This window comes from Bos mutus, chromosome 8, assembly GCF_027580195.1.
Source record: "Bos mutus isolate GX-2022 chromosome 8, NWIPB_WYAK_1.1, whole genome shotgun sequence".
Taxonomy (NCBI): domain Eukaryota; kingdom Metazoa; phylum Chordata; class Mammalia; order Artiodactyla; family Bovidae; genus Bos; species Bos mutus.
In genome coordinates, this window is record NC_091624.1 from 11,596,999 (window position 1) to 11,741,177 (window position 144,179).

Below are 144,179 nucleotides of genomic sequence, written 5' to 3' on the forward strand. Positions count from 1 at the left end.
GGCTCTAAATAGCTGGCTGGTCCCCAAGCTCCCTGTCCTTCTTATGCTGCGTGCACTCCCTTCCCCACTCCTGGCTCCATCAGATGTCACCACCACTCACCCCATGCCCTGGTCAGTGCTTGACTTCGGGGGGAGGTCTTCTCAGCGTCATCCCCAGAAGGCCAGCACACAGACCCTCTCCTCTTTGATGATTGTATTGTTCCACGTGAAAGGGAAATAGGATCACAAAACCAACACATCTTAGAGAGTTACCAAACTGAGAGCTTTTCTTTAATTAAAATAGATACATGCACCCCTAGGTTTATGGCAGCACTATTTACAACAGCCAAGATGTGGAAATAACCTAGATGTCCATTGACAGATGAGTGGATAAAGAAGATATGTGTGTGTACAATGGAATACTCCTCAGGCTTCCCTGGCGGCTCAGTGGTAAAGAATCCACCTGCCAATGCAGGAGACATGGACTCGATCCCTGGGTCAGGAAGATCCCCTGGAGAAGGAAATGGCAACCCACTCCAGTATTCTTGCCTGGGAAATCCCATGGACATAGGAGTCTGGCAGGCTACAGTCCATAGGGTTGCAAAAGAGTTGGGCTCAGCTTCAAAAACTAAACAATAGCAAAAACACTACTTAGCTATAAACAAGAATGAAATAATGCCTTTTGCAGCAACATGGGTGCACCTAGAGGTGAGTCAGACAGAGAAAGACAAATATCATATGATCTCACTTAAATGTGGAATTTATAATATGACACAAGTGAATTTACAGAACAGATACAGACTCACAGAGATCAGACTTGTGGTTGCCAAGGCGGAGGGAGGAGGGGAGGGGTGAATTGGGAGTTTGGGATTAGTAGATGCAAACTGTCCTACACAGAATGGATAAACAGCAAAGTCCTACTGTATAGCACAGGAAACCATCTTCACTAATCCCGTGATAAGTCATACTGGAAAAGAATATGGAGAAGAATGTCCATATGCATACCTGAGTCACATTGCTGTACAGCAGAAACTAACCCAACACTAAGTCAACTATACAAAAGGAAAATGAAAGTTTGATGTACGGAGCCAAAACTAAAAACTGCTCATTTTTACCATAAATGTGGTCCCTGATCTGAATTCCTTGATTCCTTCATCCATTCAGTGAGTATTTACTGAGCACCCATTGTGTTCCGGGGAGTGGCCGAGGCACTGGGATTCAGCATCGAATGTCAGACACACACTTGCCTCCGCTCTCCTGAAAATTCCTGACTCCTCTGAGTCAATCACAGGATGGGGGTGAGGGTGAGGGGGTGCGGTATATGAGATGAGGGGATGCGAGGGGACAGGGTTGTGCCTCTGATGTCCAGATCTCATGAGCAAACTCACTAGGGGCACTGCTCTCAAGCCTACTTTTAGTCCAGAAGCAGGATTAGAGTCGGAACTGTTGACCTGGAGCAGCTGGAAGCAGTGAGGCCTTGGATGTCTAGTTGGTCCCAGTGGCTGAGGGAAGCCACAGGTCTGAGCCAAAGGGGTGGTGGCCTGGGTCAGGTCTCCAGGCTGCAAGTGAGTCAGGAAGTTAGGGAGAGGTCAGGAGGGGGACTGCAGGGGAGGTGGCTGTTAGTGGGTGAGGACTAGAGGAAGGCAAGGGTGCTGGGAGCTGTCAGAGTGGCAGGATATAGGGCGTTTAAAGCTGGTCATGACAACAAAACCAGTTTTTACCATCAACCATGTAAAAGGCTTCCTGCATCTGTGCCAGGCTGCAAGCTAAGCCCTTGACATCCCCAGTCCTACATTAAGTCGGGCAGGGCAGGACAACAGCTCCGAAACATAGACAGGAACTCACCAAACCTCAGTTTCCTGGATCCCAGCCAAAAGTTTAGACCATGTGAGCCACCCTTTCCCCTTCAAGTTCTTCCTAAGGAAAATGACACTTCATCAGAAGTAAAGATGAAATGAAGGCAGATGGACAGTTTCCTCACCCCTGGCGGACCACTGAGCATCGCTGAGCACTCTCCTCTTTACTAAGCCTTTGTACATTCTAGGAACTGCCCTCTTTGGGCATCATCCTGCCAAAGGACACAGATTCTAGTGCCTCAGGCCAGACAGGTAATGTAAATGACTTTGTGTGAAGAAAAGCTGACACCAGTCTTCAAAGCAAGGGAAAAATTCATGGGGACTGAGGCTATCTGGAGGTGAAAGTGAAAGTCACTCATGCTTGTCAGACTCTTTGTGAGCCCATGGGCTGTAGCCTGCTGGGCTCCTCTGTCCACAGAATTCTCCAGGCAAAAATACTGGAGTGGGTAGTCATCCCCTTCTCCAGGGGATCTTCCCAACTCAGGGATCAAATTCAGGTCTCCTGCATTGCAGGCAGATTCTTTACCAGCTGAGCCACCAGGGAACCCCAAGAATACTGGAGTGGGTAGCCTATCCCTTCTCCAGGGGATCCTCCCAACCCAGGGATAGAACTGGGGTCTCCTGCATTTCAGGCTGATTCAACATGAAACCCAGTGGCCAGATTTTTTTTTTCTGTCCAGCAGAAAATAGCAATCCAGATTGTAATAAGAAATTTCTAAATTATTAAATGTTGACAATAAATACAAAAATCAAAACAGACAAGCAATACCTCTCTGCGACTTGCATTATACAAAGCAAATCTTAGAGTTGGCCACCCCGCCTTGCAACAATCGGAGATTTCAAAACTGAATTCAGAGTCCTTGGAGCTGCTTCTCCAAACATGTTAAATCCTCTCACAGAGAAGGTAGTTCTTTTAGGCATTGTGTGAGCACCACTATTTCCAGAACTCTAAAGCAGCTTCACAATTGCTTTATCTGCTGACTCGGAGGGGAAGGAACATGAGGGGAGGGTTCTGGGCCTGCCTACACCCTGCAGACTTGATCTCATTTAATCCTCGCGGTTTGTGCGGTAGGTATTTTTCCTACGTTCCAGAAGTGAAAACTTTCCTAAAGTCACTCAAGGCCAGAGCCTATGGGAAGGAATCTTTGTTGTTTCCTTACATTCTGTGGGACTGACTGTTGGGCATCTGGGCCCGTGGCCTCAGGGGAGCTGACAGGGCCAAGCTCTTGTTCTCTTGCTCCCCACTGGCCTCGCTCACTGCTGCAGGTGCTGGAGCACACCGAGAGCTCCAGGCAATGGGGCCAAAGGGACGGAACGAGCAGAGGGAGCGTCCACCAGCCCCGCTGCATCCTGGCTTCATCCACAAGCTTCCCTCACACACATCTAGCAAACACTCGCTTTCTGCTCCTCTCTGTTCTTGGAAGACTGAGACTACCCAGAAGGAACTGAGAGCCTTTACTTTCTCCCTGCAGAGAACGTTCAGCCTAATAAGGGAGACCTGTCCGAAAACACTGGGTTGAAGACGTAGCTAAAGCAGCCTGTGGATCCCAAGGGCAAGGAGAGGTGACTCGGCTTTGCCCTCTCATGGAGACAGAGTTGGAGGAAGTTGAACTGGAGAATTCTCCAGAGTTGAAGAAGCTGGGAGCTGGGGGAAGCCCAGTGAGGAGACATGTTGGATTTCCTCCCCAGGAAAGAGACCTGGAGGAGGGAACCGTGGGCTAGAACTTCTCACTGAATGCACTCAGATCCACACCTCTGAAACACTTTTCAGTAATAAAAATAAAAAGACAAAATGTATACATGATACAGCCTGCATGAATCTAGAAGACATGATGTTAAGTGAAAGAAACAAAAGATCACTTACTGAATAATTCAATCGATACAAAATGTCCAGAAAAGGTCAACCCATAGATTCAGAAAGTAGATTCGTGGTTTCCTGGGGATTAACTGTAAATGGGTATGAGAGATCTTTGGGGGGCTGATGGAAATGTTTAAAACTGGATTCTGCTGCTGCTTACCCATCTAGATAAAATTGCCGGTGAGTTTTACAGTATCTAAACTTGTTTACACACACACACACACACACACACTGTGGAGGAGTCAGAAACATAGCACCTTTGATACAAAGCCAAAGAGGAAATTAACTCAAGTAGAGATAGGATCTGTTTCCCAGAGGTGGTACTTTCTCATCAAACCTGATTGGTCAGGATGACAATAGTTCATAACCTCAAATTCACAAAAGTGGTTTAGGGTAAAGATGCTGGAAGAAGGATGGTGAGTTTGGTTCTACCCTACGTGATTACCAGCAGGACTTGCAAGAAGGAAGCTGACCGAACCTCAGACTGGGGGAAATAGCCCCATCCATAAACACGTCACACTAGAGTTCTCCCTGGGTTTGCAATCCACTGTGGGTGGCTGACGGTGATTTCCGTGGAGGAAAGGGTTGAGACTTTATCGTCATCACAGTGGTTCAGTGAAGGCTGAGGTGAGTCTGGGAATAAAAGAGTTAAATCTTTCTTTGGAAGAAAGAATAAATGCTGCTGCTGCTGCTGCTGCTGCTGCTGCTAAGTCACTTCAGTCGTGTCCGACTCTGTGTCAGCCCCATAGACGGCACCCTGGGATTCTCCAGGCAAGAACACTGGAGTGGGTTGCCATTTCCTTCTCCAATGCATGAAAGTGAAAAGGGAAAGTGAAGTCGCTCAGTCGTGTCCGACTCTTAGCGACCCCATGGACTGCAGCCTACCAGGCTGCTCCATCCATGGGATTTTCCAGGCAAGAGTACTGGAGTAGGGTGCCATCGCCTTCTCTGCATCTCACACACTAGTAATGCTCAAAATTCTCCAAGCCAGGCTTCAGCGATACATGAAGCATGAACTTCCAGATGTTCAAGCTGGTTTTAGAAAAGGCAGAGGAACCAGAGATCAAATTGCCAACATCTGCTGGATCATCAAAAAAGCAAAAGACTTCCAGAAAAACATTTATTTCTTCTTTATTGACTATGCCAAAGCCTTTGACTACGTGGATCACAATAAACTGTGGAAAATTCTGAAAGAGATGGAAATACCAGACCACCTGGCCTACCTCTTGAAAAATCTGTATGCAGGTCAAGAAGCTACAGTTAGAACCAGACATGGAACAGACTAGTTCCAAATAGGAAAAGGAGTACATCAAGGCTGTATATTGTCACCCTGCTTATTTAACTTATATGCAGAGAACATTATGAGAAATGCTGGGCTGGATGAAGCGCAAGCTAGAATCAAAACAGCAGGGAGAAATATCAATAACCTCAGATATGCAGATGACACCACCCTTATGGCAGAAAATGAAGAAGAATTAAGAGCCTCTTGATGAAAGTGAAAGAGGAATCAAAAAGTTGGTTTAATGCTCAACATTCAGAAAACTAAGATCATGGTATCTGGTCCCATCACTTCATGGCAAACAGATGGGGAAACAGTGGAAACAGTGGCTGACTTTATTTTTCTGGGCTCCAAAATCACTGCAGATGGTGACTGCAGCCATGAAATTAAAAGACACTTACTTCGTGGTAGGAAAGTTATGACCAACCTAGACAGCATATTAAAAAGCAGAGACATTACTTTGCCAACAAAGGTCCATCTAGTCAAGGCTATGGTTTTTCCAGTAGTCATGTATGGATGTGAGAGCTGGGCTATAAAGAAAGCTGAGTGCCCAAGAATTGATGCTTTTGAACTGTGGTATTGGAGAAGACTCATAAGAGTCCCTTGGACTGCAAGGAGATCCAACCAGTCCATCCTAAAGGAGATCAGTCCTGGGTGTTCATTGGAAGGCCTGATGCTAAAGATAAAACTCCAATACTTTTGCCACCTGATGTGAAGAGCTGACTCATTTGAAAAGATCCTGATGCTGGGAAGATTGAAGGCAGGAGGAGAAGGGGATGATAGAGAATGAGATGGTTGGATGGCATCACTGACTAAATGGACATGAGTTTGGGTAAACTCTGGGAGTTGGTGATGGAAGAATAAATAAGGAAGCCAAAAGGGGTGAGACAGGGGAGAAGTGGTGAAAAAAAAAAAAGGATTCTGGATGATTTTAGTTTTCACTCATTTACTAGGTATGTGACTTGATGAAAATGTCTCTTAACCTGTCTAAGCCTCAATTTCCTCATCTGTAATCAAATCCATCTCAGAGTATTACCTTGAGGCTTAAATGAGATCATAAATGTCAAGCACTTAGTGTGATATTTCATAGACGGTGCTTTATTCATTTACTTCAACCAGCTAGTATTTTTTGAGCATATACTATGAGTTAGACACTGAAGCAACACCAGCAGATAGATAAAGTGGTTAAGACTTCATTTTCCAATGCAGAGGGTAAGGGTTTGATCCTTGGTCTGGGAACTAAGATTTCACATGCCTTATGGCCAAAACACCAAAATCATAAAACAGAAACAATATTGTAACAAATTCAATAAAGACTTTTAAAATGGTCCACATAAAAAAAAATCTGAATAATGAAAAGGAGCCAACTATGCAAGGCTCTGAGAGAAATATTCCAGACTGAGAGAAAAGCAAGCAAAAAGACCCTGAAATGAGATTGAGTTTGGTCAGAGCCAGGACTAAAGTGAGGTGAGTGAATTGATCCCTCTCAGGGTCAAACAAGTGCATGATTAGATCCTCTCTTTGTTTTACATGTTGATATTTTGTTCATTGTGAACTTTGGGGGCATAGACTTTGTTTTGTTTTGTTTTAAGTTTTGTATTAACATAGAATTTATTGTGATGCCACACCTTAAATGTTGCACCAAGGAGAGTGCCTCACTTCCCTTGCACCAGTCCTGAGCCTAGGCGGAGAAAGAAACAGGATGAAATGTAGCCAGTATTTGTGCTGATGTTACCACCAGTGGGGATACTTTCCATACAGTTGGGATGGGCCAGTGGGCAAGGCTATTATGATTCTGTGATCATATGATTTGAGCACGAGATTAGAGTTACTGCAAAACAATCTAATGATAAATAGCTCTCAGTTTTCCTGTGTTTGGAAAACTCAAAGCCCAGATTATACAGAGACATAGCTGCCAGATTTTGCTCAGATCCCCCAAATTCCAAGTCTACCAGCTTCCCCTCTGCTGACTCCTCTGAAGCCACATGTGTTAATGGCACAGTCTCCCCCAGATCGCTCTAGCAGGGAGACAATTCTGTGGCCCCTCCAGCCAGGCCCTTCCGGGGTCCAGCCCTGTGCTGCTGTCACTGCTCTTCTCCAGCCCCAGGTGGCCTCCCTAGTCTAGAGTTCTCTTGGGACTAAGCAGCTTTCTTCCCTCTTAGTTTGCATTTCAGGGCTTCTAGAAGCCTTTACGCAAATAAGCTGCCAGTGGCCTGCCAGGCACCTTACTCTCTTTCCCTGCCCCGCTTGCCTCCCTTACTTCCACTCTCTCTCCTTTATCAGACGTACTCTTTGACTACCTATATGTGTACCACCATGAAACTGAAAGATGCTTGTTCCTTGGAAAGAAAGCTAAGATGAACCTAGACAGCATATTCAAAAGCAGAGACATCACTTTGCCAACCAAGGTCCATATAGTCAAAGCTATGGTTTTCCAGTAGTCATGTATGGATGTGAGAGTTGGATCCTAAAGAAGGCTGAACACTGAAGAATTGATGCTTTCGAATTGTGATGCTGGAGAATATTCTTGAGAGTCCCTTGGACAGCAAGGAGAACAAACCAGTCAATTCTAAAGGAAATCAACCCTTCCAATATTCATTGGAAGGACGGATACTGAAGCTGAAGTTCCAATACTTTGGCCACCTGATGCGAAAGCTGACTCACTGGAAAAGACCCTGAGGCTGGGAAAGATTGCAGGCAAAAGGAGAAGCAGATGGCAGAGGATGAGATGGTTGGATGGCATCACTGACTCAGTGGACATGAATTTGAGCAAACTCTGGGAGATAATGAAGGACAGGGCGGCCAGGCGTGCTGCAGTCCACAGGGTCACAAAGAGTCAGACACAACTGAGCGACTGAACAACAACAACAAAAGTGTGTCACAGTACTGGGGATGCAAGGATGAATAAGACAGACATGGCCGCTCCCATATTGAGCTCTTGATCAAGCAACGATAATATCTTTGTCATGAAGAGGGAGGTGTGGTGTGTTGTAAACGTTCATAGATAGGAAGGAAACGTCTAGAGCCACCTGTTAGTTTAAAATATGAGAATGAAGTTCAGAGAAAGAAAAAGTAGTCTCCTCACCACAGTCCTAGAACTCTGGTCCTCTCCTTTTCCAGACTCATACTCTTCTAGTCCTTTTACTGAATAATAAAGACCTCACTGTGGGTCCAGAAAATCTTTAAAGGGGAAGGAAGTAAAGGTGTGCGACATAAAGCAGAGGGGTTTATTGGGAAGCTTTCAGCTGATGGCCGGAGAAGGCAATGGCACCCCACTCCAGTACTCTTGCCTGGAAAATCCCATGGACGGAGGGGCCTGGTGGGCTGCAGTCCATGGGGTCGCTAGGAGTCGGACATGACTGAGTGACTTCACTTTCACTTTTCACTTTCATGCATTGGAGAAGGAAATGGCAACCCACTCCAGTGTTCTTGCCTGAAGAATCCCAGGGACAGGGGAGCCTGGTGGGCTGCCGTCTATGGGGTGGCACAGAGTCGGACACGACTGAAGCGACTTAGCAGCAGCAGCAGCTGATGGCAGGCTGTCTTTCCCAGACGTCTGGCTAGTGCAGCCCTGGGCTCACTCTTACTTCACTGTCCCTGGGATGGCCTGTCGGCAGGAGAGAGAATCCCAGTCCTGGCTGGGATCTTCATGTGTCATTTTTTTTTTCCTTTTCATGCTTCCTGTGTAGTCTCCACTTTTGTGTGTAATGCTTAGTCGGCACAGTATTGGTTATCTGGAAGCTGCTTCCATTCCATGGGGAGACCAGAAGTCTGTGACGGACACTAAAAGCAAGGAGTGTGTCCATGTTAAGTCAAATAATTAATTTATTTCTCTCTTTTTCTTTTTGGCCGTGCTGTGCAGCAGGTGGGATCTTAGTTCCCCAACCAGGAATTGAACCTGTGCCTCCTGCTCTGGGAGCGTGGTGTCTTAACCACTGGACTGCCAGGAAAGTCCCTCAAATAATTTCTTAAAGTCCTCAATCAGTCCATCCTCATGTGGGACATGCCCTCAGCGCTGAAGGAGAGCTTTCTTAGGTCTTTCAGGTCTTTTGAGAAAGACCTGATACGTTTTGTCATTTCTGCCTTCATATCTTCTATTTTTGTGGGCTTGTAACAGAGTGGTACCCCAGAGACTGCGTGCATGCATGCATGTATGCTAAGTCACTTCAGTTGTATCCAACTCATTATTTAATGGACTATAGCCCTCCAGGCTCCTCTGTCCTTGGGATTCTCCAGGCAAGAAAACTGGAATGGGTTGCCATGCCCTCCTTCAGGGGAGCTTCCTGACCCAGGGATCAAACCTGCATCTCTTGCATCTCCTGCCTTGGCAGGCGGGTTCTTTACTCCTGCTGCTGCTGCTGCCAAGTCGCATCAGTCGTGTCCGACTCTGTGCGACCCCATAGACAGCAGCCTACAAGGTTCCGCTGTCCCTGGGATTCTCCAGGCAAGAACGCTGGAGTGGGCTGCCATTTCCTTCTCCAATGGATGAAAGTGAAAAGTGAAAGTGATGTTGCTCAGTCATGTCTTTACTCCTAATGCCACCTGGAAAGCTACCCCAGTGGCTGAATACATAAATACGTGACTTGACAACTGACATTCCGTTCAACCTTGTCTTGCATGGTCTAATCTTAAGCAGCTTCCCTCCCTCCAAAGCAGTTGTTAACAGGGGATTCAGCCTGGGCTCAGGCGTGTAGGTCTAGAAAAAGGCACTGACTAGGAAAAGATAAAGGGCTTTCTTCTCCCACACCCAGAAGATGGATACGGTTGCCAAGGGAAAGAAGCCAAGAAATGTATTTCTCAGAGGCAAGATTATCTAAAGCTTCCCAGAACTTTTCCAAACTAGAATAATTTTTTTCCCTTAAATTGTTTAATCCGAGGTGAAAGCTGAGAGCTGGTGCCTGGCTGCTTGGAAATCAAGATGATCTGCAAATACAGGCAGAACTTTTTGACTTTAGAGTCACTTTTGTTTCCTCATCACCTCTGGCTCTCTGGGGTGGCCTGGTGATTTCCTGGGGTGTCTCTGAACAGACTCAGTCTTGCATTCCTCGTCACACACAAGTCTGGCAAGTAAACAGGACCACTTACTTGGCTGGGTTTGAGGGACCATCCAAATAGACATAGAGTTCAGCCACGCTGTACAGAATCTTTCCTCGCTTGTACCAGGGGAATGTAAAACTTTCATTCTGTTATGACAGTTGGAGCAATTAACATTCCTGAGGGAGAATTCAAATGCAAGGTGTACCTGCCAACTATTGTCCCCTCAGGGGAGGAATGTGGGATAATCGAATCTCTTAACAAACAACTTGTGTGAAGAGCTTTATTCCTAGGAAATCACCATTTAATATATCACTCTGGCAAAATAATATCCCCTAAAGCAGTGATTATTCAACCAGACCGCATATTACAATCACCTGGGGTGGGGAGTAGGGTGGGGGTCTTTGAAAACTGCTGATTTCTGGGCCCCATTCCAGAGAAGACGACTGAAATGCTCAGGGGCAGGGCTGGGCATCAGTACAGCTATCCCCTGGTATCCACAGGGGATTAGATCCAGTACCTTCCTACCGTACCAGAATCTGTGGATGCTCAGGTTTCATAGATAAAATGGCAGGGGTGTGTGTGTGTGTGTTCAGTCGTGTCTGACTCTCTGCCAAGATACAGGAATGGGTTGCCATTTTCTCCTCTAGGGGATCTTCCCAACCCAGGGATCAAACCCATATTTCTTGTCTCTTGCATTGGCAGGCAGATTGTTTACTTGCTGAGCCATCAGAGAAGCCTGTAAAATGGCATAATGTTTGCAGACAACCTGTGCACACGCTCCCAGATACTTTAAATAATCTCTAGATAACTTATAATACCTAACACGAGATAAAGGCTATGTAAAGATTTGTAAATACAATGTAAAATTTATGCAAACAGTTGCCAGCAAATTCAAGTTTTGCTTTTTGGAATCTGCTGGAATTTTTTTCCACATTTTTTTAAAAAAGCTTTTTATTGTTATTATTTACTTATCTATTTATTTGGCTGCATGGGGTCTTAGTTGCAGCATGCAGGCTCTCTAGTTGTGGTGCGTAGGCTTAGTCACCCCGCAGCATGTGGGATCTTGGTTCCTCCACCAGGGATTGGACCTGTGTCCCCTGCATTGCAAGGCGGAGGCCCATCCACTGGAACACCAGGCAAGTCCCTCCACATAGTTTTGATTTATGGTTTGTTGAATCTGGGGATTTAGAACCCTTGGATACAGAGCTTTTGTTTTCATTTTTTGTTGTTGTTTTATTTTTATTTAAAGACCCAATTTTATTTTCATTTTCTGGCCACGCCACATAGCTTATGGGATCTTAGTTCCTGGGCCAGGGATCAAACCTGCACCCCCTGCATTGGAAGCTCAGAGTCTTAACCACTGGGCCGCCAGGGAAGTCCCAGATACCGAGTTTTAATAACTCCCCAGGTGAGTCTAAGGTGCAACCAGGCCAGGGCTGAGAATTGTCCAAAGGAATAGTCACCTGATTCCCACTCCAGGTGAATAACCTAACCCAGAAAAAAGAAAAGAAAAAGCACCATTAAGTAGCACTAAATTAAACCAGCCTACTAGCCCACTGCAGAGTGTAGAATAGTTCAGTGGAAGTGGTTCCAACCATACCCCTGCACATGTGCAGAAGGAATGGAGAGGAGATGCTCTGTTGACTTCAGCTTTTCTTTTCCTCCCAAAGTAGCCAGGCCTTTTCCCCAAATGGCTAGATGAAATAGTCTATACTTTCTCCACTGATTCTACATTTTTATTATCTATTAATATTCCAGTTCTGATAGAGGCCTTTTGAGCCTCTTTTCTGGTTCATTTCTTATTGCTGCATCAGTCTCACATGGTTATAATTACATTAGGGTTAGTATTTTTAATATTAAAGAGTTTACCTTTATTACAAGAGTAATAACAGTGAAATATTTTCCAGAAATAACCACTGTTAACAAAGTAACTCAGGTTTAGTGAGCAGTTGTACTTTGTTGGCCATGCTTCCACACAGCAACTTGCTTCATCTCCACAGCCCTGTGAATTAGATACCATCGTTAGCCCCATCTGACAGAAAAGGATGCTGAGGCACAGACACATCAAGTAGCTCACCTGAGGTTACCCAGTTTATAACTGGTAGAGATGGGATCCAACTCACTCAATGTGATTCCAAAGTTCTTATCAAGTTGTATATACCTCACAAATTATTCAGTCTCTCTCTCTGTGTCTCTTTCTATATAATGTATAGTATATAATACGTTACATAATTTTATAATACAATTATAAACATTATTATATAGATACATCAGTCAGTTCAGTTCAGTTCAGTCGCTCAGTCGTGTCCAACTCTTTGCGACCCCATGAATCGCAGCATGCCAGGCCTCCCTGTCCATCACCAACTCCCGGAGTTCACTCAGACTCACGTCCATTGAGTTGGTGATGCCATCCGGCCATCTCATCCTCTGTCGTCCCGTTTTACTCCTGTCCCCAATCCCTCCCAGCATCAGAGTCTTTACCAATGAGTCAACTCTTCACATGAGGTAGCCAAAGTACTGGAGTTTCAGCTTTAGCATCATTCCTTCCAAAGAACACCCAGGGCTGATCTCCTTTAGAATGGACTGGTTGGATTTCCTTGCAGTCCAAGGGACTCTCAAGAGTCTTCTCCAACACCACAGTTCAAAAGCATCAATTCTTTGGTGCTCAGCCTTCTTCACAGTCCAACTCTCACATCCATACATGGCTACTGGAAAAACCATAGCCTTGACTAGACGAACCTTTGTTGGCAAAATAATGTCTCTGCTTTTCAATATGCTGTCTAGGTTGGTCATAACTTTCCTTCCAAGGAGTAAGCATCTTTTAATTTCATGGCTGCAGTCACCATCTGCAGTGATTTTGGAGCCCAGAAAAATAAAGTCTGACACTGTTTCCACTGTTTCCCCATCTATTTCCCATGAAGTGATGGGACCAGATACCATGATCTTCGTTTTCTGAATGTTGAGCTTTAAGCCAACTTTTTCACTCTCCACTTTCACTTTCATCAAGAGGCCTTTTAGTTCCTCTTCACTTTCTGCCATAAGGGTGGTGTCATCTGCATATCTGAGGTTATTGATATTTCTCCTGGCAATCTTGATTCCAGCTTGTGTTTCTTCCAGTCCAGCGTTTCTCATGATGTACTCTGCATATAAGTTAAATAAACAGGGTGACAATATACAGCCTTGACATTCTCCTTTTCCTATTTGGAACCAGTCTGTTGTTCCATGTCCAGTTCTAACATGTCCAGTTCTAACATATATATAGGTTGTGTTATATATAAGGTATATCATAATATGGATTATATTTATACACATTTATATATATGCAAACAAATATAAATGTGTATAAATATAATCCATATTATGATATACCTTATATATAACATTGAAGAAGGCAATGGCAACCCACTCCAGTACTCTTGCATGGAAAATCCCATGGACGGAGGAGCCTGGTAGGCTGTTGTCCGTGGGGTCGCTAAGAGTTGGACACGACTGAGCAACTTCACTTTCCCTTTTCACTTTCATGCATTGGAGAAGGAAATGGCAACCCACTCCAGTGTTCTTGACTGGAGAATAACCTGTATATATGTATATAGGAAGTAAATTTTCTTTATTTTATTGAAGCATAGTTGATTTACAATGTTGTATTAATTTCTGCTGTACAGCAAAGTGATTTAGTCATACATATATACACATTCATTTTTATATTCTTTTTCATTACAGTTTATCACAGGATAGTGAATATAGCTCCCTGTGCTATACAGAGGGACCTTGATGCTTATCCATTCTATGTATAGCAGTTTGCATGTGCTAATCTGAAAATTGTGGTCCATCCCCCACCTCCTCCCACTCTGCCCCTCGGCAACAAGTCTGTTCTCTATGTTGGTCAATCTGTTTCTGTTTTGTAGGTAAGTTTATTTATGTCGTATTTTATATTCCACATATAAATAATATCATATTATTTGTCTTTCTGACATTTCACTTAGCATCCAAATTGCTGCAAATGGCATTATTTTGTTCTTTTTTTATGGCTGAGTAGTATTTCATTGTATATATAGAGGTATGTTACATTTTTTAAGGAAATGTTTTTTATATTATTTTTGGAAATAGTGGTAATAAGATAAACTCTCATATTCTAATAGTGTATTATAAGTGCTTTTTATGGAACATTTCTAAGTTGAGTGACCTTGAGAAATGTTCTTAATCTCTCCAGCCACTTTCCTCTTCTATACAAAGTGGATAATAATGATACATGGCTCATAGGGAAGACGAAATGGGTTTTTACATGGATGAGTGCTTGGCAGAAGGTAGGTATCAATACTTACTAAATATTGGTTTTAAGTATTAAAGGAGATGAATCCTGAGTTAGCCAGGGTCTAGTACTTGAGAAAAAAAAAAAAGATAGATGTCCCATTTTTATATTAGAGACCGACTCTTGTCATCTGTCCTAGAATTTCACCCATTTAATGCCCTCTTACAAATGCTTATCCTAGCTTTCATTTTCTGATTCTATAGTTAATTTTCCTTTATCATGACTATTTTTTGTGAGTTTGCATTCTGTCTCTGTCACAACACTTCTTACTTTTGAGGAATCATTCTTGTAATGAGCCTCTTTCTTTACATGTGTTGAGAAAAAAATGTGTTGGTAAGTCCTAGTTTTGAAATGTCCAATCCAATACTTATTAAATCTTTTGCACATTTGTTCATGTTCAGTCGCTTCAGTCATGTCTGACTCTTTGGGACCCTTTGGACTGTAGCCCACCAAGCTCCTCTGTTCATGGGATTCTCCAGTCAAGAGTACTGGAGTGGGTTGCCATGCCCTCCTCCAGGGGATCTTCCTCACCCACATCTCCTGCATGTCCAGCATTGTAGGCAGATTCTTTACCCACTGAGCCACCTGGGAACCCCTAAGTCTTCTTATGCTGGTACTTAATTTAAAAAAATCTGTGTAGATCTAACTGTTTCTGAGAAGGAAGTGCTAAAACTTCTTTCAAAAATGGTTTTATCTGTTTCTCCCCTAGTTCCATCAGTTGTGGCTTTATATATTTTATGGCTAAACAGTTGTGTACATCTTCACAATTGTTATGTCAATTATATGGCATCATTATTTTTCCCCTTAGACTACATTTTTGGGGAGTGGGGTGTGAAGAATTTAAAATCTATTTTGCCTGAAATTAAACTGCTATTTCAGCTTTCTTTTGGCTCTGATTATCTGATGTGTCTCTCCTTGTCATCTTATTTTCATTCTCTTTATATCTTTTAAAACTATTCATGTCTTCTCTACAAATAAGTCACATGTCAACATAATCCACATCCCTGTGGTCCAGCCTTCTTTCTCAGCATGCTGGTATTCTCTTGTTTTAGTTATGTGTTGTCATGGACACCCATGAGTTTTTAAATGTTTTGTCATTATTTATCTAGGCAGCAATAAAGTTATTTACTTACCTTATTCCTCAAGTGGCATTGCTTCTTCCTCATTCGTCTTTTAATGCCATCACATTTCTAACTCCACCTCTGGTCTCTATTTCTGAGAACATCTATAATGCTTAATTTGTATATTTATCTTGCCAGTCATTTAATTCTGCTCTGGTGTTGGCTCTTCAGTTCATTATTTTTGTTTTATAGTGTTTTCACTCCTCAGATGTCTCTCTCTCTTCTTTTAAACTTGTGAGCTCATATTCTCTTGTGTCTGTTGGCTACCTTGGTTGATCACGTGTCTGCAGGAAAGGGCTAAATCCTGATCACGGTCTTCTCCAGTTGGGTGGAATGGGCACTCACTACCTCCATGTCAGCTTGCCCCCCAGTACCCCATGAAATCCCGCTTCTCTAAACCATCTGTGAGCCACTATATCCAGGCACGGATCTTTTGCAGAGCTGGTGTCCTAGGTTGTAATTTCCTGGTAAACAGATGGGGGAGAGCCAGGACATCTGTGACTAGGAAATTAATGACCACAGCTGGTCAATTTTCTTAATATGTATGAGATTGGGACCTTCTCTATATTTGGATTTTTTGTTTATTTTAATGGGTATAGGCTGGAAGGGATCTTGTAAATGTGCGTTTAAGCTACTCTGTTTCCCAGAAATGTTCATCTGGTATATTTTTAACTTATTAACTTTATTGTACATTCTATTTTTAATGTGGTCTTAGGTCAGCTGAGGTCATTGCTGAGTGGTGGTGGTATTTTTTCAATTGGTATGATTTCTTTAATCCCGTATTCAGTGGTCAGTCTGATGTCCTTTCCCACAGATTCCTGGGAAGTTTATTGACTCCTGGTTCTTTCTGGCTCTGAGTTCAAGTTCCTACTCCCTAAGCCTGCTTGCTCTCATGTGCCTCTTACTCCTGAAGCCATTCTCTCTTCTCTATTCCATAACTCACCTCCTGTTCTATGATTCTTTGCCCTGAAACTGCCCACAAAGGACTTCCAACAGGATTTTTAAAATATATGGTTGACTTATCTGAGGATCTGAGGTGATCAAGGGCGGGAGTTATGTAGTCAACATCCCAGGCCCAGTCCTCTCCCTACTTCTGAAGGTTCTGGGTCCTTTCCTGTTATTACTATTTTCAAATATTCATTTATTTATTTGGCTCCACTGGGTCTTACTTGCAGCATGTGGGATCTAGTTCCCTGACCAGGGATCAAACCCAGGCCCCCTACATTGGGAGTGCAGAGTCTTAGCCACGACACCACCAGGGGGCTCACCTTCTTTCATCTTAGAATTCCCCTCTCAGCTCAATTCTTTTATCCTACCAGGCATAAGAATGACAATAATATTACTAATCATAATAATAAGCATAAAGAGAATTGACTATGTACCTGGCTTCCCTGATAACTGATAGCTCTGTTGGTAAAGAATCCGCCTGCAATGCAGGAGACCCTGGTTCAATTCCTGAGTGGGGAAGATTCCCCTGGAGAAGGGACAGGCTGCCCACTCCAGTACTTTTGGACTTCCTTGTGGCTCAGCTGGTAAAGAATCTGCCTGCCACGCAGGAGACCTAGATTCGAACTCTGGGTTGAGAAGATCCCCTGGCGAAGGGAAAGGCTACCCACTGCACTGTTCTGGCCTGGAGAATTCCATGGACTATATAGTCTATGTGGGTCGCAAAGACTCGGACACAACTGAGAAACTTCCACTTCCACGTGCCAGGCACTTCTAAAGATTAATCGTTTAATCTTCACCACAATCCTGTAACAAACTTAGTAAAAATAGCTGTATTTTACAGATTAAAAAACCTAATTGTGTATAATTTGTTCTGCTTTAAAATGGGCCTTTAGAAGAACTGACAGAGACTTTGAAATTTTTATTCCTTCTCTCTCCCCAGTAGTTTCTGGGAGGTAAACTGAGAAGTATGCAGATTTAAGTCTTCCAAAATATCAGTGATACCAGTCCTTTTGAAAGACAGACATGGATACAGTCAACAGAGTGTTGGATAATTGCAAGAGGACAGCTGGGGCCACTCTGCTCACAGGGTTTATGGTCATCTGAAATTCTCATTTCATAACTTATAGAAAGCAATGATCTTCACATTTTTGCAAGTGTTTTGGGGGACCTATCTACTAACGGTTATCTCTGCTCTACGATCATGGTTCTGCAGAATAATATCATGGACCATCCCATGATAACACATAGGCTTAGACACTGTAGACTTACAAAATATTCACAGTCTAAAAGTTGAGAGTTATGTTTTATTCAGTAGGAATTTTTAGACTTCAAGCCCCAGAGGCAGCATCTCAAATTACTCTGAGAGGATTGCTCTGAGGAGCTGAGGAAGGGAGCCAGGTTATAGATTTGACTGCTACGTCCTCAAGGGGCCTGACTGAGCCTGCCCAGGGAGTGAGCCTCTCCTAGGGAAGGGGACAGTGTAAAGCCTGAAGTCATGACCACAGGACCAGGTGGGCCCCAACAAGTTCAGGTTCCAGGGGAAGGGAGTGGAGACAAAACTCACAAACCAGTACCTTAAGACTCCTCCATGTATATGTGAGCACATACACACACCACTGAAAGGCTGGACATAGGACATCACTGTCTGTTTTGAAGAAGTAGAGCCAGAATACAAAGGGAACCCAAAGACACAGGAGGGGAGTAAAGTAGAACCAGTTCTGCTATCGAGAATCAGAGGAGCTGGGGGAAATGCCCCAGCAAGCAGGAGGGGAGACAATGCCTGCCTTAAACTTTTAACAGAAAAGAAAGGGCATGCGACCTATGTGGGGGAAAAAAAAGATAAAAGATGTGGTAATAAATCAATTGAGATAAAACAGGGACACTAGAAGAGCTAAGAAAAGAAAGCAAGGACAGAAGAGCATGTTAGAATGAATACATTATCATAGAAATAGCAAACAGAGCATAATGTATGCAGTAGCTGACTTTATGTGTGATGTGAGAAAGAAGCTTAAGAAAATCACATAAACTTTAGAAGAAAACTCAAAGAAGGGACTTCCCTGGTGGTCCAGTGGTTAAAACTCCATGCTGCCAATGTGGAAAATGTGGGTTTGATCGCTGGTCGGACAGCCAAGATCCCACATGCCATTAACACACAAAGAAGTAAAAGCAATTAGAAGGAAGAAAAGAAAAGCCAGAATATCCTTTTGACTGATGCTGTGGTTGTTGGCCCCATGGTGATTCTCAGCCGTCTTCTCCCTCACTTTAGACATACACGGGATGAAGAAGCAAAATACTCAATATTTCAGCCTCCTCAGGAAGATACACATCTTCTGACTTGAAAACATGTTGAAAGTACTTTAAGTGAGAGAAGCAAGTTGCAGAACTGTACAAGGAAAAAACTATGTGACACACACAAGTCACACATGCACACACACACACCCATGCACAACACTACAGGGTGAACCCCACTCCCCCTCTCCCCCAGGCTCTGTCCCTCCACCCGCCCCCACTCCCTGTTCATATGTTAAAGCCTAATCCCCAGTACTTCACGATGGGACTGTATTTGGACATAAGGTCTTTAAAGAGGTAATTAAGGTTACGTGAATTCATAAGGTGGGACTCTAATCCCATCTGAGTGTCTTTATAAGAAAAGGAATTTAGGACACACACACCCACACGGGCGCACATGTGCGTGCAGAAGGCTGTGCGAAGACACAGAGAAGATGACTATCTACAAGCCAAGGAGAGAGGCCTCAGAAGAAACGAACCCTGTGGATAACATCTCAGACTTCTGGCCTCCAGGATTGTGAGAAGATAAATATGTCGTTTAAATTATCTAGTCTGTGGTATTTTGTTAGGGCAGCCCTAGCAAATTAATAGTGTGTGTGTGTGTGTGTGTGTGTAATAAAATAAAATGAAGAAAATCTATCAACTTTTGCTGAGATCATTTCTGAGGGGGTGGTTCTACAAGGGACTTTTAATTATGCACTCCATCTTATATGTTTTTGTTTGAACATATTACACTAAGCACAATTTCTTCCCTAGTGGAAGTAAGGATCATTTTTTTAAAGTTAGGTGGGATAATAGAAAGGGAAAAAGCTAAAACATAGTAACTGACATGTCTCTGTATGTGGCTACACCTTTGCCTCTGAGCTGTCAATGATGCAGCTCACAAAAGTACATCTTGTGGGTTACATCTTGTGTCCTGGTGATAAAAACCCACTGAAGTTGCTCAGTTGTGTCAGACTCTTTGCAACCCCATGGACTGTAGCCTATCAGGCTCCTCCGTTCATAGGATTTTCCAGGCAAGAGTGCTGGAGTGGGTTGCCATTTCCTTCTCCAGGGCATCCTCCCGACCCAGGGATCGAACCTGGGTCTTTCACGTTGCAGGCAACACTTTACCATCTGAGCCACCAGGGAAGCCCAGTAAAAGCCCAGGTCAGTAGTTAAAAAGTACCCACCTGGTGCTGATAGTTGCATCAGCCAAGAACGTTCCATGTGTCCTCACAAGGGTGACACTACAAGCATTCCAACAACCCCAAATATGGCTGGTTCCGTGCGGCTGTTTCTCTACTGACTCAACATCACAGGAAGTGCAGGCAAAGGAAGTTTTACGGAGCCAGGATCAGACTTTACTCTCTAATTACTCACTTTGCCTGCTTCACTTGTTTACACACGTGTCTGTTCTCTGCCAATACTTACACTTGCAAGCCCAGTGTAAATAGACCGAGGATGAACAGAGGAAGGTCTAACGGAGTGAGGCCCTCTTCTTCCTTCTCTCCCTGACCTCTGCTTTGAGCGAAACCAAGTGAGTGGGATTTCCCTGGTGGCCCAGTGGTTAAGAATTCACCTTCAGTGCAGAGGGCACGGATTTGATCCCTGGTCCGGGAATGTCCCACATGAGTTGGGGCAGCTAAGCCCATGCCCCACAAGTACTGAACACACACTCTAGGGCCCTCTCTCTACAACTAGAGAAAGCCCATGTGCAGCAATGAAGACCCCGTGCAGGCAAAAATAAATTAAAAAAAAGTTTTTAAAGAAAAAGAGAAAAGGAACTCACAGTCCAGGAAGAAGACAAACGACAACGACAACAACAACAAAAACCAAATGAGTGGTGCCTATGACCAGCCACGGAAAAACAGTATTATCTACCTAGTAGTTTTGTCTAGGGTCAAGAATAGAGTGTGGGAGGTGTTTATTGCAGGGGGTTGAGGAAAGAGTGATTTCTTTTTTCTTCTAATATGGACCAAGTGAGTCTACCATAAGTGCATTTCACTTTTTATTTCATTTAAACATTGCAACAACCCTGTGAGGTAGATTCTATTAGAGTCTTCACTTTTATAAATGGGGCCGCTGAGTCTGAAAGAGGTTAAAAGTTGGTCAACTCTCTCAGCTAGTAGAGGCGGAGGCAGGATTTGAAGTCATTTTGGCTGACTTGATGTTCTTTTAATCATAAGAAGTCCTAGCATTGGGACTTCCTTGGCAGTCCAGTGGTTAAGACTCCATGCTTCCAGTGCAAGGGGTGTGGGTTCTATCCTGGGTTGGGGACTAGATCTCACATGCTCTGTGGCAAAAAACAAAAAAAAGAAGACCTAGCATCTAGTTCTAGCACAGCTACTTGCTGCTGTTGTTGTTTAGCTGCTAAGACATATCCAACTCTTTTGCAACCCCATGGACTGTGACCCACCAGGCTCCTCGGTCTATGAAATTTTCCAGGTGAGAATACTGGAGTAGGTTGCATTTCCTCTTCCAGGGGATCTTCCTGACCCAGGGTTTGAACCTGCATCTCCTGTATTGACAGGTGGATTCTTTACAACTGAGCCACCTGGGAAGCCCTGCCACTACTTGCTAGCTGAATGTTTTTGACAAAACACTTCCTGTCTCTGAACCTAATTTTCCTCCTTGGTAGAAAGAAGGAGGGCTTTTTACTTGCAGCATGCAAACAGTTGTAGCATGTGGAATCTAGTTTCCTGACCAGGGACTGAACCTGGGCCTCCTGCATTGGGAGCAGAGAGTCTTAGCCACTGGACTGCCCAGGAAGTCCCAAAGGGCTATTTTCTAATGTGACTTCCCATCCTAGACCAGACTCCATAAAGAAGGTGACTGTCATCCCTAGTCTACTTGACACTTCTCAGTTAACACAACCTAGCAAATTTGATTGAGCCATGCTTTTTCTGAAAACCACTTTCTAAACAGTGCTCCACGGCAGGCCTTCCTTGGAGAAAGGGTTGTAGCTGGTCTCCTTCCAGGTTTTCCCACCTCAGTATCCCTTTCATCTGCATTCTCTCCCTTGCATACCAAAAACTCCCCGAGAAGGTACTAGAATACAGGGGGCTATAGCTGATATTTCCTGAATCCAGACATCTGTGTGTAGCATTTTAGGATGAGAGAAGTCCCAGAGATAAGGAAGAGTGGAGCGCATTTATTTCAAGCTCAGACTGGGGACAAGGGCAGAGGTGCTGTAGAGACCCGCAGGTCAGAGGTTGCTCAACTTCAGTGCTCAGGAGTCACCCTGACGGACCCCCTCAGGTTTCAGATGGGAAACTGAGGCCCAGAAAAAAGAAGTGATCTGTGAATCAGTGACAACCCTGGAGTCCTAAATGTCATTTCAAGATCATTTCCACCACACCCCTCAGAGCAGATGAAAATTGCCTCCTCCCCTCATCTCTCTCCAACTGCACAGCTTGGAAAAGGCCAGCGCCTAGTGGATATGGGTAATGTGTGTTCAGCCCTGACCTCTGGGGTGTGAACAGGCAAGGCCTTTCAGTATCCAAGCAACACTTTCTTCACTTGCCTCTTTTTAATTCAGAACTTTATTTTTTTTGGTCAGGCCGCATGGCATGTGAGATCTTAGTTCCCTGCTCAGGGACTGAACCCGTGCCTCCTGCACTAGAGCACAGAATCTTCAATGAACCACCAGAAAGTTCCTAATTTAGAACTTTTGTTTAAAAAAATATATATGAGAGCTGTTAGAGCTTAGATGGTAACCTATAAAACTTAGTCAAATTACTGAACACCAACTTCCTCTTTTTAAAAAAATGAACAGAGGCATCACTTTGCCAACAAAGGTCCTTATAGACAAAGCTATGGTTTTTCCAGTAGTCATGAACGAATGTGAGACTTAGAACACAAAAAAAGCTAACTGATGCTTTCGAATTGTGGTGCTGGAGAAGATTCTTGAGAGTCCTTTGGACTGCAAGGAGATCAAACCAGTCAATCATAAAGGAAATCAACCCGGAACACTCATTGGAAGGACTGATGCTGAAGCTGAAGTTCCAATCTTTTGGCCACCTAATGTGAAGAGCCAACTTACTGGAAAAGACCCTGATGCTGGGAAAGATTGAAGGCAGGAGGAGAAGGGGATGACATAGAATGAGATATTTGGATGGCATCACCAACTCAATGGACATGAGTTTGAGCAAACTCCAGGAGGTGATGAAGGATAAGGAAGCCTGTCATGCTGTTTGCTGTCCATGGGATCACAAAGAGTCAGACATGACTTAACAACTAAACAACAGCTGGTTACTACAGATGTTTTCCCCAAAGTCCATGACTTTATTGAGGAAGAGAGATAGATTGGGAGTTTGGGATTGACATGAATACACTGCCATATTTAAAAATAAATAACCAACAAGGACCTACTGAATATCTGCTCAATATTCTGTAATAACCTAAAGGGGAAAAGAACTTGTAAAAGAATAGACTGATGTATATGCGTATCTGAATTCCTTTGCTGTGCCCCTGAAACTAACACACATTGTTAACCAAGTATACTCTGATATAAAATAAAAATTAAACAAAAACAAAGTACGTGACTTGACATATTACTCACCAAACTTTCAAGACTCCCATTGATTACAGCTTAAAGGCCAAGTCTTGTCTGCTGACTTTACAGCCGTCCAAGATCTGGCCGCACCTACGTTATCTCCTACTCTGGGATGCCTTGTCCAAGCCAAACGTCATTCTTTTCCATGGATACACCCAGCCTTATCACACCTTGGAGCTATTTGCTCATGTGATAGCTTCCTCTGCCTGAAATGCCGCATCTAAATCACACTCCTATTTTCAGACCTGGTTTTGAAGTTCCTTTACTTTGAGGCCTCTCTTCAAATTGGGTATGATCTCTGCCCACGTCTGAGCTCCAATTGTATGTTATCAATTCTTTTTTTTAGGGGGTGCACAGCATGTGGGATCTTAGTTCCCCGACCAGAGATCAAAACCGTACCTGCAGAAGTGGAAGCTCAGAGCTTTAACTACTGCACTGCCAGGGAAGTCCCTCAATTCTTTTCTTCAAGTACCTATCACTTCCTACCTCACTGCATAGTCATCTATATAGTAATCTTCCAACTGAACTATGAACTGTGAGGCAGGATTCATGTCATATGAGGCACCTTTGATTGTCCACAGCACCTAGGACATATCAATGAGTGATAAATGGGGTGTGTGTTGAGTGCAGAGTGTGAGTAATCAGCTGAGTGAATACAATTCCAGAGACTCTGAGGCAAGAAACCAAAGACTGGAACACAGAGATGGAAGGGAACAGAGCTGCTCAAGGCATCATTTATGGTGGTGTGGAAATTGATTACCTTAGGCTAGAGACTCGATGGAAGGCATGTAGAGAAGGACAAAAAGGTAGGAAGAAATAAGTACCATGGTTGCAGAAAAGAATCATGGGCTGCCCACCCAGGTGCAGGGAAGGAAAAGAAGTTATGGCACCCTCTCCGCCCTCTCTTGAAACTCTCATTCATGTGTGACCCAAGTGTGTGTGCAAAGAACTTGCTTTGCTGATGGTTTCATGGTGGGGGCTGGGGGAGAGGAAGTGGTTAGAGAAGCAAGAATGGAGAAGCAATACTGATCCCAAAATGAAGTTAAATTTATGAGAATCATGAGACCATGTCCTAATGGGGTCATTGCCTCAGGGGGATTAGGAAGCAAAAATACACTTTTACTGTCATAAAATAGAGTTTGTGTGTGTGTGTGTGTGTGTGTGTGTGTGTGTGTGTTTTCCTCCTCCAAAAGAAATAGTACTTGTTTTGAGCCAGAAAATTCAGTGAGTCTTGGGATAGGGATGAGGTGAGACTTCTGTTCTCAGGAGCTGGGACATTGAGATTATAGGGAAAGGTGGTCCCAGGTAGCGGAGATGGCCAAGTTTGGAAACTCAGATGTAGTGCTCAGTGCTATAAAGACATCTTGAGTAAAGGGCTGTGAGTGCATGTGTCACATAAAGATAGAGCTATGTAGCTGGAGGGCTCTCACATCCGATGTGAGGACAACTGAGCATAACACACTCGAGGGGGAGCACTGTGTTCTCCATCAGGCTCTGATGAGATGGCGTGTTTTGATATCAAAGCACTTTCTTCAGCGGTCAAGCTCCTCTGCATTTCTAGAATACCTTATTTTGGTGAAAGTGGTATCTAATCCCCATCACATTTTTGCTGATGGATTAGAACAGAACTACTGATGTAGCAAATGTTGGACTGTCTGGCCTCTATAAGGGAAGATGACAAGGGAGAAAGAGGCCTGGAGTGGGTTAATGTATGAGTTTTCTATGGATGCTGTGATGAGTCACCACAAACTTGCTGGCTTAAAAACACAAAGTTACGGGCATCCCCAGTGGCTTGGTGGTAAAGAATCTGCCTGCCAATGCAAGAGACACAGGTTTGATACCTGGGTTGGGAAGATCCCACATGCTGCGGAGCAACTAAACCTATGTGCCACGACTACTGATCCTGTGCTCTAGAGCTTGGGAGCCACGACTACTGAGCCCATGTGTCGAAACTACAGAAACCCACAAGCACTAGTGCTCACGGTCCACGCGAAGAGAAGCCACTGCAGTGAGAAGCCCGTAGCCGCCACCTGTTGCGAGAGAAAAGCCCATGCAGCAACAAAAGGCTCAGCGAGAAGCCACTGCAGTGAGAAGCCCGTAGCCGCCACCTGTTGCGATAGAGAAAAGCCCATGCAGCAACAAAAGGCTCAGCACAGTCAAAACTAAACAAATAAAATTATTTTTAAAATACAAGGTTATTATCTTGCAATCCTGGAGGTCAGAAATCTGAAATGGGTTTCACTGGGCTACAATCTAAGTGTCAGAAGGGTTATTTTCCTTCTGGAGGGTTTAGAGGAGAATCCATTTCCCTGTTGTTTTCAGCTTTCAGGGGCCACATGCTTCCCTGGCTCATGGTCCTTTCCTCCATCTTCAAGCTTGCAGTATAGCATCCAGAAATCTTTTCTGTCCTCTCATACATTTAAAGGGCCTTTGTAATTAAATTAGGCTCATCTGCTTAATCTGAAAACACTAACCTGTGTTTTCAAATCTGCTGTTTAGCAACTTCAATTTCCTGTACAATCTTGATTTCTCCTTGTATATGATATAACCTATTAATATGTAACCAAAAGTATCCTTCCTAATCAGGGATTAAAATGTAAACATCTTTGGTGGGTGGGTTGGGTGAGCTTCTTCTGCCTATCACTGTTAGTGAACAAAGATTGTCTACCATAGAACAATGGACAAAGAGTCCTTATCTTTACTTTCCTTTTATCATTTTCATCAAGTAGAAAGCTCTTTGGATCTAAAACAGTGGACGCAACACTCGTTGTACCGAAAGCTCGAGATGAGGGAAGAGGCAGTACCAGTTGTGGGCTCCTGGATCAGAATGGAACTTGCCCCAAAATAGTGAGGTGATTTAAGAACGAGATTTCCGAATTGCTCACGGAGAGTTTTAAGAATTCATGGGGGATAGTAAAAGAATTTGAACACTAGAAATGGGCAGAACAGAGTACCACTTTTTAAAAGGGAAATGATAGATTCCCTGGATGGTAGGTGAATGACTTCGACATTGTTTCCGGAAATAATTTTGAAAGACATATGAAAAAAATGTTTCATGAGCACCTAGAGGAGTTCATTGCAATTAGGAAACAGCACAAGCTCATTGAGAACAAATCCTATCAGACAAATCTTATTTCCTCCATTGACATGGCTTCTCCACGGTAGACCTAGAGGGAAGGTAGACATCATGCATCAGCAGACTCTAAGTCCGTCATGGAACTTTCCCAGAAGGTTCATCTGTGCATCATCTGTGGTGTGCTGGAGTTGGCTCATGCTGGCTCACAGAGCTGTTTGTGCACATTTCTGCCCAACACCACGTTCAAGTGGCACTACACTGATAGTTTGGAATCTGCCACGATGGGAGGAGTCTCACCACGGAAATCAGGAAATACTATAAACCATTTTTTTCCCTTGGATAGTTAGTTGTTGAACACTTGCCAGCACAACACTGTCTGTACTACAAGTATCTAGCCCAGTGCCAAGACAAAGCCGATACTCCATAACTGTTGCCTGAAGGAACAAATAACTTGAACAAGAAACTCAGCACAGTCTCCCATAATATGACTGCAGTCAAGAGCATCTTAACTGGATGCCAGTGCAACCGAAAGAAACAAAAAGATAAAAAGGAATAAAGGAAAAAGAATCTATGTCAAAATGAAGGGAATTCTCTAAGAGGAGAATAAAAAGCTCAGTCCTGTGAGTCTTGAGTGATTTTTGTACCAACATGAGAGAATAAGTATGTTCTGTGATACAGAGAAATCTTCACCCACGAATGAACTCATCTATGAAATTGAAACAGACTCACAGACGTAGAAGACAGGATTGTGGTTGCCAAGGGGGAGGAGAGATGGGGGAGGGATGGATTGGGAGTTTGGGGTTAGCAGATGCACACTGTCATACGTAAAATGGATAAACAACAAGGTCTACAGGGTCCTACAGCACAGGGAACTACATTCGATATCCTGTGATAAACCATAGGGAAAAGAGCATTAAAAATGTATGTACGTAAATATATATATATCGGAGAAGGCAATGGCACCCCACTCCAGTACTCTTGCCTGGAAAATCCCATGGACGGAGGTGGGCTGCATGAACCCTGGTGGGCTGCAGTCCATGGGATCGCTAAGAGTTGGACACGACTAAGCAACTTCACTTTCACTTTTCACTTTCATGCATTGGAGAAGGAAATGGCAACCCACTCCAGTGTTCTTGCCTGGAGAATCCCAGGGACGGGGAAGCCTGGTGGGCTGCCGTCTATGGGGTCGCACAGAGTCGGACACGACTGAAGCGACTTAGCAGCAGCAGCAGCAGCATGTATATTGGAATCACTTTGCTGTACAGCAGAAATTAACACAACATTGTAAGTCAACTATGCTTCAATTATTTAAAAGTTTATTTCTTATTTTAAAAAAAAGAAGTCTTCATAATCTGGAATGATGAGCTGAACCTACTGAGATGAAATTTCAGAGGCAAATGTAAAGTCCTGTTGTTGGATTAAGTGAAAACTGAAACAACAAAGCAAATCACACAAGTATAGGATGGTGGTGGGAGACCACAGCTGAGCATCCAGTGTTGTGAAGAGTGAGTCTTGGTTCTCCAAACTGGTCACGTGATGACTAAAGCACTGTGTCCAGAATCAGACACCGCATAGTTGAGCATTCAGAGAAGACTGACTAGAGTGATGGGAGATACAAAACTAGTCATGTGAGGCCTGATGGAAGGAATTAGGAGGTTTTCATTGGAGAAGAAATGACTCAAAGGAATATAATGTGGACATCAAATATTTGGATGACTATTAGAGCCAGGGCCATCTCACTGGCTCAACTCCAGGGCATGCCATTTACATGGTAGTCTATGTGAACAGTAGAGCTGTGCATGGTGCGTCTGAATAACCAGAGTGCTACTCCTGCATGTGGGCAAGAGGATGCTATTCCACACAGCAGAAGCCCCTGAGATTGTATTTCAGCTCAATTTCAGCAAAAACTTCACATCTCCTTCAGTTCAGTTCAGTTCAGTTCAGTCGCTCAGTCGTGTCCGACTCTTTGCGACCCCATGAACTGCAGCACACCAGGCCTCTCTGTCCATCACCAACTCCCAGAGTCCACCCAAACCCATGTCTATTGAGTCGGTGATGTCATCCAACCATCTCATCCTCCGTGGTCCCCTTCTCCTCCTGCCCTCAATCTTTCCCAGCATCAGGGTCTTTTCCAATGAGTCAACTCTTCACATGAGGTGACCAAAGTATTGGAGTTTCAGCTTCAACATCAGTCCTTCCAATGAACACTCAGGACTGATCTCCTTTAGGATGGACTGGTTGGATCTCCTTGCATTCCAAGGGACTCTGAAGAGTCTTCGCCAATACCACAGTTCAAAAGCATCAATTCTTCAGCATTCAGCTTTCTTTATAATACAACTCTCACATCCATACATGACCACTGGAAAAACCATAGCCTTGACTAGATGGACCTTTGTTGGCAAAGTAACGTCTCTGCTTTTTAATATGCTATCTAGGTTGGTCATAACTTTCCTTCCAAGGAGTAAGTGTCTTTTAATTTCATGGCTGTAATCACCATCTGCAGTGATTTTGGATCCCAGAAAAATAAAGTCAGCCACTGTTTCCACTGTTTCCGCATCTACTTGCCATGAAGTGATGGGACCGGATGCCATGAGATTCAGAGTAGAAGCTGGAAGGCCACGTGTCTTGGGATGTACAGTAGGGGGTTCTGGAAACAGAAAAACAGGAGAGTTTTATTGTATGATCTTTAATATTTTTCCAGTTCTGAGATTCACTAACCTCAGAGATGGGAGCTAACATTTATAGAGCTTCTCTTTGTGCTAAACATTGTGTTAGGTACTGTATGCGTGTGTTAGTCACTCAGTCGTGTCCGACTCTTTGTGACTCCATGGACTGTAGCCTGCCAGGCTCCTCTGTCCATGGAATTTTCCAGGCAAGAAAACTGGAGTGGGTTGCCATTTCCTTCTCCAAGGTACTATATATACCTGATTCAATCTTCAAAGCCACCCTACCAAGTGGTTGCTGTTATCCTTAATTGACAGATGAAGAAATTGAGACAGGTTAATTATATGTCCATAGTCATCCAATGATTAAGTAGCTTAGCCAGTATTTAAACGTGGGATTATATGACTTATTTCTTCCTGGACCCCTGGGGCTTGGGAGGAAAGCTAACCACTTGACCCGCTCCAGGACTAGTTGGGCAGCAGGGTGATCCTGGGTAGCAGTGGTCCATATCAATATTACAGTCAGGGTGCTTGTGGAAGAAAGTTCACAGGAGAGAACACGGAGCCGTAGCTGTGGGTTCTATTGACTGGTCAGTTGTACCCATGTCTTAGAGGAAAGATTTTATTCGTTGTCAGAGTTGAACTTGCTGGATCAGACTCTTACTCTGTTCTTTCCCTTGTATTGTCTCTTCCCTGAGAGAGGGAGAGAGGAAAGAAACAGGGTCCCTGATGGCATCTCCCCTTTTGGACCTAAGGATGTGAGTCAGCAGTCTCTTTATCCCGCCTCTTCCCCTAAGACACTGAAACCCAGGTCCTGATGGTGACTCTGTGGGCTCACAAGCAGCCCCAGGATTGCCTGCATGGAACCATTGACAACCTGGAGCAAGTCACTGGGAGCTTCCACATACCTGATAAACTAGAAAGCATGATCTTTGAGTCATTCCTGCTTTACACAACCATCTGCACTGTAGATCGTGGGTGTGCACCACGTGTCACCACATGCCGGAGTCACGCCTCTCCTCCGTGGCTGCATTAGCTGGGCTGGCTGGCTCTTGAGGCCTTGGGAAGATGACTGTTGACTTGGAAAAATCAATTACCTAATGAGCCATATCAAGACTGCCATTCCTACCTGCTAATAATTCTTCAGTGTGAGAATTTGGTTGTGGGCTGATGTTATGTTTTGTGCAATTCCTTTTAATTTCTCTGGAGCCACCCCTGTTGATATGTACTCACACCTAGGATTAAAGTCTACTTATTATCTTGAGAGTCCCTTGGACTGCAAGGAGATCCAACCAGTCCATTCTGAAGGAGATCAGCCCTGGGATTTCTTTGGAAGGAATGATGCTAAAGCTGAAACTCCAGTACTTTGGCCACCTCATGTGAAGAGTTGACTCATTGGAAAAGACTCTGATGCTGGGAGGGATTGGGGGCAGGAGGAGAAGGGGATGAAAGAGGATGAGATGGCTGGATGGCATCACTGACTCGATGGACGTGAGTCTGAGTGAACTCTGGGAGTTGGTGATGGACAGGGAGGCCTGGTGTGCTGTGATTCATGGGGTCGCAAAGAGTCGGACACGATTGAGTGACTAATCTGATCTGATCTGATTATCAGAGGGAAACACCTGTCCTCAGAGTGAGCACAGCTAAAGTGACAGTCAGCGACTCATCTCTCACTTCCTTTTAGGCTCTCAAAAGCACAGTTTCTTTCTGGACTTGCTGTTTTTCCATCTGAATTATTCCCTGCCATCCAGGCACTCTGTGAAAGTGAAGTCGCTCAGTTGTGTCCGATTCTTTGCGATCCCATGGACTGTAGCCTAGCAGGCTCCTCTGTCCATGGGATTTTCCAGGCCAAGAGTGCTGGAGTGGATTGCCATTTCCTTCTCCAGGGGACCTTCCCAACCTAGGAATCAAACCCAGATCTCGTGCATTGTTGGCAGACGCTTTACCATCTGAACCACCAGGGAAACCCATTTCCTTCTAAACCCCACCAATATTTCTGTTCCACCCCTTACTCCCACCCAAATTCTTTCCATGTAGGTAGATTTGCCACAGGATCATAAAAATTGGCACTGCAGATAAGGAAATAAAGCAGAGGGAGGCTCAAGCTACATAAAAGAGCAAGTGAAATGCTCTTGACACCCAATTATTATGCACCCTTAAATGAAGAACTGTTGTAATGTGTGGCGGGAATAATGGGAAGGACATTGATAGAAAGGCAGTGCCTATCCTTACTTTACTAGAAGATTCTAATGTTGTCTTGGAATTCACCAAGCCCAGAACATTATGGATAAAGGCTAAAGGAAATGGCAAGAATGCCAGAAGTGGAACTATGGTATGTACACTGGGTAACAACCCATGGTGGGCCCTGATCCCCAGCTCTGGATGCTCTTCAGATGCTTCCAGGGGTGACCCTAAAGCAGAAGAACAGTTTGGGCTTAATAATTTTTAAAAAATACTTATTTATTTGGTTTGTCAGGTCTTAGTTTCCTTGCAGAACTTAAACTCCTCAGTTGTAGCATACAGGCTTATTTGCTCCCTAGCATGTGGGATCTGTTCCCCGACCAGGGATCTGAACCACACCCCCTTCCTTATAAGGTGGATTTTCAACCACAGGGACACTAGGGAAGTCCCTGGGTCTGATTCTTTACAGGCATCTCACACATCTCTGCTTCCCCATCTCACACAATGTGCCCTGTACTGGGAGATCTGCCTCTTTCTTCTATAGCATTTGTTTGCTACACGTCATCTTTCTGCATACACTAAAGGTACTGTGTTTGTTTGTTTGGCTGTGTTGTGAGGCTTGTTGGATCTTAGTTCCCTGACTGAGGATAGAACCTGTGTCCTCAGTAGTGAAAGCTTAGAGTCCAAACCACGGGACAGCCAGGAAAGTCCCATGAAGGTAGTGCTTGGATGCTGAGTCTGGCAATAGCTGAGTGAGGCTGACACACTGATTCTCTAACCCAAGGGCTCTTAGGATGCACTCTGCTAGAACTCTTCTCTTCTCCCATCCAAGTACTAACCAGCCCTGACCCTGCTTAACTTTCAAGATCAGATGAGATCAAGTGTGTTCCGGTGATATGGCCATAGACTCCTCCTTTTCTCTGAAAGAAAGAGATTCAACATAAAGTTTGCTACATGTAGGAGTATACCCATAGATGAAATTCCTAAAAGTGGAACTATTAGGTCATAAGGCATGTGATTTGTAATTTTCATACCCCAAATTGTACCAAAGCAGAATTCCACTAGCAGTCTCTGAGAGTTTCTTTTTCTGTGCCTTTGTAAATAAAATGGACTTTTAAACTTTGCCAGTTTTATAGGTGAGAATATAAAATAAAGTTTGTATCTAATTATGAAAATTCATTCTTTCATCACCAGAGACTCTTTGGGAGAAGGAGACCTGCAGATGCTTCCTAGGGGTTGACTCATACCACCAAGGGTCAAGGGGATAGAAGGAAGGATGGGGAAAGGAGAGAGGCAAGAGGAGAGAAGAGTGGCAGAGAGCAAAACAGAGGTGAGGAGGGGGAGGAAGTAGTGTAGCAGTTGGTGGGGGCAGATCAGAGTGCAGCTAAAGGTTCTATTTCTGAGCTCACATGGGGCTTTCCTATTCTCTCCCCATTGGACTTATCTCCCTCCATGTGACACAAATATTTCCACCCAGCAGCTCCATTTCCTATAAATAGGGAGTTATGCTCTGGACTTTAAAGCCTCTTTTTAAAAAAATTATTTATTTTTATTAAAAATATTTTTAAATTATTTATTTAAATTTTATTTATAATTATTTATATTTTTGGCTGCCCTGGCTCTTCACTGCTGCATGCAGGCTTTCTCTAGTTGCAGCGAGCAGGGCCTACCCTTAGCTGGGATGCACGGTCTTCTCACTGCACTGGCTTCTCTTGTTGTGGAGCACAGGCTCTAGGGGCATGGGCTTCAGTCGTCATGGCATGTGGGCTCTAGAGTGTGCAGCCGCTGTAGCTGTGGTACATGGGCTTAGTTGCCCCATAGCATGTAGAATCTTCCTGGACCAGGGATCGAACCCATGTCTCCTCCATTGGCAGGCAGACTCTTAACCACTGGACCACCAGGGAGGTACCATTTAAGTATCTTGATTGCTTATTCCCATGCTAGGATCTCAGGATGGACACTGGACACGGATGCAATGACTGGCCAAGAAATCCCTGCTTAGAATGTCAGGGGAAAATGGAAAAAAAAAAGGAACTGGCAAGCTATCTATTCACAGAGGCTTCTAAACTATATCACTGATTATTCAGGATGAAAGAAATGACCACAGGGAATTCTGGGTTAATCAGAAGATCTCAGAGGGGATACCACTGTTGGGTCAAAAATTCTAACGCTAATGTGTACGTTGGTATATGGCGTTGCCAGTAAAAAGGCTAGTGGATTAGCCTTTTCAGGTTGTAAGTACAAAGGGGCTTATTCAGATCATGCTGAGTGTTGATGGTTTATGAAGTTATATGTTTTAAGGAAGGGTGGTATCTTGACCATACAGCCAGATTTCTGGTGATCCTATAAACAGCCAAATAGCTACCCTCCCCAGGGCCCAGAACATTGTTTGGTAATTGGAAGGTAATATAGGGTCCTATGTGAGTCTGGCAACTGAGTGCTCTTTACCCTTCCTTCTGCTGCAAGAGGAACAAATTTCTACCCGAGAGCTTCACCATCCTTCGAATCCAGCTTCTTCATCTTTTTGTCTATTGTCCACATCTCTACCTAAAAAAAATGCCCTTTACTCTCTACCTGACCTCACTCTCTCTGCTCACTCATAGCTTCAGCTCAGGCCTCTTGCTGCGTTTCTCTGTGTCTTTTGCCCCTCCTGTCAACTGTTCCGTATCCAATGTCTCATATTCAAAAATCCTCAAAAGATAATATCTGATTGATTGGCCTACTGCCCAGTTTAGAGACCAGCTTTTAGCCTGGCTACGCTTGCATCAGATACCGATTCATTCAGCAGTGTCAGCATGGGACCTAAAAATGAGAAAGCCTCAGAAGGGGCTCATGAGTATGGGGCTGAACTCATTAGACTTCTTTAGGACTACCTGCCTAAACGTCTGAGTTCACACTCCAGCTCCCATACAACAGTAACTGCTTCCCTTAGGACCTTGACAGACAGGCCTGTCAGGTATGCAGGTATTTAGTGTACACTATCTCTGAGGTTCTTTACCACCTTGATTGGTGATTCCATCAGTCCCCAAATTACAACACATCTACTCTTCCAGGCTACTGGTCCTCCTTGCTATAGGGTTGCCACACTTACTGACTGTTCTAGTTAAGACGAAGATCACTATCTTTCTTTCCTCACTAGAAAGTCTTGTGTTATTGCCTCAGCTGATGCTCCATGACCAGGATGTTGCAATGTGGGAAGTGCACTGCGGAGAGGGAGGCACGTTTACTCTCCTTTCCTTACACTGTCTCAGAGGAGAAGAGAAATTTGGGGTAAATATGTTCAGTTCTTCTGCGCTCCCTGGGGGAGGGAAAGTGACTAATGGGAAGAGTAACAATGTGGAAATCCATCTTTGGAGCAGCCTTCTCTCAGCAATGGCAGGAAGTGAAGAGGAACTAAAAAGAGTCTTGATGAAAGTGAAAGTGGAGAGTGAAAAAGTTGGCTTAAAGCTCAACATTCAGAAAATGAAGATCATGGCATCCGGTCCCACGACTTCATGCGAAATAGATGGGGAAACAGTGGAAACAGTGTCAGACTTTATTTTTCTGGGCTCCAAAATCACTGCAGATGGTGACTGCAGCCATGAAATTAAAAGACACTTACTCCTTGAAAGGAAAGTTATGACCAACCTAGACAGCATATTCAAAAGCAGAGACATTACTTTGCCAACAAAGGTTCGTCTAGTCACGGCTATGGTTTTTCCTGTGGTCATGTATGGATGTGGGAGTTGGACTGTGAAGAAGGCTGAGCACCGAAGAATTGATGCTTTTGAACTGTGGTGTTGGAGAAGACTCTTGAGAGTCCCTTGGACTGCAAGGAGATCCAACCAGTCCATTCTGAAGGAGATCAGCCCTGGGATTTCTTTGGAAGCAAAGATGCTAAAGCTGAAACTCCAGTACTTTGGCCACCTCATGCGAAGAGTTGACTCATTGGGAAAGATTCTGATGCTGGGAGGGATTGGGGGCAGGAGGAGAAGGGGACGACAGAGGATGAGATGGCTGGATGGCATCACTGACTCGATGGACGTGAGTCTCAGTGAACCCGGGAGATGGTGAAGGACAGGGAGGCCTGGCGTGCTGCGATTCATGGGGTCGCAAAGAGTCGGACTCGACTGAGCGATTGATCTGATCTGGTCTGATCTCTCAGCAAACTCAGGTTCTTTGCTCCTTCGTGCAGCGAATTTACCAGTGTTCTAGAGAGGAATGATCACAATTTGGGGGAAAATAAAAAGTCTGGGGATGTGAAGCCATAGTCTCCTTTATCAGCCATAAAGCTCTTATTTTGATCTTGGTCTGAGGAATGCCTACAACTACATCTTTGGGAGCTGACTTAAGAGGGAGAAGTCTGAGTAATGAGCACCATCTCTTTCCCAAAACACTGCCGTCACTGGGCCCGGATGCTTGAGAAAGCATGTCACCCCAGCTCTGAGTACAGGATACGGTGATTTGCCTTAAGAGTCCCAAAGTAAAACCTGAGAAAAGAAGGACACGCTCGCTGCAGGAATACTGGCCTCTACCAGGGAGTCCCAGGTCCACGACTCTACCCAGAAAGGTACTCCCTCCCCTCACCTTCCTCTGTGGCTTAATGCATTTAAACATGCACTAGTTTTGGTGTCAGAAGATTTGAACTCAAACTTCAGCCGTGCTGATTATTAGCTGCATAACTTCGCACAGGTGAGTATACTTCCGAGTCTCAGTTTCTCCATCTTTAAAATGGGCCTTGTGATACCTACTTCAGAGAGTCCTTGTGAAGATTTCATTCAATGAGAAAACAAGCGGGAACCATGTTTGTCAGCTCTACCGTTGGCAGTGAAAGTGAAGTCACTCAGTCGTGTCCGACTCTTTGCAACCCCATGGACTGTAGCCTACCAGGCTCTTCCGTCCATGGGATTTTCCAGGCAAGAGTACTGGAGTGGGTTGCCATTGCCTTCTTCAGGGGATCTTCCCAGCCCAGAGATCGAACCTGGGTCTCCTGCTTTGCAGGCAGACGCTTTACCCTCTGAGCCACCAGAGAAGCCCTACCGTTGGCAGTGGTTGCCATCAATTCTGAGGATGAGGGACTTCCCTGATGGTCAGGTGGTTAAAAATCTGCCTTCCAATGCAGGGGACACAGGTTCGATCCCTGGTTTGGGAACTAAGATCCCGTGTGCCAGGGCACAACCAAGCCCCTGACTACTGAGCCCACATGCCACAACTGGAGAGCCTGAGCACCACGGTGAAGCTCCCACATGCCTCAGTTAAGACCAGATGCAGCCAAATAAATAAATGTTTACAAAAAAAGAGAAAACAAAACCACACGAAGAAGCTTGAGGATAAGCACACTCTCTTTACCCACCCACCTCCCTCTGCTTTCCTATTAGATTCTTGTGGTCCCAGGAAGGAGGCGAAAAAGACACAGTCGTTCTCTCCATAAATGTACCATTGTTAAGTTTCCCATGAGTCCCTTGATATAGAGCAAAAGAAGAACTGGAGCCTCAGCCAGGCCAACTGGGGCCAAATTAACCTTGCAAGTGGGAATTCTGAAAAGAGTAGGGAATCTGTTTGTGGCTCTCATCATCTGTAAAATGAATATAGTCATGCCAAACTCATTAGGTTCTTGGAAGCAAGAAATAGGCTTATGGACCTGGCATGTGATTAGATCATCAAATGTTACTTTTCTTTTTTTCATTAAACACTGAGTAAGACACTCTGTCCATGGAATTCTTCTCCAGGCAAGAATACTGAAGTGGGCAGCCATTCCCTTCTCCAAGGAATCTTCCTGACTAGGGATTGAATCCAGGTCTCCTGCATTGCAGGTGGATTATTTACAATTTGAGCCACCAGGGAAGCCTAAGTAAGACACTACTCCTCAGAAATGTTTCTTATGGAATGAACTTGCTCTGCCTAAGTGCAACTTTTGAGGCCCTCACTACAAAGGAAGTGAGGAAATGTCAAAGCCAACCTTGAATTCAGATCAAGAAGATACAGTCATGTGACATCTTAGACAGATTTGAGTTTGATCATTCTTTCAAAAGGAGACTTCCACGGGGTCACTGTGTTTAAGACTCCACACTCCCGAAGCAGGGGTCCCAGGTTCAATCCCTGTTCAGGGAGCTAGATAGCACATGCGACAACGAAAGATCCCACGTGTCTTGACTAAGACTCAGCACAGCCAGATAAGTAAATATTGAGGGCTTGCCCAGGAGGCATAAGTAGTAAAGAACATGCCTGCCAATGCAGGAGATGTAAGAGATGAGGGTTCAATCCCTGGGTGGGGAAGATCCCCTGGAAAAGGAAATCGCAACCCATTCCAGTATTCTTGCCTAGAGGATTCCATGGACAGGGGAGCTGTACAGTCCAGCAGGTTGCACAGAATTGGACGTGACTGAGCAGCTTTGCACAAGTATGTTCTTTCAAATACCAGGAAAAAAATGATTAGCAGTGACTTTTCATAGATTAAAAGTAATTAGAAAGCCTTGTGAGTTCTGTGCCCACAGTCAAGCTGGGAATGATATTGAGATCCACCTCTGCTCTCCTGGATCTAGACCCCTGCTCTAGCCTAAGCCTCAGTGTCTCCACCTAAAATAGAGTGAAGGTCTCTTCATTTACCTGGTCTTGGCCTTAACAGAACTCATCTCAGGTCCTTCCTTCAAACAGCTTCCCTACTGTTGCCAGTTCAATTCTCCCAGCGTAATTATATCCGTTCCCTGCTCAGAAACCTGAGCCAGCTCCATAATCACACTTCCTAGATTTGCCTTCATTTTCTTCTTTTCATGTGTCCTTCAGCCCTTTCAATGCAACTGGTACCTAGATGAATCAGGCAGAGTCATCAGTTGCATGAGAAAGAAACTGTATCTGGATATAGGGCACTTTGTAGATTAATTGACAAGACCAGAGAACAAGTCACTGCTCCACATTTCCAGGGACCCAAAACCGTGCCTCAGAACTCAATTTATGAGAAAATCACCCAAGTTGCTTCCCCTGAACACTAACCAAATACTGTGGTTTCTCTGCTGTCACTTCTATGTCAGAAATTCGATTTTATTGCAAACAAAACAGCAGCTAACATCTGTGGCAGCTCTTAACCAAGAACTCAGCCTTGAGGACTCTGAGAGTCAGATACTAGTTACTTTCAGTTCAGTTCAGTTGCTCAGTCGTGTCTGACTCTTTGCGACCCCATGGATCGCAGCACACCAGGCCTCCCTGTCCATCACCAACTCCCGGAGTTCACTCAAACTGATGTCGTGATGCCATCCAGCCATTTCATCCTCTGTCATCCCCTTCTCCTCCTGCCCCCAATCCCTCCCAGCATCAGAGTCTTTTCCAATGAGTCAACTCTTCACATGAGGTGGCCAAAGTACTGGAGTTTCAGCTTTAGCATCTTTGCTTCCAAAGAAATCCCAGGGCTGATCTCCTTCAGAATGGACTGGTTGGATCCCCTTGCAGTCCAAGGCACTCTCAAGAGTCTTCTCCAACACCACAGTTCAAAAGCATCAATTCTTCGGCGCTCAGCTTTCTTCACAGTCCAACTCTCACATCCATACATGACTACTGGAGAAACTATAGCCTTGACTAGATGGACCTTTGTTGGCAAAGTAATGTCTCTGTTTTTCAATATTCTATCTAGGTTGGTCATAACTTTCCTTCCAAGGAGTAAGTGTCTTAATTTCATGGCTGCAATCACCATCTGCAGTGATTTTGGAACCCCCCAAAAATAAAGTCTGACACTGTTTCCACTGTTTCCCCATCTATTTCCCATGAAGTGATGGGACCAGATGCCATGATCTTTGTTTTCTGAATGTTGAGTCTTAAGCCAACTTTTTCACTCTCCTCTTTCACTTTCATCAAGAGGCTCTTTAGTTCCTCTTCACTTTCTGCCATAAGGGTGGTGTCATCTGCATATCTGAGGTTATTGATATTTCTCCCGGGCAATCTTGATTCCAGCTTGTGCTTCTTCCAGCCCAGGGTTTCTCATGTACTCTGCGTATAAGTTAAATAAGCAGGGTGACAATATACAGCCTTGACGTACTCCTTTTCCTATTTGGAACCAGTCTGTTGTTCCATGTCCAGGTCTAACTGTTGCTTCCTGCCCTGCATATAGGTTTCTCAAGAGGCAGGTCAGGTGGTCTGGTATTCCCATCTCTTTCAGAATTGTCCACAGTTTATTGTGATACACACAGTTAAAGGCTTTGGCCTAGTCAATAAAGCAGAAATAGATGTTTTTCTGGAACTCTCTTCCTTTTTCCATGATCCAGCAGATGTTGGCAATTTGATCTATGGTTCCTCTGACTTTTCTAAAACCAGCTTGAGCATCTGGAAGTTTACGGTTCACTTATTGCTGAAGTCTGACTTGGAGAATGTTGAGCATTACTTTACTAGCGTGTGAGAAGAGTGCAATTGTGTGGTAGTTTGAGCATTCTTTGGCATTGCCTTTCTTTGGGAATGGAATGAAAACTGACCTTTTCCAGACCTGTGGCCACTGCTGAGTTTTCCAAATTTGCTGTTATATTGAGTGCAGCACTTTCACAGCATCATCTTTCAGGATTTGAAATAGCTCAACTGGAATTCCATCACCTCCACTAGCTTTGTTCGTAGTGATGCTTTCTAAGGCCCACTTGACTTCACATTCCAGGATGTCTGGCTCTAGGTGAGTGATCACACCATCATGATTATCTGGGTCATGAAGCTCTTTTTTGTAGTTTTCTGTGTATTCTTGCCACCTCTTCTGAGTATCTTCTGCTTCTGTTAGGTCCATACCATTTCTGTCCTTTATCAAGCCCATCTTTGCATAAAATGTTCCCTTGGTATCTCTGATTTTCTTGAAGAGATCTCTAGTCTTTCCCATTCTGTTGTTTTCCTCTATTTCTTTGCATTGATCACCGAGGAAGGCTTTCTTATCTCTCCTTGCTATTCTTTGGAACTCTGCATTCAGATGCTTATATCTTTCCTTTTCTCCTTTGCTTTTCGCTTCTCTTCTTTTCACAGCTATTTGTAAGGCCTCCCCAGACAGCCATTTTGCTTTTTTGCATTTCTTTTCCATGGGGATGGTCTTGATCCCTGTCTCCTGTACAATGTCACGAACCTCATTCCATAGTTCATCAGGCACTCTATCTATCAGATCTAGGCCCTTAAATCTATTTCTCACTTCCACTGTATAATCATAAGGGATTTGATTTAGGTCATACCTGAATGGTCTAGTGGTTTTCCCTACTTTCTTCAATTTAAGTCTGAATTTGGCAACAAGGAGTTCATGATCTGAGCCACAGTCAGCTCCTGGTCTTGTTTTTGCTGACTGTATAGAGCTTCTCCATCTTTGGCTGCAAAGAATATAATCAATCTGATTTCGGTGTTGACCATCTGGTGATGTCCATGTGTAGAGTCTTCTCTTGTGTTGTTGGAAGAGGGTGTTTGCTATGACCAGTGCATTCTCTTGGCAAAACTCTATTAGCCTTTGCCTTGCTTCATTCTGTACTCCAAGGCCAAATTTGCCTGTTACTCCAGGTGTTTCTTGACTTCCTACTTTTGCATTCCAGTCCCCTGTAATGAAAAGGACATCTTTTTTGGGTGTTAGTTCTAAAAAGTCTTGTTACTTTGCTGAGAGAGAAAAAAAAAAAAACAAAAAACGTGCACTACTACGTCCTTATATTGGGCACTTGAAATCAATATCTCCATGGATAAGCCTACTTGGTAGAGTCTGGGTTATGCGTGTCCGACTTTTTGTGACTATACAGTCCATGGAATTCTCTAGGCCAGAATACTGGAGTGGGTAGCCTTTCCCGTCTCCAGGGGATCTTCCCAGCTCAGGGATCGAACCCAGGTCTCCTGCATTGTAGGTGGATTCCTTACCAGCTGAGCTATCAAGGAAGCCCTCTTTATGCCACAATTGCCAGAAAAGCTGTGGCAGAGGGCCTTTGGGGCTTTCATCTTAGGGGTAGAGAGTGGAACTTTTAAGGTGTTTTTTATTCTTATTGATTAGTTGCTCAGTCTTGTCTGACTCTTTGTGACCCCATGGACTGTAGCCCTCCAGACTCCTCTGTCCATGGGATTTTCAGTGGAGAATACTGGAGTGGGTTGCCATGTCTTCCTTCTGGGGATCTTCCTGACCCAGGGATTGAACCTGCTTCTCCTGCACGTTTCTCCTGCATTGCAGGCGGATTCTTTTACCCCTGAGTCACCAGACAAGCTCTATAAGGTAGTAAATTTCTAAAATATACCAAGGCTGCTCAAAAATTTAAAAGGCAGCTACAAAATTTGACAAAATATCTACAGCATAGCCAATCCTTTGTTTGCCCACCATCAGCACAGACCATCTATTATTCTTAAGCTTACCAATAAAAACTTTCCTGCCAGAGATAATCCAACTACTCCTCAAATAAAAACAGGTATATACACTGTCCAGAAAAGGAGACAAGTCAAGGTCTCGTTAGTTAGGGCATGCAGTTTCAAGCCCAGAATTTACGGGTGATGCACATCCTTTTGCTAGCTCTATCTGTGTTCTGTCTCATATCCTATAACCTACAGACTACATTGTAAAGATAACCACGGCACTATACCCCTCCATATAAGTTAGTAAGAGAGGGGAAAAGAGGGGAAACGTTAATTAGTTATGACACATCAGGGAAAAAATACAAGTACACGTTATAGCCTCCTCCCCACCACAGGCTTTCCAGGTGGCTCAGCTGGTAAAGAATTCTCTCCAATGCAGGAGACTGCCTGCAGTGCAGGAGACCCGAGTTAGATCCTTGGGTGGGGAAGATGCCCTGGAGAAGGAAACGGCAACTCATTCCAGTATGCTTGCCTGGGAAATCCCATGGACAGAGGAGCCTGGCAGGCTACAGTCCATTGTGGCCCAAGAGATGGAAATGACTTTGCAACTAAACCACTACCACCTCCCCACCAGAATTGGTCAAATGGTCAGAATTGGTATTTATATGTCTTCTTTCCTCCGTCATCTACCCCAGGCTCCTTTGCCCTCAGTTAGCATATTGACTGATTGCTCCTATACTAGCTGTGGTGATCTAAATCTATATTTGTGTGTATTTTGATTTCCGTGGTTTTTCACTCAAAACTGCAGCTTAAACGAGGCTGACTGGTTATTTAAAAAAAACAAACCAAAACTCTGTATGAGATCATAGGTATGTGTCAAGGAAGAGGTGGCAGTGAGACAGAGGCACATTGAGAATTTGAGCTATCTGCATCTGTAATTTGTTCAAGCCTTTGGGTCATTCTGATGAGGTGTTCTTAAGTATGCTTGACTTTCTGACTTGGTGGGTCAGAAAACATCCAATCCACAAGAGATGGTGCATGTTTCATGAATTCTTGCTATCCACTGACAGGAATCCAATCACCATGTAGCAATAACAAGCCCAGACTCCCTCTCAAAAGGAAGATAGTTACATGCCAAAGAGTACGTGGCTTTTCTTCGAAACCCAGGGGACTCTGTTGCACTTCTTCACTGAGGTTTGCCACAGATGCCATACAGCATCTTGGACCTACACGCTGACATCAGACATCACTGGATCTACAGGAATCCTAAGTGTAAAGTGTTAAAAAACTGTCAGGAAGCATTTAACAGGAGGCTTCCTGTGTGCTGTTTTGGATCTGTCAGGAATTCTGTTCCTTATTAATTCCTGAATATTCAGGAATTAAGAGGACAGGCAAGCCTCTCCCGGGGGTTGAAGGATCCAGGCATTTCCTTCATTAGTTTTTCTGTACAGTGATAAGTACTCTCTTCCTTCTTGTGAACCATACGGTAAAAGTGATTGTTTGCAACCCTCTCTCTCTCTTTAATATGGATCACCTATGTTTTATAATTCTGGAATTTTAATCTTTATCTTTGCTGAGAATAACTACAGTATATATGCCCACACCATGTTGATTAAAACACCTTTGCTCCATCAGAGCTCTGGTCCCCATGTCTTTCTCTCTCTCTTTTTCAGGCTGATCCTCTGGAGCGCAGAGGCTCTGAGTTCACTTTCCTGCCCGGGCTTCTAAGACCCTCTCAAGAAGGCTCTGCACCTTCACCCCATCGAGAGGGCGCCTGAGGCCTCCATGAACAGAGCAAGCCTCGTGCCAGGGGCTTTATTGGCTTTCTGCATAAACCAAGGAATATCAACCTCTTTCTCTCTTCTCTACTTTCTTATCAGTCGACTCCAGACCACTAGTTCCAGTACATTAAAAGACCTCAACAAAAAACAGCTGGGGAGTATTCTCTTTACTCTGAGTCTAGCTCAATCCCGAAAGCCTTTTGGGTCATGCAGTAAAAGGATATAGCATGTTTAAATGTGGTACATAGCACCTCTAAAATCTAAAGAAGTAATGTGTTTCTTTTTTTTTAAACTGAAGTATAGTGGTTCAGACCATAAAGAATTTGCCTGCAATGCAGGAGACTCAGGTTCTGTCCCTGGATGGGGAAGATCCCCTGGAGAAGGGAATGAGTACCCACTCCAGTACTCTTGCCTGGAAAACTTCATGGACAGAGAAGCCTGGCAGGTTATAGTCCATGGGATCTCAAAGTGTCGGACACGACTGAGCATGCACGTTTACCTTTAGAGTTGATTGGTGTTTCAGGTGTACAGCAAAGTGATTCAGGTACCTATTGGTCATCTCTTTTTTAGGTTCTTTTCCATTATAGGTTATTGCAAGACATTGAATATAGTTCCCTGTTCTGTAAGTCAGTCCTTTTTGTTTATCTAATTCTATATATAGTGTATATCTGTTAATCCCAAGTTCCTAATTTATCCCTACACTACTGCCCTCCTGCCTGTGCTTCTTTCTTAATAGTACAAGTTACAAGATACACTCAACTTTTCCTTTGAGAGTAATATTCCAATTTCTGAACTTTATGAGGAATTTAAACTTTAATCAGGCGGCAGCCCCCTGACTTTTCAGTGGCTACGCCTCTCACTTTTGGAGAAGGAAATGGAAACCCACTCTAGCATTCTTGCTAGAATCCCATGGACAGAGGAGCCTGACAGGCTACAGTCCATGGGATTGCAAAGAGTCAGACACAACTTGGTGACTAAGCAACAACAACTACAGACTCTCACTTTAGATACTAGTCAAAGTATCTAGAGCATCTGCTACACGCTGGCTTCCAAGTCTTGTTAGTTTGATGTCATCAACATAAGAAGCCAACATGATGTCATGTGAAATAGGGAGTAAGTCAAGCATGGACTAAATTGTGGCCCAGATGCAGAGTTGACATAATCCCAAGGCAAGACAGTGGAGATGGACAGCTCTTCCTGCCATGTGAAAACAAATTGCAACTAACACTTTCTTCCTATTTGAATAGACAGAATAGTTACTACATCCAAAGTTGAAAGTGAAAGTCGCTCAGTCGTGTCCAACTCTTTGAGACCTCATGGACTGTCCATGGAATTCTCTAGGCCAGAATACTGGAGAGGGTAGCCCTTCCCTTCTCCAGGGGATCTTCCCAACCCAGGGATTGAACCCAGGTCTCCTGCATTGCAGGTTGGATTCTTTACCAGCTGAGCCACAAGGGAAGCCCAAAATATTGGAGTGGGTAGCTTATCCCGTCTCCAGGGGATCTTCCTGACCCAGGAATTGAACCAGGGTCTCCTGCATTGCAGGCAGATTCTTTACCAACTGAGCTATCAGGGAAGTCCCAAAGTTGCATACCAGATGTTAGGAACTGTACTGGTTTACTCTAGTAAAGAGGCCACATCTGGGACAGCAGGTGCAATTTGAGTCACTAGCTAATTAAGGTTTTAATAATCCTCTGTCACCAAGGTTATTTTGTAACAGTTGTGCTGCTGGAGAAGACTCTTGAGAGCCCCTTGGACAGCAAGGAGATCAAACCAGTCAATTCTAAAGGAAATCAACCCTGAAGATTCACTGGAAGAACTGGGGCTGAAGCTGAATCTCCAGTACTTTGGCTAACTGATGTGAAGAGCCAACTCATTGGAAAAGACCCTGATGCTGGGAAAGATTGAGGTCAGAAGAAGAGGGCAATAGAGGATGAGAGGGTTGGGTGGCATCAACGACTCAATGGACATGAGTTTGAGCAAACTCTGGGAGATAGTGAAGGACAGGGAAGCCTGGTGTTCTGTAGTCCACAGGGCAAAGAGTTGGACACAACCGAGTGACTGAACAACAATAAAGGGAAAGAATCTGAAAAAACTAGATATTTATGTATTCCCTGATAGCTCAGTCAGCAAAGAATCCACCTGCAATGCAGGAGACCCTGGTTCGATTCCTGGGTTGGGAAGATCCGCTAGAAAAAGGATAGGCTACCCACTCCAGTATTCTTGGGCTTCCCTAGTGCCTCAGCTGGTAAAGAATCCATGTGCAATCCAGGAGACCTGGGTTTGATCCCTGGGTTGGGAAGATCCCCTGGAGAAGGGAAAGGCTACCCACTCCAGTATTCTTGCTTGGAGAATTCCATGGACTGTATAGTCAGTCCATGGGGTCGCAGAGAGTTGGACACGACTGAGTGACTTGCACTTGCACTTGCATAATTGAATCACTTTGCTGTGCACCTGAAACTCACACATTTTAAATCAACTAGACTTCAATTTTAAACGAGTCACAATAAAAAATAATCCCCTGTATTTTTTCAAGATCTATCTGATAGTTGCATAGACAAAATAGATATGTTAAAAGGGGTATGATAAAAACCATAATCCCCACAACTCTCAGTCCTTTTTTGATTTCATTGCACATGCATTTCTGAGACTCTTCCAGGAATGAGGCACTGTTTTGGGGTTATTCTTGCAGTGGGGAGGGGAAGCTCTGATGCTGTGTTAACACCATAGCTACTAGCCACATGAGCACTTGAAATGTGGTTTGTAATGAAGTATTCTGTAATAGTCTGTAATGAAGTATTCTGTAAGTGTAAAAAAAAATATGCATCATATTTTGAAGACTTGTTGAGGTCCTTTAATGGACCGGAACCTGGTGGTCCAGAGTTGACTCATAAGAAAGTCAAGGAGAGAGAAAGAGGCTGATATTCCTTGGTTTACACAGAAAGCCAATAAAGCCCCTGGCACGAGGCTTGCTCTGTTCACGTAGGCCTCAGGCGCCCTCTTGATGGGGTGAAGGCACAGAGCGCCTTCTCGAGAGTGTCTTAGAAGCCTGGGCAGGAAAATGAACTCAGAGAGCCTCTGCACTCCAGGGGATCAGCCTGAAAAAGAGAGAGAGAGAGAGAGAGAAAGCAAGACACGGGGACCAGAGCTCTGATGGAGCAAAGGTGTTTTATTCAACATTGTATAGGTATTCATACTGTCTTACAAGATAGCTATTTTCAGCAGAGATAAAATCAAAACTTACAAGGAAACATGAGGTCATCCATATGAAAGAGAGAGAGTTGTAAATAATCACTTTTACCATATGGTTCATAAAAAGGAAGAGGGTACTTATCACTGTATAGAAAACTAATGAAGGAAATGCCTGGATTCCTCAGCCCCCCGGGAGAGGCTTGCCTCTCCTCTTAATTTCTGAATATTCAGGAATTAATAAGGAACAGAATTCCTGACAGATCCAAAACAGCACACAGGAAGCCTCCTGTTAAATGCTTCCTGACAAAGACTTAGTACAAAAACAGGTATATTAAGAAGTTTTGTATTAAATGTATATTGCAATGATAGTATTTTGGATATATCATGTGAAATAAAATATCCTATTAAATTAATGTCATGTCACTCGTTTCTTCTTGTCTTTTAAAAATATGGCCACTAGAAAAGTTAAAATTAGATTTATGTCTCACTTTATATGTCCATGTAGCAACTACTTGAAGGCTTCAATTGCTTTTCTTACCATAATAGCTTTCACGACAGAGGAAATTGGAAATTAGGCCAGTGATTGAATTTATCTATTCCAGCTACATGCATAACCTCAAGATGAGTTTGGGATCTTGTAGTGTCCATGGTAAAGCTGACTAAAACGAATGCATTTATAATTCAAACACCATAGCCTGCAACTGACTTGTAAGCCATAGTGACATTCTAGTTCACCTTTATTTCAAAGCCAAGGGTTGAGGTTTTTTTTCCCTAAATGTACATTTACCCTGATAAATAGCTGTCTCTTTGGAGAAGGGGAAGAGTGAGAGGCACAGTACAAACCTGTCACGTTATCAGAGTCTTTGGTCAGGGGTATGCAACCTTCCTTTCATTTAAGGGGTTCAGAGTTTCTGAAATAAATCAGGCTTGGGGATTGAGGAAGGAAGTGGCGTTCTGTATAGTAGCAGCCCAAGTAAGGTCTCTTTCCAGCAGACTGTTCGCTTTTATCTTTCCCCAGGGGCTTGTGATGGTGGTGGTTCATAAATCAAGTAAAACCTTGTGGTTGGCTGTCTTTGTTTCACTTCTGGATCTTCTGTTTAGGTAACTGGATACCATAGTACTTTTGCCAATTATGATAATTATCCATACCATGCCTCAGAGGGTTAAGTCTGATGCTTGGCCTTGCTTAACTGTCCTGCCCTTTTCTTATTACCATTGTTGGAAATCAAGGAGATGATTTCAGGACAGCTAGTTCCTCCCATCTGCATTCCTGGCCTGTATGTGCTTTTCAAAGTTTCTAGCTCTTCTAAACTGATGTATTTTTGGATGGTACTGTGATATGAGCACAGACAGATCAGATCAGATCAGTTGCTCAGTCGTGTCCGACTCTTTGCGACCCCATGAATCACAGCACGCCAGGCCTCCCTGTCCATCACAACTCCTGGAGTTCACTCAGACTCACGTCCATCGAGTCAGTGATGCCATCCAGCCATCTCATCCTCTGTCGTCCACTTCTCCTCTTGCCCCCAATCCCTCCCAGCATCAGAGTCTTTTCCAATGAGTCAACTCTTCACATGAGGTGGCCAAAGTATTGGAGTTTCAGCTTTAGCATCATTCCTTCCAAAGAAATCCCAGGGCTGATCTCCTTCAGAATGGACTGGTTGGATCTCCTTCGGCGCTCAGCTTTCTTCACAGTCGAACTCTCACATTCATACATGACGACAGGAAAAACCATAGCCTTGACTAGACGGACCTTCATTGGCAAAGTAATGTCTCTGCTTTTGAATATTCTATCTAGGTTGGTCATAACTTTCCTTCCAAGGAGTAAGCGTCTTTTAATTTCATGGCTGCAGTTAGCATCTGCAGTGATATGAGCACAGTGGGCTCCATATATGGGTTCAACATCCAGCGATACAGAGGGCCAGCTGTGTACTATGCCATTTTATATAAGAAATTTGAGCATCTGTGGATTTTGGTATCACCAAGGCCTGAGGAGTGGGGATGAGGGTGTCCGGGAACCAGTTCCCTGCAGATCCTGAGGAATGGCTATATTCTTGATCTCTACTGGGAAGAAGACTGAATCACCTATGATAAATCCACTCCTAAATCCCTATCTTCCTAAGTCTTTCTATTTGTTCCTCTCTATTAAACCCTGGAATTTCTGACTTCTTGGCTTATTTGATGTGGTCCATCTTTGAGTCAGTTCTCAGTCTGCCAGCTGAGAAAAACAATTAGATTCACTCCAGCTGCTGGAGCTATCTTTTCATCCAACATCTCTGGAAAGAATACCAGATCGAAAAATAGAGTCTAATCTTTATTTATGTCTTTCTTTCCTTAGCCAAGCCCTTAATCTCACATACATTCTCCAAGGTTTTGCTGATAAATTAGGAAAGACTTAAAGTCTTTTTATGTCTTAAACTTATTCCTGGTTCTGGGTCCCTGGGGACATGCTAGGCTATAATTCTCATTATAAGTCTGAAGTCAATCAGAGATGATAAGGATCTGGAGAGAATTGGCTCCCTCTTGCAAGGTAAATATCTATAGCAAGATCACTGTAGGTTCCCCGACAGGAGAGGAGGAGAAAGAGGAAGGGGAGGAGGGAGAAGGGAGGGGAAGGTATTAGGGGAAAGGAGGAGCTGAATCAGCTGCCAAGAGAGGCTCAGTGGGGATTTGGGATACTCTGAGTCACATGAATTCCCCGAAGTCAGTTCTTGGCACCAGCTTCTTTCTGGTCAATGCCATAACTTTTGCAATAGACTTGATGAAGCTCTGAATTTAACTAAGGTTTGAATTTAATATGCTTCAGAATCAAACTTTGAATGTCAGGAAGCATCAGGGAATGCAAGCTGGCCATCACATGCATGAGTGTGAAGGAGACCAGACAGGAAGAGTAAGTCAGTAGCACTGAGAGCAGCCAGCCATACAATGGAAGCAACTAGAGAGTGATGCCCTGGATTACTCTGGTAAAGCTGGGGAGTCAGATGAAGTGGCTGTGATCCTGACATGGACTTTTCTTGGCTGTCAGCCTTCTGGGATCTTAGGGGGTCAGACCCTCTAAAGGCGGACTTGGGGGGACTTCCCTGGTGGTTCAATGGTTAAGAATTTCCTTTGCAATGCAGGGGACACAGGTTCAATCCCTGAATGGGGGACTAAGACCCCACGTGCTGTGGGTCTATGGAGCCCAAGCACCACTACGAAAGATACCACGTGACACAGGAAGACCAAATGCAGCCAAAGAAGTAAAATAAAGAGCAAAAAAAAAAAGGGAGACTGGGTTTTTATGGTACAAAAAAGCATTCTCGTTGTAGAAAGTTAGCAGCTTATAAGTGATACATTCCCATCTGACCCATACAAAAGGAAAAAAAGAAAAGCTTCTATCCACACTTGGGTCACAGGGCTGTATAGGGTTTCTGTAAATAAATAGAATTCCTCACTGGGATTAGAGAAGCAACTTCCCTGCTAGCTTCTCTGCCTTCAAGTTCATCCTGTCTACAAGCTCATTCATCTCCAGATAGCAGCCAGAGATATCTTTCAAACACATGAAACAGCTCCCCACTGCCTTCAGAATAAAGCCCAAGCTCTTTAACCAAGCTCTCAAACCTCTGCATGCTCTGCTCTGCTGACATCTCCAGCATCATCTCATTGTCCCCACCTCCATGCTTATCCCTATTCTCAACCCTATAGCTTTTCACTGAAAGATGACACACGTTCTTTGTTTCCTTAATTCATTAATTGATCGATTTTGGGGTCTTTGTTGCTGTGTGCAGGCTTTCTCTAGCTGCAAAGAGATGGGGCTACTCTTCATTGTGATGCATAGGTTTCTCATTGCAGTGACTTCTCTTGCTGTGGATCACAGACTCTATTAGGTCCACAGGCTTCAGTAGTTGTGGTACACTGGCTTAGTTGCCCATTGACATGTGGAATCTTCCCCGACCAGGGATCAAACCCATGTCCCCTACAGTGGCAGGCGGATGCTTATCCACTGTACAACCAGGGAAGTCCCTGATACAACTTCTTACAGGACTCTGGAGCTGATGGGGAGAAACGTTCTTCAAAAAGGCACAGCCTTCTAATGCGGGTGGATGCTGTCCAAAGGAAGATCATAATCACAAATTTTCTGCTAGGCTTTTTTATGACTAAAGGATAAATTGTTCCTTTTGTTCAGCTATCCTGGTGGACTTTGGATGGGCAGAGGTGAGTGTGGAGCTAAGTTTGAAATCTATAGTTAATTTGGCCTATGTAAAGACTGGGATGAAGATGGGAAGGGACAAAAAATGATGAAGAGCTCAGAAGGTAAAGAAAGGAGACAGCTAGATTAAAGACAGAAAGAGAGAGAGAGAGACTACTGCCAGTAAGAAATCCTCGGTAAAAGAACAAAGGGCTTTTCATGCCTAAGGAGCAAGTTCAGGTTATTTTTTTGTCGCTGCAGCCCCTCCTTCAAGACTCAAAAACCTCATCAAAGCTTGGAACAGCTTTTACTTCCCCAATTTCTCCTTTCACGCTCCTACTGCAAGGTTTTGAGATAACTTAGAATTTTAGCTAAGGCTATTGTAATTTCTCGTAAAGTAGCTCTTATCTGATTAAAAAATTCGTAGTATTCAACATCATGCTAGCAATGTCCATTCAGATTATAACCAATACAAGGTTCATTAATCACCATCTTTTTTTCTTTTTCTTTTTCTTTTTGGTATTCTTTGTCATTTTCCATGCAGAGATTTTTGTTTGGGATTGTTTTCTTTGGAACTTTGTTAACTACTTTCCTCAGAGTACATGGGTGCAGACTTTCTAAGCCACTATGCAATTCCAAAATGCCTTCTTTTTGTCCTTATATAATAATATTTTGACTGGATATAAGATTTTCAGATCATAATCCATTATCCCCCCAATAGCCTATTGATATCATCCTTTTGTCTCTCAAGAGCCTCCAGTATTGTTGATAGTCCAACGACGTCCTCTGTCTCTCTTTTTTTCCCTAATAATTTGCTCTTTCCAGTTGATCAGAGTTAAATTAATCCTTGAAGTTGAGCACTGGAGTGTGTCGTTTCATTAAACACTAAACAATGTTTCATTTCATTGTTAAATCTAAACAATCAAGCCTTCTTGGAAAACAAATATTGTATATTAATGCATATATGTGCAATCTAGAAAAATGGTATTGTTGTTGTTCAGTTGCTAAGTCATGTCTGACTCTTTGTGACCCTATGGACTGTAGCATACCAGGCTTTCCTGTCTCCCAGAGTTTGCTCAAGTTCATGTCCATTAAGTCGGTGATGCCATCCAACCATCTTATTCTCTCTTGCCCTCTTCTCCTTTTGCCTTCAGTCTTTCCCAGCATCAGGGTCTTTTTCAGTGAGCTGGCTCTTGATATAGATAATCTTATGTGCAAAGCAGAAATAGAGACTCAGACGTAGAGAACAAATGCATGGATATCAAGGGGGAAGAGGTGGTGGGTGAACTGGGAGGTTGGGATTGACATATATACCCTATTGATACTATGTATAAAACACATAAATAATGAGAACATGCTGCATAGCACAGGGAACTCTACTCAGTTCCCTGGAGTGACCTAAATGGGAAGGAAATCCACAAAAGAGGGAATATGTGTAAACACATAGCTGATTCATTTTTCTGTACAACAGAAAGTAATACAAAATTGTAAAGCAACTGCTGCTACTGCTGCTGCTAAGTCACTTCAGTCGTGTCCGACTCTGTGTGACCCCATAGATGGGAGCCCACCAGGCTCCCCTGTCCCTGGGATTCTCCTGGCAAGAACACTGGAGTGGGTTGCCATTTCCTTCTCCAAAAAAGCAACTATACTCCAATAAAAATAAATCAATAAATAAAATCAAGTTTTCCTTTAATTTTCTTCTATCTTCTCCTTCTGGAACTCTTATTAGACTACTAAGTCTCCACCTGATTGGTCCTTTATGTCTTGTATCTGTGCATTTTTCTTAGTAGTTAGTATGCTTTATTTTCTTTTGTATTGGGTTATTGGGACAACCCCCTCCCCTCCCCCAACACCAAATACTAATTTAGTTTTCGTAAGTTATCACTCTCTTTAACATCTACATTGAAGTTCTCAATTTGGCAATCATGCTGTTTAGTTGCATAATTTCATTTTTTTATGCTCTAATTCTATCTTCTTAAAAGTTCTCATTATGATTCTTCCCTCATTATGTTCTAATTGAATTTTGCTTCCGTGTCACCCATGAATTTTGCCTCTACTTGTCCCCATCTCCTGGCCATTCAGTTTGGACTCTTTCCTAAAAATGACATGTTCCCTTTGTCTGTAATCTCTCTCGCTTGATAATTTGGCAACTCAGCTGTTGGAATCTCTCAAGCAGAGTGGATTGATTGCCACTGTAACATGGGCCAGCAGTACTGGGACAGGAAGTCGGAAGTCTTCAGTTGAGTAGGTTGTGGCTTGAGGTGAGATCATTGTTCTCAGACACAGAAAGCTAGACCTGCTTTCTAGTCCTTGGTCTCAGTTCTCCCCAGAGGTGATCACAGCAGGGAAGAGGAGGTAAGGCAGACAGATCTGGATCCTTACCCCTAGATGTTAAATAAGGAACTTTTAGCTCTTTCTGATAGTTCTGGGCTTCCCTGATAGCTCCGTTGGTAAAGAAGCTGCCTGCAATGCAGGAGACCTGGGTTCGATCCCTGGGTTGGGAAAATCTTCTAGAGAAAGGAAAGGCTACCCACTTCAGTACTCTGGCCTGGAGAATTCCGTGGACTGTTTAAGTCCATAGGGTCGCAAAGAATTGGGACACGACTGAGTGGCTTTCACTTTCACTTTCTTTCTAGCTTTCTCTGGAGGCTTTCCTGGTAGCTCAGCTGATAAAGAATCTGCCTGAAATGCAGGAGACCCCAGTTCAATTCCGGGGTCAAGAAGATCCCCTGGAGAAGGGATGGGCTATCCACTTCAGAATTCTTAGGCTTCCCTGGTGGCTCAGACTGTAAAGAATCTGCCTGCAATGTGAGAGACCTAGGTTCAATCCCTGGGTTGGGAAGATTCCCCCAGGAGGAGGGCATGGCAACCCATTCCAGTGTTCTTGCCTGGAGAATCCCATGGACAGAGAAGCCTGGTGGGCCACAGTCCATTTAGCAACTGAACAGCAACAATGGAGCTCCCATGCCCTCTCAGAGCCTGCTGTTCTCCCTAGATCTCATGTGTTCATCAACTAGGAAGGCCTTTGAGCTCTGTCCTTTTGACTTTTTATGGAGGCTTCAATAAAAAGACACGATTGATTACATCATCATCTACTGGTAACTGATTCAACTTCCAGCCTCTCTCCCTTTCCCCAGGTCGTGGCGGTGGGCCTATGAGTGACAGCTCTCTTTTCACAGGTTCTCCTGACAACCAGCCCCCAATTTAGAGGTGGTCCAAAAGTCACCTCATTCATAAAACAAAAGACACTTTCATGACTCTCATCCCTTAAGGAATGGTTTAGGAGCTCTGTGCCAGGGATGGGGATGAAGACTGAATATATGGTTTTCATTGTCATATTCTTATTATAAATCACAATATCATGGCCACTTCACCTAGAGATCAACAAAACGATGTCCTAAGAGTGGAGTCTCAACCCTCCTGCGCCCAAGGCCACCACCTCTGCTCCAATGTCCTTGACATCTTTAAAGTACATCCCTCAGTGATAGACCTCCACTGAAATGCTCCTCAAAATGTACTGGGAGGTGCCTGCATCAGAATCTCAGGAGAGCTTATCGAGGCTAAGCATTCTCAACTTGTGGTTGGCATTTAAAATAAGTCTTACTCATATGACAGTTTGGGAACCTTAGAAGCTATAAAGCCTTGCAGAAGAAAGCTCCTAGTTCTAGAAAGATCTCAGTTTCCCACACCCACTCCCACCCCATCCCCCCCTCAACCCCCACCACACACACTGCTCTCAGTGCCCCAAGTCCAAGAACGCCTGGGAAACTGCCTTTGAATTATACAACATCAGTTGTCTTTTTAAAGAATGATAGCTGGGAACATTCCAGTCAGATAAAATTCCTTGAGTGCTGCCCATCTCGGGGTGCATCTCATTTCACAGAGCATGTGCAACGCCCTACCATAAACACCAAGTTCTCTCAGCTTTGTGGCTTCATGGATTGTTCTTGCAAGAATGTAGGCCTATGTCCTGAACTCTTGTAACTGCCTGGCATGCCTTGCAGCTCAGTCCGTTGGTGTTAACATTCTGGACAGTACTATATAGGCTTACAATAGCACTGTTTATAATAATTCTAGTTAATCTGATAGATTTTTCTCCTTGAACACCAGAATATGGACTCTGAACCATCAAGTGCTGAGGGCATATTGTATAGAGAAGATCATGCTACCCGCCTCCATTAGATTCGGAACCATTCTTTTCCTCAAGCCTTGAAGGAAAGAAGAGCTACTTTGTGGACTTGAGTAACCAAGTTTTCATTCTCACTTAGTGACCACTGCCTGGCACTGGAGATCCTTATCATAGTAACACAATGCTTTTACCGAGAATGTGGCTTTGCATATGCATTATCTCTAATTTTCAGATCCATCTGAAAAGGAAGTAACACTGGTTTCCACTGGAGGCACAGAGAGGTACACAGAGCAAGTGGTGATGCTGGCGAGTGAACCCAAGAAGGCTGGCTCCACTGTCTGCATTCCTAGCTATTGAGTGATTAGCTATAGGCATAAGAGTCATGATCAAGACTTGCTTATCTGGATTTGTTCATTAATTCCTTCAATACCATGGACTTTGTGTCAGGTCCTAACCTAGGTTCTTAGGATAAAAGCTGGGTACTACTGACTCTCTCTGCCCATGACATTTCCAATCTAAGGATGACCACAAACAGCTAAACAGGCAATTAAAATAATGAATGTTAAGTGAGGGGTGAAGTTATAAAGCTACAGACATGGGGGCACATAACCCATAGTTACATAAATCTTGGAGGAGTTGGCTTCTGAGTAGAGTCCCAGGGTCAAGGTGGGGGTTAGTTAGAGGAATTGGGGGACCCAATTAGAGGAAGCAAAGCAGAATGAAGGCTCAGAGGAGGAAAGGGCACATGTCAGGGGAGCTGCAGGAAGTTTACTACCAGGAGAGTTTCTCTGAGTGGGTTAGGGCAAGTGGCAGGGGACGAGGTTGGAGGGGTTGCTGTTGTTTAGTCACTCAGTTGTATCCAACTCTTTTGTGACCCCATGAACTATGGCCCACCAGGCTCCTCTGTCCATGGGATTTCCCAGGCAAGAATACTGGAGTAGGTTGTCATTTCCTCCTCCAAGGGATCTTCCCAACCCAGGGATCAAACCCAAGTCTCCTGCATTGCAGGAGTATTACTTATCAGTGAGCCACAGGGGAAGCCCCTGGAGGGGTTGGCAGGGGCTTAAATGGCCTCTGAATGAGAAAAGTTGGGCTTTAACCCAAAGGTAACATGAAGCCATTCAAGTACTATAAGGGTAAGAGGGTCAACTTTTCTGTATATTAAGAGGATACTGGTGCCACAGGAAGGGCGGCCTCACATGTCACTCACCTCTCAGATCCCAGAGGCCCAAGTTCAATCAGCACAGGGGCTGCAAAGCTCCTGGACAACAGCAAATTTGACCAGAGTTTGTAAAGAATTATGAAAATGCTATGCGCATCTCTATGGTGTAAACCACTAAAACTGACTTTTTAAAATAATGTACAAAATATGAACTGACTATTACCAATGAAATAAACTCAAAATGCACTCAAGTGCCACATTCCTGAAGTTTTATGGGTAAACTGTTTTAAGCTTTCAAGCAACAGATAATTCCTAGCTAAATAAAAATTTTTTTCTAGAGCATAGGTTTTGTTTCCCCATCACTTCATGGAAATAGATGAGGAAACAATGGAAACAGTGACAGACTATTTTCTTGGGCTCCAAAATCACTGCGGATGGTGACTGCAGCCATGAAATTAAGACGATTGCTCCTTGGAAGAAAGCTATGACCAACCTAGACAGTGTATTAAAAAGCAGAGACATTATTTTGCTGACAAAAGCCCATCTAGTCAAAGCTATGGTTTTTCCAGTTGTCATGTATGCATGTGAGAGTTGGACCATAAAGAAAGCTAAGTGTGAAGAATTGATGATTTTGAACTCTTGAGAGCCCCTTGGACTGCAAGGAGATCAAACCAATCAATCCTAAAGGAAATCAATCCTGAATATTCATTGGAAGAACTGATGTTGAAGCTGAAGCTCCAATACTTTGGCCACCTGATGTTAAAGCAGACTCATTAGAAAAGACCCTGATGCTGGGAAAGATTGAAGGCAGGAGGAGAAGGGGATGACAGAGAATGAGATGGTTGGATGGCATCACTGACTCAATGGACATGAGTTTGAGTAAACTCCAGGAGATGGTGAAGGACAGGGAAGCTTGGTGTGCTGCAGTTCAAGGGGTCACAAAGAGTCAGATACAACTGAGGGACTGAATGACTGAACAACAACAAATTGACTTTGTAGTCAGCATAACCTCACTCTATAGCCTTGATAATATTTCATAAAATGTGCGTGTATGCTCAGTCACTCAGTCGTGTCGGACTCTTTGAGATCCCATGGAGTGTAGCCCACCAGGCTCCTCTGTTCATGGGATTTCCCCAGCAAGAATACTGGGAATACAAGAACACAAGCAAGAATACATTTCCTCCTCCAGGGAATCTTCCTGATGCAGGGATCAAACCCATATCTCCTATGTCTCCTGCATTGGCAGGCAGATCCTTTGCCACTGCCACTTAGGAAGCCCATTTCATAAAATACCAGCAAATAAAGTTCAGAAATGTATTGAAAAACCAGTATGCCAAAGCTCTAAGTAAACTTTATTTCAGAAATGTGAATATATGTAGACTTTGAAAATAATGTTACTTTAGAGTCAAAAATGGTTTTCTTTTAAAAGAAGAAGAAAAATAATATTTGGGAAAAATCAAACTTTGATCTAGACACCTGTGTGGCTGACAAATGGATAAACAAAATTTAGTATAGCCATATCATGTAATAGTATTCAGCCTCCAAGAGGAATGACGTACTGATACATACCACAACACAACCTTGGAAACATTATGCTACATAAAACAAGTTAGATACAAAAGGCTACATAGTATACGATTCCATCTGTGTGAAATGTCCAGAGTCAGCAAATCTGTGGGGATAGGAAGTAAGTAGTTCAGTAGCTGCCAGGGCTCTGGCTGGAGGACGTAGAAAAGAGGAGTGATTAGTTACACATATGCTAATCAATTATTTCCATGCCTACCCCATCTTTCCTTGGGAAATATCCTAAAGGCAAGATTTTAACAGTGTGTTCCGGTTGGCCTTGCAAATTATTTTATATTGTTTAAAAGGTTAAAAAAAAAAAAAAAAGGTGTGCAATAAACAATAAGAAAGCCTTAAGACTCTCATGTAAATAAGACTAAGAAATGGAAGACGGGCTTCCCTGGTGGCTCAGTGGTAAAGAATCCACATGCTAATGCAGGAGACATGAGTTCAATCCCTGGTCTGGGAAGATCCTACATATTGTGAAGCAACTAAGCTTGTGCGCCACAAGTATTGATCCTGTGCTCTAGTGCCCAGAAGCCGCAATTACTGAAGCCCAAGTGTCCTAGAGCCTGTACCCCACAACAAGGAAAACAAGCACAATGAGAAGCCCTCACACCACAACTGCAGGAAAGCCCGTGCAGCAACAGAGACCCAGCACAGCCCAAAAAATAGAAATGGAAGAAACTTCAGTGACTAAAAATCATACATACAAAAATACTCAACCTCAATCAGTCATTTAAAAAATCTATAAGCAATGAGAATATTGCTTATACAAAATCTACAATACTTTCATCTGTCAAATTTAAAACAATTTACAAAAAGGCAATTCTGAGTTCTAGCCACCATGCCAAGTAATGAGCAGTTACAAACCTCCTCTCTTGAAACATTTCAGCAGTATGTGTCAGAACGAAACTGGAAAGAAATTATGCATTAACATTTTATTTTTATTTTTTCTTTATTTAAAAAATTGAGATGTAATTCCCATAGCATATAGTTTGCCTTTTAAAGTGTGCCATTCAGAGGTGTTGTGTGTGTGTGTGTGTTTAAGTATATTCACAACGTTGTGTGACTGATCACCACTATCTAACTGCAAAATATTTCCACCACTTCAAAGAGAAACCCTGTATCTGCTGGAGTCACTCCTCTTTCCTACCATCCTCCCGCCCCTGGCAGCTACTGATCTACTTCCTGTCCCCACAGATTTGCTGACTCTGGACATTTCATACAGATGGAGTCATATACTATGTAGCCTTTTGTATCTAACTTGTTCTATGTAGCATAAAGTTTCCAAGGTTGTGTTGTGGCATGTATCAGTACTTCATTCCTTTTTGGGATTGAATACTATTCTATGGTATGGATATATTAAATTTTGTTTATCCATGTGTCAGGTGATGGACATTTGGGTTGTTGTCCACTTTTTGGTTATTATGAACAATGTTGCTATGAATATTCATGTTCAAGTTTTTTTGTGGGCACATAGACTCCTTGTTTTCAGTTCCCTTGGGTGTATATCTAGGAGAGCTTTTATTTACCTATGCATCCATTCTTCTATAGTAAATGTGTACTATTTTTATAATTTGAAAAGCAATGTTACCTTAAAAAAACTGAAAAACAAGAACCAATAGGCTTATGGGGTGTTGGTGACACGGTCACCTCTGATTTCTTCCAATAACCACTGGCTTCTCAAATTTAAAACCAAATAAAAACAAAACAAGAAAACAGAACTAGACAATTCCAGAAGAGTGAAACAAAATTTTAGTGTTTTACTCGCATGCAGAGAAATCCTTTTGTCAAGCAGAAGGGGCGGGGCGGGGAGGGGGGAGGAAACAGCAAATGCACTGCTAGCACAAGCAGGTGAAAAGATGTTAAGTGATATTTGAACTAGTATTAAGGAGTTTCTCCTCCATTACCAATGAGAACCATTTGTGAAAGTACTGGAGGGAAGGGAAGGTGAGAGAGAAATGGACACAAAAATGACTAGGAAGACATGCCAAGTTCAGGTCATTAAAACGCTGGAAATAACTCAAGGACACAAAATTAAATGCCTGACCAAACATAACAGACAATAATGTGAGCACACAGCGCTCTGGAGAGGTGGTGGACTGAATGCAAGTTGAGGGTTAAAGGGCAGAGGATCCTAATAGAGAAAATGAAGTTGGAGGGAGAGAGAGGAACTTTCAGACCACAGAAACAGCATGAGAAAAAGGAAGTACTGGCTCAATTTGAAGAACAGGGGTGGAGGTGGGGTGGTGGGAGAGAAGGTGGGATGAAGTGAAAAAAGGAAGGACTCTTGAGTGATGCTGAGGAACATGGGGTCAGAAAGAGAAGCCTAAGTCAGTGAGAGGTTAAGCTCTAGGTTAATATAGAAACAGAGCAGAGAGTAAAACAAGGAGAAAAATAAAAAGCAAAATAAGAGCAAAATTAAAAGGTGCAGACTAGGGGCAGATGGGCAGAGCTGGGAAGTCAAAAATGTTTGTTGAATGCTGATCATGGTATAGACAGCATCTGTACTGCCTCAAATTAAGTGAACCGTCTCAAATAGTCACCGGGCTGGAAGATTGGAAGGGATGCTTCATTGCCTGTGTAAGGAATTCAAGTCAGAATTCTTTTTAGCCTAGGATTACTGGGACCTTGGATGAAAAATGCATCACTGTTGCAATTTCCAAGTATCTGTAGTCGAAACTTTCATTAATTCCTGGCACGCTCCTTAAGTCCCACTCTATTGAATGTGAGGAGCAGCCAGCCACTCATTTTTGGGGGGGTTTTGGCCCTGCTGTGCAGCTTGAGGAACCTGAGTTCCCCAGCCCAACCAGAGATTGAGCCCGGTCCCACAACAATGAAAGCAGAGTTCTAAACACTGGACAGCTAGAGAATTCCCAGAGCAGCCATTCTTAAAACTTTGTTACTCTCAGGGTCAGGAGCCATTTCTAGCTCTATCAGGACACCTCTCCCTTTTCTCTTTCCCTGAAGGAAATACAATGTAAAACAAGACAGACCATCCATAAAGAAGTTAAGTTCTCACATTGTTGTTCAGTTGCTAAGTCGTGCCTGACTCTTTGCGACCCCGTGGACTGCAGCACGCCAGGCTCCTCTGTCCTTCACTATCTCCCCGAGTTTGCTCAAACTCATGTCCACTGAGTTGGTGATGCCATCCAACCATTTCATCCTGTCACCCTCTTCTCCTCCTGCCTTCAGTCTTTCCCAGCATCAGGGGTAATGAGTTGACTCTTCACATCAGGTGGCCAATGAATTGGAGCTTCAGCTTCAGTGTCAGTCCTTCCAGTGAATATTCAGGGTTGATTTCCTTTAGGATTGACTGGTTTGATCTCCTTGCTGTTCTCACATGCTGACACTGCAGGAAGTATGTCTGCTCCTGAACTCACCAGCCTTCATTCCTTTTTGTCCATGACCCCACTATTTTCTTCTTGAAATCTAAGGCACCTGTGATATTCCTTGCACTACTTTTCTTCTTTGAAAGGAGAGAGGAACTAGCCATCACTGTATGTGTACATATATATACACACATACATATATATATATATATACATACATATATATATATATATGGAGAAGGCAATGGCACCCCACTCCAGTACTCTTGCCTGGAAAATCCCATGGATGGAGGAGCCTGGTAGGCTGCAGTCCATGGGGTCGCTAAGAGTCAGACATGACTGAGTGGCTTCACTTCCACTTTTCACTTTCACGCATTGGAGAAGGAAATGGCAACCCACTCCAGTGTTCTTGCCTGGAGAATCCCAGGGATGGGGAGCTTGGTGGGCTGCCGTCTATGGGGTCGCACAGAGTCGGACACGACTGAAGTGACTTAGCAGCATATATATATACATATACATATACATATATATATATATATATATATATATATATAATTACCTCCCCATTTCACATGGTTAACAAACATAGATTCAGAAAGGTAACTGCCTCAAACTCCATAGCTACCAAAAGGCTGTCTGCCACATTGGCAACCTCTTTTCCTGGGTGCTTTTCTCCCACTGAATGTCTAAATAGGCGACCAGGATCCTGTCCTTAGTTCTTGTCCGTTGACACTGTCTTTGGTTATTGCTTTCAGTGGTTCTCAGCTATCATCTCTATGGAAATGACCCCAAGTCTCCACTTCCAAACTCACTCCTTGCCATGCTTTGCAACCCCCTGGAATGTAGCCTGCCAGGCTCCTCTGTCCATGCAAATTTTCCCAGTAAGAATACTGGAGTGGGTTGCCATTTCCTACTCTAGGAGAGCTTCCCGACCCAGGATCGACCCCATGTCCCTTGCCCTGTCAGGCGGATTCTTTACCACTGGGCCACCTGGGAAGCCTCCGTGCTCCACAGCAGCCCATCAATGGTCTGCGGAATTCTCTAACCTCCTGCCTGTGTTCCTTCCACTGTCCTGGTATTGGTCAGGTGTTGGAAGATGACACAAGTCCCAGGGTTGATGTCAAGGGTAAGGAAACAGCAAAAACAAGGTCAAAATGGGAGCTGTGGAGGCAGCAGGGGAGGGCATTAACAGATACTTTCAGTCCTGGTATAAGAAATGATATCCTTATATTGTTTCGTTACAAGTCCATGGTGTTAGCACAGATGTCTTCATGACTAATAGACCAAACAACAAAGCCCATGGAGCCACCCAGAGTCTCTGCCAACCTTTCCCGGGACAGGGCAGGGTTGTGCAAAGTGTTTAGCACATTCTGGTTCTTAGGCAACTAGCTGCTTAAGAAACAAAGTTATATACAGGCTTCCCAGCTGGCACTAGTGGCAAAGAACCCACCTACCAATGCAGTAGACATAAGAGACATGGGTTCCATCCTGGGTCAGGAAGATCCCCTGGAGGAGAGCATGGCAACGCATGGGATGCCTGGAGAAACCCATGGACAGAGGAGCCTGGCGGGCTACAGTTCATAGGGTCACAAAGAGTTGGACACGACTGAAGCAATTTAGCACACAGTTACATATTTTTATTTGAAAAAATTGTGGAGCTAGTGATTCTAAGCTATCTCACAGAGGTTCGTATTTTTAAGACAAATTACTCAAATGCATTCCCTGCAGTTCTGCACAGATAATTGCCCACCATTTTGTAATCTTGGTCTCCCTTCCAACCAAAAGAAGTTTAGTCATGAACTATAACTTGAAAAGAATAAATAATCCAAACATTATACCCTAATAAACATGAGAGGGAAATGTCTAAACTATGTTCATGTACATGAACATAGTTCTGTGGTATGTAGTAATCTCTTCTATCAAATGATACATGTAAAGCATTTAAACTCGCTTTATAATTATATTGTTGTTTGGCAGGTTTGAGTTTGGTTCTCTAGAACAACTTAAGAGTTGCAATATGGATGGTTATTGAAGTTAACAGATTTTTTTTTTTTTAATTTAAGGTTTATACAATGAGTTTTAAAGCTTTGTAGGCAGAACTTTAAACAACAGGATCTACTAAAGGGACCTGAAAGATGTAGGTGGGGCCACTCCCAGTTCTGCCAACAACTGTATATCTAACCCCCTGTGATCATAGCTTTCACAGTGGACGTCTCAGCTTTTTACTCTAAAATAAGGGCAAGGGCTCTTCAAAGTTTGCCTAGCTATAAAAACTCTAAGACCTACACACAAATTTTGTTGATCATTTCTGAAACATTAGAATTAGAAGTCTACTTTACAGACCAAGAGGAATGAGCTTGTTGACTGGGTCAAGGTGTTAGGTGTGGGGCCTCTGGCAGGTCACAGCCAAACCCCTTCTACAGTCTTTCTCCCTTGGGATTGGCTCTCCAGTTAAAAGCATTCTTCTCTGAGGGCTGGTGGTAAAACAGGCCCAGGGATGCCTCCAAGCTCGGGAGGAGCCTGGTTATGGATAGTGTGCGGGGTGGCACGTAGTCTATTTCTCTCTGAGGTCTCCAGCAGCAAAGCCACTCCATTCATTTGCCTGGATCTACCTCTCCTAGCCATTGGGTGGTAAGATCTCAAAGGCTGAGATCAGGTTGTAAGTGCAGGTGAGAAGAGACTCAAGGACCACCGAGTATTTTCTAAATGTTTTAATGGGCCAGGAATTCTCAAATCTGCCTGCACAGAGCAAAGAGCAGTGCTCAGGCTTCACCCAGAATAATTAAACCAGACTTCAGAGGCAGGGCCCAGGCATCTGTAGTCTTTAAAAAAGATTCTTTAGGTGATTTTAACATTAGGCCAATACAGAAACCCCGACTGCCTGATAGCTCAGTTGGTAAAGAATCCACCTGCAACGTAGGAGATCCCAGTTCAATTCCTGGGTCGGAAAGATCCCCTGGAGAAGGGAAAGGCTACCCACTCTGGTATTCTGGCCTGGAGATTTCCATGGACTGTACAGTCCATGGGGTCACAAAGAGTTGGACACTACTGAGCAACTTTCACTCTCTCTCATCTCATCTGTAGCACAGGTAAATTTTCTTTGAAAAATTCTGCTGTGAATGGTAGAACATGTTATTTATAAAAATATAAAAGACACGAGACAAAAATACATTATTGCTAATGTTTTGATTGTATTCAAATTTTTTATTTTTTGAAAAACTTAAGACAGTGATTTTAAATAATAAACATGGTATATTATAGACACTTTTTTTTTAGACAGTTCATTAAATTTGGACTCCTACAGTTCTGCTGTGATGCTTTCTTCAACATGTATATAATTTCTTATCATTTTATCATCACTTCAAACTTGCTAATAAACAAACAATCGCTCTGTCTGCTTAAGTGAAACTTCATTGGAAGGAAATACTCCACTATCACATAAAAAACACATATACAGAACAGTCATTTTTTCAATATTTACAAACACAAGAAGTTTGTCCAGCCATTTTGGTTTTGCTGTTACACTGCCCATACTGAGATCAGCGAAAAACTAAGGAATAAGCAAGATTTCATTTCAGCAGTGCAAAAGATGGCATCAACCAAACTTCATTAAACAAAACCAACAAATCACAAACATGGTCAGCAAAATTCAGCTTGTATGACAACGACTTAAATAAACAGAGTGGGTCACAACTAGACTGGTTTGCACTGTGCAACTTCCCTCAGGGAACAATACTACCCCCATTTCACATAGATAGGAATATGCATCAAAGCCTTTGTTCATGAAGAAAATGCCCTTCAAACAAATTCATCATAAGGCAAAAAAAAGAATGAAGCAGTTTGGCCCAGAGAAAGCTTGCATATAATGTGTACGCACAGTATATACAGGTTTATCGATACACTGCAGTTTAAACCATGTATATACTCATGACACAATTAAAGGAAACTGGCTCAGTGAAGTGAAAAAGTATTCATATAAATATGTAGTTATTGCTAATAAGTGACACATTATGCTCTGACATGGAAACTGCAGGAAAAAAAGAGTTTGAAGCTGCCATATTGCCAGTGTCAGCCCCGTAGCAGGCATTCATACGGACAACATGCCATCCGTTCCTGAAGAAAAAGCAAAAAAATTCCACTACAATAAAAAAAGAGAGAAAGGCTTATGCACTGTCCCTTACATTTTCACCTTTTTAAAAAAAAAAAACAAAAACAAGTCCAGTTCACCACAAGTTAAGCACAACCTGACAAGCGAGTTTAGTGGCATGAAGGGGAGAGAACAGTGAAACAGAGCATGCATTTACAACCGGAATTGTTCTAGTCTATTTGTCATACAAACTGGAATACAAAAATCCAATTTAAATAAGACTAGACTAACAGGAATAAAAAAAAAAACACACAGTAGACTTAGTTTGATACTGATTAATTTTAAGAGTAAAACTCATTCTGTCCCCTCTTAATACTCTACTGCAATTTATTTCTTGATGGCTAGAATATTTACTTAAAAAAGATATTAAATACCTGTATCATGAAATTACATTCTTTTTAACAATAAGACAGACTGTGTAAGAAAATAGCTCATGTGTGAAATGTGTCTGAAATGCATTTTTCCTCACAACTATCAAAACATCCACTCACACTAAAACAAACCCCCCTCCCCCCACCCCCGACACAAAGTTAAGGAAAGACGGGGCGGGTCGGGTGAGGAGCAGGGAAGGAAAGATTCGCCAGCACAGTGATTAACAATGGTTCAAGACAGAACCAACAAGAGTTGGTCAAAAAGATGCCTTCGAGACATGGCTACAATTAAAAACCAAGCTCAACCACTTTTGGTTCATTGCGGTGAGACCGAAAAAATATTTCTCACAGATTCAATATAAATACTAGACTCCAGCTCTCTTGTTATTATTACTTTTAAAGTTTTTTTCCGTTTGTTTTTGCAAGGCCTAGCTATTGTATTACAATTTATATTTGCTCTGCAACGACTACAAGAGGTAGGCATGAAGCATGAAAAAGTTTCTCAGTTAGTACCTCGTTGTGGGCGCTTCACTGCGTAATACCTTTCACTTTAGACATGAAGAGGGATTACCCCTTTTCGTCTCTTCTAAGTACCCCAACAAAGCTGCTGCCATCTCACACATGTTCTAAAAGAGTGTACTCACCAGGAAGAAACTTTCTCTACTGAAGGATACTGTCATAGTGTTTGTTGCAGAACATTCATTTATATATAGATTTATTTATATACTTTTAAAAAATAAATGACAACAACAAAAACCAAACCCAGGTTCCTAGAACCAATTCTCTTGATTCTCTACTTCCACAAAATAAAATATAACCGTTTGGCCAAGACTACAGATGTGTTTTTTTTTTTTTTTTTTTTTTTTTTTCTTTTTTCACAGATGCAAGCGCCATGCAAAAATAAATTAAAGAACAGATACCAAAACATACATGTGATAAAACTACTGAAGGTAGATTTTTTAAAAGTATTTATATAAAGATAATTTATAATACTTCTCTTTTTTCCTTTATGTACAGTCACAAAGCTGTAGTTATACATCTAGAATTTCCTCAGCTGTGCCTCCACAGCGCAGTCTGTAGCGACCAGTTCTCCAGCTTATCGTTGGGTCCCATAATGCCGACAAAAAAATGTATATTGTCATGGATTCACGGATGAACCAGGCTACTGCATAATCAAGCTTTGAAAAACACAGTGTTCCGCCCTGGGAAGTAGAAACGTAAATAATTCACTGCTTGATTACAGACTCAGCTAACAAGTGAGGTACTTCCATTTAACTCTATTGAATACATCACATAAAATCAAGTTTGGGGCTTCCCTGGTTGGCTCAGTGGTAAAGACTCTGCCTGCCAGTGCAGGAGACGTGGGTTCGATTCCTTATTCCGGGGGGATCCCACATGCTGTGGAGCGATTAAGCCCGTGTGCCACAGCTACTGAGCCTGTGCTCTAGAGCCCGGGAACCGCAACTGCTGAAGCCTGTACACCCTGAAACCTGTGTTCCACAACAAGAGACGGTACTGCAATGAGAAACCCACGCACCACAATTAGAGAGCAGCCCCTGCTTGCCACAACTACAGAAAACCCCATGCAGCAAGACCCAGCACAGCCAAATATAAAATAAATAAATAAAAACTATCTAAAAAACACCAATTTGTTTCTTTAGATAATGTAACAGTCGTGTTATATTGGTTAAGAAAAATGTTCATTAGGAATAGAAGCAGTATTAAAATAAACTGCTATCCTAACATATTTTAAGTTTGAAGACTTGTCAATTTGCTTTAACATCATTTTTTTTGGAGTCTTAATAAAAGTGACTGTATAACCAGCTGAAAGTTGAAAATCAAGTTCCATTTTGTGTCCACATTCCACTAAGGAAACTAATGCTTAATTTGATTTTCATCTTCACTGGGGGGCTAAAAATGGCTCAGACATATTTTCAACTTTTTCTAAATCAAAACTATTTTAGTTCCACCAAATGACCTCCAACCTTTGCACACCTATCCACATACCTGGACACCCCTGAGTTGAATGTAGTCAAATATAAACCATGCCAGGCAATGACACATGAAAAATACCATAATATCCCATCTGAATACATGGTGGGCTGCCCATCCAATAATTAAACTGGCAACAAAGCATTCTGAAATTGGCTCGCAAATTATTGTAGCAGGAAGCATGTTAATTCGCAATTTGGTCCACCTTGGGAAAAAAAAAAAGGATTTTCTTTAAACAACAGCCTGATTACAAGACTAATCAATTTTTCTCAAAATGATCAACATTATATCCCATTAAAGGCCTTTTACATAAGCTTTAAAGAGTATTTAATGAATCTCTTTTCTATTTTTATTTAGTGTTTCAAAGAAAAATATCTATAAATTTATTTGCATGGCCTATATTCTGATGAGTAAAGATCATAAAATTCCAGGGGTAAAAAAGTTAGAAAATAGAGGTCAGCATAAAAAACCCCAAAGTCTCAACATCCGTTTTTTGAAAGCTTACAATGGAAAGAAAATATACTGAGACATTAACTTTATTTTAATGAAGAAGTTAACTTCTCTTTTCTGGAAAAAAACAAAATCTGACTTTTTGTTGTTTTTTTTTTAAACCAAGTTAAGACCATGTAAAAATATACTCCCCATTCCCTTTTTATTTTAATAAAGTATAAAAAGAAGAAACCCAGCTGACTTACCTGATCATTCTGGATTGAAATTGAGAAATTGAATATGAGCCAGAGTTTTGCATTGCAACTTGAGTGGACATTGCAAACCTCCAACCTCTGAAAATTAAGACAGTTATAAAATGAGCTATGATCATGAACACATACGTGCAAGGATGACAGGTTATGTATTTATTCATTACTGTAAAGAGTAAGCAGCTTTATTTACAGTAGCCAAGATATGGAAGCAACCTGTCAATCAACAGATGAATGGATAAAGAAGATGTAGTCCATACATACAATGGAATATTGCTTAGCCATGAAAAAGAATGAAATCCTGTCATTTACAACAATGTGGATGGACATAGAGGGAATTATGCTTAGTGAAATAAGTGAGACATCGAAAGATAAATATTCTGTTACCACTTATATGTGGAATTTAAAAAATAAATGAGGGACTAAACCAAAAAGAGACTCACAGAGTTAGAGAACTACTAGTTACCAGTGGGGAGAGGGAAGGAGGGAGGGGCAAGATAGAGGAAAAGGATGAAGATATACAGACTACTATGTATAAAATAAATAGGCAACAAGGGTATATTGTATAGAACAGGGAAATACAGTCATAATTTTGCTATAACTTTAAATGGAGTATAATATATAAAAATACTGAATCACTATGTTGTACATCTAAAACTTTATAATACTGTAAATCAGCTTTTCTTTTCTTTTTTTCTTTTAAAGTGAGCAACTGCGAGTGTTTAGGGTGAGCCTCGTCCCAGGATAGCACCCTACATAGGGTGTATCATACTTAAGCACATTTCAGTCATTACAGAAGCCCATGACAGTACCACCTAAGAACTAGAAGGAATTACAACCCCTCAGTTCACAGTTTGATAAACTTAAAATACAGACATTCTGAAAGTACTAAATGGAGTGGGGCCTGTATTTAACAGTCTCTGAACACTATTAACCAAAAAAAGGAGTAGTGGGGGATATGTATGTGAATATTCAAGAAGAAATATGAACCAAGAGTGGCATTTCATATCTCATGAGAAACAATACGAAACCACGGACCATACTAACACCACCAGAAGATAAGGTCGAAAACATACTTCAACTTTTAAGATCACACCTTCAGTAAATTATCACACAAGGAAACAACCCCCTTAAAAAAAGCAAATGAGGGTCATTTTGTGATAGAAAAGTGTGATTAAGCCAATCGTGAATCATTAGGTAGCGTCTTAGCAAAGTATCAAATAATCTACTGAGAAATTTCAAAATTTGAAATCTCATTCTTTAAATTTTCACCTATTGGCTTTATGACTGCACTGATACTTTTAATTCTTCTAAAACACATAAACATTTACATTCATAATAATGAAAATTTACAGTTACAGAGAAGCTTCAATTTAACCACTTCACATCACATAAATTTTTTAAGAGTTTAAATGTATTTATTTTTTAAATTGAAGTACAGTTAATTTAGAATTGTAGTTTTCAAGTGTACAGCAAAGTGATTCAGTATTTGCTGGGTTGGTTTTCCCATAAAATCTTACTATATATATTGTGCTATACAGTAGGTCTTTGTTTACTTGTTTTATAAATGATGGTGGTGGTTTAGTCACCAGGTCTTGTTCGATTCATGTGGCTCCATGGACTGTAGCCCACCAGTGTTCTCTGTCCATGGGATTTCCCAGGGAAGAATATTGGAATGGGTTGCCATTTCCTTCTCCAGTGGATCTTTCCTACCAGGGATCATATCTGCATTGCAGGCAGATTCTTTACCACTGAGCCACCAGGAAGTCCCTTATTTTATATACAGTAGTGTATATATGTTAACCCCAAACTCCTAATTTATCTCCTCCTCCTGTCCTCCACTATTCCCTTTGGTAAACATTAAGTTTGTTTTCTATGTCTGTGAGTTTGATATTTGTCTTTCTCTGTCTGACTTACTTCACTCAATATGATAACCTTTAGGTCCGTCCATGTTGCTGCAAAAGACAGTATTTCATTCTTTTTTATGACTGAGTAATATTCCATTATATATTCAGATCACATCTTCATCCATTCATCTGTCGATAGGCATGTGAGTTGCTTCTATGTCTTGACTATTGCAAATACTGCTGCTATGAACACTGGGGTGAATCTATTTCAGATTAAGACTTTTCTTCAGAAATATGCCCAGGAGTGAGACTGCAGGATCATATAATAACTCTATTTTTAGTTTTTTAAGTAAATTCCATACTGTTTTGAAACCAGATTAATTTGAAGAATGTAGAGAAATTAGAACATTTATTTGCTTCATTAGTGTGTACCTGAATAATTAGTAGGAATTATATTATATTAGTAGGAATACAAAGTATTAAACTATTTTGTACTTACTAGCAGAAAATAAAATAGCACTTAATCCATGGGTTTAACAAACAGAAAAAGCCAACAGAAGTTTGGAAATAAAAAATACAACAACCTAATTTAATTTAGTTTTCTTACCGGTCAGCTATTGCTTTGGCCATAAAGTAATCTTCAGCAATATACTGAGCAAAAGCTATAAGCCCTCCTGCTTGATCTAACACATCCTTTCTCATTAAACAAGACATTCCTGTCACACATTTGAAACCAGTGACATTGGCAGAGATATAGGACCTTGGATGAGAGGTTCCAAAATACACCTGCCAAGACAAAACCAAAAATATACGTGTACAATTAGAAGTTTATGTTAGAAATATGATGTTTATAAATTCCTTTTCCTAATGAACTTAAGAATGATTGGGTGGACAGTCTATTATTCTTACATAAACTACCTGAATAAACAGTGGTACAAAATAATGTTTACATATAGCAAGCAGTCAGTAATTTCTAATTTGATTGACTACTCTTGTTATTATCACTTTTACAAAGAAGTAGTATGTACTTCTTGGAGGGAAAAGTATACTTTATTCTCAAATAAATACTGTCTTTCCTAAAACTCCAAGATTTAAAGATTTATTGAAGTCAAACAATTTGGATTTAAATAAGAGAGGTGAAAATATCACTTACTGATACACGATATTAATGTTTAATGTGTCCTCTTTTCATACTGTTCACATAAATATACACACATCTACATACATAGGTACATGTACATCTGTGTATGTGTATATGTATGCATGTGGCAATACACACCCAACACTCACAGGTCCATCAACCAAAAGAACAATCCTATTTCTTAATTCCTCTTCCTGTATATTTTTGTAGTTAGCTGTTTCCTGCCCAAGTCACTAAGCTCAAATTCCCCATTTTCAGTGTATTTTTCATAAACAGCGTGGACACTAATAGTCTGTCTCCCATTTTACTGCGCCTTTGATAATGTGCTTTGGAGTCATCACAAATGCAAACTGCTAAACTAATGGTAGAATAAAATGGTCATCCAAACTTACCCAACTTACCAGATATAAAACCTATTTATTATTTATATCTTAAATATGTTGCCTTTTCTACTTAGTCACCTCTGTATCCTAGGGTGATTAGTTTCTAGAAGTCCTGGACCAAAAATCCACCAATACTTTTTGTGTATTATCTACACCTGTCAGATTACTTACCATACCTAATACAATGTAAATGCTATGTAAATAGTTGCTGGCTCAAGGCAAATTCACATTTTGCTTTTGTAACTTTTTTTTCAAATACTTTGAGGCTATAATTGGTTGAAGCCACAGATGTAGAACTCACAGATGTGGAGGGCAATAGCACCTTGAAATGGAGAGAAGTGATCTTTCTTAATGGCCGAAATCACATACATGACACGCTGCTACTGCTGCAAGTCACTTCAGTCGTGTCCGACTCTGTGCGACCCCATAGACGGCAGCCCACCAGGCTCCCCTGTCCCTGGGATTCTCCAGGCAAGAACACTGGAGTGGGTTGCGATTTCCTTCTCCAATGCATGAAAGTGAAAAGTGAAAGTGATGTCGCTCAGTCGGGTCCGACTCTTAGCGACCCCATGGACTGCAGCCTACCAGGCTCCTCTGTCCATGGGATTTTCCAGGCAAGAGTACTGGAGTGGGGTGCCACTGCCTTCTCTGATACATGGCACAGAATAAGCTAATAATCACAGATGATTAAGAATGCGATTCTTCCTACCTAACCTATGCCCAGACTGGAATGAAGCCCTAATATTTGTGGGATAGAACTGAACCAAACTTCTAAAACTAAAAGCACCTATCTTAATTCCTTAAGCAGTTACTAAGTGAGATTTTAGGAATGAGGTGGGACCGGGCACTGTGATGAAGGCTCCCATGATTTCTTTACAGACTGGAATAATTCCTCGGGCCTACCTCCATTCACTTTAAGTAATGGTGACTTTTAGGGATTAAACCTAAACTAAGGGAGCGAGTATATCTGGAGATATCTATTATTGACATACATATAAAGTTGGATATTTCCAAAACAAAAATATAACACGGAGCATAAGAATAAAAAGGATCTAATTTTAAAGTAACTACCTAGAGTTTCTTTACCCAACAAAAATTGTGGTATCTGGGCTTCCCCAGTGGCTCAGTGGTAAGCTCTGTTTGCAGTGCAGGAGATGCAGGAGACTCGGTTGGATCCCTGGGTCAGGAAGATCCCTGGGAGGAGGGCGTGGTAAGTAACCCATTCCAGTATTCTTGCCGGGAAAATCCCATGGACAGAGGAGCCTAGCAGGCTATAGTCCACGGAGTCACAAAAGAATGGGACAGAATGGAAGCAACTGAGTGTGCATACATGTATGATTCACACTGCCGAAGGCTGAATGTGAGTTTCTACACTGTACCCTTTACCCTCAGATGACTGCAATTCAAAAGAATATAAATACAGATATGCTTCAAGTTGGTATATTTGGAGCTTGAAACTGTATACCCTTCTGTTATAACATTAAGACAAGTCTTTTCTCCTAATGTTTAACAGTACAGGAATGGTGAAGTATAGGATACACTTATATAACAAACTATGATCAAGCCAATAAAAATTACTTTTATAAAATAATATTAATGATATGGGGAACAGTTTATGAAGTAACTAAAATAAGATACAAATTATTTTTCGTATAATCTCAACTTTGCTTTTTAGAAAGTACACAGAGAAAAAAAGTCTTAATGCTAAAATAAACTAATTTTTAAAAATAGAAATTTCCTCTAACTGGTCAGGTTCTGGGAGTGGTTTGCGTTTTGATTTATTCTGCTCATTATACTTCCTCCTAACTTACAGTTTCCTACACGTAAGTCTGTACATTGTTAAAAGGTGTGGAGTAAAAATGGAAAACATGAGTTGTTCAGATAATTTTTAGAAATCTGTTGTAGAAGGAAATCAAGTGGATTTTACAATGATTCATATGAGCAATTTTCCTTTTTTTGTATATATTGAAATACTTCATGATACTTAAGATGCATTCTTTGCAGACCGGATCTTTGAAAGAACTATATAACACATACTTTTATGTAAGTCAGTAATCTGTTACTGAACTCAAGAATTGAAAGTAAGGACCACAAGGAAAAAGAATATACTGTGCTAAGCTGGTAATAAGACCACGAGGTGTTTCCTGGGCACATCTGCTCCTGCCAGAGCACAGGAAGTTCAGCCGGGAGGGATTCCAGGGCCCCGAGCATTTCTTCACTAATGAAAACAGCTACTCTCAACTTGAGGCTGCTAGTACTCAGCAGGTTGTGTGTGTGCTAAGTCACTTCCGTCGTGTCCAACTCGCTGCGACCCTATAGACTGTAACCCGCCAAGCTCCTCTGTTCATGGGATTCCCCAAGCAAGAATACTGGAGCGGGTGGCCATGCCCTTCTCCAGGGGATCTTCCCAACCCAGGGATTGAACCTGCATCTCTTACGGCTCCTGCACTGGCAGGCGGATTCTTTACCACCAGCGCCACCTGGGGCGCTCACTCAGCAGGTTAAAGCAGACAATACAGTTAACTTCAGGCACCTCAGCCCAGCTCTCAGCATAGCCTCAAGCTTCTGGGAGATTAGGGATCTGATAACAAGTGTATTATCTATAAGCATTGTACTTACCTGTTCTAACGTAGCAGCAAAGCCCTGTCTGTCTGCTACATATGGCAGCCCGTGAACCAGCCCTACTTTTTCCGTCATTTGGTTAACCATGTCCGTGAGTGTGTCTGGAATCACTATGATGCAAAAGAAAAGGTACAGAGGGAGAGGGGAAAAGTTTTTCTTTTAGTAAAATGCCCATGAATGTAATATATTCTGTGTGTTACTAAATTCTTAATAAATGTTTTCTTTGAATATAGGTCTAATAAAATGAATCTCAATCACTTTTCCGAGTAGAATAGAAAATTTCAAAAAGGGTAATATATGGTAGGGAATTTATTCTGGACCTTTGCAGGCTGTTAAATGCCTAATATGTACCAGAGGTGGGATGTATCTTGGAAATGTTAGCAGTCCCTGTTTCTGAACCTCCAGACTGGAGTAAGGGACAATGTGTCCTAGTGGAAAAGGGACAGGAGCAAAAGTCCAAGGACCTAGTGTTCATCCTGGCTCCTGCATCGCACTCATAGGAAACGAGCCTCCTCTTTCTGAGAGCAGGACATGTTCTTTCTCTTAAAACTGCTAATTAGAACTGAATGAGAATATACCTGATGGAGGTTCGTACACTGAAAACATAACAAATATATGACAGTAAACAATTTAAGACAGCAAATGTGAAAAATGAACCTAATCTCTGACCAAGAACTGTTAGTCCTGTAATGATCTAATTAAGTCGAAGTGCCACATTTACTACTAATTTTCAAATTTTAAGCTGATAAAATTCAAATCATTGTCCCATTTTTAAAGAGCAAAAATCTCATATGATTTTACATGACTTCATTTTTATTTCCTTCAAGTGTTTAAGAACTCAATTTACTGTATAAAAGTGCATTTGGGCCTTATTTATAAATGTCGTCTGGGAAGTGCTTCTCAACTGCTGCCCTGCAGGTGACAGGTGGCGTGTCCAGGGACAGTTCTGATCGTCACAACCAACAGAGATGTGCTCCTGGCAGGGGCCAGGGATGCTGCTAAACATCTGCAGGATGGTCCTGACTACAGAGAAGTACCCAGCCCCGAGGTGCTGAGGTTGAGAAAACTGAGGTATTAGAATATAATGGAATCATAAGGTACACTGAAATTATAAGTATAAATGTTTTAAAAATGCAAAAATACAAATTATAATTTCAATATATAAAAGGTGTCCTGCAAAAATCTGCTAAGTAAAAAGCCATGAATGTGTTCTAAAAATGCATGTAATTTCAGTAAAATATGTATCAATTAACTTCTGTCCCTTTGCATGAGATAGTATATTGCACATGCCACAAACAGATTAAAGTAAAAGATAAATATCACTTGAATAAGGGAAACTTAGACCTATGAGAAAGCTCATTACACCACAGTTGTGGCATAATGTACCACAACTGTTTTTTTTTTAAATGGTTGGAATTTTCTCTTCAAAATGAAAGCATTTGCATATGTGTAACATTCTAGTTTAGCATTAAAAACTTCAAAATTTTAGTAAGTATAACGACATACTACCATGAAATAATAATAAAATAACTTACTTTATTAGGTAAACAAATATGATTGATAAATGTATTTTCAGGTTGCTCTTGGAATTTTATTACTGAATGAATAATTTTATAAAATAAGTAAGAAAAAACCTTACCTCTTATTCCACTATCACAAATCCATATAAGATCATACTTTGCAACTTCATATCCTGGCATTAAATTATTAATCTTAGGATTAATGCCAACCTTTTTGCCACCTAAAATTTTAAAAGTATAGCAGTGAACAATTCATGCCATATTGAAAATATCTTCTATTATACATATACTTAGTATAGAGAAGTGAAAAGTACTTGCATATTTAATAATTAAAACAAATATACTTTAACATCATGCTTATTATTCATAATAACATATTTAGAAAAAAGTTATTCATTCTTAAAAAGAAAAATACATCATTTATCTTTGAAAATTCATTAGTTTCAGTTTTCTAATTAAGAGCTTGTATTAATGGTAAACATTAATAAACATTTAATAGCAAGTATATCTCTAACGAGTGTTTAGAATAAGTCTGTAGGTTTTGGGGAAAATATTCTTTTTGCAATATTACAAAAATGAATTCTACCACTCAATCTCAATTATAATCAATGAGATATAGAAAAAGCCATAGATTGAAATTATTAAAGAAAAAAATAACTGATTCTCATGTGTGGCTGATGAGTAAAACATAATCTGGAATAATTTTGTTAATCCCTGATATGAAAAACAAAATCTGTATTTATAACTTGTCTTCTCTAAAGGATAGAAACACCTTTCACTATATCTAACAAATATGCATAAAGCAAACATGTTAATAACTTCAATGGTGCCTAGGACCCTAATCTATAGTTTAATGCAAAGAAGATTACTGATACTTAATATATTAAAGCAAAAAGGTTATTGTAAAATTTGTTACTTACCTATAAACAATCTTGCATCAACATTTGGATATTTCCCAAGAAGCTTCTTACACACATCAATGGCTGGATCATCATGGTCTTGGACACAGAGGAGTACTTCATACTAGTCAAAGAACATATTTTATGTAAATTAACCTCTTACAAAGATAATCACTTATTATTAGCATTTACTGGTGGATCAAAAAGCATTAAGAAAAGCAATTGTACACACAAAGTTTAGAAGTTAAGAGAGTATTCATAATGGATGCAAACACTTAAGGGATTATCAAGTGTTGCTTTAACTGAGAGCAACTTCTCCAGAAGGGCCTGTTTGCCAGCCAAAGAGAAAATGAAGAGATTGGCAGGGCCCACAGCTGAAGCGTGGCTGGATTCCCAGCTTCTCCATGCCTTCATCACTGAAAATTTACCAAATGCTCACAGGGTGGCCAGCAGTGCAAAAGCAACACAGAAAGCCAGAGAAATGAACACACCCTTTGTTGTCTAGAAGCCTTGTCTCTGAACTTACTATTATTTCATCAAGGTGCTAAAAATTACACATCAAAGACCATTACGATACATTTAAAGGGCTTTCCCAAACTCTCAAGACAAAGTGAGATTAGATTTTCTGTTGAATAATAATTTTTTGAAGTAAAAGAGAATCTGACTTGATTAAAAATGCAGGGATTCCCAGGTGGCTCAGTGGTAAAGAACCTACCTTCCAAAGCAAGAGACACAGGGGACACAAGTTCCATCCCTGATTTGGGAAGATCCTCTGGAGGAGGAAATGGTGACCCACTCCAGGATTCTTGCCTGGGAAATCCCCAAAACAGAGGAGCCTGGGGGGTTTGCAGAGTTGGAAGCGACTGAAAGCGCACACGTGTGCACACACACACACAAGTATGCACATATCCTCCTAAAGAGCATGCTTAGCCTTTTAACTATGAAAACACCCAGGATTTAATTTTGCTCAGAGCTATGTTTACTCTGACAGTAAATTATGGAAGTCATTCCTTAGCACTTGGCTGGCTGTGTCAAAATCATCCTGGGACAGTTTTTTTCCAAAAAGCGAATACTGGGCCCCATCCTTAAACTTTTGAATCAGAATCTCTGAGGTGATTCTGACACATAACCAGGTTTACAAAATTCTGAGCTCTAAGTTACGATTTTGTAAACTACTAAATTTTTTCAAAAGTGTTTGCTTTCACACATAAAGGTGTTCCTGTATTAGTGTGTGGGCTATGTACTCTAAGCAGTAACTTTTTTCAAAAGTGGTGATAAATTCACCACTGACTTGAAATTTGCTGACTCGAAAGCAAATTTCCTAGCAAACTCTCTTTCTAAGATAGATTGAACATTTTTAAGCAGAGGAGGAAAGTTAATTATGTCCACAAAAAAAGATAACAAAGTTATATGATCTAAAAAATACAAAGGTGGCTCAGTGGTAAAGAATCCATTTGCAATGCAGGAGATGCAGGTTCGAGCCCCTGGGTGGGTGAGATCCCTGGAGAAGGAAATGGTAACCCACTCCGCTATTCTTGCCTGGGAAATCCCATGGACAGGGGAGCCTGGTAGGCTACAGTCCATGGGGTCACAAAGAGTCGGACACGACTGAATGACTAGACAAACAACAACATACAAGGAAGAAGGTAATGGGAAGGCTTGTTTGCTTTAGTTCCACTGATGAGCATACACAAGCAAAAATTGTGGAAAAAATGCATACAGTGCCTTGAGTGCCGGGAGCCGGCGAGAGGCACTCCACTCATGGCAAAGGTCATGAGAAAGGAGGCTCGGCATACACAAAGGCAGGATCGAGCCTCAGCAGTCCCCGGATATTCTCGAGCATCTATCCCCCAAAAACCAGAGTCTGCCTACTTTATTGCTTTGTGCTCTCACCTCTGACTTTACTGGGGGCTGTCCCCCACCACCATCTTGCTCTCTCTGATAAAGAGTTAACTTACAGCTCCAATTAATAAAGTTCCTGGGCAATTAGGAGTGTTTAAATCCAAACCCCTCAGATAGCTCTCTAACTCGCCTGACAAGTTTACCCGGACTCCTACAGCTATACATACGATTGTTTACAGTCTCCCACCCTCGAGAGGCACGGGAAGCTTAAGATAGTCAAATAGCTTAGAGCCTCTCAGAGAGTTAGAAACTGTCAGAATAAAACTAGTAAAAGATTTCATTGATGAGCCAATACTTGCTGCCAAGTTTCCACATCCCCTGTATTGTATCCTTGAATGTGTATTAATTAATATAGTTGGTATGTAGAAAAAATAAGTAGTGGCCTTGGTGTTAGCAACTTTAGACCCTTAAGGTAATAAATTCTTTCCTTTGTTGTAAACCCACTGCACCTCTGCCCTATAGGAATGCAATTTTATCTAACACCTTTGGAAGATGGCGCCAAACCTTAAAATAATTACTCTTAGAGAAAATAAGCCTTATGGTTGACAAACCTTTGTCAAGAGTCATAAAATGTTAATAGGCCTTCTGGCCAGAAGATGATGTAAATCACCTAAACCATTTGTATATGATAAATTTGCAGGAAAGAAACCCTAGTTTTTAATAAGGATCAAAGACTGCTGACTTTGCATCCCCTATTATCTTCTATGTGTAACTTAGGGTATAAAAACCCCTGTTGAAAATAAAGCTACGGGCCTTGCTCACCAAAGCTTGGTCTCCCCAGGTCATTCTTTTTTTCAATTTTGAGCTGAGTCTCCATCTGGAGCGCAGAGGTCCTCTGCGACCATTTATTTGCCTGGGCTTCTAAGACCCACTTGAGAAGGTGTCTAAGGTGGGGCACCTTCCGCTATTGGAGAGGGCGCCTGCAGCCTCCGTGGTCAGAGCTAACCTGGTGTCACAGGTTATATTGATTTTCTGCGTAAACCAAGCTACTCAGCCTCTTTTCTCCACTGAATTTTCCTACTGAGCTATCCTCATTCTATTACTCTTTATATCTTTGATGAATATTTAAATTAAGTCGCCGACGCCATCTCCCCTTCGAATACCCTGGATCAGCTGGGGCTGGACCCTGGCACTTGAGTGCAATAATTAATTACTATTCGCCTAATATACATTATCTCAGCAAAAAGTGGCAGCGTAGAATTTAATAGTTGAGCACTTAAGGACCAGGACGAAGGTAAATGAAAGTTTAGCTAATGAGGTAAGATTTTTTTTCAAGTGAAAAAAAAAAGTTTTCTTAATAATTTAAGTAGAGGGGAAAGCAATGTACACTTTCCTCATACTTTCTATCTATAGTTACTACACATTCCATCCAATTTCTACCTTCATGATGACTGACCAAAATTACCATCTGAGAGGTACTGAAATAACTAAGCAATTTTACACCACTGGTCTCCAGAAATCAGATAAAAATCTGAGAACAGGATGAGCACCATTCCTGCCACACCCTAAAATTTCTTCAAAGGTTGACTCTAAGTCCCATAATATGTCAGCCATCTTCCCAACCAAAATTTGTGCTTGAACCACCAAGAGGCAGTGACCTTAATGATGAAGATTAGAAAGGTTAAGTGGCTTCCCTGATGGCTCAGAAGGTAAAGAATCCACCTGCAATGCAGGAGACAAAGGAGATGCAAGTTCGATCCCTGGGTCAGGAAGATCCCTCAGAGGAGAAAATGGCAACCTACTCCAGTTTTCTTGCCTGGGAAATCCCACGGACAGAGGAGCCTGGCGGGTTACAGTTCAAAAGGGCACAAAGAATTGGACACGACTGAACACACATGCACACACGCAAGTGACTTTTCAAAGGGTGTAAATAACGATTGGCTTTCCTAATACAGTGAGCCTCTCAGTCACACTTGCTCTAAAGAGCTCATTGTTTTTTCAAACATTGCATAGTTTTATGCTTTTAGAGTTTATGCTGTTTTACAGGTTTAAGTGAATATAGTGAAAGAAAATGTTTACAAGTAATACAATTCCATAAAATATTATTAAAAATCTACTCTCAGCTATTTCCCCAGCAAAAGAAAACCCTGTAATATAGCACCAGATATCTACTTGATGGAAAGATAAGAGCTATACTAGGTTGCAGCAAAACTTTTTCAGAAGTATATAGTGTTAGTATAAGTAAGGGAGGTGTGTGTGTCTATCAGCCATTTAGGCAGGTCCAACTCTTTGTTACCCTATGGACTGCAGCCCACTAGGCTCCTCTGTCCTTGGAATTCTCCAGGCAAGAAAACTGGAGTGAGTAGCTACTTCCTTCTCCAGGGAATCTTCCCGAATTCAAATGCAAGATTTAGAATTTTTGTTTTTATTGATTATACATTTTAAACTTAACTTCAAATGAAAAATAAATACCACCTTATTAGCCAAAAAATGAAATTCAATTTACATCATCTAAAAAATGTTCAGACTCTTATTAAATAACTTTTGCTTTGTTGTTTCTGATATTGAAACTTAAACCAAATTGGAGGTAGTATTTCAAGTTTTCTCTGAAGTGTTAGATTTTAACCAGGAACTTTCATTTTCAGCTCTGTGTTTGAGCTCTGGGTTTGACACAGCCCAAACATGTAATTTGCTAGGAATCTCTGTATTTGAATAGTTAAATCATGCCAACTACACTGCAACTGGTAAACACAAGATAGTAAGTTGGTTAAAAGTTTTCTTAACTGACACAAGAATAATTTTTCAGATATGTTTATACTATCAAAAGAACATAAATGCATGGTCAAAAATAAAGCTTTTATTGAAAATATTATACTTTAAAAATATTTTAAGAAAACATTTATTTTATAAATCTGAAAGAAACACAAGGTATAGTAAATTCCACTATAAATGGGCACAGTAATAAATATGTAAAATCTAGAAATATTCCCAGAATATTGTAGATGAGGTTGGCCTCATCTTAGTACGCTTTCTATACAAATAGCAAAACTAAATTTCCCTTTTGCTTTTCAAACAGTGAAATGACTGAAAGGTTACGTCCAAAAGAGGTACAGACAATCTGTAAACTGCAATTTGGTCCTTTGGTATTTAAGAATGAAATATCTGAAACTGCAATAATCATAAATGTTACTCCCATGAATAAATTTAGATGTATAAATGATACTCAATTTAGATACATAAATGAATATTAGAAAAGTCTCCTCATTGAGTCAGTCCTGTAGATATTAGGACTAAAAACTCTGTACTGTAGTAAACCACATAAAATATTTTCTTAAAGTAGAAAAATATTTTAACACATATTAATCAATTATATTGCATATCAAGTAGGAATATCTTGAACCATTTATAAATAACTACACATGCTTAAAGAAAAATGTTATGATGATATTTAGATTACAGCAGAATATAAGTTCTGTTACAGGATGGACTTAGACCACAAATGTCTAGAACAGTCTCTGCCACTGAATAAATAATGAACTATTTGTTAAAACATTTGTCCTAGGGTAAGTTTTGAGTGAAAGATAGATGCTTCCTTTGAGTGAAGGGAAGATTCCTTGTAAGTAAATTGCTCTGAATTCAAAGTTTTGACAAGTTATTATTACAACTTACTTACTTTCAAAGACTATATAGTTTATACAATTTTTCAAATTTATCTGGTAAAATAAATTCAGATTTAATAGTTTTATCACACATATTATGCTGATCTTTCAATAATTGAACCTATTCTCAATCTTTTAAAATTTTTTATTGTCATCATTGACAATAAAGAATCCAAGTATGGTACCAGACTTTCAACACTGTAAACCCATCTCCTATCTGCAAAAAAGAAATGAAAATCACAATTACCATAACCTCAATCTGTTAATAACTCTGATCATTAATTTTAAAATTCTTCATATGGCCAGAATTTACTAAAATAAAGCCATGAGGCCACTTGAGATGCAGATTATTGCATCTTCCTGATATGGCCGAACTTCTCTCTAAATGCCTTCTTTTATACTGATGCCAAATAAGTAATCGATTTTGTGAAAAATTAGTTTTATTTATTTTTTATTATTATATTTTTCTAAGAAAAATTTTCCCAAGGAATAAATATCAATATAAGGTAGAGTTATAAGATATTTAAAGCACAGATATCTTTTAGGACACTTAGTATAATAACAGTCTCACCAAACTTTAAACCTAGAAATTCAGAACAAGTATCAGTAATTAACCTTTTTGCATATGTCTAAAACTAAACAAAATTTTAGAATTTCATGTTTTATATATAAGCTTGTGTGTGTGTGTGTGTGTGTGTGTGTGTGTGTGCGCGTGTGCGTGTGTGCATGTGTGCTCAGTGGCTTCAGTCGTGTCCAACTCTTTGTGACCCCATGGACTGTAGCCCACCAGGCTCTTCTGTCCATGGGATTCTCCAGGCAAGAATACTAGACTGGGTTGCCATGCCCTCCTCCAGGGGATCTTCCCCACCCAGGAATCGAACCTGCATTTCTTGCCTCTCCTGCATTGGCAAGTGGGTTTTTATCACTAGTGCCACCTGGGAAGCCACACATATATTTCCAAACGGCCTAGAAGGTTCCACATCAAACTAACAGAGAAAAAGAGTCATATCTAGAACAAAAATATTTCTGTACTTTTGGAAAACAATGTTTACATTTGACAAATAGAGAATATTAAAGTCTGCTGGGCTTGGCAGTTACACAAATGTTCATTTCATGACTACATGCCTCCTTGATGACACAAACAACTCATGCTTCACACTCAGATTTGTGCAATTTCAGTGGTTTAATTTGTCTCTTGTAGAATATTTGCCACTGCGCTTGGTCTTTTAAAAGCAAATAAAATGCTGCGAGATCAACATTTTCCTTTAGAGTGCAGGTACTCTGCACTTTTGCTCTGTTTTCTAAATGTTCTACTTACACAACAATTCTTTTATAGTTAGAAAATAAATTGTGAACTGAAAAAGAATAAAAACAATCTCTTGCATATAATATTATGCATTTTTGTAATGTGTCCAAACAATTTTCTCCTTAACCACATAAATGCCTTAATGACATAACTAAGTGGAAAAGTGAAAAACTCGAGCTCTGGAGATAACTCCAAATTGTATCTAAAAAAACCAAAAACCTCATTCAGAAGAATAAATTGATTATTGATTCATCCCACATGTTCATAATTAATGGATACATATGTTCCTGGGGTTATTCTAAGAAACTCTTTAAACCCACAGCTAACTTCGGAAACTATTTAAATGTCATGACTATTATCTTACAAGAGTGGCAACATAAAAATTTCGTAACTAAGTTTCAAGAGTGGTTGAATACAGAAAGGGGAAAGGGTTGGATGATAGTTAAAAAATTGAAATGTGAGATTACATTCCACAAGGATAAATGCATATCCTTTTTCATTTTCACTGCAACTCTCATGAAGTAAGATTTTTACACTCAAACTACTAGGCACTTAACAATGCCTGAGTTCCAGGAGCTTTCCTCAGGGATTTCTAATTCTTCAGATCAGGGGGATTCCCTGTGGCTCAGATGGTAAAGACTCTGCCTGCAATGCAGGAGACTCAGGTTTGATCCTTGGGTTGGGAAGGTCTCCTGGAGAAGGGAATAGCAACCCACCCCAGCATTCTTGCCTGGAGAATTCCATGGACAGAGGAGCCTGGTGGGCTACAGCCCATGGGGCCGCAAAGAGTCGGACAAGATTGAGCAACTAACACTTTCACTTTCAATTCAGATCGACATATGGGTAGTTAGAAAAGGAATTAATACCCCTTCCTCAACCCCATTTCTGTCCTGTGACAACTACTACTTTTATTACTATTACCACTACTATTAATACTGCTAAAGCATAAATTTGATGAAGCCAATACCATTATAAATTTTTAATAACTCCACCTGATACCATGTCAAAATTCCTCTGTGTTTACTATACGTTAAAAAAAAAAAAGGTATGGTTCAGTCCATTCCTGTGAGTACAACACTGTACTTACCTTGGGATAATCCAATTCAAAGAATGTTTCCAAGTTGTTGATGAGGTTAGGATCTACCCCTTTCAGCGGTTTCAGAAGAGACACCCCTGGCAGCTTGCTATATGGCTGTTTGTCTGTCGCCTTCTTGTTGAGGTGTAATCGGCTAAAAAGCAAATGATACATATATTAACATACATTTCTAGAGAATATCTTAGTGCCAAATCTATATAAAATATGTATCAAGCTACCAATAAATTACTGAATTCTAAATTAAAAAAAAAATTCATTGGCAGCTTTTTAAAGGGGTCTCTGGAAATGAAAGAAAGTATCAATAGAACAAGGTAAGGTTCCAGTGAGGAAAACCTGAAGGAAGCAGAGTAAATGTCCCAATGAAGGCTAGAACTTAAGACTGTTGCTTTTTGCTGTATTCTCAGATGCCAGAACTATGCCAGCCCTGGAGCAAGCACTCAGTAAATACTCAGTGAAGGAATGAATGACGGTGTTATTAGCCCACACATTAACTGCCTTTCCTCCCAAATCACCATCAAGGTGGCCAAAGAACTATAAAAAGAGCAGAAGGAAAAATCCCTATCTTCACCAGAAAAACATGGAAGTGTAACCAGAAAAATTTGAGAAATTTCTGTAACAGCCCACACGACAACTAACTGAAAGAACTACCAAGCCAGCGTGCATGGGAAACAAGGAGATGGGATACCTAGCAGAACCCCCAATGTTCACAAGCTCAGAACGGTAGTGATGGAATGGAGGGAAGCTGAAGGTAAGGCGGGGGGGAACCTCAATGATGAGGGAAATGTCTGTTAAGACACTGAAAGATAAACCAGTGCCACTGATTCCCAGATAAGCTGACCAAGGTTCTCAGAGCTGCTCCAGCCCAAAGGGTGGCGTAGCACAGCACTCCTAAGAGGGAAGCTTTGCTAATTAGGGAAGAGAGACTGTGTCCCAGTTCAGGTCAGGTGTGTGTCACAATGAAGAGTGTTTCAGCAGAGTGTTGAAGTTTCTAAAGGAAGTCACCAAAGGTGTCTTCCCTCCTTCTCCTATGCAAGTCTCCAAGCACTCAACAGTAATTAGACACTGGAACAATCACAGGGCCATCTGCAGGGTATTTTAAGACACATTCTTCCACATTTTAACATCTCTGAAATCAACGGCATCTTACAATCGCTGGCAGCCAGATGGCAGCCCAGACTTAGCAGCATGGAAACCATCCCTTCTGGAAGATCAAGAAGATGCCCATATCAATGCATCTCAGGTTAGATGAAATATACTATTCATCTATGGGTGATTCTGGACGTTCACTAGTACCAACAGTCTATAGCGGTTAGTCACAGGCTCACTCCCCCAATTAAGGCAGAGATGTGCTGCAGCAAATATCTCACGTTTCAGATAAGACCATAATGTATCTTTGTGGAAAGAAAAGCAGGCTACTACCTACAATGGAAAATAAAGCAACACAAAAAATTTTAAAGAGCAGCGTGGTCTTGGTTTCTGATCCACAACGCCAAATGCCAGAAAGTAACGAGAACCATCCACAGCAGTGATGCTCTGCATGGCAGCAGTCCACAAGTTGCTTTATACTGGCTGGTGATGAAATGGAGAGAAAGTATTTAGAAACTTTTCTAGCAGTTTGACATTGCCATGCCATCCAAGCATATGATCAGTCATTTATTTTTACTGCAGTTTACCAAAGTTTCAGTCCATGACAGATTGGAAAACTTGAAAAGAACTGATCCTTTGCCACAGACCAGTTTGGCAAATATTGATCTATAGAGTTCAGCCAGAGGGCTGGATGATCTAAAATTTATATAACCACAAATATGATCACTATTCCGTTGCTAACAAAATAGTAGACTAGATGTCTGGAGAAACCCACCCTGTAGAGAATATCTAGATGGCCAGGGGGAAAAGTTTATGTTTAATTGGTTGAAACAGTAATATATCCACATGGTTCAAATCACTAAAAATACTAAGACATTCATATAAAGAAGTCTCCCTGTCATCTCTGTTCCCCATCAGTCTTGTTCTCATCACTACCTCCACAGCATTATTAGTTTCTTATCTTCTCAGAGATTTTTCAAAAATGCATACTAAGCCAAAACATACACAGATGAAAATCTTATATAGTATTTATAATTTTCTCTATGCTTTCTTAAAACAAGAACCCTAAAAGCATGTTTTAGGGGCTTCCCAGGTGGTGCTAGTGGTAAAGAAGTCCCCTGCCAATGCAGGAGATGTAAGAGACGCCAGTTAGATCCCTGGGTCAGGAAGATCCCCTGGAGGAGGGCATGGCAACCCACTCCAGTATTCTTGCCTGGAAAACCCCATGTCAGGCTACGTATGGTCCATAGCGTCACAAAGAGTCAGGCACGGCTGAAGCAACTTAGCATGACTTAGCACACATGCAAAAGCATGTTTTTAGATATCCTGTTATGATAAAAAGGAAAACGTCTCAGGTCAGAAATGAAGAGAAACCTCTGAGTAAATGAGTGCTGGATACAATACTTACACTGGGACCATCTGCTGGTCTCTAGTTACCTAGAGACGATGACAAGCCTGAAACAGGAATGACTGAAATCTGTTCCAAGAATCTTGTAGAAATACGGAATCTTTGAAAGGCAAAGTAGAAAACTCCTGGCCCACAGAGGAAGGATAGGGATGCTGCCTACATTGGATTCAGTCCAAAATAAAATGGAATAAAAACAAAAAGTCTTTCTGGAAAACACCTAACTATGTGGATCTTGGGACCCAGAACCCAGAACACAAACTGCAGGTGTTGCTTGAACAAAACCCAAGAGATGGAATGAGAGACCATCATATGTGACCATGAATACATGAAAAGAACCACATAACATCTAGAAATGAAAATGGTGGTCACTGACACCAAAAACTTGATAGATAGGTCATGTAGAAGTTGCACATACACAGTTCAAAAAGCAACTGGAGAACTGGAATCAGATTTGAAGACATTATCCAGATTACTGCACAGAGAGAATAAGAGGCCAAGAAAATGAAATCATGAAAGGGTTTGAGACATGGATGATAGAGTAAGAAGTCTAAAATCCCAGTAGCTGCTATCTATTAATTATACTGTATGATCATTGAAAGTGAAAGTGAAGTCACTCAGTCGTGCTGACTCTTTGCGACCCCATGAACTGTAGCCCACCACGCTCCTCTGTCCATGGGATTTTCCAGGCAAGAGTACTGGAGTGGGTTGCCATTTCCTTCTCCAGAGGATCTTCCCAACCCAGGGATTGAACCTGGGTCTCTCGCATTATAGGTAGACGCTTTACCATCCGAGCCACCAGGAAAGTATGATCACTAAGTGCTATTAAACTAACAAAACCTCCATATAAGGTGATGGCAAATTACAGAGAAACCTAGCCCACTAACACACTGCATTTGGGGAGGCTTTAGATTAAAAACAACAATAATTTAAACTGCTAAATAGTCTAGTGTTGACTCTATTTTTCCCTTTTTCCTCTTTGTCTTCATTAAGACATCTTCCTAATGCTAATATATTTACATAATGCTAATATAGATATACCTCCTATCCTTTCATATCAAGAATGCTGCATTTTATCAAAGATAGACTGACCTGCCAAACCACCATGAAGCTTTCTCTAGGTTTATGGTGAAGTGAATTGCTGATAAGTACCATGTCTGAAATTTCTACTCAAGATTATTATAAGTCCAACTATATTACAGGGCCTTTAAAAAATTCTAATTTGTGCCTCCTCCCAATATCTATGTATGTATCTAGCCCTCTCCCTCCCTTCTCCCCTCCTCACAATTTTCTTTCCCCACCCTAAGGGATCATCTTGCAGTATGCCAGCTAGGATACCAGACTACTACTCTGGAGAGCACTGTTTTGACTTAGGTAATTCAACACACACATGCAATCACATAGCTCTGCTGTGCGCACAGTGGTGCTCTGTGACTACTAAGCATTCCCTTACTGAATAATCTCTTTTGACTCCAGGCATTATCCTATGCACTGGTGATATAACATGATGAGAAAAGAAGTGTTAGTCGCTGAGTTGTGTCCGACTCTTTGAGACCCCATGGACTGTAGCCCACCAGGCTCCTCTGTCCACGGAATTCTCCAGGCAAGAACACTGGAGTGGGTAGCCATTCCCTTCTCCAGGGGATCTTCCTGACCCAGGGATCAAACCCAGGTATCCTGCACTGCAGGCAGATTCTTAACCCTCTGATCCACCAGGAAAGCCTAAGGCACACTCCATACTGTCAAGGAACTGGGATTTAATGGGGGAGGTGCCCACATACAGAAGCCTCTTCTACTCACAGAAATGATGCTGATGGGTACCTTAGCCTTGGCCATGGCCGGTGTGTTGGAAGCCAACCTGTGCTTTTCAAATTATAAACAACAGCCCATTTACCTGGAGTCTCAAAAGTGGCCTGAATGGTGGAATCCCCCAAGGGGGCCAGTTTCACAAGTGGCTTTGACAGAGCCCTGCAAGGTTTCCTGGTTTCAAAGCAGTTTTTAAGGATCTCAGGCCAGGGTTTCTGCGTTACCTAGACGGCATGAACGTGAGCTTACAGCCCCCATACCCTGCACAAGATTTCCTGTGGGTGCGGGTTTCCACCCTTAGCCTGATCAAGTGATTTGCTTCCTTCCAGGATCCTGGGATCCTTTTTCAGTTTCAGCTGTCATCCTGGGAATCCACTTCTACCTTCCCCTCATGCATTTGGCTTGCAACCTTGATGCTTTTGTAGGGGAGGCAGGGAGTACTATTTTTTTTGCTACATAACACATAAAGTTACATAAAAGTACACAGCTCACTGAATTTTCTCAAAGTGAAACACCCATGGAAACAGTAGCCAGATCAAGAAACAGAGTCTTACCAGAACCCCAGAAACCTGTGCATGTCCCCTTCTACTAACTACCCTCTCCTCAAGGTAACCACTATTCTGACTTCAAGTACCAGAGACTAATTTTGCTGGCTTCAAAATCTATCTAAATGGAGTCCCGTAGGATGCACTCTTCTGAATCTGGCACCTGAAGACACTATAGTAGGCTGTTAAGTCTCCAGGATCCAACAAAACAATGATACATAGTGTGTTCTCAAAATTTTTCAATTTTATGTTTTAATTGAAGTATAGTTGATTTACAATGTTGTACCAATCTCTGCTTTATAGCAAAGTGACTCAGTTATAGACAAATTGACATTCTATGCATTTTTTTAAGTTAAATAAATCAAGAGTGAAAAGTGGCTGGCTAAATACAGTTGGAAGAAATAGTTAGTCTAGAGAGAAAAACATGCGAGCCATCCACGGTTTAGTATGCTCTCCTAGGTGGGGCATGCCATTAGCAGTTGGTTGCATATCAATATAATTAATATTTACATAACTGGTAATGCCTGAAGAAGACCAAGAGTGGAAAGAGCCAGGAAGAAAGTGAAGCCACAGAAGGGTTTGTTAGGCTAGGCTGTTTTCTTTTTGAATGGGTTCAAGAAAGAATAACATTGAACGCTGCAGAGAGGACAAGGTACGAACTGAAATGTCACTAGAATGTGTGAACACTGGTGACCTCAGAGTCCTCTGGGCAAGGGGCAGATCAATAAAAACGGCTGAGAAGCAAATGAATGAGAGGTGAGTGGTGATAACAGTGAATAAACACTAGTTTCTCCTGAAATCTGACAGTGAAAAAAGGCCAAAGTTAGCAACCAGGTGGAGGAGAGTTTTTCAGTTTAATTTTTACTTATTTTTAATTTTTAAAACTTGAGTATAAACGGTTAGCGGAAAGAGCTAGTCAAAAGGTAAACAGAGAGGAAATAAAAACTAAGGAATGGCCTGAGAAGATCCACAGTGTGAAGCAGGAGTCAAGGTAATGTAGCAAGGATGAGGGTAAGATGGTGAAGATTTAGAAGAGGTGCTGCCAGTCACGGGTGTCAGAGCTAAAAATGGAAACAAAGTATTGTCAGATGCCAGCACCGGCTCCAGGGTGAGATCTGAGCCCATGAATGTGTAGTAGTTCAGTCCATTTGACTGCATGCTTATATCCATTTTCAGGATTCTGAAAATGGAGAAGCTATAAATTGAGATAGATTCGGGATAACTGGGCAGACTGATCCAAGGGAAGGCAAGGGCAAGATGAGGAAGTGAATTGGAGTGGAGAATTCAGTGAAGCCAAGTAGCACAAGGGTGAACAGCCTAGGGCAACTGTTCTCAGCCTTGGCTGTAGAAGAAAATCACCTGGGGGGTGTGTGTGTGTGTACGTAAGCTTGAGTTGAGGCCAAGGCAGCAGCATGTGTTTTTTGTTTTGTTTTTTTAAATCTTCCCCAGTGACTCCAATGTGCAAAGTTGAGACCCATGGGCCTAGGAAGTCTGATTACTGTAAGAACAGAAGATGGCAGAGATGGAAACTCTCAGAAAGATCAGCTATTACAGGACGGATGAAAAACAAGAAGGCTCCAAGGAGCCGTACAAGTTGGAGAAGGGCTGGAAAAGAGAGAAAGAATGGGGCTGTCTCCATAGTGATTTAAATGTTGCTAGTTATCAAAAACTTAAGATTCAGAGCAACTGGAGAAATTTCCATACAGACATTCTATCCCAATGGATTACTTCCGGGGTTACTTTTTAGGTTACCACCCGCAGTATATACAGCATATTGGTTTAAGTAGTGAGTGCATGTGTACTTAATCCTGTCTGACTCTCTGCGACCCTGTGGACTGTAGCCCACTAGGCTCCTCCCTCCATGGAATTTTCCAGGCAAGAATACTGGAGTGGTGGCCATTCCCTTCCCCAGGGGATCTTCCCCTGACCCACAGATCAAACCCGCATCTCCTGCACTGGCAGGCAGATTCTTTACCACTGAGTCCACTAGGCAGGTCACAGTGAAGTTTAAGAGCCGTGGCTGGAGGGAGGCTGTCTAGATTTCTGTACCAGCTTCACAGCTAACTAACTGTGTATCCCTGGGCAAGGCATTTCTTTATCTCAAGTTGCTCTTGTTTTTTAAAGTGTGGGTAAGAGTACTCACTTATTTCATAAAGCAGTTATGAGAAATAGATGAGATTAAGCCACAAAGTAAACATTCAGTGATAGCTATTACTAGCAACTTTTCAAAAAGAACATTTTTCCACTAAATGTAACTCCTCTGAAATTTCATAGTTCTGATTAGAGGTTTTGAGAGATCAAACATTGATGCAATGTATATAACCAAAAAGGACTGGAAATTCATAGACTTAAAAGTTATTTCATATATGTTTAAGGAGTAATCCATTATGTTGATTTTTCTTTTTAGAGATAAAGTCAACTCTTACGTACCAAGGAAAATTAAAAGGTAGGGGGCGGGGGCTTCCCTGGCACCTCAGTGGTAAAAAATCCACCTGCCGATGTAGGAGACACGGGTTTGATCCCTAATTTGGGAAGATCCCACGGGCTACAGAGCAACTAAGTCCATGCACGCACCACAACTATGGAGCCTACGCTTAGAGCCTGGAAGCTGCAACTAGAGTCCAGGAGCCACAACTACTGAAGCCTGAGCGCTCTAGAGCCCATGCTCTGCAACAAGAGAGACCACCACAACAAGAAGCCCAGACCGTGACTGGAGGCCAGCCCCCACTTGTGACAACTAGAGAAAACCCTGTGTAGGAATGAAGACCTGGCACAGCTAAAAATAAATTAATGATTTTTTTTTAAGTGTAAAAATATTTTTGAAAATGCAAAAAAAAAAAAAGACTAAAGGGGGAAAGTGAAGTCGCTTAGTCATGTCCAACTCTTTGCGACCTCATGGACTGTAGCCTACCAGGCTCCTCAGTCCATGGAATTTTCCAAGCAAGGGTACTGGAGTGGGTTGCCATTTCCTTCTCCAGGGGATCTTCCCAACCCAGGGATTGAACCCAGGTCTCCCACACAGAAGGCAGAAGCTTTACCATCTGAGCCACCAGGGAATCACTAAAAGGGGGAAAGGGAATCATTAAAAGTCTCAAATCATGGTTAAAACAGAATAAATCAAAACATGGGATAAAACATTTAGTGCAAAGTATTAATATATACCATATTTAAGTTAAAATTATATTCAAGGTTAAAATTACACTCAAAATTTAGGAACGAATTTAAAGTTCTATGGGTATAATCCAAAAGTGTAGAAACAATGCAAGTGTGAGATTGAGAGACTTTACGTGACACATATTATTATTGCCTAAAAATTACCTGTTACTGTTTTCTTAGCCGAGCTCCCCTTTAAGACTATTAAAAGGGTTCTCAGCTGGGCAGAGGTGCTGGCTTCTCGAAATTTCTCTGCACTCAGAGCCTGGCTCAGAATTTGGATTCTACAGTCACAAGAATCCCCCTTCCCTTGGCTCTGCTGGATGAAGAGACTGTCACCCTCAGAACTGAGAGGCGGAGGCATGATAATTTTTCCACAGTGCAGCAGGTACAAGGCACAAAGTGACTGCTGCTGCTGCTGCTGCTGCTGCTAAGTCGCTTCAGTCGTGTCCGACTCTGTGCGACGCCATAGACGGCAGCCCACCAGGCTCCCCCATCCCTGGGATTCTCCAAGCAAGAACACTGGAGTGGGTTACCATTTCCTTCTCCAATGCATGAAAGTGAAAAGTGAAAGTGAAGTCGCTCAGGTGTGTCCGACTCTTAGTGACCCCATGGGCTGCAGCCTACCAGGCTCCTCCGTCCAAGGATTTTCCAGGCAAGAGTACTGGAGTGGGGTGCCATTGCCTTCTCCGATATAATCCAATCAATACCACCTTCTATCATGGAGATATTTTGAGGCATTCCAAAGGAGTCTATTCTGTTTGGCTGGCCATTCAATCTCTACACCTAACACAGTCCCCAAAACAAAGATGACAATGCAGCCTTCCTCCTGGGGAGAAAACGCCCCTCCCCACAGCTTCTAATACCTGGAAAGTTCTCATCAGTGGCAGCAGATCCTAGGCACCAGATCCAGAATCTGGGATTTTAATACTAATCTTAAGTTCTCTTGAAACAGAGAGAGTTTCAAGAGAAACTCTCTCCTAACACCCCTCCTAACTCCCCTCCTAACACCTGTCCATTTAATTGTTAGACATCTGATATTACATTTTCAGGAACACATTAAGAAAGAGAAAGGGATAGACCATGAATATGCTAGTCAATGGTTTGAATGGCTTCTTTTTGAAGAACAAAATAATCTCAAAACTAAGGGAGCCACGGGGGAAGACAGGAAAGTATGGTAAATTTTCAACACGTGTCATTTTCCCAAGGCATTATTTCTAAGTGACATTTTAAATTGAGAGCTGGAGTCACTCCTCCATCAAAAAGAAAAAAAAAAATTTGAATTCATGTAATTAAGGCCTGTCACTGTCAAGGTCAGGGAGTAGGGTACTCACAGCAAGCTGCTGCAGGGCAGCAGCTGCAAGGCCAGGGAACAGAAGGGCAGGTACCATCTGGGGTGCCTCTCAGAGTACCAGTTACTTCAGTCTAAAAGGTCAGGGGAGATGAATCACAGGCAGAGAGAGGCCCGCAGGGTCTTGCTTTCTATTGTGAGCTAAAAGGACATCTCTTCAGAGAACACTTCAAAGAACTCCAACGGATGGTAAGGAGTATTCGGGAACATTCTTCTGGACTTTATGGATGCTTTGGCTTGATGAATCTTAATCGCCTCTCTGCACAAGACTTGTGAACTGATGGGATGGCAGTGCTTTTCCTCGTTGATTTTCATTCCCTAACATCTCAGTCTCTAAAATTGTTACTGTCCTTTCCATCATTTTAGCTTACTGTTTTATCCTTTGAATCTTTTAGTCCCCTTTCAGCCCCTCCTCAACAGTTTGTTTAATGGTTGGTATCATTTAAAAATAATTTATTTTACGATTTTGTATTCAAATTGAGTTTTGAGCAGGAGAGGGGCCTGGGATGAAGGGAGACTTCTGGGAGAAAGGCTGGGCTGTGCTCATCCCCTATTATCAGCCCCTGGCTGCTGCTGCCCATGGGATTTCCCAGGCAAGAATACTGGAGTGGGTTGCCATTTCCTCCTCCAGGGGATCTTCCCCACCCAGGGACAGAACCTGCGTCTCCTGTGCAGCAACCTTAAGACAGCGCTACAGCAGACGTGAGGCACAAGAATTTCCCTCAAAGCTTCTAAGGGGAAGATAGATTCCTTGAGGGCAAAGTTCACCTTGCTTAACAGCCCCAGACTGTGCTGTTTTTATAGCTCTGCTGTGCGAATCAGTTGAAGCGATTTATCTGACACTGGGAATTTTCTCCTTTGCTCCATGCCATCAAGCTTGTTAATATATCATGTAAAATTAAGGTGATTGCTTGATCAGCAGATCCTATACTTCATATAGTCCATCCCAGCAATTCCAAATGATAAAAGGCTTCTTTTGTTGCTGTTTTTAGCTATGAATGTGCTCTAGAAGGTTGTTACCATGTCTATGATCAGTAAGTGTCATGATTAATGTTACCTCCATATAGCATTTATCTTCAAAAATGGTACTGCAGCAAAATGGGCTTCATTAGCAAAGCACACCACATCACAAAACACACCTTCTGGTTCAACATTAATTCTGCAGACAGAAGATCCCCCAGAGAACACAGAACAACCCGTCAGTGAGTTACCTTTACAGGAAAACACAAACTATTTCCATTGGACAACGGACTTGTACACTACAGAACACAAAATATTCCCTCACCGGAAAAAACGAGGAGACCTTTGTTAATTTTGTTCCCTCTCCCTCCCGCCCAAAACCCACTAACCCAGCAACGTATTTTGCTAACAGAAACAAGTAGCTTTGCATTTCCCGAAGGGTAGATCCCAGTGTACAGATTACTGAAGGCATGACAGGTATTCCCTTTGGAAAACCCTGGGGGGATATTCAGATCTAACAAGTAATTTGTAGGTGAACATGTGATTGGGCTTCCCTGGTGACTCAGATGGTAAAGAATCAGCCTGTAATGCAAGAGACCTGGGTTTGATCCCTGGGTTGAGAGGATCTCCTGGAGAAGGGAATGACAACCCACTCTGTTTTTCTTGCCTGGGGAATCCCATGGACAGAGAGGACTGATGCGCTACAGTCCATGGGGTCCCAAAGAGTTGGATACGACTAAGCACAATCAGGATCATGTGACTGATAAGGCACTGTTTCTATTTTAACCCACAATCGGAAATAGTGAGACAAAGATTCCATTTGGTCCAACTCATTTCATGAAAAGCCACCGCCACTGAATCCACCCCAAGTTCTGTCAATCTACCTGAAATCACAACGGCCAAATAACACTAAGTTAATGAGTGATCAAAAATCCCACCATTACTACTGGGGAAAAAAATCAAAGATTATTCATTCGACATGCAATGATCAGCTGCCGAGTAGCACTGAAGATACAATAGTAAATAAGACATCTCCCCACTCCCCAAAGTTTATAATCTTAAGTGGGGAAAAAGACAACAGAACACACAGTTTTTTAGACAGGTAAATTCAAGATACTATGGAAGGACATAAGAGGGGGTGCCTAACCCAGTAAGGAGCTAAAGCTGAACGAGGAGGAGTTAGTAAAACAAAAAGGAAGGGAGGGAAGGAAGAAGGGAGAGAAACGGAAAAAAGGAAAGAAAGAGAATTCTAAAAAAATTACATTGCCCATTCAGAGAAATGCCAGTAATTCAATGTGGCTGGAGAAACAGGCACAGGAGATGGCTCACCTCCCCAAGAATTACGTCTTGTTAAGGAGTTTGAATTTTAACCTGAAGGCAGTGGGGAACCTTGGTAAGATTTTAAGCACATGATCCAAGATTGCTGCTCCAGAAAGATTAGGCTACAATAAGAAATACAAAGTAGATAAAGAGCAGCAGCTACTGCTGCTGCTAAGTTGCTTCGGTCGTGTCCTACTCTGTGCGACCCCACAGATGGCAGCCCACCAGGCTCCCCTGTCCCCGGGATTCTCCAGGCAAGAACACTGGAGTGGGTTGCCATTTCTTTCTCCAATGCGTGAAAGTGAAAAGTTAAAGGGAAGTCGCTCAGTCGTGTCCGACTCTTTGCGACCCCATGGACTGCAGCCCACCAGGCTCCTCCATCCATGGGGTTTTCCAGGCAAGAGTACTGGAGTGGGGTGCCATTGCCTTCTCCGATAAAAAGCAGAGCATTAGGTAAAAATACCAGCAAGTAGAGATAGTTCAATAATCTAGGGTAGAGATAATATATACTGAACTAATGATGTAGGTAGGAAAAGGGAGGAATGATGAATTAAGAGAACCGCCACTAAATAGTAAATTTCCATTTTGCTTTTTTTTTAATGTCCATTTTGCTTTTTAAAGCTATCACAATATCATCCAATTCCATATCTCCCCAAGGCTCAGGTTCAAGGGCCTGAACTACCTGATTCATGCACCCAAAAGTGGTTTGGGCAACAATGGCCCTGACTGAGCAAAATCTGTTCAAAGTCCAACTGCATCCTCCGGACTAAACCCAGAAAATAAGCTCCCCTCGATTTACACTCTACTAAGGCTCAGAACACCATACATTTAAGTCCAAATTTTGAAAAAAAAATCATATTATCTAACAATAATATCTGAAATGCTAAAATTTACATTAAAAACATAATTACTTTCTGACAGGCAGTTTAGCACAGTTATCCTGATACAGTGAGTACTTAAACTCTTCTCAAAAATTGTGCAGCAGGTTTAAAAGTTGTTATACTAGAAAAATTAGGAAAGGCAGAATTAACTTGAGAATAAAAGAATCTTCAAGAAAAGAACGTTTAGTAGAGGGCAGTTAATATTGGATGGATACAAGCAGTATTGCCACGGTACCACGGCACCTCCAGTCAATTAAACTAAACATTAGGATACCACACATAAAGGGGAAAAAATGATTAAGTCCAAGGAGCAAGAAGGATGGGGAGATGAGAGGAGAAAAAAGCAAGGTATCTTGCTTAGAAACTTATCTAGCAGAATGGTTCCTAATAGCTAAAGAGGGAAGAAAAAACATTGGTTCCAGACTTTTGTATGAATTAGCCACTGTCCTCCAGTTATCAAACCACACGAGCTCTCAACAAAAGACAAAAAATTCCATAAAAAATCACTTAACTATGCCTACAGAGGATATAATCATTAGTTTCTTTTTTTTTTTTTAAAAGGAAACAATCTTCAAAATAAGAATTTTTAATTCTTGAATTTCAGATGCTCTAATCTAAATATTTTCTTTAAACTTTTAAGGGGAATTCACTGGTGGTCCAGAGCCTTTACTGTTATGGGCCTGGGGTTCAATCCCTAGGCAGGAAACTAGGATCCCACAAGTTATGTGTATGTTGGGGGGGGTGGGCGGGGGGAGTGGGAGTGCGTGCAGAGACATTTTAGGCAAAATTCCGCAAATGTCTGCCATCTAAAATATGTTGTGAAATGATGAGGCATCAGTCAATATTAATTCTGGAAAAGAGCAAAGCAGTAGCTAAAGATACCAGTGAGCAGAGAACGTTTCAAAATATTGAAAATAATGGTTCTCTAGTTATAAACCACTTCAATTTTTAAAACTGTAAGCTTATACAATTTATAAGATATTTATGAAATCAGAGCAAAAAATGTCATTGAACAATTGTTCACTGTATTAATTATATTCCGCTCCATTTTAAAAATACAGGCCAATACTTAGCTTTTTAATCTCATTTTAATAAGCTACAATACAATAGAACATTGGATCCAAATTAACTAGATACCATTATACACTGTATTTAATTGTAAAAAAATAACCATGGGTTTTTTTTTAAATGTTCTATTGTTTTTTAGCAATTTCACTGCAATGTTTGTATTACTTAAATATTTTTAAACATTAGTAGCTCACAGATTACGCTCCTTAATCTGACAACCAGATATGGAACCATATAAGGTTTGATAATAGGCTCCATTTCCACCAGTTTCAGGCACAAGGTTTTAGGAGGGGCACTGATTAAATCTGGCTATTTTAATTTATTTATACTTTACCATATTCAAAAAGGAATTTGAGAGGATACAGACACATGTTCAGGAAATATATTCTTCAATAAAATATAGAATGCTTAGCATAAAATTTTAACCAAAATATCACTGCCAATATTCTTTAGCCTTGCTTGTCAAAAAGTTAAGAATATCAAAATGTTGAGATTATCAAACCTGCTAATTTACTAAACACAGTAGAAAGAGGAGAGGACAAACCCTTAGTGCTCTGCTTGAAAACAACTCAAACTGGGAAGCATCTTCACTTCAGCAAGAAAGGAATCAAATCAAACAGTAAATAATTTTGAAGGTGGGATAAGATGAAAGGAACTAAAAGGCAGCATATAATTTATACATGAATTAAGCTGTTGATTGTTTACTTCATGTTCTTTTACCTATTTCAGAAAAATATTCTGAAGATTCCTACCAATCTGTTATAAACTAATTGCATTTTCTTTGTTCTATTTTCATTTGACTTTTCTGGATCCTGCTACTGTCAATATAAAAGGTAACTTTGAGGAGCATTAAAAAAGAAATACAAAGACTCTACCGTATTGTAACTAAAGTTTGTGCTATTCTCAAAAACTGAAAGTGTTTTAAACAAAAAGGTATTTAAAAATTTTTTTCAGTTTATTATTAAATACAAAATAACTTAAAATAATTCTGGAGTTGTCAGAGTCTAAGAGTATAAACACTCTCAGATGGTTACTTGAAGTATTAAGCTACTTTACTAGTGTTAAATGTGTGACTTTTAGATGGTGCAGTGGTAAAGAATCCGCCTGTCAATGCAGGAGACGCAAGACACACGGGTTCGATCCCTGGGTCAGGCGGTTGGTTCCCCTCGAGTAGGAACTGGCAACCCACTCCAGTATTCTCATCTGGAAAATTCCATGGACAGAGGAGCCTGGTGGGCTACAGTCCATAACTGTCACAAACAGTCGGACAGGACTGAGCATGCACAAATACACACACACATCACAGAAGGAAGGTGTTCCATCATAGCCCTATGTTGAAAGAAGGCAACTTTCTTCTAATTGGGCTATGAATTTAACAATTCCAATTTAAATACAAGATTACTTAGAGTCTGGAGGGGAAAGGGTTCTAAAGTTCAAGTAAAAATGTATAAAAAGTCATAAAAATTTACAAAAGAATAAGGAGGGGCCAGCCTCTAAATTACACTGTAATTAAGGTAATAATATTTCACTAAAACAGTGGATACTGGTACACTTTATAAGGGGTAAAGTGTTAAAAAAAAAAAAAAGAAAACTCAAAATACTAAAAGAGATATTATATAATAGTTAGGGGAAATGGAAAAGATAAAAAATTTTACCAGTTGGGGCAGGGGCCAGGGGGGGGCAGCGGGGGGAAAGACAAGACTACCTAAAACACACAGGCACACACACTTTTCTACATGTGAAATATATGTACAAAGTTGAAAGACAAAAAACAAGTTGGGCAAAAACTGCAGCATATCACAGAACAATCTTCCTATGAAAAAGATTAGCACAGCAATAGATTGCACAAGCAAAAGATTTATTAATATGAAATTTACAACTAGCTGTAACTGGCATTAAATAGATGAAAAACATTTGATGAAACCAGTAATTAAAGGAATGAAAACAAAAAACAGAGAACAGTAAAAACCCTAATACTTAGTAAGGGGAAATGGGGACCATCATACAATGTTACCAGGACTATGAATAGATACAACATTTCCGTAGGGTAATATGTATCCAAGTTTAAAACCTGCACCACTTCTGGTCCAATAATTCCTCTTTCAAAATGTAAACTAAGGAGCTGCTGCTGCTGCTGCTAAGTCGCTTCAGTCGTGTCCGACTCTGTGCGACCCCATAGACGGCAGCCCACCAGGCTCCCCCGTCCCTGGGGTTCTCCAGGCAGGAACACTGGAGTGGGTTGCCAATCATCTCTTAAAGATGGAAGCCATTCATCACAGTGTTCTTTGTAATCGTGACAAACTGAAAGTAGCCTAAATGCCTACCAATAATAATAATGAACACAGATTAGTGCCTCATAAATAAAAATGTCATGCATCTATTAAAAACGATGGAGAGATCATACATTTACTGACGAAAAAATTACTCATGACATTTTACATGGAAGCTCCGTGAGAGCAGGGGCCTTGGATATATTGTTCTTCAATCTTATTTCCAGCACCTAGAACAGTGCCTTGTACAAAAGAGCTTCCTAGAAAGTATTTATTAAATAGATGAATTTTAAAGCTGGTTACAGAACAATCATGGTATGGTCCCTTCCTCGTTCCTTCCGGACCTCCCTCTCTTCCTTTCCCTCCCCCTACAGAAATATAACTGGAAGGATAGTACAAAAGGTTGACAGGCAATGGAGTTTTGGTGTGTCTGTTTAACTTTGTTCTTTCTTCTCTGTAGTCTAATTCCCTATACAGTAAGCCTGTTTTATTTCTATGACCAGATAAAGTAACAAAATTGCTTTTTAAGAACTCATATATTTGAAATGAAGTCCAGAATGTTCACTGCCTACAGCTCACAAACTCCAAAACCTAAAATCAACAGTCTTCAAGAAGCATTTTTCGTTCATCTTCAAAGAAATACCAGCATGCCTTTACAATGTATCAGTAGCATCTTTCTCCACTACCAGGAAATGCCACACCACACTAATAAAATGCGGCATTTCTAAAAGGAAGAAGTACACTTTTTCTGCAGTGAAAAGGGAAAGAAAAACTGAAAGCAATTAATTTCTTAAAGTCCTCCCTTCTCTACTAACATATACCCTATTCTAAATGGTGGTAAAGATCACTATGCACAATCTTTTTTTTCTTCCAGCTAAAAGTCTAGTGAATCCAAGAGTAATGGGCTGTGTCAATTCTTTCATTTCCTTACAAAGACTTTTCCATTTTAAAGACATTCGAATAATTGAAATATCAAAAGTAGCTACACACCCTATGTCATACTCATCCCATTACCCGACTTTATTTTATTTCATAGTCTTTATCACTATCTGATATAACCTTATTCGGATTTTAATTATGTCTCTCCCTTCTGGAATGTAAGCTCTATGAGGACAGGAATTCTGTCGTGCTTACTACTGTGTTTTCAGTGACTGGTATCTAATGAAAAGGTATGTGCCTGGGGGCGGGGGACCCAATCTAAACAAGACAAAATATAAGGAATTGGGGGGTGGGGGGAGCCACACTGAAATGTACAAGCTGACATGACTTAAGGTTACAACACCAGTTCAGAGGTTTGGTGGACGTTTTCAAGATGGACAGGTGCTTCACATCTATCTAAGGGCAGAAAGCTCATCCAGGAAGAAGAAAATCCACAGGGAGGTCTCCAGGTGGCAGCGTGCAGCTCCCAGAAGAGTGGAAACGATCATTATAATAGAAATGTGGCCCCCGTCGAGAGAGGGAAAAAAAACCCACAATACACCATACATCTTGGCCCAGATGAAAAACCACACGAATCCAGAGCACAATCAAACCAAGCAAGCAACCTTCCGCCCTACACATAAAAAGAGTACAGTCTCTTTCCCCTGGCTGTGAAGTCGCCTGCCGCCCAGCCACCCCCTCACTGGTCACTTCTCTCTTCCAATGAGCCCCCCGGCCCAGCTGATCCAAGGCTAGAGAGACTGGGAGGAAGAGTCTGAAAATTGGCTGTCTCCACCCCCATCCAAGCCCAATCTCCTCCAAAGCGAAATTCCTCCTACCCTCGCCTGTCCCCGAGGCCTGGACCCCTCCACGGGCTCCTCCAGCTGCCCCTCACTCACGTGTAGATGATGGCCATGAAATGCATCAGCCACAGCACCAAGAAGAGGACGAACCCGAAGACGGCCATTCCCTCCAGGGCCAGGTCCAGCAGCGCCATCCCCGGCCCGGCCCGCTCCGGCCGCCGCAGCGGACAGCGCTCCCGCAGGAGGAGGACTGGGTGGGCGCCCGGCGCGGGGGCGCAGAAGAGGAGAGAAAGGTGGGGAGAGGAAGGGGCGGAGGGGGTGGGGGCGGAAGGGGCGGGCAGGGCCTGCGCGCCCCCGCCCGCGCGCGTTCCCTCGCGCGCTGGCCCGGGCGCGCTCGCGGATGCAGGCGCTGCAGTGGCCGGACTCAGTGGTCAGGTCGGCCGTGGCCCCGCGCTCCCGCTCGCCTCTCCACCCCCTCGCGGCCGCCTGCCGGACCCCGCGCGCCTGCGCCGCCGTCTCCGTCGCCGCCCCGCCGCCTTCCCGCAGCCTCGGCGCCGGGCTCCGGGCAGCGCAGCTCCGCGCCCTGCTCTGCCGCCGCAGCTCCGCGCACTAATCGAAACCACCACCTGGCGCCCCGACTCCCCGGCGCACCCCGCCCCGCCCCGGCCCTCCGAAACCGCGGTCCCGCCCTCGGAGGGGCGGTGCGCGCCGCTCCTCTCCGCCCACCCTGCCGCCCTCGCGCTGGTGGCGTCACTGTCGTGAGCGCGCCCCTGGGAGGGTTAATCTGGGTGTTCCTCTCGAGGCTCCGGCCGCCGCCCACCTCTCGGTGACCGGCGAATGCGACCCGGGCAGCCAGCTCTGCACCCCTGGGCCCGCCTCTGTCGGCGGAGCGCGACCCTGTGTCCAGCTTGGAGGACACTTTCCCTTTGTCCGGCTCTGGTGTGCCAGGGCGTCATAGGAAAAGACCCGCAGTTCCAGGCAGCCCCGAGTTGTCTCCCAGTGCAACTTCCAAAGCTGTGTCCGCAGTCTCTGCGCCGGGCATTGCCCGGAGCGGCCCAGATCTTCCAAGGCATGTTCCTGGGCCTCCGGGTGTGTCCCATTGCCTTTCTCCCTTGCTACTTTCGATGCTGTCGAGCCTTGGATCACAAAGTACCGAGAGTGAAATCTGCTTCACAGATCTCTAAGCACCTTAGAAGCAGCATGTAACATACAAGAAATTCTCAAACTCAGGATGTTTAAGGATTAGATGATTCTGAAGTCCTCTAAGACTCCTGCCCAATATGATAGCCATAGGGGGCTATTGCGCGCTTGAAATGTGGATAGTAGGAACTGAGAGAGTTGTGTTACGAATGTAAGTCATACCCCTGATATGAAGTGATACACTTGATATCATTACTTTTATATTGACTACAAATTCTAAGAATATTTTTTATACATTGAGTTAATTTATTAAAATTGTTTCACTGTCTTTGCTGTTGTTTTTTAAATTCTGCTAGCTATTAGAAGATTTTAAGTTACCCAGGAGGATAGCATTCTAAAATGGAAAGATGTAGCATTTTGGATAGTAAGGTAACCTAGTGTTTATCTTAATTTTAAATCAGTCCAGGAGATGTTTTAATCTAGTACTAAATGTTTCTGTTTGTTTCTTTAGCCTAGATGAGTTTATATAGTTTCTTCTTTGTTTATGTTTATTATTTCAAATGATTTCTTTTTACATAATCCATGACTCCCTAGAGAGATTTCAGAATAGAATTCAATTTTGGAAAGAAGTTGTTTATCATTGTTATTTACATAGTTGATATTGATCGAATGAACTACCTCAATCTACAATTAAATGATAAACTACAATCAGAAAGGGGCTTCCCAGGTGGCTCAGTTATAAAGAATCCACCTGCATGCAGAACACAGGGGTTACCCTGGGTCTGAAAGATCCCCTGGAGAAGGAAATGGCGATCTACTCCAGTATTCTTACCTGGAAAACCTCATGGACAGAGGATTTTGGCAGGCTTCAATCCATGGGATAGAGAAGACTTGTATACGACTTAGCGACTGAGTGTACACACACCTTTAGAAAAGAGTTTGAATTAACGTCTATGTTGAGAACCAATCCTGGATTTGCTGTATCCTTTGTTTTACCTGGGTAAAGTCAGTAAGAAAGAACAAGGCTTAGAAACCAGACTTCATTGTTGAGAGTTACTGGTTGATAAAGTTATAGCCCGATAGTGTACTAGCATGGAAATAACACTACAAGTGAAATTCTAAAATGTCACTATTTTAGTTAATCAAGTCTGACTTAAAAAGAAACATTTGAATACATTTTAACATTTCTGAAATGGAAATGGATCTCACAGTCAATGGCATCTTACAATTAATTGGTGGTTTTTTCTTAGTTGTATGTAAAATAATGCTGCATCTTACCATTAATGTACTGTTAAGATATGATGAACTATATCAATTGGTCAGTTTAAGCATTTTGTGTTATTCTGCATTTATCCAAATTGTTTTTGGAACCTTACAACGAAGGATTTTATAATCAATGACATGGAAAATGAAGCCAAAGAAAAGTGAAAGAATCAAATATTCTTAAGAGTTAACAGAACTCCTCTAATTGGGTATAACTAGTAGATAGAAGATTTGCTGTGTTGTACTTTAGCCTATTTAAACTTAGTCTGTCCAAGCCTGGTTGATGATTTTAAAGGAGTAGCGTTAGAATGTGTAATCTTAAGGTTATATAGGCTTCCCAGGTGGCGCTAGTGGTAAAGAACCCGCCTGCCAACGCAGGAGACATGAGACCCAGGTTCAGTCCCTGAGTGGGGAAGACCCCCTGCAGAAGGGCATGGCAACCCACTCCAGTATTCTTGCCTTGAGAATTCCAGGGACAGAGGAGCCTGGCTGGCTACAGTCAATGGGGTCACAAAGAGTTGGACACAACGGAGTGACTAAGACTTTTATTTCACTTTCAACATTCTTTAGATATGGTAAAAGTGTACATTTCTTCCATGTAGCATAGCAGCATAGAAGTTTAGTAAAACCCTGCCCGCTGATCTTACTTTTGGCGGTTTACACTGTTTTGGTCGCTTGTCTAAAGGGCTCTCCTGTCTCTTTGAACACCAATTCCACCAAGTTCAGGGCCTCTGGTTTTTTTCAGTGGCAATTTAGTAGCACTAGTGATTTAAATACATACATTTTTAAGGAGCAGTGTTTTTAGAGATAAACAAAACCCAAATTTGACTGTCATTTAATGGCCACGGATAGTTTAGTTTTAAAACCTTAACAAGAAAAGGATTTAAAATGTCTAGTTCAACCACGTAGTTGGAACACATTTTGTTTGAACCAAATCCAGACCAAAATAACTGTAGCTGATTCCAACTGAAATGGAATTATATTAGTTCTAGTTCTATGTCCCAGAAAAGACAAGAACAGAGGCTGGGAGAACATAGGTACTTAAGTTAGAGCAATGAAACAAACTTTGGCAAGTTGATTGTTACACTGTGCCCCAAATGCCTATATTCAAAAGTGCATTTACATTTTTAAAAGTTGTAATATTTTCAATAATCAGGATTCTTAATTTGGATTGTGTCTAAGAAAAAAATATTTAGTGAAATTTCTAAAAAAAAATCATGTTTAAAATGTGACACAAAAGCTATGCCTACAGAAAAAAGACTAAAAGATAGTACATCAAGCAATCAGTTATAACTACTTGTCTTTGAGAAATGAAATGTGTTGACTTTTAAAAATCTACCTTTTTATGTTGTTGACTTTCTATATTGAGCATTATTATTTCCACAGAGAAAAATGACCATTTTCTATTTTATAAATGAGTTAATCAATGGTGAAAAACATCACATAAAATTTGAAAATTTTTAAAATAAAAATTATGAGTGATACAATCACTTTGGAATACAGTTTGACATTTACTTACAAAACTAAACATACTCTTAACCATACAATCCAGCAGTCACACTCCTTGTTGTTTAGTCAAATGAACTGAAAACATACTCATACAAAAACCTGCACTCAGATGTTCATAGCAGCTTTATTCCTAATTGCCAAAACTTCTCAGGTAAAGAACCCACCTGCCAATGCAGGAGACATAAGAGATGTGGGTTTGATCTCTGGGTTGGGAAAATCCCATGGAGGAGAGCATGGCAACCCACTCGAGTATTCTTGCCTAGAGAATCCCATTGACAGAGGAGCCTGGTAGGCTATAGTCCATAGGGTTGCAAAGAGCTGGACATGACTGAGATGACTTAGCACAAATGCATGCAAGCCAAAAGTTGGAAACAACCAAGATGTCTATCTGTAGATGAATGTATAAATCTATTGTCTGGTCCATCCATACAGTGGAATATTTTTAAGTGCTAAGAAGAAATTAATTATCAAGTCATGAAAAGACATGGAGAAATTTAAATGCATTTTGTTAAGTATAATAAAATAAGCCAGTCTGAAAAGGCTACATACTGTAGAATTACAACTATATAACATTCTGGAAAAAGCAAAATTATGGAGACAGTAAAAATGTCAGTGATTGCCAGAAGGGAGTGAGTCGGGGGGGTTCCCCCTTCCTGCAACAGAGGCAAGTCACAGAGGATTTTTACGGCAGTGAAACTATTCTGTATAATGGTGGATACATGTATTACACATTTGTCAAAAAACCATAGAATGTGCAACACCAAGAGTGAACCCTAATGTAAACTATGGACTTTGGGTGACTGTGATGCGTCAATACAGGTTCATCAGCTACAACAAATATACCAATCTGGGGCAAGGTGTTGTCAGTGGGGAACTGTGTATGTGTTGGGCAGGAAGTATAAGGGAACTCTGTATTTTCTGCTCAGTTTTACTGTGTACCTAAAACTGCTTTAAAAAATAAAGTCTATTAAAAAAAATTAGTGAATGCTACACACACACACACACAAAAGTATTGGAAACATTCCAAGTGTCTGAATTCATGAAATAAACTAGTTAGTCATCACATCCCAGGGCTTCCCATCTTCTAGGCAGTCAAATATTTGTTGAACAAGTGAATTAGTTTATTTAAAGGGATCTGCATTGAGAGAAATCACTAGAAATGTTGCTCAACTTTCTCCTTTGTTTGCAAATGCTTTAAACATTTTTTTTTTTTTTTCCTCTTTGTGGAAAAGAAATACACATTACCTACCCATGCTCTTCCTTCAGATTACAAAGTTTGACCACAGAGTTAGGGTGAGAGTAACTACATATTAGTTCACCTAATTGCAATCTGAAGACCTGCCCCAAAGCCCATGCTCTACTTGGCAGAGTCAACAGCATCATTTTTATGTCAATATTGGACATTCAATATTGAACAACAGGGGTCCACTTAGACACAGATTTCTTTTTTCAGTAAATACTACTATAGTGCTACATGATCTGATGTTGTTTGAATGTGGTTAATGTGTTATTTTTAAAAGATAGGTTTACTGTAAATCTTCAGCCCTATTTAAAAAAAAAAAAAAACTTCTGTAAAAAGTGATCCTCCAAAAATTGGGTAAATTTGAAGTTTCAAAAACAAAGTTAGAACCAATTGATTCTACAAATTTGTGGTGCTAATGCCCAAAGAAACAATTTAATTCTTGGCCTTCCCCCCTTCCCCTAAGCCTGTTTGAAATTAGTAGAAAAAATGCCTTATCTACTTATCAGCTCAGGTGCTTAACCTACAGTTATTTTGTTACCCATTAAATGGTAACTTTGTAAAGGCCTTCACATCCTAAGATACTGTATCACTATGAATAGACTTCAAATGTACAAAGGTTCTGGGCAGATTGTCAGTTCAGGGCCTCATCTTGATAAACCACTGGTATAGTGTGTTTGTATGTTACAGGTGTGGTCCAGGGTATAGCCAAGAGTTTACTAGAGTTCATTTCATTCTCATCTGTTCTGCTAACTGGTACCCAAATGACTAATTAAAATGTTAATTATACTCATTTCCTTTAAAATGTCATACTTGATTTTGTTTTAATCAATAGTGAGCTAGATTGAAGCACCAATGTTCATTTCTAAAGGAAGCTAAATTCTAAAGATTTCCAAATGTATCCTATGTAAATATCAATTATTTTTTCAAAATGTTTTTAAATTTGCTTTTTTAAGATAGAGATTCATGACTCCATTCAATTATTTATTTAAATGTACAATGTCAAAAACCTTCACCTAGGCTTCATGTGTGTGCATCTGTGTGTGTGTGTGGAAATCAACTTGGTAGATTTATTGAAGAATGAGAGAGAGACAGACACCAAGACTGAAATCTACTCCTCCCTTGGTATCAGTGGGTGATTATTTCAGACCCCCAGACACCAAAATCCACAAATGCTCAAGTCCCTTATATAAAATGACATAATGTTTGTATATAACCAAAGCACTACAGGTATGTATTATATAAGCATATATTTTTGTATGGGCTTCCCAGGTGGCTCAGTTGGTAAAGAATCCACCTGCAGTGCAAGAGATTCATTGACCAGAGGTTCAACCCTCTGATCAGGAAGATCCCCTGGAGGAGGACATGCAACCCACTCCTGTATTCTTGCCTGGAGAATCCCGTGGACGGAGGAGCCTGGCAGGTTACACTCCATAGGGTTGCAAAGAGTCGGACACGACTAAAGTGATGGAGTAGCAGCAGCATACTCCTGTATACTTTAAATCATCTATTACTTATACTACCTAATGCAATGTAAAATGCTCTGTAAACAGTTGCCAAGACATACAGCAAATTCATTTTGCTTTTTGAAACTTTCTGGAATTTTTTCCCAATTATCTTCTATTCTAGGTTTGAATTCCCGTTGGTTGAATCCATGAATTCAGAACCTATGGGTATGGAAGGCAACTATATTTATTGAACACAAAAACATAAGTTATGTGCCAGGCAAATTTGAAAATATTAACTTAATTTTCACAAATGTCATGAAATTGGAAGCCATAAAGATAAAGGTAACTACTGAGTGACACATGTGATAAGTGAGGGAGCTGGAGTTTGGACCCAGGTCTGTCAGACTTCAAAGCCAATGCTCTTTATATTAAAAAAAAAAGTACAATATTAAGTTAATTTAAACAAAGTATAGTAGATGATCAGTCCTCAAGTTTAGATAGCAAAGTATTGATAGATTTTGGTTTAGCATTATTTAGTTTGCTAACCAATATTCTGTAGATGTCACTTTCAACATCTGAGACCTGGGAAAGTGTATTAAGAATAGATCATATATTTCATGCTAAATTGCACTGACAATTTAAACATCTTACTCTTTAACCACATCTTTTTCTTCGGTTAAGAGGAATTTCATGAAATACATTGTCATTTCAGAACAATTCATCTAAGAGAGTAAACAACAAGTAGATAAATTTAAAAGATCAGGAAAAGGCCAATAAAACCTGTTTCTTGTTTTATTATTTCATAGTATTAATGGCAATATAACTTAAGTGTGAGTTTAACTGTTACTAATGAACAAAAGCTGTCAAGATAACCTATATCTTTTGAGTTCAGAATCTCTACAAAATGCTTTGTTTGAGGATACAGTGAAGACTATTGGTTAAGCACATACATACGTATGTTGTCAAATTGGCTGGGTTTAAATTCCAATTCTACCATTTACCAGCTACATGACCTGAGTTGTGAGGGATGAAATTAACATATATAAAATATTCAGAATGGTCGCAGGTGCATGTACATTTCATGGAAGTTTTATTATTATTCCTTAATAGAAAACATTCATTCATTCTAATTTCATCTAGATCACTAATTTTTTATTTTCTCAATTTCTTCCTTTACTGTTTTTACCCATGAAAAATAAAATTAACAACACTTAAAAAGAATTTTCTTTTTGAAGCAAATTGGTCTCTCTGTAAGCAGAAGCATTCAACAACCCCCAAGTTTTGTTTATTACACAAACCGGGATGTTCTAGAGATCTCATCTTTTCCCTAACATAACTGACTTAGTCAGAAACAAATGTAAATAGATAATTGTATAGAATAGGAATAATATTACATAGTAGAGAGCAAACAAAGGTACTTTTATCCCATGAGAAAAATCAATTTCAGGCCTTGAAATATTCTTACAAGCAAAGAATAAGATTTAAAAGGTATTTAGGTACACATGGGGGTTTCCCTGGTGGCTCAGATGGTAAAGCGTCTGCCTGCAATGAGGGAGACCCGGGTTCGATCCCTGGGTTGGGAAGATCCCCTGGAGAAGGAAATGGCAACCCACTCCAGTATTCTTGCCTGGAAAATCCCATGGACAGAGGACCCTGGGAGGCTACAGTCCATGGGGTCACAAAGAGTCGGACACGACTGAGCGACTTCACTTTTCACTAGATACACATGGGGTCTTCTAACATGTATGAAATGATACTGAATAAGCATTAATATTATTTTCACTAATAAATATCTTTAAAATAGAATAAAATGCGTCAGGATATCAGGATTAACAGAAGGCAGTTTTCAGAGTCTAGTTTACATGACAATTTTTTTTAAGCTCTAAATTTTTTTTTAAAGTAATATTCTGTATGAATGAGACCAATGAATTTGTGAAGAAGATGAGCCCTCCACTCATTTTGGTAATTTAATTGTTCAGAAATCATATCAGATTATTTTTAAGGTTTCATTTCATTGTGGATATATTTGAGGTATTATCTCAAATACGAGAAGCATGAAACAGTTCATTGTGCAATTCAAAGAAACAGAAACAACTTCTGGGGTCCTATTATATTAAGCTCATCCCTAAATTCAATTACCCAAGTTTAATTATTTTGAGATCATTTGGGCTTGGGAGACATTGTTAATGGTTATTTGCTATACAATGTAAAATATTGAGCAAAATTATTTGAACAGACTGTTAAAAATGTCAAACAAATGAATGGCTTTCCTTCCATTTATTCAGCTGCTGCTGCTGCTGCTAAGTCGCTTCAGTCGTGTCCAACTGTGTGTGACCCCATGGACTGCAGCCCACCAGGCTCCTCCGTCCATGGGATTTTCCAGGCAAGAGTACTGGAGTGGGGTGCCATTGCCTTCTCTGTCCATTTATTCAGCAGCAAATATCAAAAGAAACTATGTTCCACTGAGTACCTTGTTCTCATGCTTTGGATACAAAGTTAAAAATGATAAAATCCTTTTTTAAGGGGACTTTCACAGTTGGTTATGGAAGATAAACACAAGAACAGCTCATGGTAATGCAATGTTACAAGTGTGGATAAAGAGGGACAAGGAGAATTGTGTGGGAGTTGGGAATAATTACTTTTATTTAGAAAAGTCTAGCAAGACTGCATGGAGAGGTCCTGGATCCTGAAGGAAGAGTAAGAAGAAAGCAGAATGTCTCATGTCGTTACTTTTTTAAAATCTAGACAACTGAACAGCCTCTGGGAGGATGCCGGGAGGCAGTTAGAAAACAGTCCAAATGAACACAGCTCGAAAAACAGTTCACCTTGGTTAACTGCTAAGTTAATTGATATGTGATTGAAAATCCATTTATATTGAGGGTGACCATAGAAGTGATTGTCCACACCGGGACACTTTGGAGGAAGAAAACTATCAAGCTAGAAAAGCTGGTGTAAACTGAGGCTATCTCAGGCACACTGGCCATCTGGTCACACTGAAGGTCCAGCAAGGCTCAGTCGGGGCTCTGACTCCACTGTTGTTGGGTTTTTTGTTTTTGTTTTTTTCTCTTTTGAGATACTCTTGGCTCTCCTCCTTTATGTGTCACTTCGGTCTTCAAGCTGACTTCTCTCATGGTTGGAAGATGGCTGCTAACCTGTACCCCATGGTTTTTCCTTCACAGGCAGGAAAAGAGAAAATGTGTTAGCTATTCACAACCTACCTAACAAAAATCTGGCCTCCCCTCGCCCCAACCTCCCCACAATTGGAATACCCTTGACGCCACTTGCATATTGGCCTATATTATGGCAAGGAAGACCAGAATGGTTAAATTAGGACCCACTGAAGCTGGTAGTAGCTCCTCTCGGCCGCCGCCCCTGACCTCGGACTTCGGACTTCGGTAGCTCTTCTCGGCCCTTCCTGCGCCGTCGCAGCCTGGCACTCTCGGCCGCTGCCCCTGACCTCGGACGTGGGGCAGCTCCTCTTCGCCGCCGCCCTTCGGGCATGGGGTCCTCCCGGTTTCTGCCCATGACCTCGGACGTGGGGCAGCTCCTCTCGGCCGCGCTTTAGTGCGCCGGTCGCAGCCGCCCGCGCTTTAGTGCTTTTAGTTTTCATTCCGATCCCAAAGAAAGGCAATGCGAAAGAATGCTCAAACTACCGCACAATTGCGTGCTAGTAAAGTAATGCTCAAAATTCTCCAAGCCAGGCTTCAGCAATATGTGAACCGTGACCTTCCTGATGTTCGAGCTGTTTTTTTTTTTTTGACTTTACAATATTGTATTGGTTTTGCCATATATCAAAATGAATCCTCCACAGGTATACACGTGTTCCCATCCTGAACCCTCCTCCCTCCTCCCTCCCCATACCATCCCTCTGGGTCGTCCCAGTGCACCAGCCCCAAGCATCCAGTATCGTGCATCAAACCTGGACTGGCGACTCGTTTCATATATGATATTATACATGTTTCAATGCCATTCTCCCAAATCATCCCACCCTCTCTCTCTCCCACAGAGTCCAAAAGACTGTTCTATACATCAGTGTCTCTTTTGCTGTCTCGTATACAGGGTTATTGTTACCATCTTTCTAAATTCCATTTAAATGCGTTAGTATGTGTCAAGCTGGTTTTAGAAAAGGCAGAGGAACCATAGATCAAATTGCCAACATCTGCTGGATCATGGAAAAAGCAAGAGAGTTCCAGAAAAACATCTATTTCTGCTTTATTGACTATGCCAAAGCCTTTGACTGTGTGGATCATAATAAACTGTGGGAAATTCTGAAAGAGATGGGAATACCAGACCACCTGACCTGCCTCTTGAGAAATATGTATGCAGGTCAGGAAGCAACAGTTAGAACTGGACATGGAACAGACTGGTTCCAAATAGGAAAAGGAGTACGTCAAGGCTGTATATTGTCACCCTGCTTATTTAACTTATATGCAGAGTACATCATGAGAAACGCTGGACTGGAAGAAACACAAGCTGGAATCAAGATTGCTGGGAGAAATATCAATAACCTCAGATATGCAGATGACACCACCCTTATGGCAGAAAGTGAAGAGGAACTCAAAAGCCTCTTGATGAAAGTGAAAGAGGAGAGTGAAAAAGCTGGCTTACAGCTCAACATTCAAAAAACGAAGATCATGGCACCCGGTCCCATCACTTCATGGGAAATAGATGGGGAAACAGTGTCAGACTTTATTTTTCTGGGCTCAAAAATCACTGCAGATGGTGACTGCAGCCATGAAATTAAAAGACTTACTCCTTGGAAGGAAAGTTATGACCAACCTAGATAGCATATTGAGAAGCAGAGATATTACTTTGCCAACAAAGGTCCGTCTAGTCAAGGCTATGGTTTTTCCTGTGGTCATGTATGGATGTGAGAGTTGGACTGTGAAGAAGGCTGAGCGCCAAAGAATTGATGCTTTTGAACTGTGGTGTTGGAGAAGACTCTTGAGACTCCCTTGGACTGCAAGGAGATCCAACCAGTCCATTCTGAAGGCGATCAGCCCTGGGATTTCTTTGGAAGGAATGATACTGAAGCTGAAACTCCAGTACTTTGGCCACCTCCTGCGAAGAGTTGACTCATTGGAAAAGACTCTGATGCTGGGAGGGATTGGGGGCAGGGGGAGAAGGGGACGACAGAGGATGAGATGGCTGAATGGCATCACTGATTCAATGGACGTGAGTCTGAGTGAACTCCAGGAGTTGGTGATAGACAGGGAGGCCTGGAGTGCTGCGATTCATGGGGTTGCAAAGAGTTGGACATGACTGAGCGACTGAATGAACTGAACTGAACTGAAGCTGGTAGTAATGATAGTCACACTCAGACTGCGTGGCAGCTATGTAATGGATGGGGAAAAGTAGAACTAAGAAGTAACTGAGTTTTCACAAAATAATGAGAAACTTCTAGGATGTTTTAAATATGAAAGATCCTAGTTAAACTCTTTCAGTTTTTTGTTTTTAATAACAGCTTTTAAAATTTTTATTTATTTATTTGGCTGCACTGAGTCTTAGTTTTGGCATGCAAACTCTTACATGTGGCATGTGAACTCCTAGTTGCAGCACGTGGGATCTAGTTCCCGGATCAAACCCAGGCTCCCTGCATTGGGAGTGCAGAGTCTTAGCCACTGGACCACCAGAGAAAAAGTCCCTTAGTAAAATTCACTCTTTTAAAGTATTCAATTCAGTGATTTGATGTATATTCACAAAGTTGTACAACCATCACCAACCTAACTTCAGAACATTTTCATCACTGCAGAAATAAACCTCATATCCATTAGCAGTCATTCCCCAGCTCCCCTTCCCTCTAGCTCATTGCAACCACTCAGGGAATTTCTGTCTATAGATTTGCCTACACTGACATTTAATAAAAATGGAATTATACAATATGTAGCCTTTGGTTACTACCTTCTTTCACAGTGTAATGTTTTCAAAGTTCCTTCCTGTCATAGCATGTATCAGTACCTCATCACTTTTTTATAGCTGGATGATGTTCCATCGTATGAATATACTGCATTTCGTTTACCTGTTCATCAGCTGAGTTGGACTTAGGTTGGTTTCATTCTTGGATTATTATGAATTATGCTGTCATGAATAGCCAGGTACAGACTTTTGTGTTTATTGTTGTTTAGTTGCTAAGTCATGTTCAACTCTTTGCAACCCCATGGACTATATAGCCCAGCAGGCTCCTCTGTCCATGGGATTTCCCAGGCAAGAATACTGGAGTGGGTTGCTATTTCCTTCTCCAAGGGATCTTCCCGACCCAGAGATCAAACCCCACATCTCCTTATATTTTTATTTCTCTTGGCTCTAAGTCTACAAGTACTGAGCTAAATGGGAACTTTAATCTTTTGAGGAACCAGCGAAATGTTTTCTGAAGTGGCTGCATCAATGTACAATCCCACCAGCACTCAATGTGGGTTCCCATTTCACCACTCCCTCACCGTAACTAGGATGTTCCAGCATCTTAGTCTGTGTGAAGGGTATTTCATTATGGTTTTGATAGTATTTTCTTAATGGCTAATAATGTTGCCATGGTATGAATATAACTCGCCAAACCTCATATGTTGAAATCCTAACTCCTAAAAGTGTGTGATATTATTAAGTGGGGCTCATTGAGAGGTGAATTGGTTGTGAGGGTGGAGCTCTCATAAATGCAGTTAGTGCTCTTATAAAATAGATCCTATAGGGATTTCTCTGGCTGTCCAATGGGTAAGATTCTGTGTTTCCAATGCAGGGGGTGTGGGTTCAATCCCAGGTTGAGGAACTAAGATCCCACATGCTGTGTGGCCTGTCCACAAAAAAAGAAAAAGAAAGAGAGCCCACAGCGCTCTCTAGCCTCTGCTAGCAGATGTGAATGCAGTCAGAAGGTGCTAGTTATGAACCTTGAAGAGGGTTCTCATCAGAACACAACCATGTGGCACCTTGATTGTGGCCTCCTCAGCCACCTGAACTGTGAGAAATAAATTTCTGTTATTTATGAGCCCCTTAGTTTATGGTATTTTGTTTTCACAACCCAAACAGACTGAGACAGATGTTGAGCACGTTTTCATGTCTTATTGCCCATTTGTATATATTCTTTAGAAAAATATTTATTAAAATCCTCTGCTGATTTAAAAATTGGGTTTGTATCATTTTATTATTGAAATTTAAGAGTTATTCAGGGCTTCCCAGGTGGCGCTAGTGGTAACCCATCTGCCAATGCATGAGACAAGAGATTCGAGTTCTATCCTTCGCTTGGGAAGATCCTCTGGAGAAGGGCATGGCAAACCACTCCAGTATTCTCGCCTGGAGAATCCCATGGACAGAAGAGCCTGGCAGGCTATAGTCCATAGTGTCACGAAGAGTCGAATGGAACTGAAGCAACTTAACACAAAGAGTTATTCATGTAGTCTAGCTACAAGTCCTCCATCAGATATTGATTTGCAAATATTTCTCCCATTTCGTGGGTTGTGTTTTTCCTTTTCCTGACAGTGTCCTTTGGAATACAACATTTTCTATTTTAAATGCCCTATATACATATTTTTTTTCTTTTGTCACTTGAGCTTTAGCATCATATCAACGAAACCACTGCCTAACTCAAGGTCCCAAAATTCACTCCTATGCTTTCTTGTAAGAGTTTTATCATTTTAGCTCCTATGTTTAGGTCTTTGATCCAGTTTGAATTGATATCTGAACATAGTGCTTGGTAGGGGGTCCAATGTCAGTTTTTGCACATGGATATCCAGTTGTTTGGGCTTCTCTAGTGGCTCAGATGGTAAAGAATCTGCCCAAAATGCAGAAGACCTGTGTTTGATCCCTGGGTTCAGAAGATACCCTGGAAAAGGGAATGGCAATCCACTCCAGTATTCTTGCTTGGAGAATTCCATGGACAAAGGAGCCTGGAGGGCTAACAGTCCATGGGGTCACAGAGTCAGACACAACTGAGCGACTAATACACACACACACATTCAGTTTGGACACCATTTGTTTAAGAGTCTAGTCTTTCCCCCATTGAATGGTCCTGGCACCCTTGTCAAAAATCAGTTGACTGTAGATATATGGATTTATTTTTAAACTCTTAATTGTATTCCATTGATCTATATGTCTATCCTTTTTCCAGTACCATGTGGTACTGTAGATTTGTAGTAAGTTTGAAATTGGGAAGTGTGAGCTCACCAACTTTGTTCTTTCTTAAAGATTGTTTTGTTTTTTGTGGCTCTCGAGTTTCAACATGAATGTTAGGGAACAGATCATCAACTTCTGCCAAAAAGATGGCAAAGATTTTGACAGGTGAGGTACTAGATCAATTTGGATATAATTGCCATCTTAATTGTCTTCTGATCCATGGACATGAGATAACTTTCCATTTATTTAGATCTTCTTTAAGTTCATTCAACAGTGCTTTCTAGTTTTCAGTGTACAGGTCTTATATTTCTTTGGTCAAATTTATTCCAAGTATTTTGTTCTCTTTGAGGCTATTATAATTGAAATTACTTTCTTAATTTTAATTATGGACTGTTCATTGCTAGTGTATACAAATAAAATTGGTTTTGTATGTTGATCATACTGAAGTCTTCTCAAACTGGTTTGTTAGTTCTAATAGCTTCTTTGAGGATTCATTAAGATTTTCTATATATAATATCATGATTTTCCAAAAGAAATAATTGTATGCCTTTCTTTTCAATCTGGGTATCTTTTATTTCTTTTCCTTGCCTAATTGACCCAGCTAGAATCTCCAGTATAATGTGACTATGAATGAATAGCAATGGCAGAATTAGATATCATTGTATTATTCCTGATTATAAAGGAAAAACTGTCAGTCATTCACCATTAATTACAATGTTCGTTGTGAGTTTTATCTGGGTGAGGAAATTCCTTTCTTTTCACAAATGGTTAAATATTTTTAGCATCAAAGTGTGTTGACACTGCTATATTTAAAATGGATAATGAACAAGGACCTACTGTATAGCACACAGAACTCTGCTCAGTGTTATGTGGCAGCCTGGATGGGAGAGGGGCTTGGGGGAGAATGGATACACGTATGTGTATGGCTGAATCCCTTTGCTGTTCACTTAAATCTATCGCAACATTGTTAATTGGCTATACCCCAATACAAAAGTTTTTTAAAAAATGGTTATAAAGGGTGTTGAATTTTACCACATACATTTTCTACTGAGATGATCATGTTGTTTCTGTCCTTTATTAATGTGATGTATAATATTTTTGATTTTTCAAATGTTAAAACAACCTTGTATTCTTGGAGTAAATCGCACTTGTTCATAATGTATAATCCCCTTTATATAGAGCTGGATTCAACTTACCAGTATTTTGTTGAAGATTTGTGTACTCACTTTCATAAGTGATACTGGTCTGTAGTTTTATTTTCTTGCAATATCTTTGGTTTTGGAATCAGTAATATTGGCCTCATAGAATCGTTGGTAAGTGGTCCCTCCTGTTCTAAAATTTGGAAAGTTTTTGAGGGATTTGTGTTTATTCTTTTTTAAGTGTACAGTAGAATTCACTATCAAAACCATTTGGGCTGGGGCTTTCCTTTGGGATGCTTTTAAAACCCTAAAGACACTACCAGAAATTATTAGAGCTAATCAGTGAATATAGTAAAGTTGTAGGATATAAAATTAATACACAAAAATCCCTTACATTCCTATACATTAGTAATGAGAAGACAGAAAGAGAAATTAAGGAAACAATCCCATTCACTATTGCAATGAAAAGAATAAAATACTTAGGAATAAATCTACCTAAAGAAATAAAAGACCTATATATAGAAAACTATAAAACACTGATAAAAGAAATCAAAGAGGAGACAAATAAATTGAGAAATATACCATGTTCATGGATCAGAAGAATCAATATCATAAAAATGAGTATACTACCCAAAGCAATCTATAGATTCAATGCAATCCCTATCAAGTTACCAATGGTATTTTTCACAGAACTAGAACAAATAATTTCACAATTTGTATGGAAACACAGAAAAACTCGAACAGCCAAAACAATCTTGAGAAAGAAGAATTGAACTGGAGGAATCAACCTGCCTGACTTTGGACTATACTACAAACCTACAGTCATCAAGACAGTATGGTACTGGCACAAAGACAGAAATATAGATCAGTGGAACAAAATAGAAAGCCCAGAGATAAATCCATGCACCTATGGACACCTTATCTTTGACAAAGGAGGCAAAAATATACAATGGAGAAAAGACACTCTCTTTAACAAGTGGTGCTGGGAAAACTGGTCAACCACCTGTAAAAGAATGAAACTAGAACACTTTCTAACACCATACACAAAAATAAACTCAAAATGGATTAAAGATCTAAATGTAAGACCAGAAACTATAAAACTCCTAGAGGAGAACATAGGCAGAACACTCTCTGACATAAATCACAGCAACATCCTCTATGACCCACCTCCCAGAGTCATGGAAATAAAAGCAAACGTAAACAAATGGGACCTCGTTAAACTTAAAAGCTTTTACACAACAAAGGAAACTATAAGCCCAGTGAAAAGAAAGCCTTCAGAATGGGAGAAAATAATAGGAAACAAAGCAACTGACAAAGAATTAATCTCAAAAATATACAAGCAGCTCATGCAGCCCAATACCAGAAAAATAAATGACCCAATCAAAAAATGGGCCAAAGAACTAAACAGACGTTTCTCCAAAGAAGATATACAGATGACTAACAAACACATGAAAAGATGTTCAACATCACTCATTATCAGAGAAATGCAAATCAAAACCACAATGAGGGACCATCTCATGCCAGTCAGAATGGCTGCTATCAAAAAGTCTACAAATAAATGCTGGAGAGGGTGTGGAGAAAAGGGAACCCTCTTCCACTGTTGGTGGGAATACAAACTAGTACAGCCACTATGGAGAACAGTGTGGAGATTCCTTAAAAAACTGGAAATAGAACTGCCATACGACCCAGCAATCCCACTGCTGGGCATACACACCAAAGAAAAGGAAAAGGAAAGGAAAGTTGCTCAGTCGTGTCGAACTCTGCAAGCCCATGGACTGTAGCCTGCCAAACTCTTCTGTCCATGGGCTTTTCCAGGCAAGAGCACTGAAGTGGGTTGCCATTTCCTTCTCCAGGGGATCTTCCTGACCCAGGGATTGAACCTGGGTCTCCCACATTGCAGGCAGATGCTTTACTGTCTAAGCCATCAGGGTAGCAATACACACTGAGGAAACCAGAATTGAAAGAGACATGTTGTACCCCAATGTTCATCACAGCACTGTTTTCAATAGCTAGGACATGGAAGCAACCTGGATGCCCTTTGGCAGAAGACTGGATAAGAAACTCATGGTATGTATACACAATGGAATACTACTCAGATATTAAAAAGAATGCATTTGAATCAGTACTAATGAGGTGGATGAAACTGGAGCCTATTATACAGAGTGAAATAAGTCAGAAAGAAAAACAACAATACAGTATACTAACACATACATATGGAATCTAGAAAGATGGTAATGATGACCCTATATGCAAGGCAGCAAAAGAAACACAGATATAAAGAACAGACTTTTGGACTCTGTGGGAGAAGGTGAGGGTGGGGTGATTTGAGAGAACAGTACTGAAACATGTATAATACTATATGTGAAATAGATGACCAGTCCAAGTTCGATGCATGAAACAGGGCACTCAAAGCCAGACCACTGGGACAAACCAGAGGGATGGGATGGGAAGGAGGAAGGAGGGGTTTCAGGATGGAGGAACACATGTACACCTGTGTCTGATTCATGTCAATGTATGGCAAAAACCATCACAATATTTTAATTAGCCTCCAATTAAAATTAATTAATTTTAAAATTACTATTTCAATGTCTTTCCTTGTTATGGGTCTATTTAGATATTCTATCTCTTCTTGAACCAATTTCAGTAGTTTGTTTCTTTCTGGGAATTTCATCTAGGTTATCTAATTTGTTGACAACGTGTTGTTAGTATTATTCCCTTGTAGTCCTTTTTATTTCTGTAAACTTGGTAGTAATGGCCCCATTTTCCTAGCTGACTTTAGTAACATTAATCCTCTCCTTTTCTCTTGGTTAGTCTAGCTAAGGATTGTCCATTTTATCTTTTCAAAGTACCAGCTTCGTACTTCATTGATTTCTCTATTCCCTTTATTTGGAGAAGGCGATGGCACCCCACTCCAGTACTCTCGCCTGGAGAATCCAACAGATGGAGGCGCCTGGTAGGCTGCAGTCCATGAGGTCACTAAGAGTCGGACACGACTGAGCGACTTCACTTTCACTTTTCACTTTCATGCATTGGAGAAGGAAATGGCAACCCACTCCAGTGTTCTTGCCTGGAGAATCCCAGGGATTGGGGAGCCTGGTGGGCTGGCGTCTATGGGGTCGCACAGAGTTGGATACGACTGCTGCGACTTAGCAGCAGCAGCAGCCTTCCCTTTATTTCCGCTTTAATTTTTATAATTTTCCTTATGCTTACATTGGGTTTAACTCCCCCCTCCTTTTTTTTACACTTAGAAATTTTTTTATTTTGGTCACGCTACACAGCCTGTGGGATCTCAATTCCCTGACCAGAGATTGAACCTGGGCCATGGCACTTCTAAGCAGTTTTAAGTTCTAAGCACTGAGTCCCAACCACCAGACTACCAGGGAATTTCCTAGTTTCCTCTTGCTTTTTTTTTTTTTTTTTCAAATTTTTAAGATGGAAGCTTAAATGATTGATGTGTGATTTCTTCTTTTTTAATACAGGTATTTACAGCTATAAATTTCTCTCTGCACTGCTCTAGCTGTATCCCATACGTTTTGGTGTGGTGTAGTTTGTTTCCACTCACTCAAGGTAAGCAAATAAGATACATACTAAAATGTCAAAAACCTAAGTGTTTTTTACCTAGATTTTGCCATTTTTCTTAAATAAAGTCTCCTCAGATAGTTGCAGGTCTTGGGGTAATTTTTAGAGTTAGTTAAATTTGACCATTTTTGCTAGTGTTCACATTGCTTTTAGTGTTTCAAAAATATAAATTTAATATTTTTATGTTAGCTTGGAATATTTTACTAACCAGTTAGAATATGTGGTACAATGGGGCTCAGGCTATGTCCTTACTTAACATTGACTAGGAAAGGGAAGTTTTCACAAGTACTAATAACCTCCTATGTTACAGCACCATTCTCATATCCTTCTTATGTCTATGCCATCCCTCACCTTGACCAACTCATCTGGTCCATGGGCCTTGATTGACTCCATGATTTAGATCACTAATTAACCTTGACTAGGGTACATACATTTATCAGTGGAAGTGGAATACTGTCAGAGCATTATAAAATGTATACACCAGAAAGAGACAGGAAAGAACCTAATATTCTAAAGAAGGAACAAAAAGAAAGTAATTGCATTAATATTTGGCATTTCATAACTCTTCCAAGAGGTACTATTATTATTAGGTCCTTAGGAAAAATAGATGAGAAGCAGATTCAGAAATGTTATGCCTTTCTTTGATTTGCAATGGAATCTCCTCATTATTACCATTAGAGTTGATGTTGGATAATTTGAGCCAAATTATCCCCAAGATTTTAGTGAAAATCTGGCTTCTGTTGGATCACCCAACTGGCAGACTAATCACATTTACTTATTATTTCATTCAACAAATGTTTATTGAGCACCTGTTAACATAATAGGCACTGTTTTGAGTGATGGGGAAATAGCAGTGAGCATCACTAAGTTCCCGTTCTCTGGTTCTATATTCTTTTTTTTTTAAATTATTTATTTATTTAGCTGCACTGGGTCTTAAGTCACAGCATGCCAGATTTTTGATCTTTATTATGTCATGTCCAATCTAATTCTCTGATGAAGGATCGAACCCAGCCACCTGCAGTGGGAGCGTGGAGTCTTACTACTGGGCCATCAGGAAAATCCCTTGGGAGCCTATATTCTCACAAAGCCGGCAGACAATAAAAATAAACACATAGTGAAGTGTGAGAGAGTGAATATGCGTGCTGCCGTAGGAGAGGGCTTCTCTGAAGAAATGACAGTTGAGCAAAACTCAAACACAGTGAAGGAACAAGCCATGCACATGTGTAAAGAAGGAGGGTTCCATTTAATGGAAGTTCACGTGGAAGGCCCTCGGAGGAGCACATTTGACTTCTCGGAGGAAGACCAGTTAAAGCTGTGGTGCTAAGTAGAGTGACTGAGGGAAGAAAGGGAGGAAACTGGTCAGAGTCATGGCCAGAGGCCAGGCAATCTAAGGTTCCAAAGGTCATAGTGAGGACATCGGATTTTACTTTGAGTCGTGAAGTCACTGGAACATTATGAGCACATGGATGACAGGATTGACTCATAGTTTAAAAAGGTCTCTCTGGCTATTGTATAAGGAAGAAACCATGCGGATGTGAGTTAATCATCTACTTGGGAGACTACTAACATAGTTCAGGGGGAAAATGGTATGGATGGTGAGGGTATATTTATTTTTATTGCTTGCCTGTTTCATTAGAATATAGGATCCATGAAAACAAGAACAATGTAGGTGGAAAGAGTGTGCAGTCAGATTCAGGATATATTTGAAGATGGTGCCAACAGGATTGGCGAATATAATAAAACCAGATATAGAATATGAAGAAAAGAAGGACAGTTGTGTCTGCTCTAAGATACAGAGCCTGAGTAACTGGGTGCATAGTGGTCCAGTTTTCTGGGCTGGTGATCACCAGAAGGAGATTTGGAGAGGAAATTAAGAGTTTTGCTTGCATGTGTTACACATAAGATATTTATTAGACATCTGTGGTAGATTAAAGATGACCATGGATTCTTTGCTTCTCTTCCCTTTAAGAGGTACATCCTAATTCCCCCCTTCTTGAATCTGGACTGCTTTAGAGATTTGTTTGATCCATAAAAGGTAGAGGAAGTGGCATCTTGGAAAACCTTGGGTTAGGCCATGAGAAGCCTTGCAATTTCTACCCATGCCTGTTACACACTCTGCTGCTGCTAAGTCACTTCAGTCGTGTCCCACTCTGTGCAACCCCATAGACAGCAGCCCACCAGGCTCCCCCATCCCTGGGATTCTCCAGGCAAGAACACTGGAGTGGGTTGCCATTTCCTTCTCCAAGGCATGAAAGTGAAAAGTGAAAGTGAAGTCGCTCAGTCGTGTCCGACTCTTAGTGACGTCATGGACTGCAGCCCACCAGACTCCTCCGTCCATGGAATTTTCCAGGCTAGAGTACTGGAGAGGGGTGCCATTGCCTTCTCCGTTACACACTCCAGGGTGCCCCAATTCTCAATGTGAGAAACCTTACTGCTTTCAGACGAGACACGCTGGAGAGGCCACAGTAGGTTTTTCAGTTAATGGGCCCAGTTAGATAAGCTCAGCTTTCTCAGCCATCACTGCCAGGGTGAAGCTGTCTTTGACTCTCTGGACCTGGCCATCTGCCAGTCGAATACCAGTGAACATCTCTGTCAATATCAAAGTCCTTCCACACAAAATTATGAGTTATAATAGAACGGTTGTTGTTTTATGCCACAATATTCTTTGACAGTTTGTTACAAAGCAGTAAATAACTGGAATAAAATTTAAGTGTTGAAAATATAAATTTGAGAGTCATTTGAATGTAAATAGACATTAAAGTCATGAATGAAATAGAGCAGGGTGTTCTTAACCTTTTCTATGCCATAGAACTCCTTGGTAATCTAGATGTCTATGAATCCTTTCTTTAAAAAAATGTTTTTAGATGCAAAATATAAATTGTAACAAAGGAAGTCATTATTTTGAAATACCATTCTATCCACAGACCCAAAAGATGAAAAAGTCATCGACATTAAAAGGATTGATAAAACAGATTGATAAAGTCATGAGTATTGATTTTAGAAAGAGGCCTGAGGACTGAACTCTGAGATACTCAGACTCAGACATTTAAAATTAGCAAAATAAATTAATCCAACAAGGAAAACTGAGACAGAATAACTAGTGAGGTAGGAGGAAAATCAGAAGACTTTAGTGTTATAGAAGTCAGGTAAAGAAAAGGGTAAGGGATTTCCCAGGTGGTCCAGTGTTAAGAATCTGCCTTCCAGTGGAGGGAATGTGGGTTTGATCCCTCCCTGGCTGAGGAACTACAGTTTCACATGCGATAGGGTGCAGCAAAAAAAAAAAAAAAGTTAAAAAAAGAAAGGAGTAAAAGGGAAGAACATGATTAATTATGATATATGAATATGAGTAATTGTGATTGGACTTCCTTGGTGGCACAGATGGTAAAGAATCCACCCTCAGTGCAGGAGACCAGGTTTGATTCCTGGGTCAAGACAACCCCTGGAGAAGGGAATGGCAACCAACTCCAGTATTCTTGCCTGGGAAATCCCGAGAAGAGCCTGGTGGGCTACAGTCCATGGGGTCACAAAGAGCTGAATCGACTGAGCAACTAACACTTTCACTTTCAATTCTGATTAATTATACTAACATTTGCAGAGGTTCGATAGAATAAGTTCTGAGAAATGACCATTAGATTTGTGACTAATTAGACCATTAGTCTAATTAGATCATTAGTGACCTTGACTGAGTGGTGCCACCTTTTCTGGAGAGGGCATAGATGATACTTTGAGTTCTATAAAGCAGAGCAGAAAAACAGGGAACTACATAAAAGGGACATGTAGTCAAGGAAGATTTTGAGATTTTTTTCCCCCCAAGAAATGAAATACTGCAGCAAGTTTTTAGACTAGTGCAAGTGATCTGGTAGAGAGTGGTGGGGCAACAGGAAAATGCTGAAGTGGAGGTGAGTGTTTGGGAACCAGGTGGCAAATGTCAGGATCGACCTTAATAAGTGCTTTGCTGTTGTCGTGTCTGACTCTTTGCTACCCCGTGGACTGTAGCCTGCAAGGCGCCTCTGTGCATGAGATTGCCCAGGCAAGAATACTGTAGTGGGTTGCCATTCCCTTCTCTAGGAGATCTTACTGAACCAAAGATCAAACCTGCGTCTCCTGCATTGGCAGGCAGATTCTTTACCGCTAAGCCACAAGGGAAGCCCTAACAAGAGCTTAGGGCTCTAGAAAAATGGAGCATCAGAAAACAAAAACAATTAATTAAGAAAGTTTTTATGTTAATATTTTTTTAACTCAAGATTGTCATCATAAGGAAAACCTAGAATTTGTTTGACTTCCTGAAATAATATAATTCATGATTCATTATTTCTCACTTTGAAAAGTTATTTCTCACTTAAGCAAATCTTTCTGCTCTCCAAATGTGGAATCAGGTATATCATCCACCAAGAATTCTTAGAACATGTGTGATATAGAAGGCCCAGTTTGACCAAGTGTGATAACAGGAATGTAATAACGGGTGGACATTAGGAAGCTGAAGTGAAATGAGCACCTTTCAGTTTCATGTCCGTCCTTTGAAACTGGAAATAAAGTTTTACTGGCACTCCTTTGGGAGAAGCTTAATCCTGTTTAACTTTATAGCTCTATGCCTTGACTGCCCCATATCTAAGAAACAACAAATGGTAAAATTTGTCATCTTGTCTCCTAGTTTGAAAAATGCTTTCAGCAAATATTAAGAAAAGGATAAGCTTGTAGAGGCCTAATGAATTGAGTTCAAAGATGGAAATTTTGAAAAATTTACCATAATTTTATGCTTGAGAATGTGGATAGTTAAAGAAGGCTCAAGATGTTTATTTATATTTTGAAATAATTGATTTGGATCTTTTCCTTTTGTGGATCCACATGTGAAATTTTACCAGGCAAAGCTCTTCTCTCAAACAGATATCAATTCCTTATAAGCAGAAGCTAAAAGTCATCTTGAGAGTGTCTGAAGGTCATTCTGAAGCATATAAACCTTTTCACCTGCTACCAGATATAGTTATGCTAAGGTTCAGTTCAGTTCAGCGCTCAGTCATGTCCGACTCTGCGACCCCATGAATCGCAGCATGCCAGGCCTTCCTGTCTGTCACCAACTCCCGTACTTCACTCAAACTCATGTCCATCGAGTCGGTGATGCCATCCAGCCATCTCATCCTCTGTCGTCCCCTTCTCCTCCTGCCCCCAATCCCTCCCAGCATCAGAGTCTTTTCCAATGAGTCAACTCTTCGCATGAGGTGGCCAAAGTATTGGAGTTTCAGCTTTAGCATCATTCCTTCCAAAGAACACCAAGGGCTGATCTCCTTTAGAATGGACTGGTTGGATCTCCTTGCAGTCCAAGGGACTCTCAGGAGTATTCTCCAACACCACAGTTCAAAAGCATCAATTCTTCGGTGCTCAGCTTTCTTCACAGTCCAACTCTCACATCCATACATGACCACTGGAAAAACCATAGCCTTGACTAGACGGACCTTTGTTGGCAAAGTAATGTCTCTGCTTTTGAATATGCTATCTAGGTTCGTCATAACTTTTCTTCCAAGGAGTAAGTGTCTTTTAATTTCATGGCTGCAGTCACCATCTGCAGTGATTCTGGAGCCCCCAAAAATAAAGTCTGACACTGTTTCCACTGTTTCCCCATCTATTTCCCATGAAGTGATGGGGCCAGATGCCACGATCTTCGTTTTCTGAATGTTGAGCTTTAAGCCAACTTTTTCACTCTCCACTTTCACTTTCATCAAGAGGCTTTTGAGTTCCTCTTCACTTTCTGCCATAAGGGTGGTGTCATCTGCATATCTGAGGTTATTGATATTTCTCCCGGCAATCTTGATTCCAGTATTAATGTCATTAATATTAATCCTCCATAGACAGTGAAAACTAATAGTAATTTTTACAAGGAGCTCCAACTCGATTGTACTAAAGAATCTTTAAGCTGGTTCAATGTCAACTTTGTCATCATTTTAGAGCCCTGAAATGGAAAAGTCTAAAGCAATGTGCTGCTCCAAATGGAACTTATTGCCAAGTCTCCAGGATTCCTGATATTTTTAATCATTCAAGCAGTTTTCACTGTCATAAAAAAAAATTACAACCGAACAGTGTATTTTGAAGGACTGCAGGAAAGGTTAATCAGTATCTATCTCTAGGATATCACTGATTCTCTGTTTCTACTCCTATGTTTCTGAAAGTGAAAGTGAATGTGAAGTCGCTCAGTCGTGTCCAACTCTTTGCGACCCCATGGACTGTAGCCTACCAGGCTCCTCTGTCCATGGGATTTTCCAGGCAATAGTACTGGAGTGGTTTGCCATTTCCTTCTCCAGGGGATCTTCCTGACCCGGGGATGAAACCTAGGTCTCCCGGATTGTAGACAGACGCTTTACCGTCTGAGCCACCAGGGAAGTCTTGAAGTCCCCAGCAAACTTTCATTTCATTCTTACAGTGCACAAGTAACAAAGGCTGTTCCACAGTCTTAAGTGATGATTTGAGAATAAGTTGGTTCTCACTGGAGCAAGTCTATCTAGTATCTAACTGGTGGCAGGCTACGCTCTCAAAAGGAGAAATGAAAGAGAGAACATCCTGAAGGGTAAAAGAATGTGCACTTCTGAAAGGGGAACAGAGTGACACAGTGGGCACCAGGCCACACATACTAAATCCGGTTATGTATACGCTTATGCCACCTGGTTTTCACGTACGATAAAAAAGAAAGACGTATAGGGTATATTGCTTTCTTAGTCACGAAATAATCAAAACCCAAAACCTACTATGCCCCCAACCAAAGGAAACTTTGTATGCACATGAGGGGTTTACTTTCAATATGAAGAGAGAACAGTTTCATGTGACAGAATGCATGACCTTAAACCAGTGAAATTATTTTTCTAACTATAGCAGCAGCCTGACTCAAAATTCTATGTTTCTCTTTTTTGCTTCTTTTTCTTATTGTTTAGGTCTCAGTTTACATATTACTTCTTCAGAGAGGCCTGCTTTAGACCATCAAGTCTAAAGTCACTTGGCTTTCATTTTCTACCAAGTACTTATTACATCTGATTTTTTAAACATATCAATTTACCTTTTTACTTCTGGTCTATCCTACTTTAGAATGAAAACGCTATTTCCTGAATGTAGGAACCTTGTCTGTCTACTGCTATAACCTCAGAACCTAAAATTGAGCTCAGTGCACCATAAATATTTATTGACTGGATGCATTAAGAATGAGCATTGAAAAATGAGTAAACTTCCCAGTTTATTTTGTAAACCCAACATAATCTTCACGTGAAAACTAGAGTTAGCACATACAGAAAGAATACTGGCCAGAACAGGTTAATTAGTGAAGACAGATGTGAAAAATCTGAATAAAACACTAGAATAACAAATACAACTGCAAATTAATCCAACTACCATCATGATCAAGTAGGGTTTCTCTCAAGGTTTCTGTACTTTACTTAAAAAAAAAATTATCAAAGTAAACAAAGATGTGATCTAATTTTTCATATTAGGATAGAAACATAGAAAATTACAAGTGAGCATCTTTTACAGATTCTCACTGCCAAATCTTGTCCCACTTTCTATCTTTGCTCCATTATCCCTACCCCTCAACTTCCCTACTTTGGCCAGATACAATGACACTGCCAAGGCTGGTTAACACTTTATCCTCTTCATTTATCAAAAATGAGACTTCTGTGTTCTGTGGCAAAAGGAAAGATTGATTCAACACAAAATCAGAGTGCTAGACAGTGGTCAGATCACTTAAGGTGTAAATAGCTTTTAATCTAAATTTTATTTATTTTTTTTAATATGAAATATTACAGGCATTTAATTTTAAATGTTAAGCCTACCTTATCTTCCTTAGAATCAACTCAGATTGTTTTATATCATTCTTTTAATGTTTCACAGAGTTTCAGTTCAGTTCAGTCACTCAGTCTAATCTAAATTTTAATATAGATCTGAAAGCTCTAGTCAATGTTGCAACATGCAAAATAGGAATAAAGGTATGATTCTAGAAAAGGATCAGAAAAAGTTTAAATTATTTGTTTGAAATACATAATGAGGTGGATGAAACTGGAGCCTATTATACAGAGTGAAGTAAACCAGAAAGAAAAACACCAATACAGTATACTAACGCATATATATGGAATTTAGAAAGATGGTAACAATAATCCTGTGTACGAGACAGCAAAAGAGACACTGATGTATAGAACAGTCTTATGGACTCTGTGGGAGAGGGAGAGGGTGGGAAGATTTGGGAGAATGGCACTGAAGCATGTATAATGTCATGTATGAAATGAGTCACCAGTCCAGGTTCGATGCACGATACTGGATGCTTGGGGCTGGTGCACTGGGACGACCCAGAGGGATGTATGGGGAGGGAGGAGGGAGGAGGGTTCAGGATGGGGAACACATGTATACCTGTGGCGGATTCATTTTGATATTTGGCAAAACTAACACAATATTGTAAAGTTTAAAAATAAAAAAAAATAAAATACATATGAGGGTACAAATCACATACTTAGTAGTTCAAACACATTTATTTTTATCTAAATTTTCTAATCTCCTTTATTTTCTGTCTACTTAATGTTATCAACTGGTAGTGTTGAGTGAAAATTCCTATTATACTTTTTGCTTCTTTCCATTTTTATTTTGTATTACTAATAGTTTTTTTATTTATGCATTTTGTACAGTTATATAGAACATGAAGTTCTAATCATCACATTCGAATATAAAAATAAATGTATCACATTTATTATTTATCAATGGAGATATTTTTATCTCATTCACTTCAATTTTTAGACTGCTATATAGTTTTTAGTATATCAGTGACCCATAATTTATTTCAACCAGTCACCCATAATCAAGGGTATATATCAGACCTTTGTTCTTGCTGTTCTCTTTGCCTGAAATGTTCTACACTCAGATACCTGTGTGGTTGACTCACTTCCTTCAGACTTCTGGTCAAATGCCATTTTGTTAGAGATGCATTTTCTGACTGCTGCTCACTAAGATGGTGTGTACACTTACGTGAACACACACATACTCAGACTGTTACTCTTTAGTTCCTTTTTCAAACATACATATATGCACAGTAGAAACCCTTTTATCCAATGAAGTCAAGACTATCAGTGGATGTTTAATCAAAAAACATGCAATAGGACATCATGAAAATATGTATTTTTGAACATATTTTAGCAATTGAATTTTAACTTAAAATATTTTCTTTGGGTATGAATTTATTAATTAGCATTTCATGTTGTCTTTCTTGAATAAACTACATCCAAAGTACATTTTTTACGCTTTTCATTTAAAGCAAGCCTGTAATTTTTCAAACATTATTTATGTCTAAGTAAATGAAGTAAAGTTCAAACTTAACTTTGCAGCATCTCATCACAAAATCCTTCTTGATTTTTCAGTTTCCCCCAGTGATTTTTAGTTGCTTCTCCCATAGCTATTTTTAAAAAATAGAGGTAACCTTTAGCAAGTCTTTACGAAGAATTTATATAAAATGATGGCTTCTTTTGCACTCAGTTTTTAATTAGCTTATATAATATTTAATTGAATTAGTTAACTATAATAATAGTCACAACTGGTATCAGTTCAGTTCAGTTGCTCAGTCGTGTCGGACTCTTTGTGACCCCATAGACTGCAGCACACCAGGGTTTCCTGTCCTTCACCGTCTCTGGGAGTTGCTTAAACTCATGTCCATTGAGTCGGTGATATCATCCAACCATCTCATCCTCTGTCACCCCCTTCTCCTCCTGCCTTCAATCTTTTCCAGCATCAGGATCTTTTCCAGTGAGTCAGCTCTTCAAATCAGGTGGCCAAAGTATTTGAGCTTCTATAAAAAGGCTTAAAATAAATACAACTGACTTTTGGTAAGCATGTAACTTACCTGGTAGAAGCTGTCATGTAGATGCTGTAGGTATTCATTGTGTGCTTCACAGGAAAAGTGAAGAGGGCTGGTTAATCTTATGAGTCAGTTAAGTGGAGGTTTGTTTAAGAAAGCATCTATTTTGAGTGGAGGTATGTGTTTATGTGTGTATAAGTTACTATGCAGAGAGAAATTTTGTGATTGGAAACTATTGGAAACAATAGTTGCCTCTGTGGAAGATGACTGGAGTAAGATTTGGGAGAGAATGACATCTCACTGTAAAATTTGAATTTTTTGCCATGTGCATGTATTACTTTCTTCATTAAAAACAGTTTTAGAAATTATCTGTGTTTATCACACTTCAGACTACTGTTTTTGTCTGTTAGGCGAGAGCCTGCCTCCCTTGCCAGGTGAGGCAAATTAGAGAACCATGCCCTGTGATCGGCTGCTGCTGCTAACTCATTTCAGTCGTGTCCAACTCTGTATGACCCCATAGACGGCAGCCCACCAGGCTCCTCCATCCATGGGATTTTCCAGGCAAGAGTACTGGAGTAGGGTGCCATTGCCTTCTCCGTGCCCTGTGATCAGTGACTGGTAAAAGGAAGAGCATGTGACCAAGGCCAATGCAAGAAACATTTGGTTCTTCCTAACATTTTTTTCCCGAATGGAAGCATCTTCCTGGTGAAGAAACTATAAGAAGAGAGTTCTGCTTCTGCTTAGGAGGGAGAAAGGCTCAAAAAAATTAATTTTTGTTTTGGTGTTTCAAAACACCATTAGTCCCTCTCTAACTATACAAAAATGCCAGATAATTGACAAAAACTTAACTTTTTTGAGCCCATCAGAAAGCTTAAATCATGAGGCAGTGAAATAGGAACTTCCCTGGTAGTCCAGTGGCTAAGATGCTACATTGTTAATGCAGGGGGCCTGGGTTCAATCCCTGGTCAGGGAACCAGACCCCACATACCACATCTAAAGATCCTGTATGCTATAGAAAAAAAAATTCTCATGTGCTGCAACTAAGACCTGGCACAGCCAAATAAATAAATAAACAAATATTTTTTTAAAAAAGAAAATTAAATAAATTGAATTCCAAAGAGTGACAAGCTACTCCAAAGAGAGACAGAACACATAACACTCTCACCTGTGACAGATCATGGGAGGAAAAGGTTACAAAAATAAAAACCGGTAAGAAGAAACTGGCTAAAATATTAAAGGCCAAGTATGATCTAATGTCATTTTGAAATTGCTGCAATCCATTCCAGACAGAAGAAAATTTTGCACTCACTAGCAAATTCTATTCCTTGGCCTCCAATGGCCACTCAGAATAAAGACTAGGAGCAGAACAGAAAACTTGTGAGTGCCTCCCCCAAGGGTACAGGTATGAAGAAGGTGATCAGCTGCTACTGGGGATCAGGCACAAAATCCCACTCAGTTTCCCAGACCCTTCTCTTAATGGAAATAAAAGCCTTAATCCACTGGGCAGAAGCAAAGAATCTTTTCACTCCCGGAGCCAGGTAAAACTCTATGGCTGGTGGGATAGGAGTACAAGCAAAATAGTCTAGCACCAAACAACACAAGTAATATCTGTCTAGTAATTGGTGGCAAGAATATGGACAGACCCCATCTGTGGTACACATATATAGGAATTGCTGAAAGCTGAGATTGAAGCAAGAAAACACATGTTCTAGGACCTTAGGCCCCACTATAAGCATAAGTAATAGAAACCAACTGCTTGGGGAATATGAAGATGGTGGAGCAGTGAATGTAATCAAACAACAAAACCCAAACAGCTCAATTAATGACTAGGCTGACTAACCTCTCACAATATTAGTCTGACAGAAGAAGAGATGTACTTATTTCTGGGCATAAATACTATTAACTCATTCTCTTTCTGCTTTGCTGTACATACTATCTTTTGTTGTTGTTGTTCAGTCGCTAAGTCGTGTCCAGTTCTTTGCTACCCCATGGACTATAGCCCACCAGGCTTCTCCGTCCATGGGGTTTTCCAGGCAAGAATACTGGAGTGGGTTGCCATTTCCTTCTCCAGGGGATCTTCTCGACCCAGGGATCAAACTTGAGTTTACTGCATTGGCAGGTACTTTCTTTACCAATGAACCACCAGGGGAACCCACACTCTAATAATTTTAAAAAATGAAGAATCATAAAAGAATCAAGAAATAACCTATCACTTAGTGTGTCTATGTGTTCAGTCACTCAGTCGTGTCTGACTCTGCAATCCCTTAGACTGTAGCCCACCAGACTCCTCTGTCCAAGGCAAGAATACTGGAGTGGGTTGCCATTTCCTACTCCAGGGGATCTTCCCCACCCGGGGATCAAACCTGCATTTCTTGCATCTCCCACATTGGCAGGCAGATTCTTTACCACTGGGCCACCTGGGATGCCCCTACTGCCCAGAGGTAAAGTTGATTAATAGAAACATGCAGAGATGACTCAGATGTTGAAATATCAGATAGGGACTTTAAAAACAAACAAACAAACAAACAAAAACAACTGTGATTAATATATTAAAGGATCTAGTTTTTTTTAAAAAGGTGAACAATAAAAATAGATGGTAAAGTTTTTGGACTGTTGCCTGAGGGACTGTTGCCTATTAGGCTGCTCAGGTGACAGTCCATGAAGTTTTTCAGGCAAGAATACTGGAATGGGTTGCTATTTCCTTCTCCAGGGGATCTTCCCCACCCAGGGATCGAACCTGGGTCTCCCACATTGCAGGGAGATGCTTTACCATCTAAGCCACAGGGAAGCCCTCATTAAGAGATAGAAACTATAAAAAAGAGTCAACTGGATGTGTTAAGGAAAAAACATGAAAGAAATGAAGAATTCCTTCAATTGTCTTGGCAGCAGACTGGATAAAGCTAAGGAAAGAATTAGTGAGTCAGGTCAGTAGAAATTGTCCAAACTGAAGCATTTTGAGAAAAAAAGAAAAATACAGAAAAAGCATCCAGAGTTGTGGTATCAGTCTGATAAATGTATAATTGGAGTGACAGAAGGAGAATAGAGAACAAAGCAGAAGATACAGATCTATAAAGCCCAGAAAAACCACAAACAGGATCCAGACACCTCATAGTCAAACTTCTGAGAATAAAAAGTGAAAGAGGACAGGAAGAAATAGAAAATCTTAACAGACCCATCACAAGCATGGAAATCGAAACTGTAATCAGAAATCTTCCAGAAAACAAAAGCCCAGGACCAGATTGCTTCACAGCTGAATTCTACCAAAAATTTAGAGAAGAAGAGCTAACACCTATCCTACTCGAACTCTGCCAGAAAATTGCAGAGGAAGGTAAACTTCCAAACTCATTCTATGAGGCCACCATCAGCCTAATACCAAAACCAGACAAAGACGCCACAAAAAAGAAAACTACAGGCCAATATCACTGATGAACATAGATGCAAAAATCCTTAACAAAATTGTAGCAAACAGAATCCAACAACATATTAGAAAGATCATACATCATGACCAAGTGGGCTTTATTCCAGGGATGCAATGATTCTTTAATATCCACAAATCAATCAATGTGATACACCACATTAACAAATTGAAAGATAAAAACCATATGATTATCTCAGTAGATGCAGAGAAGACCTTTGACAAAATTCAACATCCATTTATGATAAAAACCCTCCAGAAAGCAGACATAGAAGGAACATACCTCAACATAATAAAAGCCATATATGATAAACCCACAGCAAACATTATCCTCAATGATGAAAAACTGAAAGCATTTCCCCTAAAGTCAGGAACAAGACAAGGATGCCCACTCTCACCACTACTATTCAACATAGTTTTGGAAGTTTTAGCCAAAGCAATAAGAGAAGAGAAAGAAATAAAAGGAATCCAGATTGGAAAAGAAGTAAAACTCTTACTGTTTGCAGATGATCCTCTACATGGAAAACCCTAAAGATTCCACCAGAAAATTACTAGAGCTAATCAATGAATATAGTAAAGTTGCAGGATATGAAATTAACACATGGAAATCCCTTGCATTCCTATGTACTAACAATGAGAAAACAGAAAGAGAAATTAAGGAAACAATTCCATTCACCACTGCAATGAAAAGAATAAAATACTTAGGAATAAATATACCTAAAGAAACAAAAGACCTATGTATAGAAAACTATAAAACACTGATAAAAGAAATCAAACAGGAGACAAATAAATGGAGAAATATATCATGTTCATGGATCAGAAGAATCAATATAGTGAAAATGGGTATACTACCCAAAGCAATCTATAGATTTAATGCAATCCCTAAATGCAATTTTTCAGAGAATTAGAACAAATAATTTCACAATTTGTATGTAAATACAAAAAACCTCAAATAGCCAAAGCAATCTTGAGAAAAAAGAATGGAGCTGGAGACATCAACCTGCCTGACTTCAGACTATACTACAAAGCCACAGTCATCAAGAGAGTATGGTACTGGCACAAAGACAGAAATATAGACCAATGGGACAAAATTGAAAGCCCAGAGATAAATCCATGCACCTATGGACACCTTATCTTTGACAAAGGAGGCAAAAATATACAATGGAGAAAAGATACTCTCTTTAACAAGTGGTGCTGGGAAAACTGGTCAACCACCTGTAAAAGAATGAAACTAGAACACTTTCTAACACCATACACAAAAATAAACTCAAAATGGATTAAAGATCTAAATGTAAGACCAGAAACTATAAAACTCCTAGAGGAAAACATAGGCAGAACACTCTCTGACATAAATCACAGCAGGATCCTCTATGACCACTTCCCCGAGTAATGGAAATAAAAGCAAAAATAAACAAATGGGACCTTGTTAAACTTAAAAGCTTTTGCACAATGAAGGAAACTATAAGCAAGATGAAAAGACAACCTTCAGAATGGGAGAAAATAATAGCAAATGAAGCAACTGACAAAGAATTAATCTCAAAAATATACAAGCAATTCATGCAGCTCAATTCCAGAAAAATAAATGACCCAATCAAAAAATGGGCCAAAGAACTAAACAGACATTTCTCCAAAGAAGACAAACAGATGGCTAACAAACACATGAAAAGATGCTCAACATCACTCATTATCAGAGAAATGCAAATCAAAACCACAATGAGATACCATCTCATGCCAGTCAGAATGGCTGCTATCAAAGTCTACAAACAATAAATGCTGGAGAGGGTGTGGAGAAAAGGGAACCCTCTTCCACTGTTGGTGGGAATACAAACTAGTACAGCCACTATGGAGAACAGTGTGGAGATTCCTTAAAAAACTGAAAATAGAGCTGCCTTATGACCCAGCAATCCCACTGCTGGGCATCCACACTGAGGAAATCAGAATTGAAAGAGACACATGTACCCCAGTGTTCATTGCAGCACTGTTTACAATAGCCAGGACATGGAAGCAACCTAGATGTCCACTGGCAGATGAATGGATAAGAACGCTCAGCCATTTAAAAGAATGCATTTGAGTCAGTTCTAATGAGGTGGATGAAACTGGAGCCTATTATACAGAGTGAAGTAAGCCAGAAAGAAAAACACCAATACAGTATACTAACACATATATATGGAATTTAGAATGATGGTAATGATGACCCTATATTCGAGACAGCAAAAGAGACACAGATGTATAGAACAGTCTTTTGGACTCTGTGGGAGAAGGCGAGGGTGGGATGATTTGAGAGAATAGCATTGAAACATGTATATTACCATAAGTGAAATAGATCGCCAGTCTAGGTTCGATGCATGAGTCAGGGTGCTCAGGGCTGGTGCACTGGGATGACACTGAGGGATGGAAGGGGAAGGGAGGTGGGAGGGGGGTTCAGGATGGGAAACACATGTACACCCATGGCTGATTCATGCCAATGTATGGCAAAAACCACTACAATATTGTAAAGTAATTACCCTCCAATTAAAATAAATACATTAATTTTTTTTAAGTGATAGAGGAAATCTTGAAGGCAGCCAGAGGGAAAAAAGTTACACACTGAGAGTCAAAGATAAGAGTTACAATAATATTTAATGAAAAAAGATCACTGCATACTTAGAATTTCAGCCCAGAATTTCATAGTTCATGAAAATATCTTTCAAAAATTAAAAAAGTTTTTTTTCAGATGAACAAAAACTAAAACAAAACTGAAACATTTTGTCAGAAGTCTGCACATTAAGGAATGTTAAAGTAGTTCTTCAGGCATAGTATGATACCAGATGGAAATTTAGTTCTATACAAAGAAATGAAGAACATCAGACACTAGAATAATTTTGAATACATGCGAAAGACATTTTTCTTATTTTTAATCACTTTAAAAGAAGCTATGGTACATATACACAATGGAGTATTACTCAGCCATTAAAAAGAATACATTTGAATCAGTTCTAATGAGGTGGATGAAACTGGAGCCTATTATACAGAGTGAAGTAAGTCAGAAGGAAAAACACCAATACAGTATACTAACACATATATATGGAATTTAGAAAGATGGTAACAATAACCCGGTGTACGAGACAGCAAAAGAGACACTGATGTATAGAACAGTCTTATGGACTCTGTGGGAGAGGAAGAGGGTGGGAAGATTTGGGAGAATGACATTGAAACATGTTAAATATCATGTAAGAAATGAGTTGCCAGTCCAGGTTCGATGCACGATACTGGATGCTTGGGGCTAGTGCACTGGGACGACCCAGAGGGATGGTATGGGGAGGGAGGAGGGATGAGGGTTCAGGATAGGGAACACATGTATACCTGTGGCGGATTCATTTTGATATTTGGCAAAACTAATACAATTATGTAAAGTTTAAAAATAAAATTAAAAAAAAAAGAAGCTATGAGGCTATAAGTCTACAACTTCTGTTCAGCTTCATTAGAGAAATCTGCAAGAAAAAATTCAATAAAGAGTATAGATGCAGAGATGACAGATGGGAGGGGAGTGCATACTAACAGCGTTCAAATCTTTTGTTCTGGTGACTCCTAAGACAAATGCCATTCCTATCTATCTCAAGATTTTGTAACCTGCTTGAGCTAGCATGAGTTGGGTTTCTCCCACTGTTAACCAAAGATGGTCCAACTCTCCATCTTCTGTGATTTCTACTTGAGCCAAGATAACTCTGAGTGAGACTGAGCCCCAAGAGTTTTGACTATTCAATAAAAACAGAAAAGTCAATAAAAGGACTACATTTTACATAGACTAAGAGATGACCCAAATGTTAAACGTGTCAGACGACCAAACCTAACCCAAATTGAGTATCGATCTACCCAAAATGACTTTTTAAAAAAGACTTAGAAACTGTATTAAAGTCATTGTGTGTTTGTATCTTGTTGAGTCCATAGAGTCAGATCACATGTCTATGATTTGGTTTCCTTGCAGGTAACACATATCCCACTTATAGTTATCTTAGGAAAAAGACATATTTTTGAGGAAAAAACTAGAAGAAATGGAGAACATAAGTGGGTCTTGGTAATGTAGGAAGAAAAACGACCCTTCTTTCTGATGCTAGAGAGTCAGATTGGCTTGAACTCTGGTATGGAGGTACCAGGAATAATTCGAGAAGTAGAATTGTGGACTAACCTTCCAGTCATGGAGACAGGTACATGAGCAAAGCAAGAAGTTGGCCCTGTCAGCAAGAAACCTTAGGACAGAATTGGATTTGTGTGATGGTTATAAGTTGTTTTCAATATTGCACTATTCTTCCATGATCCCTGAACCATTAGACATGTCCCATTAAAAGTTATGGGCTGATCTCTGAGCTCTGGTAAATTTCACAATTTCCAAAGTGTAAAACACACTTGGAAAAGTGGCCTTTACCCTGAGGGTCTACTGGTGATAGCAAGTGTAATCTCAAAGAAAGAATTCTGTAGTCAGTGGCTCAGCTATCTGAGTTGTAGGTAACAGAGTCTGTATCAAGGCACATTCAGGAGGGGACCACATGGAAGGTGATGTGGGGCCTGTTCCTAAGCACACATGAGGCAACCCTGGTGAATGCTTAGAAATTAATGAGGAATACATTTCCCTTTACTGAGTGTCCCTGGAGGCTGAGTTTGAAATAGGATTTTGATGCAGGTAGTTTATTTAGGATATGCTCCCAGGAAGCAAGAGGGAGGGAGACGTAAAGTGAGACAGAGCAGGCTTATGTGTATACTAGGTACAATTGGTTTTAAACAATACGGATATTTTCTCTTTCTTTTGCCCAGATCATTTGATTTTCCCTCACTATTCAAGGAGTGGGAAGAAACTTTAACACACACACACACACACAAACACAGGTTGTATTATTTGGATTTGAACTCTTGAGTAAACTTTTATAAAAGCTATAGAGGAGACAATAATCTTGAGTCATGGTTTTCAACTTTGTGAGCCTGATGCTTTAGAGAGAAAGGAATGCAATTTTGACTTTAAAAAATAAGGGGAAAACTGGAGGGCTAGAGCATAGAATTCCTAAAAACTTTTTAGTCAACGTGGGATCAATAAAGGTTAACATAAGAGCTGCTTTTCCACCTAAAGAAATTAAAAGTTTGACTGACTAGAAGAGACTAGAGAGGATGTGCCCAAACCCTAGGTGCCTAAGTGTTTGTGAAGGTTTCTAAAGCAATGCCTACTCAAGGTGGGATAAGGAGGCCCAAGGAAAGAAACCTCTGATAGGGTGAAAAGACTCCAGAATCCAGAAGATGTGAGACTCACAAAAAAGCCAAGAGTACAATATGTGGCCTTAGAGAAATAGGAAGATGGGCTTGAGGTCAGCCAGCCTCACCGTCATCCTACTCTCTCCAGTGTAAGCTAGGAAAATTAGGTCAGAGGTCCTGAGTACGCAAGGGTGTGGTGCATGAAAATGCTGCTGCTGCTGCTAAGTCGATTCAGTTGTGTCTGACTCTGTGTGACCCCATAGACGGCAGCCCTCCAGGCTCCACCTTCCCTGGGATTCTCCAGACAAGAACACCGGAGTGGGTTGCCATTTCCTTCTCCAATGCATGAAAGTGAAAGGTGAAAGTGAAGTCACTCAGTCGTGTCCGACTCTTAGCAACCCCATGGACTGCAGCCTACCAGGCTCCTCCATCCATGGGATTTTCCAAGCAAGAGTACTGGAGTGGGGTGCCATTGCCTTCTCCGATGAAAATGCTGAGTTTGGGTCAATGTTCCAAATAGGGCTTGGACTTAACACAAGAAGCTGTAGAATGTGTAGATGGCCCCATCCTAGGTCAAGTCCACTTCCCAGGGCAAGCCACATCCAATGTTGATCAATTTGGAGATATAAAGACCCAGCCATCTTGCTCCACCTTAGGACAATTCTGATGGGTCATCCCAGTTTCAGATGGGAACATATTGGCAGCTGAGGCTTCCGTTGAGACTATTTCACAGTTTAACTTCTTTTTCCGTGCAGCCTTGCTTCCTACCTTTCCCTTTCATAGAGGTGGCACCAAGAGAACTCCCTAATAAAACTTCTGCCTCCTAATCTCCATTTGAGTGATCTTCCAGGGGAACCCAACCTGTAACAGCCATTCAGCCTGCTTTAGGATGAAAGATTTTGTAAATCAGATTAAGAGTTTCGACATTATCTTGAGGAAAAGGAAGAATAATGAAGGGTTTTAAGAAAGGATGATGTGATCAGCTGTGGGTATCAAGTTCCCTAGAGAGTGGACCCAAGCAAGAGGGCTGGCAGAAACACTATATATGTGACTACTGAATTACACAAACACAAGGTCATAATGCCATGGATTTGGAGATGAGACAATAGAGATTGAGATACGCTGACAAATTCTAGAAATATTTAGAAGGTTTGATCAGAAGGACTAATTGATTATATGTGGGAATGAAGGAGTGGGAAGAGTCAGGAATTATGTCCAGTTGTCTGAATTGAGCAATGAGTGATGTCATCACTGATCCCAATTCAAGACACACATCTTAAAAAAGAGGGGGATACTTCCTAGTTCCTATTGCATCACAGAAGCACTGTAATTCAGTAAGCAACCCAATAATCTCCCAGGTCCTGTATATTGCAACTTTTTCCTATTCATTCCTAATTGACTGTATAGCCAGGCATCCAGCTACCAAGGCCTAACCACCACTAAAGGAAAGCTGGAGACCTGGAACCAAATAGTTACACCTCCAAAACATAGGTAAGAATATTTATGCCTAGAAGAGAACATGGGGCTCCTCTGGTGGCTCAGAGAGTAAAGAATCTGCCTGCAACTCAGGTGATCCAGGTTTAATCCCTGGGTCAAGAAGATCCCCTGGAGAAGGGAATGGCCACCCACTCCAATATTCTTGCCTGGGAAATTCCATGGACAGAAGAGCACATAAATTTAACACATGAAAACACTGAGGAGAAGTAATACAGAATGGAGGTTCTAAGCATGTATTTGGAATTCAGACTGAGTTCATATCCTGGATCTACTTGTTATGATATTTCAATTTGTGTAAGTTATTGACTTCTCTGTGCCTCTGTTTCTTTTATCTACAAAATATGGATATGATGGTACCTACCTCAAAAGATTGTTGCAAAGTCAGATGAGTTAGTACAAGTAAGATGGTTACAACAATGCCTGGCATACAGTTGTTGTTTAGTTGCTAAGTCGTGTCCAACTCTCTGCGACTCCATGGATTATAGCCTGTCAGGCTCCTCTGACCGTGGGATTCTTCCAGCAAGAACACTGGAGTGGGTTGCCATTTCCTTCTCCAGAGTATCTTCCTGACAAGGGATCAAATTAGAGTCGAATGCATTGGCAGGCAGATTCTTTACCACTGAGCCACGTGGGAAGTCCCTGGCATATAGTAATCACTTAATAAATGCTATCAATTACCATTCCACTAGAATGCAAATTCTGTGCCTATTTCAACATGAACTCTTTCCTTCCTTCTTAGTGAAAGAATCCAGATTTTTGTGTGGGCATATTACCATTTGGAATTGTGTTTTGCAACCTCCCTTGCAGCTAATTTTGGTGAGTGGAATGCAAACTGAAATGTTTTGTGGAACTTTGGTGACTCAGTGGTATCCACCTGCAATGCAGGAGACACAGGAGATGTGGGTTTGATCCCTGGGTCTGGAAGATCCCCTAGAGGAGGAAATGACAACCCACTCCAGTAATCTTGCTGGAAAATCCCATGGACAGAGGAGCCTGGTGGGCTACAGTCCATGGGGTCACAAAAGAGTGACTAAACAACGATAAAGGAAAACTACCCCGTCTGGAAGTGGTTCTTTATTGTCTTTATGCCTTGTTTTCTTTCTGATTTACAACTAGGACATCATAAGGCACCTCGAGGATGGAAGCCCTGTGCTGAGATATTGGACAGAAACATAGTAGCTTGAAGCGCTTATGTTATCAGAGAGCTGCCGAGCCAACCCAGGAATGCCTACCTCCAAGACTTCTTTTGTATGAGAAATACATTTCTGTATTGTTGAATCATCATTTTTAGAGCTTTTGGGTAAATGCTGTCAAACTAATCTTAACTAATATATTTGTCAAATTGATGCTTTTAAACTACAGCCAGTTATTCAATCTCTGAATCCTGTCCAATAATCTTTAATTGTGTACAGTAAGAGAAAGATGGAAGGTCAGAGATGGAATGAATAAGAATGAAGACACTTCCTACAGTACTTAAGGGTTACTTTTTTAATATCATGCATTACAGGGAGAAGAGGATTGCTTCACATAATCAGGAAAGGCTGTAGGATAGGATTTTGAAAGTCAATATCCTTACAGAAGATACAGTGGCGTCTAGTTAAATGGTCTGAGTAAGCCATTTTACCCTTTAGGACTTTTTATATGAATTTAAAAGGGCTTCCTTGGCAGCTCAGTGGTAAAGAATCTGCTTACCAATGCAGGAGACATGAATTCAATCCCCAGGTCAGGAAGATCCCTTGGAGAAGGAAATGGCAACCCACCCCAGTATGCTTGCCTGGAAGATCCCATGGACAGAGGTGCCTGGTGGGCTACAGTCCATGGGGTCACAAAAGAGCTGGACATGGCTTAGTGACCAAACAACAAGAAGTAGGGGACTTTCTTTGTCCATAATAAGAGGAAAGGGAAACCCATTTATTTGTAAACCCATAATGAATTGACTTTTTCCACATACATGGATTTATTTAAACATCATATCTGGGACAGTGTGTACTTTTTGCTACACTTTCAAATAAACTGAGGCTATGTTTGTTCAGTTGGCTTGCCCTCAGTCACAGAGTCGGACACAACTGAGCAATTGAACAAGAACAGTCAAAATACAAGCAAGTAGTAGAGACAGGATTTGAACCTGTATCTGTTTGGCCCAGAGCTCTTGCCCCTCCCCTCAATCTTCATTCCATCCAATCAGCTACATAATCTCACTCTCAAAAGCACATGCTCTGTGTTCCTCATAACATCTAAGGATTATAGGTATATTTATTTCCTTTGGCATTATTTGCCTTTACATTTTCATTTTTTGGCATTTTGGAAACTTGAGGCTGATTGCTTTAAACCCATTTTTATTTTTCATGGGTCTTGTTTTTACAGCATAAATTCCTACTCCCAAGGTGACAGCGGCTCCTTAAGATCTCCCTTAGCCACTCTGACTAGCTGGAGCCTGTTCTTCCAGTGCCAACAAAATGCAGGTGACTCAAACTGAGATTATGACCCTCTCGTTACACCAGCTGGAGAGAGTGGATGGCCTACCTAGTCCACATCTAGTTCTTCCGAGAATTTTCATCATTTACTAAACATGACCCCAAGTCTGCTCCACCTTCTGTGCTCTCAGTCTCAGCAAATGTCACCACCATCCAGCCTGTTGCCTAAGCCAGAATCCTCTGAATAATTCTTAACACATCCTTCTACCCTTGTCTACCAACACACAGGAAGTACTCAGTCCTCTTTTCTTTACCTTTTATGTGTCAAATTAATCCATCTCCTATTTCAGGCCACCACTGTTTTAGTGATATTACTGATATATTTTCTTCTTGCCTTCACTCTGTTTCACAATTAGAGTGGTCACTCCAGAATGCAAATCTTGTTGTATCCCTTCCTCTTTTCAATTTTTACAGAGGTATAACTTAATAAAACTATTAACCTAGTAAAATGCCCAAACCTTAAATACATGGCTTGGCATGTTTTCAAATATGTATACTAGATCAAGATATACAACATTCTGGCACTCTAAAGTTTCTCTCATGCCCCCATTTGAGT

At 41.1% G+C, this 144,179-nt stretch overlaps 1 protein-coding gene across 1 annotated transcript; it reads right to left on the bottom strand.

Annotated features, from left to right (window-relative positions):
- Positions 1-63,874: 63,874 nt before the first annotated feature.
- Positions 63,875-102,409, bottom strand: UGCG (UDP-glucose ceramide glucosyltransferase). Its single transcript, XM_005906575.3, has 9 exons — positions 101,891-102,409; positions 84,220-84,361; positions 76,347-76,449; positions 75,546-75,647; positions 73,904-74,016; positions 70,368-70,546; positions 67,911-67,997; positions 67,231-67,420; positions 63,875-66,425 (listed from the first exon to the last, which is right to left on the bottom strand). Exons 1-9 carry the CDS (start codon positions 101,986-101,988, stop codon positions 66,255-66,257), a joined length of 1,185 nt encoding a protein of 394 aa, XP_005906637.1. The 5' UTR covers positions 101,989-102,409; the 3' UTR covers positions 63,875-66,254.
- Positions 102,410-144,179: the final 41,770 nt, after the last annotated feature.

What these genes read in the sequence shown, in the direction of transcription:
- UGCG (XM_005906575.3), bottom strand. Translation starts at nt 101,988, where the DNA reads ATGGCGCTGCTGGACCTGGCCCTGGAGGGAATGGCCGTCTTCGGGTTC. An exon ending in TTCATGGCCATCATCTACAC is followed by an intron (nt 84,362 to 101,890) that starts GTGAGTGAGGGG and finishes TTTGCTTTTTAG; the next exon opens with CCGATTACACCTCAACAAGA. An exon ending in TTGTGATAGTGGAATAAGAG is followed by an intron (nt 74,017 to 75,545) that starts GTAAGGTTTTTT and finishes TTTGCATCATAG; the next exon opens with TGATTCCAGACACACTCACG.